Below are 135,112 nucleotides of genomic sequence, written 5' to 3'. Positions count from 1 at the left end.
AATCTGACAGTGAAAGGAGCAGCAGGAGGACACATGCGGTCAGCGCGACTAAACCCGAGGAGCACTCACAAGGCGTCTGCGCGCCGGTGTCCATCAGCTTGACATTGGGGAGCAGAACCTCCTGAAGACCCTTCCGGATCCCTCGAGCTTCTTGCAGTTGGTCTCGTTTGCTTTTTTCACTGTGGTGTTCCCCATAGATTTCTTAAAAACCCCACAATATCCATCTCTTAGCGCTGCCTGTGGTGTGCCGAGATGACACGAGACTTTCTCCAACACCTTCCTCCGAAATCGGAGGCCGGGCCAGATCAGATCTGGAGGGCGGCCAGTGTGAGGAGCCGCTTGGACAATGGAGCTTCTCTAATGGTTTTTACCCTGCCAGAGCCTCGTGTGGAGAGGCAGTGTTTGCGAATCACACTTTTTGTTATAGTAACGGTAAACTCCCTACTGTTTGCAAGAGGGTAATAAACAGCTAAGTTGTGTAGGTGGGAGGACTGGTGGAAACTGTGCTGGGAGAAGCCCCCGGAGCTCTCAGCCAAGGGGGGTTGTTGCTCTAAGCTTTTCTGCTTTGGGCCCCGTGTTATTCCTTTTGCACGAGTTTGTTTTACGTTTGACAGGACGCCGACAATGCCTCCCCAGCCCGTTGCTCGGAGCGGAGCGACCCTTGTTTGCGGCTCTGGCTTCACGTGAGGTTTGACCCTTTTCCTCTCTTAAATTTGCTCCACTTTGAGCTGCTTTTTAAGTCATTTTAGGGCCGAACGTCACGTCTGGTAGGAAAAAATCCTCCTTCTGATGGCAGCAACTGCAGCTGGTGAAGCTCCAGGGCTGTTCTACGCGAGGGTGTTGCACGTTTTTGGTGCTATTGAGGCGAGTGTCACGATATTTGGGGGTGTTCTTGCGGATGGGGGTTCCATCCAGAGCTGTGCTGAACACCCAGAAAGGCACCATCAGACAGTGAGCAGTTGGACTTTGCTTCCACTCTGCGCTGCAGGTGAACTCCTAGTGACTTTTTAAATGCCGGGTGTCTGTCAGACGTTTCCTTCAAGCGAGTTCCCTGCCAATATTCCAGTTTATACAGTTGGGTTTGCTTTATCAAGCTTATAAAGCGTAAGGGCGTTCTGCCTCTAGAGCAGGTTTTATAGCTTTTGGCCCTTCTTTCCCAGATGACAATTTTAAGCTCTCTTGTAGCTTTTTGGTTGCAAAGCAAACATTCTCACTCCTTCCCCCGCAGCCCAAAAAGAAGTTTAAAGGCAAAGCCCGGGACTAACGGCAGCCTGTGCGTTTTCACCAAGCTCGGCGGTGACCTCTCCCTGTAAAACTTCCAACCTTTCGCAACACCTTGGGTGTGTGGGAGCTGCCGATAGTCAAACAGAGACCTGGGCACCCAAAGGTGCAGAGCAAGGGTTGTTCCCAAGTCCCTGCGGGCACCTAATTTAGTTTGAGAGTCAGCAGTGGAAATTAAGTGCCAAATGGACTTTTAAAAGCACCTAAAACCAGGTTGGGCGCCTCGCCCTCTGTCCTGTAGAGCTAACCCTGCGCCAAGGGAGCCTAAATGTTAAAATAACCTGTTTTCTTGGCGTTTTTTTTCCTATTTCTTTTTTTTTTTTTTTTTTTTTTTTTAAGGAAGAACTTGACCTATTTTGCTACCCCGCTTTAGGGTGGCTCGTGCTGTGAGTCACTGCCGCGCTGTTTCACGTGAACCCCGGGCAGTGTGGGGAATGCCCACGCTAAAGCCCGGCCTAGTGCTGTAGGCAGGACCGGGTTCCCCTCCACGTGTTTTCTGGGCCGATCCCGACCTGTCGAGAGCCCCGAATGCTCGTTTTGATGGTCAGGAAGAGGCAGAGAGCTGTTAATGAGTGCACTTAGCAACATAATAAAGAGCCTTTCCTGGAACGGTCTCAAAGCAACATGTTTCCTTCCTTGCATTTTAGTGGGAAATCTCGTACTATTTTTGAGAGCTTGGGCCGGTGCCTTTTACTTCCTTCTCTTTTAGCGAGTGGAAACGCTTTGGTCTGACATTCTTTCCCCCGTACTTACCCCAGAGCAGTTTGGTTTTTGATCGCGACAAACCCCCCTTCCAGTTCCAGCTCCCAGCGGCAATCACCATTCCGTCTCCGCTCCGCCCGCCATCCTGTATATTCTACAGCCCAGATTCTGTGCACCATCTATAATAATCTCGTTTATTGTGGGTTTTATCTCTTCTCCCCCGTTGCAGCGTGTACTGCCTGTCCTTGGGGCTCGCTCTGGCGTCTTGAGCGCTGTTTGTGTGTGAATGGGCTTGTTTGTAGCGCGGCTCCGGTTGTTAAAGCTCTTGGCATCGCTCCCAGGTCTCCGCCGCGTTACCCAAATTGATCTGGGATGGCCTCGCGACTCATTAGTCTCTGATAATTAATCCCATGTAGCTCAGGCTCATCAAAAGTTAACTCTTAGCTCTGGTTTTAGCTTTTGCGTTCTGGTGTGGCGAGGGGCGCGGTGATTTGATCAGGAGCAGAACAGGTTGTGTCTGCCGGAGGAGCCGCAGTGCCCACGATAACCCCAGGTGACAAAGCCTTCTGTGGGAAGGCCTCTTTCTCCTATATTTTTTTAAATATGGTTATGATAAGAACACCATTCCTGATCCAGTCCTGCCTTTCTCCTGCTGTCAGCTAAATACTGTGATTTTTCTCCCAAAGCCGTGGCCCTCCCTGGATCCTCCACCCTTCTTGAAAACTCTTTAATAGCCTGGGCTGACTGCAAACAGATTTTCTGTATCGGCTGCACCGTTGGACTTGTTCCTGCCGTCCGCGAGGGGTTTTACACCTGACTCTGAAGGGTGGGGTTTTATTTTGGAGAGTGAACCGGTTCTAATCTCTGTCCTGCAGTGGTACAGGATGGGCCGGTGACACCGAACCATCGGGTCCCCTCTTTGCTTGCAGGTGACATCGTCCATCTCAGATGAACTCCCTCATCCTCAAGCCCCCGGAAGAGCCTTTTTTTAGGTGCTGCGGTCAGCGCAACATCGGCACTGATCCTGCTTTTCCTCGCCGCCTCTCCTTCCATCGTCGCCCTAAACCTTGGCAGACTTTTTAAAACTGATGCTGAAATTCCCTAAATCGTCCCTTTTTGCAGTGCAGTCGCTTGTTCTTCTGGAGGCTGCAAATCTGAGGGGTAAGAGGGCGCCGGGGGGACCGAAGCCTTTTACTACAATCTGAAAAATAACCGTAGATAAATTCATGTGCAGACAGAATATAGAGTGAAGGTGGCTCAATGGTACCTGCAGGCGCCAGTTTATCTGCTGGAAACAGCCCTTTTGTTTCCGTGCCGCACCTTTTGCTGCCAGGCCGAACTTGCAGCCGGTTCCCCAGGTGTGTCCTTTCTCTTGATGTCCCTATTTCTAGCAATTTTCCTCTTTCTAACTCATTTTGCAGCTCATTCTTCACTCAGGTCTTCCTGGGCGAGTAAATCTTAGCAGAGCGAGACTCTTGTCAGCAGAGCGTGCAGTTTGCTTTGGTTTTCTCTTCTGCTTCAAGCCTATTTTTAGGAGGCTGTTCTGCAGCTCTTTTGGTTTTGTTTCATAGTCGGTGCAGCCTCCAGCTTTAATTTTGTGGTCATATTAATGCAAAGTTTACCCTGATGATTTATGGGAATAAACCATAAATGTGCTTGTTCTGGTAAACTCGAGGCACATTCGTGCTGCGGAGCCGGTGAACTGGAAGCTGAACAATTTTTGCGGATTCGTTGGGATCCGAAGCATTTGAGCTCGTCTTGCAAGGCACAGATGGAAGAGCCTTGGGCAGCAGCATTCCTGCAATAACAATAGTCACATGTGAGTACAACAATAGAACCTTATTTTTAGAGCATTTTTCATAGCAACTCTATCCCCCAACATTCAGCAGTTAATGACCTGGGAGTTTCTTCCATCTTAATGCTGAGGTTTAAGGAAGAAGCGTTTTTTTGGTTTTTTTTTATTTTGATGGAAACTCGAGTTGCTCAGGAAAACAAAGTGTGTTTTCCAGTTGGTGGAGGTCCCAGCGTTGGGTGGTAGGAGGGTGGGAGCCCCAGCAACGTCCTCGGAGAGGATGAGCGACCAGTTGCTCGTGATTTTTGCAAAAAAACAGAAGAGTTTCAACTCGGGTGTACAAATCTTGGCCTGAGGCTGCTCCCGACCTCAGAGATTCAGCTGGAACGGGTCTGGAAAAGCTCGACAAAGAACAAAAACCCGGGCTGCTCGTACCTGGGTGTATTTACACCGGGATGTGGGTATTTGTAGTGATGTGTGCTTGTGAAAGTGAGGCCGTGGGTGAGTCAATTGAGTCTGTGGTCCTTTTTGTGGCATCCAGCTGACGCTGCTGATCAAAACCGTGACTCGTCCCGCGGCTGCCAGCGCGCCTCGGGATCTCTAAAGCAAAACCAGAGGATTTTAAAGGCTACAGAGCATCGCAGTTGAAAGGATCCGTAAATTCCAAACGTGCTTTTGAAAACGGGCGTCCTGCTTCTCGCCTCTCTTCCTAAACCGTTTCCAAATGGAAGTTTTTTAGAACGGGTTCCATGAGGTGCCAACTCGCGTCCTGGGGGAAATCCCTTTCGGGAAGGCTGGTCTTTGATTGCTGCTGTTGATCGTGTAATCTGTCTAATTCCTTTTAAGGGAGTTAAAATATTACCCCGAGGTGTCTGTCTAGACTAGGAGAACAGGCCTAGTTTTGTCTTAATGACTTAGTTAACACGCTCTGGGACCACTTCAGTTTATGGACTGAGATACCGGGGGGAAAGCAGCATATGGGCTGACTTTAATAGCTGCAGGGAGAATTTAAACTTGGAAATAAGTGGAAACGTGGATTATTGAGGTGAGCAAAACCAGCTTAGCCCTTGACCAGTGTCTCAGTCAATTTCTTCGTCAAAACCGGGGGATCTGGTGGGCAAAACCATTCGTTTGGACAGGACAAGAGGCTTCAGCTTTCAGCAGAGACCTTCAGCCTCTCCCCTCCAGCTCTTGCAAGGACCAAGAGCCTGTTTAAGTGGGTAAAATACATATTTTAATTTTAAAGATAACACCATCCTATCTGTGAACCTGGGCATCGCTTTTAACCTCTCTAGAACTTCATAACTAGATTGTGGTTCATTGCCTGGATTAGGGATCCTCACAGCTACCTTGGATTACCAGGAATTGCGAACAGGTTAGTTAAAAATTAGCTCTAAATATACATGATTTAAGGTAATAGGAATATATTCTGAAACATGAAGACCTCCTTCTGTTTGGTTTGAACTTTGAGAGGACAAAACAGGTCAGAAGTGGTAAATAGTCCATCGTGAGGGTGAATTTCTGCCTTTCTCGCACCTGGGAGCAAATCCTTTTGCCCGGGTCCAGCCAGTAATAGGTTTTTCATTTATGAGCCTCCGTGATTCTCAGGAGACTTCTTACAGTTGGGGTGAACATTGCTCGTTTTGTTTGCAGAAGAGCCCCTCGTCTGAGCCCAGCACCGCACCGCCCCACGTAATATTTCTCGTTTATCTCCATGCCAGAAGCAGGAAGCGGTGATGTCCCCAACAACTAGAGAACGAGATTAACTTCAGGAAAGAGCCGTCATTGCTCTGTCAGCGCCGAAATGTCCTGGCTGCTCTTGTCCGGCTTTGCAAACACCCCCTTGCGATGCCGCACGTGCTTCGGGGAGGAGTTAAAGTCGCGGCTGGAGGTGGGAATGAGACCCGCTATGGATGCGGAGCTCGTGTTAATTCAGTTTTCTGCTGCTCCCGTTGAGAGCGCTGCTCTGTACGAGCCGCTCTTGAGAAAATTTGTGCTTTAAACCCCCCTGTGCAAACCCCAAGGGGGGCCTGATTATCGGTGCAACGCACACCGGAGACCACCGCGAAGCACGGGGGTGGGTTTGCTTTTTACAGACACCCCGTAGGTTGTTTGCATGAGTTAATAAGCTAAGAGAGGGAGAAAATGAACCACATCCAGACTCGGGGAGCACAGGCTGTTCTGGTTGAAAATGCCTTTTTGGTTTTCCGTGCGATGGCAGCTGCTCGGCAGGGCTGCGCTGGCAGAGCTTGGAAGCGCACGCTCCAGTGATCCGTCTGCGGTTCTTCACTTTCCAACCTGCTAAAAATCATCAAAACGGTGAAATACTGTCCCGCGGCCGCAGGAAGAGGAATGAGAATGTGCTCCTGGTATCCAATCATCTGCTTATTCTGCCTGTTCTTAAGAATAGAATTTATTGAAGCAATTTATCCTGACTAAATGTGATATAAATCTGAGCACGTGGATGTACACACCAGTCATATTCCGTAGTGAACAAGCACCTAAATCTTTCTTTAAAGAACGAGCGAATCCTCCTGACACTTTGCAAGATCAAGCAAACTGAGGTTTTTTGCAGTGTGTTGGTCCCAATTTTTTTATTTTCTTTTAATCGAGCTGCTTGTTCCGCTGGTGGCGTTGCTGGCAGGCAGCCTGAAATGCCATTGGGTTTGGGTTTGTTTTCCGGCTCTCTGTTCCAGTTCGTGTTATCAAAGCCCCAGGAGTGACAGCTGATCCATTTCTTTAATTTCTCAAATAGTTTTTGTATGCGTCGGGAGCATAAATATGAGGTAGAGAAACCCCGACGTTCTTCCCGTTGGCAGCAGGCGTGACAGCGGTAAGGATGGATCTCTGACCCGCGTTAATTAAAAAAGTATTGGGCTTGCTGCCCTGGGCACTCTCCCTCCCTCATAATCATACTGCATGTTTAACGATAAGATTTGTTTGTTGATGGAATCAACACATCCCCAACCTCATCCCACGCAACCCAGTTTAACCGCGCGACGGTGATTTAAACCACCTTCAAGCGCTGGCTTTGACAGCGACTGTTCTCTGAAGTTTGGGGACTTTGCTGCCGTCTCAGCACCGTAGCTCAGAATTTAGAGCCGCTTCCTCGCTGGACTGGCAGATTTTTGTGGTTAGTTGGAGAACAAACTGTAAAACTTGACGCCCCGGGCTTCTTTGCAAACCACTTCGCTTGCCACGTCCAGGTACTGTCATTCCTGGGGCTGTTAATATTTATGAATACACCAAAGTGCCGTTCAAACGCGAACCCCCAGGAGCGCAGACCCGTGGCCCTCACTTTCTAGGCAGGTAACTTGCCAAACCGTGTGCCGATCAGTGATTAAATGGGCATTAAGAAATCTTGAATTAATGACTCTTGCATCTGCCTTCGCCTTGACAGACGACGCTGGCGGCAGCTCCCGGTCCCTTGTCTGTTATGCGTAAGGGATATGGGTGCAAAGTAAGACTGGGAGGGGAAAAATCGAGGTCCAAGACGGCAATTTTTGGCTTTTATTTGATCTGTGTCCCGACATCATAGTCCAACCAGCCACAAAACTCTGCAGGTGATGGTAAAATAACTCCAAGAGTCATCGAGTTGATGTTTCCTTTGCGTTTGCTCTGATTTCTCTTATTATTTTCTTAGAGCAAGAGCAGTGATTGCGCTGCTCTCTGCCGGGATGGCTGATGAAGGATTCAGAGCTGCAGCTTTTTGTGCCGCAAACTTGGAGGTTTGGCCGCGATATTTTTCCACCTCGGTGGAATTTCAGAAGGACGGTATGAAAACTCCCATCTATTTAACACGTCCTCGTTGGGACTCCGCTGTCATTGTCACCTCCAGGGCCACGTTTGCCACGATTTCATGTTTTTCTGCAGAGCTGCTGTCGTCTCCTTCCACCCTGTGGCTCCGCAAAGCCCCGTGTCGGTTCTACGGGGTTTTGGGGCTGTTCTTACCCATCTTTATTCCCTTTATTATCACACTTCTCCTCTGCTAGGGAGCGTTTTGGCTGCTGGCCTATTCGTTTGCAAGAGGGCTGTTTATCCTTTGTGCGATGGTGTTTGCACGGGCCCTGGAGTTTCGCTTGATAAATCCAAACATAGTCTGAAGTGCTGTGGCTGTCTCGCCCCTTTTTGCCGAAGAAAATCTGGCAGCTGCTTTCTCGCAGCTTTTGGTTGTTACCGACGTGTTCTGCAGCCTCGCGGAGGGGAATTCCACCTCTCGTAGCCGCCCATTTTAGCCGCACGGTAATAAAAAAAAGTCATCTTTTTTTCTTATCAAGCAAGAATTGATTTCTGTGTCTTCGCAATAAAAGCGAAACGGGGCCGTTTTCTGCAGCACGCGCGTTCGCCCGCTGCCGTGAAGCCACATTCTTGGAGCGCTTTCTCGTATAGCTCCTAAAAATAAGTCTCCCCACCCTTTCGCTGCTGCTCGGCGTGTGGATTAATGGTTAGAAACGCACTAAAGTTGACTAAAAGAGCCTGTGTCTTCGTTTTGGCCGCGTTCTGGTTTCGTTTCTGCTCTTGGCCGGAGCGAACGGCCCAACTCGGAGCAAGAGCCAGAACGTGTTTGTGCAGCGAAGCCCCAAGAGATCGCGTTGGCTTTATTATGGCTTTTTAAAATCCCGCTATAAAAACATCAGTGCGTGGAGGGAACCATTACTTCTGGAGTTTGAGGTGGTGGGGGTTACTTTATTTACTCTTATTTTTTATTAATAAGAATAGCTTCACTCGTGGCATAATAGGCCGGAGTGTTTTGTTATCCTTGGCTATAATCTGTGATAAACTGCTCCTGCCATCAGCCTCCTAGTTTACCCACTAGGGAGCCAGATTATTGCCTTGTAAAACGGAGCACCACTCCTATAATCCCTTAATTAATTAAATGACAAATTTGAGCTCTCTCCCATTGAAAATATAACTTGTACATAGAGAGGATTTGGATTTATTTGATGGTTTCTTGCACTTTTTATTTTTTCCCCCTGGAGACGGTCACTGTGTTTGCTTGCGTGTCAGTGATTTCTACGGGAAATGGGGGCGGAGGGTGAAGCGGGTTTTGTAATTTCGCGGGTCTTTGCGAGAGACGAGCGTTGTCCCCGTCTTGCGGGTGGTGACGCGAGATGCGCAAAGTCCCTTGGCCCTGCAGAGAGTTGCTGACGGGTCTTGGTGGGAGCCCGAGCGTGGAAAACTCCTCAGTGTCGCCGTTCCCAACGAGCCCTTCGAGCTGCGAACAAAAAACACCTGGGCCCTCCAAAATCTGCTTTCAGCTTGGCTTGGACTTTGGATTAATTTCCCTTCCCTGATTGCGTGTAGGGCACAGAGATCCCGCTTCCCACTGCTGCCATGTAGCAGCTTCTGCTCTTGGTATTTTGAAAATTTTTCAGCTTATTTAACACTTTCCTCTTTTCTCTCCTCAGCCGAGCTCAGCCGCATGAACCATGGGAGACGACAGACCGTTTGTGTGCAATGCCCCCGGCTGCGGACAGGTACCTTTGCGGGATACTTTATTGGGAACGTGTCGCTGTGAATCAAAGTGGCTGTTTTATCACTGAGGCGAAGAGTTTAAAGCGGGTGTTTTACGTGATCACCGCAGGTAATCAGATCGGAGGATTTGCAGTGTGTAAATCCCGGTTACGAGCAAGCGCAGCCGCTCCGAAGTCGTGAAATCCACCTGCTTTTGTGGCGCGTTGTCATTCCGCCGGTGTTTTCCTGGAGAAAACGTGCCGATTTCCCATTAATATTCTCTGATAACACTCTTCTCTCAAGGCTGTTTCACCAAAGGACGGACGTTCGTTCCCCGTCGCAATGAGTTCGCTGCCGCGGCGGCTTCGCTAAAGCAGCTGAGAATGCGACACTTGACGGTTTGTGTTACGTGAACCCCAAACCGCCTTAGTCTATTTTAAGCTTCCGAAAAAAAAAAATAGAAGACCCATTGTGAATTTTTCCTCCGCGCTCGAGTTGGCTCCGGCCTCACAAAACTCTTGCTCGCTTTGCCTGGAGCGAATGGCGACTGCGTGGAATGAGTCGCATCCCGTTTTCAGCCCCTTTCTGTTGGGTTTTGCTTGGTCTTGCGATGGAACTTGGTGCTTTTCCCAAAGCCAAGCTTAACGTCTCCCCGGTGGCGCAGCCTCTTGGTGGCTCAACGCGCCGTATTAATGGGGGTACCGTGTGATTATTACTGGGGATGTTTTAACGGGAGGCGTTAAAAACTGGGGCTTCTGCGGCAGCGCAGCCCGGAGGATAAATTGGGTTTGTCTGTTCTGAAGCGTTTCAGCCTCAAAACGCTCAAATGCTGTTTGCCGGGTGGGATTATGGCTTTTAAATAGATATGAAGCGATGCGCACGCGTTTTGTTTTCCCGGCTGGCGTCGTCAGGTGTCTTGTTGCCAAACTGTTCTGTTTGGGGGCTCCGACGGACCTCAGGGTGCTTGCCCAGCTAATTCCTCGGTGTTTTCAATATCCTAATGCCTTTCGCGGGTGTCTCAATTGAAATCAAAGGGAATTCTGCGTCCCCGGGGCACGTCCTTTGAGGCCGCGTGTGAATTTGGTGACGCTTTTATTTTTATAGCGCAGAAACGAGTCAAAAAAATCTCAGCTGGTAACTCTTGGGGCTCTTTAAAAATACACAGAACTCTGGTTTTTGGTCATTCTGGCACTAGTCTCATCTGCAGCATTTTCCATCCACTTGCAGGTGATTGTCCTCTTTTTTTTTTTTTTTTTTTGTAGGCTGCTTTTTATCTTGAACTTCTTTGCCTGTGAAATTGTGCAAGTCATTTATAAAATGTATTAGCTGTATTTGAGCACTTAATGATGTGAGGACTTCAATCATACAACCTTAAAATCGGATTCAAACAAGCAATTAAGGCAAACAACAATGTATTTAAATTTAATCTCCCCCAATCTCCCACAAATGGCATATAAAGCTGGTTGCTTCCTCCTTTCGCTGTTCCAGCCTGCTGCTTATGGGTAATTCTGACAATTCTTCATGTTAATATTGAAATGTTAGAATCCAGGTAATTCATAGCGCTGTGATTCATTGTGATCTAACCTGACCTCGTGCACGGTTTCCTAGAACGTCCTTCAATCCCTCTGCAAACCGGAGCGTGGATTAAATAATGATGATCCGAGCTCGATGTGAAATATTCCCAGTGATGGAGGATTCGCCGCAGCCCTCTGTTAAGTTGTTCTAATAGTTAATTGCTCTCGCTGGGAAGGAAAAATGATGCTCTATTTCCAGCCTAAACCTGCTCGGCTGCAGCTTGCGGGCTGCGGATCTGGTGAATTTGTGTTTGTTAGATCCGTCCTGTCCGATTCCTGCTGGCTGCAGGTGTTTGCTGGCTGCTCAAGTCATCCCTTCACAGCCCTTCGGATCAAACACACGGAGCTCCGAGCCTCTCGCTGGAAGTCCTGCTGGTTTAGGTGCGGTTTTGGTCCTTTATTCTGCGCATCAGCTTCACATCGGAGGTTTTTAAGTCTCATCGCTAACCCACAGTGGTACCCAGAGCCGTCCACGCCCTCGTGGATGGATCAGCTCGAATTAACGTTCGCTCTGTGCTTTCTGGGGCAAGTGGAGTCAAATTGGGTTGTTGCGATGAGCAACACAACTGGTAGCTTGGAATGTTACAAATAAATCCAGATTTGCGGTTGTTTGCCCAGCAGCTCGTGCTGCCGTTTGGCACTAAACCCCGACCCTCGAGGAGCCGCCATGGATCATCCCACCCCAAACGGCCTCTTCGTGCGGACTCGCCTTAATAAGGGTCATTCTTTAAGGTTCTTTAAGACCTTTGGTTGGGTTTTGTGTAGGAAAACAGCCATTTGAAAGGGTGTCAGTGGCTGCTGAGCCTCTTTGGTTATCAGGGCCAACATTTTTGGCTGACGCTTGGCTCATCGGGTCGTTTCACCGTGGTGGCTCTGGCATCTCCATCCCTTTCATTTCTAACCATGTGCCAAATCCATTGGCACGTTCGTATCCCCACAGATTCCTGCTTTTTTGGGTATTCCCCTGTTTGAGGGGAACACTCAGGGTTTGTTGGGCCGCCTCGGTCATGAGGAAATCGGGACAGGCTCTGGATTTCACTACCAACTGGGTGATTTTTCCCCCTTCGGTTTAAAGGAGAGAAAAAAAAATAGATATTTTTCTTCCGGGTGTAATTTCTTCGAACCGTAAGTTGCTTCTTTTGCTGTGTAGCTAGTGCCCACCTAATCTTTTATGCTGTATGCCCCTTTTTTCCTCCTTTTCTTTCACTGTTTCTATGCAGAAAAAGGCTGTAAAGCTCATTTTTCAGGGAAGGGGAAGAGGGAACGGCCACCGAAAATAGATGAGCAGCTCTCGCCGTCCCCCCCGTATCATCGCAGCTCATGGGCTAGCGGCGGGTGCGTAAACATGTTTTGGTTGCTAGGTCTTGAATGGTGGTTATTTTTGGATTCTGGACGCGATCGCTCCCCAACAGCGAGTCCACAGCTGCCTTTGAAATGCACCGCATATACCGCTTTTAAAAAACATTCTTCTCAAGGTCGCTGAGCTGGTTTCTACTCGAAGGGGACAGGTGACACATTTTTCTGCTCCCCAGCAGGGATGTGTTCCCCCCTGTGCCGCTGTCCAGAGGCAACCGGGGGGTAAATCCACCCCCTGCCTCCGAAATACCCACCACGATGCCTCAAGAACGGCTTTGTCGAACCTGTTCGGTGAAAGGAATCTGGGGGTGGCGCGTGCTCTGCTAATTGGTATTAAAATCTTCTAATCCCATTTAGAACACGGGGAGCCATGAAAGGCGAGCGAGTGTTGGCCGTAAACTTCAGCGTGGCCGTTAAAGTTGAAAGGTGTTAGCGAAGTCTGGATAACGACACAGCTCTGACTCATTAACGCAAGGTAATTAAAACTCCGGCCGGCCTGTCTGAGGCATTTAGAGCAAAGGGCTGGAAGGAAGGCGGTGGCTTCGGATGCTTCGTTAACCACGAGCAGAGGGAAGTCACTGGGTGTCTGGCTCCGTATTTTCCTTTCTAAACTGGAGTTAAACCCAGCTTAAGTGCCCGATAGCTGATTCAGGCAGCCTAAAACGTGGCTTAATAGCCAGATGTGCCTCTGTGCCAGTCCTGCCTCTCCCGAAGGCTCCAGGAGCGCGGGGTGCTCGAGGCTTTACCAAGTGTCAGAATGGAGGAACATCTTTATTAATAAAACTGTTTGGTCCACTCCTGTTGCCCAAACTAACAAAGGGGCCGTAACATTGAATATATTCCGCTGGGAGCCAGACTTTCCCCAGTCCTGCCTCCCCACTACAGGCCATTGCACTTTTTATAAGTGACACAAATCATCACTCAGGTCCTGATTCCAGTGCTACAGTTATACAGGCCATTTCCTCAAACAATCGTTTGCTTTTTAAACCCACCCTTAATTTAACAATTTATTCCCCTTACAGCCAGGCCGCTGAGGTGACGCTCGTGCAGGGTCCGAGAAACGCCAAGCCCAGAACTTTCACGAGGCCAGAAAATGATTTTTCTTCTTTGTGGTTTATTGTATCCTCTTATCTTGTCATATAATAGAAATAATGTTTATGGCATTGAGGCCTCAGCATCACTTGGCATTTAACCAACCTCAAAAGCAGTTTATTGCTTTGTATACTCTGCTGCCATGACCATTATCCCTTAAATCTCTATTGCTTTGTAATATACGAGGCAACAAATGGCTTCTGCGATTGGGTAAATGTGGAACTGAAGCTTAGGTGTGTTTTGTAGCTTGTATAATCCAAACGAATATAGATTATTCCTTTTACATGAGTCCTGGTGTAGGGGGGATGAAAATGAGCCTGTTCTCTCGCCAAGAAGAGTCGAGCTCTCCTTGTCCCCGGTCGGGATGTGCACCGGGACGCGTGCGGCGCCGCGGCCGTTTGTCGTGGGATTGCCAGACATGGGGATAGTGCTGGCGGCAGCCTGGGCTGCGGTTTGGACCCGCGCAGCTCGGTCCCTTCATACCCCTGCATCTTTGTACCCGGGCATCTCCATCACTTGGTACCCATCTTTGTACCCCTGCATCTTCATCCCTTTGTACCTGGGCATCTTCATCCCTTGGTACCCATCTTTGTACCTGGGCATCTTCATCCCTTTGTCCCCGGGCATCTCCATTCCTTTGTACCCATCTTTGTACCCCGGCATCTTCATCCCTTGGTACCCATTTTTGTACCTGGGCATCTTCATCCCTTTGTACCTCTGCGTCTTCGTCCCTTGGTACTCATCTTTGTACCCCTGCGTCTTCGTCCCTTGGTACCTGTGCATCTTCATACCCACACATCTTGGTCCCTTTGTGCCCATACGGCTTTGTCCCTTTGTACCTGAACGTCGTCGTCCCGTGCGTCTTGGTCCCTTTATACCTGTGCGTTTTTATACCTGTGCATCTTCGCGCCGGAGCGTCTTCGTCCCTTTGTACTTGTGCATCTTCGTACCTGTGCGTCTTGGTCCCTTTGTGCTCATATGTCTCCGTCCCTTTGTACCCGTACATCTTCATCCTATGTGTCTTGGTCCCTTTGTACCCCTGCATCTTCGTGCTTGTGCGTCTTGGTCCCTTTGTACCAGTACGATTTCGTCCCATGTGTCTCAGTCGCTTTGTGCCCCCACATCTTCATCCCATACGACTTCATCCCTTTGTTGCCCGTGTATCTTCATCCCTTTGGACCTGTGTATCTTCATGCCAGGTTCAGGTAGGGACCAGCTCCAGCAGTACGAGGACTGAGCCTTGTCTCTGCAGGTCTGTCAGTGGTTGAAGCTCCTCACATTGTTCAAGACAAGTGATGGCGATTAAAAGAAGCAGAATAAAGTAGTGAAGCAGGTGGGGCAGGTGTCTAGAGCAACCTGGAGGTGAGAGGAAGAAAGCGCCTGTGCCCATTTGCTTTACGACAACGCATCTTTTTTTTTTTTTTTGCTCTAATATCAAAGGTTTGTTTTGCTGCCGTCCTGCTCTCCTCCCAGTCATGGCGTAAAGCACAAGGTAAGGAAATATTTCATCTCCAGGCTGCCAGGAGCCACCTTTACTCCCACGAGAAGATGGGAAGGGATGTCTCAGCCCTGCGGAGCTCCCTGCCAGCCCCGAATGTGTTTGGTTTGAATATGAGCGTGTACAGAAATAGTTGTGCATTGATGGAACGGCCTCCGTAGGGTCTGTCTCCTGAGACCTGATTCCTGAGGCTTGCGTGGGGAAGCCAGACAAGCTGCCTAAGAATGTTCAGAGAGGTAAAAATCGAATCTTTGAGAAACTTCAGCTCGATCTAACCTGCTGTTAGAGCAAGAAGGAATTTAAATGGTGATTACGCAGAGTTATGATGCCCTGTCCTCCAGTAGAAATTGTTACTGTCTGGGGACGGAGTGGAACTGGACTTGGACACAGGTGTTTTTCTGGAAGAATTGAGGCTCCTCGCACCCCCCGATTTAACGAGGTAGGAGCCGCTGGAAACTGGAGTTTTAATAATCAGGGTAATTAATGCTGTTCGCTGAGGTCGGACGGGGCTGGTGAGAGCAGCCGGACGAGAGCAGGACCCGCGGCTGCCCCTTGCAGGGTGACGGGGCACGATCGACGTCGGCTCTCAGCTCCAGGGGTCCCCAGGTGACCCCAAAACCACCGTTGGCATTGGGGGATGCGAGCAAAGGGCTGGATCCCCCGGGACACGTGCGAACCCTCGCAGGTGGCCCTGGGTCGTACCAAACCCTCCCATGTGCCCGGAACGGCCTGACACCCCCTCGAGCAGCCAGATACCAACACGAAAAACCGCGGATGTGAACGGCGGAGCGAGAATTAAATCCACAGACGCCCCTCGGCTGTTGTTAGAATGCAAAGTCACGTCTGCCTTGTGTCCCTACTGCACCCGAGTGATTTGGAGAGCTGAGCCGTAAACTCGACTTTCTTCTCTGGTTTTTTAAATTGGAGGAAACGTCTGAAACTCTGCGGCGAGGAATTCCGAGCCGTGCGCGCCTGCTCGCTTCACATCTGCAGCTTTTTTATTTGCCGCTGCCGCAGCTGAAATAAAATTCTACAGAGAAACGTCTTGCTCAGAGGTCGTCTGTTATTTTACAGGAATGCAGGTTTCCAGAGTTAATTATTCATTCCAAATTAAGGCCTTTGCAGCTGCGCTACCTGTACATGGAGCGCAAAATGGCAGATGCTGCAGGATGTGGTGGGTCCGCGGAAAAGTGGCGCTTGGTTCGAGTGACTCTCGGGGTCGTTAGCGTGGAAAGAAGGGAATTAATGTGAATTGTAACTCATGGATTGTCAGCAGAGTGAAATGAGATCTCCCACCTCTTGCTGAAGGTATTTTTGGAGGTGGGGAGAGCGGAGCTAATTTTGAATAATAATAAGCTCGAGGAGGCATCTGAAACCAGTAAACGTTTATTTTTTACACTCCTATAACTTAAAAATGGCCAAACCAATTTAAACCAAATTGGATAATAAAAAATATTGCTCCTAGGCTGAGCCCCTGTATGCCAAGTTCCAGCCTAGAATGAATTTTTATGACCAAATTATAAACCCCCTAGAAATGAAGGTTTAAAATGGAAATGTTGACAGACCTTTAACTACAAAAGCACTATAATAGAACTTCTTTTTTTTTTTAAATAAAATGGCTGCTTTAAAATATAATTAAGACTTAAATATTATTGAATAGCAGCATTTCCTGTAAGTTAAAATCTTTTATCATTCCTCTGGCCGGGATTCATCGCCAGCTCTTTGCATTTGGAGCCCGCGCGGACACACGTCTGTCAAACGGAAAACGGCTCCGGCCGCTTTTCCAAATTTCCAAATTATAGAAAATGAAGTGGAACTTCACTGAGGAGCATCCTCCCCCTTTTTCCACTGCTTTTTTCGCTCTTTACTTTCTTTTTGCAGGTGAATGAGCTTCCCCCGCTGCCCAATAACCCCCGCGGGACGGAATTGCGTTAGCGGGGATGCCGAGAGTGGACGGCAGAGACCTGTGAGATCGCTTTAATCTCTTGGGGTAACGTGTTCCGTGCAGGTTTTTTTGTTAAGTCTTCATTGGATGCAGCAAAATTGAGCCCGAAACGGTGATTTTAATGGATTTGGGGCTGTCGCAGCGTCCTCCTGCGTGTACTGCTGCAAATGGACTGTAAAAGGTCTCTGGAAGCCGCACTGGACGTGCTTGATAAGGCTCTGCTGTGGGTTTTGCTAAAAACCTCCCAGATCCGGTAGATAAAATAGATCCGTGGGGTTGGTTTTTTGTGTGCAAAGTAATTGCTTAGTAGCACGAATTGCTTTAACGCTTCCACAGAGGAGAAAAGCAACTTCAGCTCACGTTAGTTCCTTTCTAGGTCGGATTTTCTCCGAAATATCCGCGTTGTAACTCTGGCTTTTTGCCCTGGGGCTGCGGGGAGGTTTGGCGATGGCTTTTGGTTGTCTGTTTAAGAACAAACCCTCGTTAGGGTTTCTTAGCCGCGGTGGCTGCTGCGGCAATTCAATGAAGCCGTCGCACCTCCGGATTCGAAGCAGCCGCCCGTGGTTTGCCCCTCTATGCCTCATAACGCCTTAAAATACGCAGGAGCCGGTTTTAACGCGCAAAGACAACGTGACGCGGGGACGAGCCGCTCCGCAAAGCCCGGCTCTCCCCTCGCCTCGTTAGCGCGCTTGCTCGTCCCGACGTCAAAATGGGGTTAGAGAGGTAACGTGCCGCCCGTCAACCCACTTCGCGTGGCGCCAGAACAGCCGGTGACGGGTGCGATTGTCCTTTCGCTGGGGAAGGTGCGTTTCTGGTCCCCCGAGAGCTCAGGCCGGCGGCTCCGTTTGCTTAAGCCGGCTTAAAAGCTCAAGCTTAAAGCTGCTTAAAACCGAGTTTAAGGTCCCTGGGCCGGAGGGAGGGCGCTGCAGCCTGATTTCCAGGGCAAGCCGCGCTCTCACCAGCTGCTTTTCCAGGGCCGACTTGTAGACTCAGCAGCTATAAATAAATATACAGAGAGATCGCGCGTGCGTGCCGGGATCTTTCCTATGTTAACGGTTGTATATGCATATCTACATATATATTTATGTTAATACGAAGATATACTGGCTCCCAGCCCCCGTTTCTTGGGGCTGTTGGATGCCACGTACGTAAGGGACGTGTCGGCAGCGGCGGAACAAGGACGGAGCGTTTTCCTCTTTCTTGGCAACGCCGTCAGGGCTGCAAAAATACCCACAAAGGGCCGTGGGGTCCTTGCAGGGACCCGTTTTGGCTCTTTTTTTAATGTAAGGGACTTTTAAAACCACGGTTTCCCCTTCAAACCAATTAATCTCAGCCCAATCCTTACCTAAAGCTCTAGATCAGTGCAAACCGATCCCGAGTTTAACTTTGCGGGGTCTTACAGCGCAAGAAAACCCCACTTTTGACCCGCGTTTGCGAAACGGGGCGCTTGGTTTGGGGGTTTTAGAGGGTTGGTCAGGAAACGCGTGGCGTCTTAAGCTGCAGTCAAAGCCCGGCTTAAGCTCAGCGTTGAGTTTTTCCTGCTTCTCTGGAGCTCTGGGGGTTTTATTTCTTGGCCGGTAAAAGATTTCCTGATGTTACAAACAATCTCGTGGATGCTGTTTGGTCTTGCAGGGTTTTGGTTGTTCAAAGCCTCGCTTGCTACTTGTCTGCTGATCTCTGAGAAAATTCAGAACACTCTGTATTTTCCTGCATGAACAGGTTTATTCCTCGGCTTTGGCAAAGGCCCCGTTACGCTCCCACCGATACCTTTCGTTTTCAAAAAGCTGCGTGAGTTTGCGGGATTTTCTGCGTGTAAACCAGTCAAATTGCCACTTAAAGGCAAAAAATAAGCGTGGGCACCGAGCCTGGGGCAAAACCAGCGCTGAGGAGGCTGCTGTGGGTCGCCAGGACAAACACAAACAGGGCTTTTCGGGGCACATTAGCAGCCAACAAGCCTGCGATCTGCCTTTATTTCGCTATCTAAATAACCTTTTTGATTTCTTTTTTTTTTTTTTTTTTTTTTTTTTTCCCACGAGGCGCTTCTTTCATCCCCGTTTGCTTCTCAAACCCCAGCGGGACGCCCGAGCTTTGCAGAGGCACAAGGAGGCGGCTGGAGACCTCAAATCACAAAACCACCTCAAATCCCCTGGTTTTTCCCCAAAGCCGCCGTCTCTGCGGCCGCTCCGCCCCCTGCAGCACCAGCGGCCGCGGCTTTTGCTCCGGGGATCAAACCCCCCGCGCATCCTCTTGCTGGGGAGCAGGCTGGAAAAAACCCCTTTAACCCACAACATCTCAGCTCCTCCCTAGAGATTTCCTATGCGGCCGAGAATGAAATCGGTAGAAATCATTTCTAATCACGGGGGGTTTTTTAACGCTCTAGGGGGTTTTTAGCTCGCGCTTCTCCCTGCGCTCGCCGCTTGGTGTGAGAACCTTCCTTAAAGACTCAATTCTCGGGCCGAGGTGGAAAAGCTCCCAGTAAATATATTTATTTCGAGCAGCTCTTTAGGAAACAGGAGGTTCGGGAAGGAGCGACGGGGGCTCGCGGTGCCGCCGCACAAAGAACCGCCGGGGAAGGGAAGAATAAAAGCACCTTTTGGGCTTTTTCTTCTCCGTGCATAAAGAAGAGGGCACGTGGTTGCTGTGCGGAAATCCCCTTTGTGCACACAAGGGAGCGAGCGGGGACTTTTTCTTTTTCCTTTGCCGCGTTTCAGCCCTTCCCTGGGTCAGCGGACCCGGTTTTAGGCTAAAACGAGCCCCGTGTGCGCCGGGGGAAAAAGCAAAAGGCTCGAGATCCCCCCGCAAATCTCCTGCCGTGGTAAAGCTGGGGTTTATTTAACACCTGCTTAACGCTGCGCGCTGACAAACCCGCCGCCGCTTCCCCTGCGCCAGCTGTTTGCCTCAAATAATTTTTTTACATGCCGACTTAAAACAATAAAAACATTAAAGTCCTAAAATCCCCCCTGAGAGTAAACATGCGGACAATAAAGAATCGTGCGTGTAGAGGGGCCGGGGTGGGAGAGTTTTGCAGCAGCGCCAAACAAGCTATAAATTAATCTCAGCAGTAAACCCTGCTCGATTAAACCATTTCGTAAAATGAGGTTCTTGCAGAATGTTGAGTCAGTTTGTCTTTGGGGCGGTTAAAGACTTTTTTTTTTTTTTCTGCCTTCTGAACCGCTGCGGGTTATTCAGAAATGTGGCCGGTGTGCTGGTTGTCGCTTCGGGGCAGAGGAACCAGGTTTATTTTGGGGGACGGACCGGGGAGGGTTTTACGGTCACCGGGATCATTGTCAGGAATTCAAAGCATCACCACGTTTATCTGCTTAAACCCCCTTCGTGTGGCCTTCGGACAGGGAGACGAGCGCTTCGGGCTCTAAAAAGCTCGTCTATAACAATAACTAATCGAAGGACCGGATTTTAAGCAGTCTAAGCTAGGCTTAAAGTAAGGAGCAGGTCGTTCCGGGGGTGTCTCGCTTGCGTGGGTCTCGCTGGCTCTTCGCTTTGCTCTTTTGAAGTTGTCGCTTTGCCGCCCCAGACGTCTGCAAACCCCCCAGATATTCGCAGCGCCGAGGATTCCGGCCTTAATTCTGCCTCCTGCACCTGTAAAACCCATTAATTCGCCTTCTCGCCGGGGTATCAATCTGAGCTTTTGTCTCTGCGGCCGGGGAGGCGTTTCCCGCGTTCGCGGCATCGAACCCCATTTGCGGTCGTCTCCCTTTGAAGAGCCTCGTTTCCTGTAAACCCCCGACAGAAAGAAAAAAAAAAACCCAAAAATTAAATGCATTTCGCTCCGGTTTTATTACCTGCAGCCCCGTAACGTGGGAGGAACAAATTGCGAAGCCCCGGAGGACGCGAGGGCTGCGGTTTCGGTGACCTCGGCTCTGTGTTTTTCACGGTTTTCTGCGGCGCTGAATCACGAGCCGCTCGGCACCTCGGGGACATCAAACAGCGCGCGGGGAAAAGCTGCTCGTGTTACGTTTGGCTCTATCTCCTCGCTTTTGTATTTTCGCTTGCGCTTGTGGGGTTTACCCACTTAATTTCTAGGAAGGGCTGCAGGTGGAACGTGGTGTTAAAAGGGTTTCGCGTTGGCCGGGAGGGTAAGGAGGCAATTAGAAGCGAGTGAAAGCGCCGAAATGCTGCAAAGTGCGGCCGGGGAGGCCGATTTGGGCGCAAAAAAGGCTTTTTCTGGGGATTTGGTTGGGTTATTAAGTGCGTAGAGAAGCTTGAGCGTAATGCTGGTGGGTCAGGAGCCGAATCCGAGTGAGGATTCGGGAACGAACGAGGGAAAAGCCACGAGATTTTGCTTCCCCGTCAACCCGACCTGACGTGCAGGGGAAAACTCGGCGCGTTTTAAAAGCCGGCGCAGAACTGGGGGGGAAAATAATCATAATCATAATAAATAACGCAGAGCTTGGTTGCAGATCTGCGGGCGCGGGATGGAGCTGGGAGTTCAACCCCTCTGCAATAATCCGCTGAAAACCCATCAATCTCGGGGGAAAAGAGAAGAGAAGAGGGTCACGGGAACCTCATCGGGGTGGGAGCAGCAGCGCCGCGGTAAATCGCCCATAAATCGCCTGTTCCCATAAAACAGGTGGCTCTTCCGAGACGCGAAAAGAGGCAAACGCCTGCTTTTTTTTTCTTTTTTTTTTGCTGCTGCCTATCTGCTTTTAAAAGCTTAATTACCACCAAGCGCTGACGTCTGACAACTTAGCGCCGTCTTTTGTGAAATACAGGACTTAGTTTTGTGTCTAGAGAGCAAAGGGCGGCCAAAATCTCCGGGAAGAAGGTGCGGAGAGGCACAAAGAAAGGAAAAATGGGCGCTTTGGCGGTGGGATTGGTGCTGGGAAGCTCTTTGTGCTCCCGGGGATAAAGAATTTTAGACGGCAGGTCTTTAATTTCTGCCCACGCGCCTTTGGTTATGTGGGTCTGTGCTTCCTTAGAGCTCGTTCCCTCTAATTAGCAAATCGGGAAAAAACCCCGAGCCGCTTGAATTGTGGTTTTATTTAACGCGCCGCCATCTCCAAACTGCCCTGTGAGAGCTCTGAGCTCAGGTCCGCAAAAAAAAAGGGAAAAAAAACCCCTTTTTTCAGGCGATAAAGCCTCCGAGGAGCGGCTCGCGGTCCATGAATGGGCGGGCGCGCACCCAAAGTCACCAAAGAATTGAAGGAAATCAACCTTCCAGTGCATTAAAGACCTGAATGGGGGGACCGCTGCGTCCTTTTCCTAACCGCGGTGCCGTTCAGGGGTCAAGGCCGAGTCGCGCCGACGTTCTCGAGCCGCGGCACAACGAGCTACCGGTGGATTTTTTCGTTCGGGATCGGCGCCCTCGTAGCCCTGACACGACAGCGCAGCACGGTCGCCGTCGCGTCTCCACGGAGATGCCCACCAAAACCTCTCGCGTGGCACCGAATCTCACCCCCACTCCTGAATTTCTCGAGGATGAGGTTTGGCAAGGGGTTCGGATGGGGGTTGAGGGACCCGCTTTCCGAGGCAGAACCCGCCGCTGGGCTCGGCTTTGCTCAGCTCGGCTTTTCCTTGCGCTTTGTCCTGGACTAAGTCCAGCCGGGGAGGCGGCACCGTCCCCCTTGGCCCAACAAAGACCGAAGGGCCACGTCCTAGTCCTGGTTTTAGCCCCGTTCTCTGGCTCAAACCCCTCCGCTCCCTTTCCTTTGCCGTTTTGAAGCTCGTCTTGCCGGTTCCGACGGCATCGCCGCGTCCCCAGCGGCTGCGGGGACACCCGGGCCGCCAGAGTCCCCGTGGCCACCCCTCATTCCAAAGCTGCGACGTGGGCTTTGCCAAGGGGCGGCTCAAACCCCGGCACCTGCTGCCAAAACCCGCGCGGCACCCGCGGCCGGAGGCTTTTCCAGACCCTCCCGAAGCACAAACCCTCAGCTTCGGAGACAAATTAATCAGCTCCAGCTCACATTTAATTATTTTTACGCGTGCATTCTCGGAGTTATGTGGGGAAGGAGTTTCCTGCTATTCTTTTCACTCTATAAATCATCTCTCTCTTGTGTGTGTCGCCCGGGGGCCGTTTGTTTCTTTGCTCCCGATGATCCATTGAGGAGCTGCGGAGCGTTCGGCTCACCGGGCGCGTTGCGCCCGCATTGCGTTTCTGTGCCTCGTCTCAAGTCTTTGGGCGGGTGGATTTTTTATTTTCATCCTTCTCTTTTTTCACCCTTTCTCCTCTACTGGCTGCACCGGGGGCTCCCGTTTCTTTGTCCGCATTGCACAAGGGAAGGGCCCTGTGAACAGCACAGCAGCACCGCTGCGTCATTCCCCATTCCCTCCCTCCACGCCCCATAATTTCCCCGATTCCGAAGCTCTGCGGTGAGGCAGGGATTTCCCTGCCCCTTTTCCTCGCTCTCTACTCCCCACCTCTCCCCATCAGAAGAAACGCTGAGCTCCTAATGAATCCCCACCCGCCCGCTCTTGAAATACAGTTAGAAAAATGCAGCTGTAATTGCCTTTGTTAATATATTTATCTGTTTTTCCCCGCAGCGCTTCTCCCGCGGCTCCCGGTCCTCGCCTTTGCGGTCGGCTCCCTCTCCTAACGCCCCCATGAAGGATGGAGCCTTTTCCCTTTTTATTTGCGCTGCCTGGTAGGTAGGGAAGGAATTGATGGCTCGCCCAAGGTCACACTGAAGAGTCGCGGTGCTGCTGGGATTCGAGTCGGGGACGTAATAATGATTCACGTCCACGCTGGAGCTATCGGGGGGTTCCCGGGGGGGCCGGCGCGGATCCCGAGTCGCTGACGCTCGGCGGCTCCACCCCCTCGCTCACCTCCCTTAATTACCGCTGTGCCTCTCCTCTTAAGTTATGTGGCAGCGGTAATTAATACGCGGGGCTTTAATAACCTTCGCTTCGCTCGAAACGAGGCTAAAAATGCTCCACCGTGTGGAAGTAAATAATGATTGCGGTTCCAGGTTCCAGCGCCGCGGGCGTTGTGATCTGCGGAGATCTGCATCCCTTGAGCATCCCTCGAGCACGGGACGGCGTCGTTGTCCTAAAAACCCCGCCGGAGCCCCCGTTAGAGATTTAGGAGCCCGATGGTCCCCGTGTAGGTTTGCCGGCCAAGGTTTAGGCTGCGCCTCCGAGGGCTCCTCGTGTGGCTTTTCCCTCCCAGGCGCCCCGTAAACCACCTCAATCATCTGGTGGTTTTTCTACTTGTGCCCCTTTTTAAAAAGGAGAGAAGGTTCGGTCATGGCCCTTCGGTGCGCGGCAGAGAAACCCCTCGGGAGCTGGAGGGTCGGCGGTGATTTTGGAAGCACCCGCTGTGCAATTTGAGTTAAATCCAGCCGGAGTTGTTTCCTGGCTGGGCACGTTGGCTCTTGGCCGCTCTGGAGGCTTAACGATTATTTTTTTGCACCCAGACGTGCTGATGCTCAACTCAGGTGCTCTGGAGATGAAGGAGAGACTCTCTACCACGTGAGACTTTATTACATTTTTTTTTTTTTTAGCGGAGAAAAGTTGAACACGGGGTTTATTAAAGAGTTTGCCCTGTGTGTCCTTGGCCGAGCGCTTCCCTCCGCGAGCTGAGGCCAGATGGTTGCTGTGCCCGCCCCCTGCAACACCTGCATTTCGGTGCGGGGCATGTGCATGAGAAACCCTCTGGGATGAGCGGAGCTATAGAAATGGAAATTAAATTCTTTACCTCCTCCCGGTGAAACGCTCTGCCCTTCTGCCCAAGGAGGACGGGCCGGGCTCCAGAACCCGCTGAACTCTGCCTTGAAATCGCAGGGAAGTTTGTGGAGCAACCTGAATATCTCAGTGCTAATTGGCAGCGATTTGGTAGGAGCCAAATACTGGGGAAAAAAGAAAAAGAAAAAAGGGCAGATTTTTGTGGTTCGCACAATGTTCATCCCAACTCAAGCACTTGTGAAAGGGCTTTGGGGCTGTTTGGTCGTGGTTCCCAACACCAGCACCGAACGCTGCCTGCGAGCACTTGCTGATGATTCTTCTTCTTCTTTTTGTTTTTAAACAAGGAAAGGAACGTGAATTAATCACAGGGCAGGATGTAAGCAGGTTTGTAAAGTAAGAGGCGCGACCACGTGGGTCCCCAGAGCTGCCCCAGCCAAAACCAACATTTCAGGGTTGATCCCTGATGTGGTTTCGGGAGCTGCCCTGCACAAAACGCACCCAAACCCGCTCCCCTCCAAAGCGACTTTGCTGCCTGTGGCCTTTTTGGATTTTTCACAGGGCTGAGCGAGCAGAAATGAGCTTTTCCTGCCACCCCCGACTCGCGAAGGGCGCCAGGTGCTTAATTCCCACGCGCTTTGCCGACGAGCATCGTGCTGCGGCGCAGGAACCGCGAGCCCCGAGGCGGCCGCCGAGCCACCGTTCCCCGTGTTTCACCTCCCGCTCAGGTTCTTTTTTGTCTCTCCCCCGTGCAAACCGGGGTGAAATGACCTTGGCTCGGGCGTCCTCGCTATAAAACCTGCGCCGCGCTCGCAGCTGCTCCCCCTCCCGCAAAACCCTTTGTGCTCGAAGCGCCGCGGCTCTTTAAACACCTATACGTGCAGCACACGATCTGTTTAATTTTTTATTCTTGAGCTGATCGCTCTTAAACCCTCACTCTTCTCATTTATCCTCGCAGAGCTGCCGGCTCTTCCCTCCTCGAGCGATAAGACACTGCCACCGAAACCAGCTTTCCAGAAGCGCTCGGTAACCCGGAGCCGCCTCCGAAAAACGTCACCGCGAGCTCTTCCCGGTGGGAGCAACCGGGCTCCGAGCTCTTCTGAAACCTGGCCCGGGAGCGCTGCCCCGGGGGAACCCTCGGGAGGAACCGGCTCCAAAATCTTTGTGTGTCGTCTCTCGTAAGTGTGAAAAAAATGGGACGATTTGGCCGCGCTCTCGTCGCATTCTTTCAAACCAACAAGTCTTTTGCGGCGTTATCTCGTGACGCCTCCTCGCCGATGGAAAGGGGCCCGTCTGGGGATTCACGTGGTCCCGGGCAGATAATTGTAATGGTCCCCCCGGCCTTTAAAATCTATGAATCACTCCAGTATCGGGGCACTTTACGCGCATTAGCGAATTAATCCTTACAGCCTCCCCGCCAGGGAGGGAATTATCGTTGTCATTGCTCAGATGGGTGAGACGGAGCCCAGATCTGCGCCAGAACTCGGCGGTTGGGAGGGGGTCACATCAGTCACCGCCGTAACCTTTGGGCCCCCGGCCCTCGGGGGCACCCGTGACCCCGCATTCGTTACCTCGGCCGTCGAGCCGAGCGAGCGGGGGCTGCAAATCCATCTGAGCCCCGTCAGGGCGAGATGGATGGACAAGCACGGGCTTTGCAAGTCAAACCTCGCGTGAGGTTTTCCATTCGGTGACTTTGAGCTGGGCTTATCCACGCCGGAGCGCACATAGCGCGGTGGTTTAACCTCCGGCGCTGCGGTTGCGGAGCACGTGCTGTTTCCTTTTGTTTCCCCCCGTATCCAGGTGTTTCGACCGCGGCCGTGGGCAGAATAACGCGTTTCTGTGCCGGAGTGAAGGTTGGAGTGGTGGTTTGGCTTCCCCGCATTAACGACAGCGTATTAATTGTTATTAATCCAGCGTGTGATGAGCCTGACGCGGGCAGGTTTGGCTCCTCACCCCTTTCAGCTGTCCCGGGGCTCACCGAGGTAAAAACACCCTTTTTTACAAGCCGGTTTGTGCTGTCGCAGCCCACACTTGAGTCTATTAAAACCGGGGTTTTTTGGCCTGTGGTTTGTGCGCTCAGAAAATCACCGTCAAGGTTAAAAAGCAGCCGGAGCTGTAGGGAGAGGCAGCGATCCCGGCTCGGAGGGTTGGACGCTGTGGGTTCCGACCCTCCTTTTCACACCCAACACACTCGTAGCCTTGACAAAAGTGAGAAAAAACCCCGAGCAACCCCTTATTTCTTATTATGAAAAACCTCCCGACTAAAGATGAGCCTCCTGCATTTGTTCTCTTTCTCTAATGGAGCTGGTGTGTTGGTCCAGCTGGAAGTATTGTGTCCTATTAAATAAAGATTTTTTAAACGAGCGCATTTATTCATGGAGCTGTCACAGCCCGTTGAGTAAAGAATGCGGATTGCCCGGGCTCAGCCTGCCCGAGATCGTGGCTTCTTCCAAAAACCTATGACGGTCTCAGGGGTAAATACACTCAGCCCACATCAAATAAAAGAAAATAAACCCCAAATGCCATCGGTGGGCACTGTAGGAGGGAGAAAAAACCCCAAATCGGGGCTGCGCGCGGTGTTTAAACTCGGATTTTACACAGCGCGAAGGTTTCGCTGCTTCATCCCCGTCCCTCGCCCCAAAGAGCTTCCAGTCTACATCTTCTTTTTAATTCCGACGCCCGCAAAATAGCGGCTGAAATAACACTGCTGTATGTCAGCTGCTGATGGAAGGAGATTAAATATTAAAGCCGGCGCTGCGGCTTTAACTCATTCCATTTTTTTTTCCCCCCGCTCTTCCCCCTTTTTCCACCCCCCCGCTTGCTGCTCTGTGTAAAATGACATGATTTAGAACCCCGGTGCCAGACTCAGCCGCTGGCTTTGGGCGTTTGGAAATGTGTGCGGAAAGATATATTGTGTCTGTGAGCGTTTGTGTGCGGAGCGGAGAGAGCTCCCGAGCCGGGAGCCACATAAAGATGTTAAATAGAGCTGTAACGCGCACCCGGAGCAGGAAAAGTGCCCTAGAAAAAAAAAAAAGAAAAAAAAATATATAAAAATCCTGCGATGGAGCAAAATGAAAGATTAAAATAAATTCAGAGGTAGCAAGGCTGGGCCAGCGGGGAGAGAAATGAGACTGAATTCCCTCCCTCGGCCTCTCGCTGCGTCCTCGTTGGCCTAAAAATCTCCCTAAAAATCTCCCATTTCTTCACCCGCTACCAAAGCGAGTCAGAGAATTGGGAATTTTCTTCCTTTTGCTTTTTTTTTCCTCCCTTTTCCTTTTTTTTCACCCCCCGTCTCTGCGTTTGGAGATGCCGCAGCCACCCGCCTGCTCAATATTCGTCCCAAACCGGCTGCTCCTCACAAAAAAACCTGATTTCTTTTTCTCCGCTTACCCGAACCCACCTATTTTCCTCCTCTATGGGCTCGGCAGCTGAACCCGTTAAAAACCAGGGTGGTTTTGGGCCAGAAACGTGACAAAGCGTCTCTCCCCGGTCCCCTTTACGGCGCGATGCGGAGCGACGATTTTTCTTTTTGTCTCCTTTGTTCGGCGCCGGGATTCGTGTCGCCGTTTCGGAAAACGACGGCAGAACCGAAGGGTTTTGGAAGCCGCGGGGAGGAAAGAAACCCAGAATCTGGGTGTATTTAGCAAAACCATCGAGAAATGTCATTTACGCTTTATTTACGGACTGGGAAAGCCGAACTGTGTGTTTGCAGAGTCACGCAGGCAAAAACCTCTTTGTTTTTCTCCCTTAAAGCGTGTTAAGACCCTGATATCTTTAATTCCTTTTAATTTGAGCCCCGGTTCTGAGTCGCCATCAAAAGCACCGATGTATTTGAAGGGCACTTTGCATAATGCGCTTGTTACTGCGGCCGAGGGGAAGATGGATGGGATGTCCCCAAATGTGTCCCCTTCCAGCCCGGCAAAAAATACAATTAAATCATAAATAAGCATCAGGAAGAGCGAGTGAAGCCGGGGGGGTCCCTGGGAACAGGTGGCTTTGGGTTGATTCATTGGGCGGGTGCTTTAAGGAGAGAAGGGAAAAAGAAATAAGGGGAAAAGGGCAGGAATCGTGTGCTAGAAACGACAGACCCGGTGCCGAGCGCGTAAAAATCCTGCGGTACAAAAATCCTGCGGTAGGAAAACGCTGCGGTGCGGCCGGTTTGTCGCAGTCTATTAGGAGAGGCCAATCCATCGCGGGGTCGTTAGGACGGTTCTCGTTAACCCCCTCCCTGCCTCTCTCCTCCTCTCAGCCTCCAAAGGGCGATTCTGCCCCTTTGTCCGGGTTCCTCCCTAAAGCCCCAAGTGGGTTTTTATCCCCAAATTCTCCCGCGGGTGGAATTTCCGACGGCGTCTTTGCAGCACATAAAACCCGTGTGTTCCGCGCGTGGCTCTGCGGCGGAATCGCCGTCCGAAAAGCCCCTTTCTGACCCCTAACAGCGCCGAATTCACCCCCCCGTTACCCGGCAATAAAGCGGTGCCTCTCACCGCGTCTCATTGTGGCCCCACCGCTTAAAAAAACGCATTATTGCAAATATTTCTTCCCCAGAAAGCCCACGGAATGGCTTTTTTTTTTAAAGCATTTTGCGCCATGCCTTCACGAGCAATCTGTCCCGCTCTGGTTTTGCTCAACGCTCGGCAGCAATTTGTGTTCCAGTCCCCCCCGCCGCAGGACGGACCCGTAAAACGCCAAAAAATGCATTTTTTTTTCCCCCCATTTTGGCAATTGTTTCGTTTCAGAGGTTTACAAACGAGGACCACCTGGCGGTTCATAAACACAAGCATGAGATGACATTGAAATTCGGCCCGGCTCGAACCGACTCCGTCATCATCGCAGGTATGTGCCCATTAATACACCGGGACCGCGAGATTAATCCCAGCGACCAGATGCACTGAAACACGTCCCTACCGCCCATAAAACCCCCTTGTGATCTGCATTTAATCAGGGGGAGAGGAAAGCCAGAGGCTTCCAAGTCTCTTTTTTTTTTTTCCTTTTTTATGGTAGTATCAAGTTTTGTGGGGATTTTTGCGTTTTTTTTTTTTTTAATTTCTTTTTTTTTTTTAGCTCTCGCCCTTTTTATTAAGACTGGGAGATTTATGGCCAGGAGGCCTCTCGCATTGCTGCGTGTGCTTTGAGGACGATGAACCAAATCTGACAAACCTGGTTTCCTCTCCTCAGCCCAGGTGTCAATTTTCTTGAGCTTTTAGGCCGGCAGTTAATAAATTGAAACGTCGTCGAGCGCAGCGGCCGCTGCCCGGAGCGCGATTGCAGAGCCCAACGGCAGCGCACGCTCAACGCAGCCTTTAGAAAACTGAGGAAAAACCAAGAAAAATATATTGTTGTCTGGCAGCGGATCGTTGCCGGTTGCAGAGATTCTCCTGCTTCGTCAGTCCCTTGTATTTCACGTTCCTTAGAAAGGTTTGTGTTACCGCTGGGTGAAAAGGCACGAAAAGAGGAAAAAAATGTTTCCTGAAGCCTCGAGAGTTGGGCAGGGCAAATGAAGCGGAGCCCGTCACCCTGTTCCCGTGTTCATCTCCAGCCCAAATTCGGGCTTGAAGGAGGAAAAAGTGATTTAGTTGGTTTCTCGATGCCTTCGAGGCAGCACTGGGTTCGGTCCCGTCTCCAGCCCAGGTCCCAGCATTAAATATCCTCCTTTTCGCTGGTCCCAGACACGCGTGTTCTCCTGCGGCTGGGCTGAAACGCGGCGGGTTTAGCGCAAGGAACAGCAGCGGGTCGGGTTTAGCGCAAGGAACAGCAGCGGGTCGGGTTTAGCGCAAGGAACAGCAGCGGGTCAGGTTTAGTGCAAGGAACAGCAGCGGGTCGGGTTTAGCGCAAGGAACAGCAGCAGGTTGGGTTTAGCGCAAGGAACAACAGCAGGTTGGGTTTACCCCTCCCCAGCTCCTCTGGGCTGACACCAGTGGGTTTAAACATAAAAAAAACCCCAAACTTATTTCCCTTGGTCAGTGCAAGACCAGCCTAGTTAAGCCAGGCTTTCCCAGGCCGGGCTCTGGAGCTGCTGGGCTTTTGTGAGGACTACAAAGCTTGGAGCAGCAAGATCTCGCTGCCCTACATTCCTCATGTATTTCTGTTTTAAGCCACTGTTTTACATCTCCGTTTTTCTTGTTCTCTTGCTTTGTGCCGAGTGTTAACGAGCAGGAGGATCCCGCATTCCATCCCTTGCCGTGGCTCCTTCGTTAAGCTAACGAGAGTCGTAAAGAATTGTTCTCTCTCCGAGAGAGACTCATTTAAACAGGAACGTGCATTTTGGGGGCGAAATTCCCGGAGGGAGGAATTAGGAATCGGGGAGGGATGAGACGAGGGAGGTTCCGCAGCTTTGGGAAAACTTGTGCCGGAGATTCAGGCCCTGAGTTGGCGCTAAACGGGGAACGGTCCGAAAAGATCCCGAGAGCTGCTAAAGCACCGGAAAAAACATTGTCCTGCTGAGATCTTGAGTTGATAAAGTTCCCTGGTTTAACGAAGAGAGATATTTGGGGAACCGAAGTGCGCTCAGAAGAGGCTTTGGCTTTATTAACACAACCCAGAGGTAGGGTTTGAAGTTAGGCTGGAAATAAAGCTTAAGTTCTGCCGCGGCGGGGCCGGAGTCGCTCCCCGAAGGCTGCGGGGACTCTCTGCCGCTGCCCGGTGTGAAATCTAATGGGGTATTTCATAGAATTACAGAATAATTTGGGTAGGAAGGGACTTGCAGAGGTTTTCGTGTAGCTCCAGCTCATCTCCTGCGCTCGCCCGGGAGCGTCTCCCCCAAACCGCTGCTGGTTTGTGCAGCAGCTCAGGCTCAAACTATCCCCGGGATCTCCTTTGTGCTTAGAAACCCGCGTCTGTCCCGGGATGCGCTTTAATGTTCGGAGCCGCCACCAGGAGCAAAGCAACTCTGCCCAAATCTATTCCGCATCAGCCGTTTCCCCCTCTCACCACTCCGTATTTTTCAGATCTGTTTCAGGGAGATCAAACCTCCCGATTGTTTCCTTCCTTTGCAGCCGCAATTCAGCCGAAGAGACGCAAAACCCCGGGGTGGGACGGACGGGGCAGGAATTCCGCAGAAATCACTGCACGGCACTCACTGCAACCGTTATTTCATAAAATCATCGAATAGTTCGACTTGGAAGGGACCTTTAAAGGTCATCTAGTCCAACCCTTAGCTTAATTTCTTTAAACAGCGTTTACCAGAGAAACAAAATCCCCAATAAATTATTTTCCCCTTTGGGAATTGTCACTTTCTTTGCAAACGTGACACCTTAGTGAAGAAACATCCAGGCTCCCCCAAAGCAAAGAACATTTGCCGCAGACCCCCGGAGAGGACCGAGGTGCTTCACGTGAATTTTCCAGCCTCTTTTTTTGACCGTGTTCCGCCCCAAACAGATCAGACCCCAACGCCGACCCGGTTCCTGAAGAACTGCGAGGAGGTGGGACTGTTCAACGAGCTGGCCAGCTCCTTCGAGCACGACTTCAAGCGAGCGGCCGAGGATGACGACAAAAAGGCAAGAGCCGGCGGCCACGGCGCCCAAAACCAAGCCGGGAGCGGTTTTTGGGGGGATGGAGTTGGGGACGATGCCGTGGGGTAACGCGCCGTGGGCTGGGATTTCATATTCTGCCTCACGCGGGACTTTATTTGATTAATTTGGGTGATTTCGGCTGCCTGTCTTGCAACGCGAGGCCTGGCGAGAGCGGGGTTTGATGGTTCATTGTTCCTTTGGCTTTGCACTTAAAAAAGAGCAAAAAAAGGCGGTACCCAAATTACCTCGCGCCTTGGGAAGGAGATGCAGGGAAGGAGCGAGACTCTGTTGAACGCTCGGGATCTGAGCAAAAATCCAGCGAAAATTCACTCAGGGATCTAAATCCTTAATTACGATGATCCTGAGGTGCCATCAGCGGGGAAAAGACCCAGCTCAGCCGCCTGCCTTTCAGATTGGAGCGGTATCGGGTACGTTCGCATAGAGAAAGGGCTTTTTCTAACAAAGAGCCGCCTCGTACGCGAGCGCTATCGATTCCGCTGCCCCCGCCAGCCCCGGGTCTGAAGGACAACGGGATCTCGTCAGATAGGAGCTAATTAAGGCCGTTTCCACCCCTCCCCTCCCCAGGAGCAGCAGATGCGTATTGGGCTCTTAGGCTGGCACATACATTTACTAAATTGATGTATGGCCGTCCATACGCTCACAGTCAGCGGCGCTGCTCGGAAATAAACTGCGGGAGCGCGGCCGCGTAAATCTTCGCCGAGATGGGGGACGGAGGAATTCAGAATTAAAACCGAAACCTGGCTCTCGAGCCGCTCTCCTCGTAACAGGGCTCTTTAAAGCAGGAATTGATCTCTCATTGCTATGCCGAGGGGCGTTTTATGCTCTCAACTCCCTGCCTTTTGTTCTCCGCAGCCCAGACCCCGAGCGCTGCGAAAAGGTAGTTTTGCGTTTGTGGTTTCACATCGAAACGCTTGAGCAACCCGCAGTCTTGCCATTCATTTTAAACCTGAGACCACCCACCTCCCGGGCTGCGCTGCCCCGGGGCTGCAGCTCCGTCCCCCTGCTCTCAGATATTTCCCTCTTTTTTGAATTCTGGTTTTTTTTTTTTTTTGCTTTAGGATGACTGCGGTCTAAATCTTTTCTGGCGGCGTGAAGTTGCAGGCGTTAGGAAAAGCGTTTATCCCTCCCAAAATCAAGCCTCTGGTTTGGCCAGAGCCGCGTTTCTGAGCCGCCCTCGCTGCCGCTCTCGTGCGTTTTGTCCTTCAGCTCCAAGGGTGGTCTCCACACCAGCATGTTAATTAAAACCAGAGGCGCAGCGGGAGCTTCCCCGGAGGCGCTTTAAGTGGTTTGAGACTTTCCTGTATGTTAATCCCTTCTCCTTTTGTGATTCTCACCGTGATTCTCTGCTGCAGAGGGCAGGTAAACGGTTACTGCACCTACCGCCGGCAAAGCCCCTGCGTAAATCAGAGCGGAGCAGCTGCAGCCCCATCCAGAGCGTCTGCAGGCGCCCGGGTTCACCCTCTTGCCGCAATTTTCCCCTCCCTCGGGAGAATTAAACTGCAGCAAAGCAGAGGAGGTTGAGGTTGGACGCTCAGCCAAACCGTCAGCGGTCAAAGGGGTTGGTTGTGGAGGGCGCAGGACGGACAAACAGCCATCGGGACCGATTTAGGGATCCCAGCCCAATGCAGCAGCCGCAGTCGGGGTCACGCACGCCGGCGTCTCCCACGTCTTCTCCTCCTCCTCGGGGAGAAGTGGCTGCTCAGTTTAGTCCCCACTCACTTTAGTCCCCGCTCAGTTTAGTCCCTGGTCAGTTTAGTCCCCACTCAGTTTAGTCCCCGCTCAGTTTAGTCCCCACTCAGTTTAGTCCCTGCTCAGTTTAGTCCCCACTCAGTTTAGTCCCCGCTCACTTTAGTCCCTGCTCAGTTTAGTCCCCGCTCAGTTTAGTCCCCACTCCGTTTAGTCCCCCTCCCTTGTCCCCCTGCCCCTTTTCCCCCCTCCCAGCAAGTCCTAAACTGGTTCAAATGGGGCACGTGGGCACTGCTGGAACCCGGGGCGGTGGCTCGTTGCCAGGTTCAGGCATATGGTCGGGTTTTATTTTAATGGGGCGCTCATAGATATTTAATAACTTGCATGGCTCTTTGTTTGCTTTTGATAATCGGGCAATAAAATAATTCAGGCTGATTTATACAATGCTTTACAGCTCTTCTGTGAATGAAAGCGCCTTCTGTAACTCGCAGGCGTTTGGCTTTGTTACCTGTTCTCCTTTTATGAAAAAAAAAAGGGGGAAAAAACCACCCAACCCATGGAAAGAATTGTGCGTGTGTTACTGAGAAACCACAAAATGGTGCCATCTGGGGCAGGGAGCGTCTTTGCGAGGCCTCCGTCTCCGTTCGGAGAGCATTGCTCTCCGCCTCAGGCTCCCAGATGCTGCTTCGGTCCGAATAAATAATAATAATAATTTGGCAAGAACGCAGAGCTGTGGCTCTTCCTCCGGGAGCAGCCCCGCGTTTCACAGACGGCGCGAGCCGCTTGTCCCTTTTCCAAGCCCTGTTGGTTTTCCTGCAGAGCGCCGGAGCCCTGGACATGTCTCTGCCTTCCACCCCGGACATCAAGATCAAGGAGGAGGAGCCGGTAGAGGTGGACTCGTCCCCGCCGGACAGCCCGGCCTCTCGCCCGCCGTCCCCGCACAACAGGGACAAGGTGGGTGTCCCCGGGGTCCCTCGTGTCCCCCCACCCCGCTCTGGGGAGAGAGGGGCCGGAGGAGGCACAGGAATGACGGGGACAGACTTTTGAACAGTGCCTGTTGCAATAGGACAGGGGGTGACGGGTTTAAACTAAAAGAGGGGAGATTCAGGTTAAATAAAAGGAGGTTTTGGCTGCTGAGGTTGGGGAGAGCCTGGCCCAGGTTGGCCAGAGAGGTGGTGGCTGAACCATCCCTGGAGACATCCCAGGCCAGGCTGGACGGGGCTCTGAGCACCCTGAGCTGGTGCAGATGTCCCTGCTCATGGGACAGGTGACATTTGAAGGTCCCTTCAACCCAAACTATTCTGTGATTCTTGGATGAGAACACCTGGGTGCCAAGGCCTGATTTGGGCTTGTGAGGTTCATCTCATTTTAGGAGGAAAGAGAAAAGCTCATTCTCTAAAAGACACATTGACTGCGTTCAGCCCTCCCCATGGGTTTGGCTGATGGGGAAGCCTTGCTGCTCACCCTGGGAACGCGTTTCTGGCGGGGCCAAAGTGCCAGACAAATCACGTGTCTCCTCCAACACGTGTCCCTGTGTCTTGGGGACACACGAGCCTGAATAACTCCCCACCCTAGAGATGCTCATGGGGCTGGAGAGGGGGATTATCCCCCGAGGCCGCTGCGGGCAGCACGAGTCTGAATTTCAGAGTGACTTTGGGTAAGTCGCTCCCCTTGCGCCTCGGTTCCTGCGACAAAGGTGCCTTAATTTTCACTAAATTTCTTCTAACACCCTCAGAAGGAAGAGCCAGCCGGGCGATTGTGACGCTCACAAGTAACAGCACGTCTCCTTTTGTCTGTCGCTCCTCTTCAGGAGATCGTCTCCAAGCCCGTCATCATTTCAACGCCGACTCCGACCATCGTCCGGCCGGGCTCGCTGCCACTGCACCTGGGGTACGACCCGCTGCACCCCACGCTGCCCTCCCCGACCTCCGTCATCACCCAGGCCCCCCCTGCCAACAGACAGCTGGGGTAAGTGCCGTTCGTCAGGCTTCCTGGGCAGTAATTAGCTACCTAAACAAGTTCCTTGATTATCAGAACGACTGAGGTGCCGCAGTTCCCGCTGCGGCTGCTTGGCCATAAGGGCCTCGTTGCGGCGCTGCCTCCAGAAGCCGAATGGGGGTGTGAGTGCAGAAAGCGGGAACTAATTGTCGTAGCGGAACGAAACGAGGCGAAACTCACCACCGGGAGAAATTAAACCCAGTCCCCAAACACGTTGACACGACGCTCGCTGTCTGCACCGGGAGCGTGGCCTGACTGGGAGCTCCCAAGTTGCTTTTGCGGCCGTAGGAAATCGTCTGGATCTTTAACGGCTTTGGGATTTTCTCCGACAGCTGTTGCCTCTGAAGTGCAACCTCTCCTGCACCCTCCGTGGTCAGCACCTGCCTCGGGACCTGTTCTGTTTCGGCACATCTAATGACTTTGCTCCTTTTTTGCCTCCTGTAACGATGTGGAGCGGCGGCTCCGGAGCTCTCGCTGCGGCAGTTTCGAGCCTGCGACATGTCAGGCAGCTCCAGCCCTGCAAATCAAAGGAAGGAGCCTGGAGGATGCAGGAAACACATTACAGGGAGCCCTCAGGAGACGCATATTTAGCTGCGCTTCTATTCTTTGGTGGCAGGATGCTGCTTTTTTGCTGTGCTCTTGGCCTCTTTCTAATTACCCTTGTTTGAGGCTGGCTCCTTACATTAACCGGGCCGTTTATTATTTTTTTGGCTGTCAGTTCATATTTTTGTGTGTGTTTTTTGCTTTGACCCCTCTGGCACCATCAATCCAGACTTCCTGACAGAAAGTTTTAAATCCTGTCTCGAGGCATTAAGGGGTTAAGTGATTGTCCTGGGGTTTGGAAAGGGCATTATGCTCCTTTTTTTAACCCTGAGCAGGTTGGAACCGAGTCCCCTCAAGCTCAGAGGCACAAAAAAATCAGAGCTGGAGTAAGCTGGGCTTTAATATGATTTTATCTGCACTTTGCAGCCCGTTGGGGTAGATTCCTCCTAGAATGGGCTTTACGGAGAGCTCAGTCTGCAGATTTAACGAGGGTCCCTTCGTTATGGCCGCGCTGGGGTTGTCAGCGTGACAGAGATGGAGGGGGAGGCTGTGACCTCCCTGGAACTCGCCCTCGTTAGGCTGGGCTTTTCAAAGCCGCCTCGGAGGATTCGGGATGCCCGACAGAAATGAATCGAGAGCCGCGACGTTGGCGTTCCCCAGGCAGCCTTAAAAATTCCAGCCTGAGTTATTGGCGCATTGAACTCTCCCCTCTGACCCGCGTCCGCTGCTTTGTCCCCAGCCTGTGTCACCCCGTGCCAGCGCGAGGATCCAGCTCCGTCCATCCCCTTCCCTGCCCTCGGCAGAAGCAAATTATTGGAATCAGCAGCGATTTCTTTTTCCTCCCTCCCCATAGTGAGGCTCGCAGCAGCTCCGCGCTCCTCTACCCAGCTCGGCTCTGCCTCCACTCGGCTCCCGGCTGCGCTGTCACCAACTCAGGACAAGCAAACACCGTTTCCTTCCTCTCCCCAACACCCAGAGCAGATCAGCTCCGACTTTCCCTCCGCTCTCCTAGAAAAGCCGAGTCCAGAAGGTCGACAGCCGGAGTGCGGTGGGGTTTGTGACGCCCCGGAATGGAGACGGGGCGCGCGTGTGTCGGCACGTGCAGAAACGCCACTTCTCACTGTGAAGTGATCTGTGGTGGGAAGAGTTCTTGGGGGTTTTAATTTGTCGTGTTTAAGCTCCGGTGTGATCACCTCCTCCCCAACCTGCGGCGAGCGGGGCCCTTCCCGTCCCCCGGGAAAACGAGCCCAAATCCTCCAGCCAGAATCAATTCACACATGTACCCCTGAGCTCCTGGGGCTGCCGGGACAACACAAACTTGAAATAATCTATGAAAACGCGAATTGTTGTTTCTCCAGGTCTCCCACAGGTTCCCTCCCGCTTGTTGTGCAGCTTGCGAACGGACAGACCATGCCTGTCCTCCCAGGCCCTCCCGTACAGATGCCTTCTGTTATATCGGTAAGAAAAACTTCCAACACGGCTCAGCAGAGGAGGGGATGGAGTTTATCCCCTGCCAAATACATGCAGACACTTCCATTTTGCAAAAATGAAAATATATCTCCCCTCCGTGCAAAATAAGGAGGAGAGGGGGGACGGAGCAGCTCTGGCAAGGTGGTAATAACGTGTGGATCACACTAGAGGGCAATAAGTCTGGAAAAACACAAAGCTTCGCCTGGACAGATGGCTCATGCCCTTGGTCCAGGGCTGGAACTGCTGGATCCCTGATTAGCCGCTTCCATTTGGAACAGCGTGCGCCTCCATTGAAACCAGTCGAGCTTGCAGAGAACATGTTGGTCTTTGCGGGCTGGAAAAGCCAAGCCCAACGTCGCCAGCCTGCTAAGGACCCGCTCAGATATCAGCCTAGCAGGCTCTGCTTTTTGCAGACGGGACAACTCTCCGTTTCTGCAGAACTCGGGGACGGATTTCCGTGCTGGGTGGGTGGTTTGTGCATCTCCCCAGCGCTCCGGCTCCCGTCGGGCAGCGCGCGTGGGTCCTGCCAGGAACAGCTTTGGGTTTTGAGAGCGTAACGGCCAAAAACCTTCAGCCTGGGGGAACGGGAACGTCGACACCAAAGGAGGGAGAGGCGCGGGCAGCTCGGCGTAGCTTGAGGGTACAGACACATCATTTGAAACAGGACTTGGGTTGCTGTGCAGCAACCTGAGTGGCTTATAAAAGCACATGAAAATTCTGGTTTTTCCCTCCTTTGGTGAAGGAGAAAACTCTCTGTGTTTAGGAGGGGACACTGTGACGTACCCGGGGTGTCGCAGCAGCGATCCCCAGGGGGGATCTCATACCCTCCCGCTCCATTTGCTCGCCCGTACTGGTGGGGACTGGGAGAGAAGGGAAGGGAAGGGAAGGGAAAGGAAAGGAAAGGAAAGGAAGGAGGGAGGCTCAGAGCTGCCCCCCGTCTGCATGCACAACTCCGATACAGCCACCGCAGCCACCAAAGGAGCGGCTGGTGGCCTTCGGTGACAGCCGGCGTAATGGATAGCGGTAGTTAAACGCCGAGCGTTTGTCAAGATTTATAAATGTGCTCGGTGGGGGGAATTATTACAGAGCCGCTTCGCAGAGCGTGCTTGGAAAAGCACCTTTAGCTTCCAAAAACCCACGTGTCGCTCCCTCCCCGCAGCTGGCGCGGCCGATGCCCATGGTGCCCAACATTCCCGGGATCCCCGGCCCACCCATCAACACCAGCGGCTCCATTTCACCATCGGGACTCCCAGTTCACTCCGAAGCCAAAATGGTGAGTGTCCCAGTACACGCCGGAGAGGTGTCACATCCACGGTGTTGTCCCTGAGTCTTCACCGGCTCCTCCAGAAGAGATTTTCTGGGTTTTGCCTTCGCGAGGAGCCGCCGCTGCTCCCAAACTCTCCCCGCGCCGAGAGCAGGTGTCGCAGATGCCACCAGGAGTATCAGCCTAATGGGCGCTGCGGCTCTGGCAGGCTCAGGCGCGGCTTATTGTCCAGACAAAACCTCGGGCCCAGCCTAACCGCGGCTGTTCCGTAAAGCTGGTGCTTCTGCTTCCAAGAGAACAGATGGGCTGGAGGTGGACTCGGGGAAGGCAGCGCCAAGAGCAGAGCCGTTGTGCTGTAATCTGAGGATCCTGGGAGTGGTTTTTCACGTAGAGCTCTTGAATTTAAAGTTTAGGGAAGAATTTTCCTCTCCTGGCTCTTCGTGGCTCAAACTAAGTGAACGCAGAGGGGGGGAAGCAAAATTAAGTTTGCGAACAAGGAGCAGCCAACTCCCTTTTTTTTGGCTGAGATGGGGTTGAGGTGTTTGCAAACCCACCTCTTACATAGAATTGTAGAATAATTTTGGTTGGAAAAGCCCCTAAAGCTCATCGAATCCAACCACAAACCCAACTCTGGCACTAAAATGTCCCCAAGAACCTCATCTGTTCAGCCCTCCAGGGATGGCGACTCCAGCACTGCCCTGGGCAGCCTGGTCAATGCCCCACAGCCCTTTGGGGAAGAAATCACCCCAAATTTCCACCCTCAGCCTCCCCAGACGCAACTTGAGGCCGTTTCCCCTCGTCCTGTCACTTGTTCCTTGGATTCGAAGAAGCCGCAGTCCCCAAAGAGCCCGTTCCCCGGCACCTTGGGTGATACAGAAACTGATTTAAGCCTTGATGGCGTGGAGAACAGACCCATTAATGTGATTTTTTGTCCTTTGGCAGAGGCTGAAGGCCAGCCTGACCGCATCTTCCTCGCTCAACGGCAGCAACCTGGTGGTGGGTACAGCCAGCACGATGGTGCCGGCACGGCCGGAGCAAAGTCAGATCCTCGTCCAGCACCCGGACGCCCCTTCCCCGGCTCAACCCCAGGTTTGCTGCTCCTTAAACCACCGCGCTGGAGATGCTGCGGCTTTCAGGCCTTTGGGGAAAAAGGAGACAAATCTCGCAGCTTCCCGCTTTGCAGAACGGTTTCAAAACCTTGTTATTTCAGCGCCGATGCTCTCAGCCACCAACCGGGCAGAAAACTTCCGCGACGTGTTAATTTGCTTGACGAGCTCGGGAGTTTCGAAAGAGTATTTCGCTCTCTTCTCCCTGCTCAATTACTGAGGTTAAACGCTCCCCTCTTAGGCAATCAGCTCCACCGGTTCCTGCCAGCGAACCGAATGCCAACCGTCCATCAGGATGGCCACCTGCTCCGGCGCTTCGGTGGCCTCCAAAACTTTAATATCCATATGCTGCCTGACAGCGAGTACCGAGGTGTAAACCCGGAGGGCACAGCCACGTCTGCAGGACCCTCGGCCCTCGACGACTTTCCCTTTGTTCTCCCGAAATAAAACCGGGAAATGTGCCGCCTTACAAAATCTTTTCATCCCATTTGCCTCCGAGAGCTCGTTTAGCCGAGGGCGCCGGGGGAAAATTTAACCCGCGTTAATTTTTAAAGCAAATCTCGCACTCAAAAGCCGCGGTTTGTGCTCCATGAAGCAAGTTGCTCAACCCAAATGGAGACGGCGCTTGGTTATGTGTGTCGGAGCAGGATCGGCGCTCCCAGCCCCGCCGCTGAAAGTTGCTCCGTGGGGGAATCTCCTAAATCGTTGCAGTGTGAAGTGCTTTTTAAATTATCTTAAGTGGAATTAAAAGGAAGGCGGTTTCCTCTGCGTCGCCCGTGGTCATTTACTGCATTAGCTCCTCGGCGCGGAGAGGAGGAAACTTCTGCTAATGCCATTACCGGAGTGCAGGACTTTATGTTTTCATTAATTCCCCTGATATTCACACGTTCACAGGGTTCAGGATCTCACCGTAAGTTCGCAGGACACTCTAGGCTGCCAAAAACACCTGTGAAAGGGGTTTTTCCCCAGCTCCCCGTCGCTCCATCCCCACCGTGCAAACCCAAACCCCCTTTTCAGCCCAACCGCAAGAGCTGCTGTCTCTTCCCAAACCCTTTTAATCCCGGCGCGTATCTCCCTACCCGGTCCGGAGCTTTGTTTTTCAAATCTCTCCCTTTCTGTGCAGGTTTCCCCGGCCCAGCCCACCCCCAGCACCGGCGGGAGACGGAGACGCACGGTCGACGAAGACCCGGACGAGCGTCGGCAGCGGTTCCTGGAGCGGAACCGCGCGGCCGCCTCCCGCTGCCGCCAGAAGCGCAAACTCTGGGTGTCCTCCTTGGAGAAGAAAGCCGAGGAGCTCACGACCCAGAACATCCAGCTGAGCGTGAGTGTGTAAACGCCCTTGGGACGATGTGCGCTTGGGGCAGGATCGCAGGATCAGTTTGGGTGGAAAAGCCCCTCAAGCTCATTGATCCAGCTGTTCACCCAACGCTGGCGCTTAAAATGTCCCCAAGAACCTCATCTGTTCAACCCCCCCAGGGATGGCGACTCCAGCACTGCCCTGGGCAGCCTGGTCAATGCCCCACAGCCCACTGGGGAAGAAATCACCCCAAATTTCCACCCTCAGCCTCCTCTGGCGCAACTTGGGGCCGTTTCCTCTTCTACAAGGTGTTTCCCAGCATCACCCCGGTTTCCCCAGCATCACCTCAATTTCATAGAATCACAGAATCGTTTCGGTTGGCAGAGACCCTCAGGATCATCGAGTCCAACCATAACCCAACTCCAGCACTAACCCGTGTCCCTAAACCTCATCTAAACACTTTTTAAATCCCTCCAGGGATGGTGACTCCAGCACTGCCCTGGGCAGCCTGGTCAATGCCCTTTGGGGAAGAAATCACCCCAAATTTCCACCCTCAACCTCCCCAGACACAACTTGAGGCCATTTCCTCTCGTCCTGTCGCTTATTTGCACAAGGGCTCTTGGCAGAAATGCTCCCCGTTCCCATCCATGGCACAGGGCTGAACTGGGAGGCTCTGCAGCTGCACCAGCAGCCGTACTGGTTTTACTGGAGAACTGGGTTTCCCTGCCTCACTGGCAGCTCATCTGAAAATGCAGACGTGGCTTCCGTTGCCGTTACCCCTCGTTATTGCTCTCAGCGTTGTCCGAGGTTTGACGGCTTCACAAAGACCCAACTCGTGTCCGTTCTGGGTTTTCTCCTCCACTACACGCGGTGAGATTTTTTTCGGCTGCGCTGATCACGATATTTTTATTCTTTTCCCAAGATAATGATAGAAACTTTTTCCTCGGGCAGTTTCAAAATACAGAATTGACAGGGTTTCAACTGTTTCTCCAAACTTTTCAATAGAAAAATAATCCGCCACACAAAGTTTTCAGGGGAGTAGACCCGGGTTTAAGCTCACGGAGGTTCGGATTTAGACTCGGCTTCTCGCTCTGGGTCCTTTTCCTTCGGAGCCAACAGCGTGTCTGCCTCGAGCAGTCGGTGTTAACAGGAGGGCTCAGGCAAATATATGTCCAGGATTAAATGATGAACGTAGCGAGAGGCTTTCCAGCCAGGGAAACGCCGCGTTCTGTGTCTCGCGCACTAAATTCCCCGACCCCAGAAACCATTTGGTTCTTTTAGACCGCACAAGACAAATTAGACAACAAATTGTACGTTTGCAGGGCACATAAATGAACATCCTGCTGGAGGCCGCTGTCCAGAGCGTGATCCATGTGTTTGTGTTTCCATCGCAGAACGAAGTGACGCTACTGAGGAACGAAGTTGCTCAGCTCAAGCAGCTCCTGCTGGCGCACAAGGACTGTCCGGTCACTGCACTACAGAAGAAGACACAGGGCTATCTCGGTGAGTCACGACTTTGCTCCTTATTATCCTTTAATTAGCTCGAAGCAGATGAAACCTGCGCAAATCGTGAAGGCAAGGACTTTGCGTCTTAGTCCGGGCTCCATCCGCTGCTCCTGGCAGGACCAGACAGCCCGTGGTCCTGGGCTTGAGGAACATCACCCAGGCTGGACCTGAAAATTCACTTTAACCTGCTTTACACCATTTTGCAACCAGGCAGGGGGGGCGAAGCGCCGAGGGAAGGTTGTAGCGGGTATTTAGCGTGGAATACCTGACAGAAACGTGTCTCCTGTCCCCGAAGCGTGGGCAGCACTCGATATTCGCTTTGCAGCTAAAAACCGTCGCTGCTCCGCCAGCGAAGCCGCAGTCAGGAAAGGCCAGACTGTAAATGACATCACGGGGCTCTGTGTCTCATCCCCTGCAATTCACCGCAAATTGGCTCGGGGTTGGAAGGAAGAAAACCTCTTTTTATCTTCTTTTTTTTTCTTTTTTTTAATGCCGCCTATTTCATTATAATCAACCCGGGAGCTAAACGTTCCGTCTGGGTTCTCACGTCACCTCCCGCAGTAACAATTCCGCGCTGAGGTTATTTGCGTGAAGGTTTTTGGGAGGATGCCGGAGCCCCCGGGCGCTGCCCGGATTAACGGGATGAGAGGCAGGGACGGAAAGAAGGAAGGAAGAGAAAAGAAACCCCAGGAAATAGGTTTTGTCCTTCCCATTTTCCTCCCAATTTCCCCCATCCTGGACTCAGAAACACTCGCGTGCGGCGAGGCAGAAACCCAGGGCCTGGCACAGCCCGTTTATTTCCCTCGTTACGGCGATGCGGAGCTTTGAACGATGCGGTCGTGAAACCCTCGGCGTTCGCTCCGCAATGTGGTTTGTCCCGTTTGCTTCCAAACTTTACAGTTCCCGTTACTATTCCTCGTGGGCCGTCTGCTCCAATAATAGGAATTCACCACACATCTGAATAATAAAATATAAAATTCACACCTCCCTCCCCTTCCCTCCCCTTCCTGGCTGCGTTTTTTATTATTGAGATTTGTGACTAAGCAGGTCCTTAAACAACAAACCGCCAGGTTCCCTCGGTGGAGTTACAGCTGCCTCACGTACGGTTGCCGTGTTTTATTTGTAATACCTTGTAAATCTCCTTTTTTTGGGGGGCTGCCAAACGATTCTGTTGCTCCACTCAACCTTCTCTCTCACCGCCAAGTGGGTTTTTAAATCCGCGCTCACCGCGTCTTTCAATATCCTGCCCAAAGTTTCGCACAGAAGGTAAAACAATTGGGGAAAGGGCACAATATTCACGCACCTGGTAGAAAACGGCCCTAAAATATGCTTTCCAGTGCCTGGTTAGGTTGTAAACATCCTCTCTGATTATTTTTTTTCCCAATATCATGGGATTTACCCTCTTGAGGTAGAAGAAACATCGCAGAGGAGCCATAATTTTGCTCTTTTAAGGGAAGGAGAGCACGGCTTCCCTGTAATTCATCCAACCGAGTGCACGGGAGGGAATTTCCTCCTGACACCTGCAGATAACGAGCAGATACCCCAAAGAGGTTCTCGCCTCGTCACTCGATAGCTCACAAATTATCCTCCGTGCGGGGGGCTGTTTTGTGGGCGAGAATCCACAGTTTTGGGCAAAACGATTTGCCTGGCTCAGAAAAGAGCGGGGAGGAAAGTCTTTGTTCGCCTCCCGTCCCTTCAGATCGCTCCGAGTTACCCAAAGAAACCGAGCGAGCAAACAGTTTGTGACCACCCTAATTGTTTTTAATGTTCTCGAGGACGATAAAGAGCGAACCAGGTAATTCACATAACAAATGGCGACCAAAAAAAAAAGAAGAAATAAAATAAATCAGATAAACCCCAACAAGCTGCGTTTGCAGCGGGGTCGCTGGGGTGCGTTTCCCTCGCTGACAGATGGCGAGGCCGCCGGAGCTCAATGGCCTCGAACCAAGCGCCGCGCCGGGAAACGCGGAGAAAGTTCGTTAGCGGTAACAAGGAGACAGATTGATGAGGAGAAGGGCCGACGCCGGGCATCTGCGCTTCGCGCCTCCCCGAATCGGGGCAGGTTCGGGGGGCGTTTCTGCAATGGACGGGGCCACCCGAACACGGTGGGTCGTTATGGCCCAGCGCTAATTAGCTTAATTGCCAGCCCTTGCTTCGTTTTGCCGCTTTGGCTGGTGAAGGTGAGTGTTGGGTGAAAAGCCGAGCGGCTCTTGCGCAGCCTCCAAGGCCTGAGTGTTGTCCCTAAAATGGGTTTTTCGCCCCGGTGTGTGTGCAAACGAGCCAAATTCTGCACCCGGAGGTGAAATAGTTTATTAGAGCTGCGCAAGTCTGGATGTTGGATCAAACCAGCAGCCCAAAGCCTCAGTCATTTCTATAAAACTGATCACTGTACACACCCTCAGGACAGCCCTGCAGGGCTAATTGGTTACAATATTTGAATACAAGGTAAATTAGATATCATTATTGTTACTGCACACAGTGAACAGGGGTTTTCTCCCGGCGGCCTTCGACAGGGAGCTCTATTTTTATATTAAAATTATATTCTAGTGAGCAAAGTTGACTTCAGGTTGGGCACGTCCGCAGAATGTGGCACTAATTACAATAATCACCTGCCTGTGCTTGAGTCCTTGATTCTGGGGCGGGGGGTTTGTTCTCCAACTGAAAGTCAATTACTGCTGTTTATTTTTTATTATTTATCTCATTTATGTATCTATAATATACATATAATCTAAATTTGTTATTTCTATACTATTAACTTTCTAATGAGCCTCGCGGTCGGGTCTTTTGGGCACCAGGAGCATCCTCCTGCCCCAATTGAAAGTCAGTTACTGCTGCTTATATATGTGTTATTTATCTCATTTACCTCTATACAATACAAATATAATCTAAATTTGTTATTTCTATACTATTAACTTTCTAACGAGCCTCATGGTCGGGTCTCTTGGGCACCAGGAGCATCCTCCCGCCCCAACTGAAAGTCAGTTACTGCTGCTTATATATTTATTATTTATCTCATTTATGTATATATAATATAAATATAATCTAAATTTATTATTTATATACTATTAACCTTCTAATAAGCCTCGTGGTCGGGTCTCTTGGGCACCAGGAGCATCCTCCCGCCCCAATTGAAAGTCAGTTACTGCTGCTTATATATTTATTATTTATCTCATTTACCTCTATATAATACGAATATAATCTAAATTTATTATTTATATACTATGAACTTTCGAATTAGCCTCATGGTCGGGTCTCTTGGGCACCAGGAGCATCCTCCCGCCCCAACTGAAAGTCGGTTACTGCTGCTTATATATTTATTATTTATCTCATCTACCTATATATAATATAATCTAAATTTGTTATTTCTAAGCCTCGCGGTCGTGTCTCTGGGCACCAGGAGCATCCTCCCGCCCCAATTGCAAGTCAGTTACTGCTGCTTATTTATTGGTTATTTATCTCATTTATGTATATATAATATACATATAATCAAAATTTGTTATTTCTATACCATTAACTTTCTAACGAGCCTCGCGGTCGGGTCTCTGGGCGCCAGGCGCATCCTCCCGCGCCGCCCCGTGGCCGCCGCCCCCTCTCTAACCTCATTCTCTCCTTTTTCTCCCGGTTTCGCGGCGGCGCAGAGAGCCCGAAGGAGAGCGCCGAGCCCACGGGCTCCCCGGCCCCCGTCATCCAGCACAGCTCGGCCCCCAACGGGCTCAGCGCCCGCTCGGCCGCCGAAGCCGTCGCCACCTCGGTGCTGGCGCAGATGGCGACGCAAAGGACAGAACTGGCGCTGCCGGCGCCGGCACCGGCCCCGGTCATCATGGCCCCACAGTCCCAGTCCGCCGGCAGATGATGTCCCGGCAAAACCCGCCGGAGAGACTCACCAGAAAACAAGCCCGCGAGGATCGATTTCTTCTTTTTTTTGGTTTATTTTTTTGGTTGGTTTGGTTGGTTTTTTTTTTCAAGTGATTTAAGGGCAGCTACGGCTTCTCCCACCACGCGGCACGTTCAGCTCCCGGTCGCTGCTTCACCCTCTGCTCAACGAGCCGTCGGATCTGACCCGAACGCTTGGAAAAAGCCTCCCGAAAGGGTCGTTTTCAAGCAGCGGTTGCGTTAACACTAAACCTCCAGGCCTGGGGGAGCCCCCGTGGCGCTTTTGCTCTTCGGGCATCCCCCCGGGTCCCTCCTCCTCCTCTCGGTGACGGAAAACTCGCCATTTAGTCGGTGTATTTTATTTTGAACAACGTGTTGCTTCCAGGCACCCGCTCCCCGCTCCGGCCACCGGAACGTTGCACCTTCGCACAAAAACCTCCCCGAGCTCGGAGGTTGGAGGGATCGAGGTTCATCCCGTCGCTCCCGAGATTCCAGCGGGTTTTTCAGGAGCGACAAATCGCCATCGATGGGTTTGTGTTGGGGGACACGCGCGTGTCGCTTTGCCGCCCCCGGGGTGTCGATGTGCCGGTGACACCGGAGGAAAAGGGACCGTCCGTCTGTCCTGGCAGCTCTCGGGCTTCCATATGGTCAATTGGTGCTGAGCTGGGAATAACGCGAGCCCCAAAATTCGTCGTCTGCTCCCAAACCCAGTCTACAAACCCCCCCATTCCCAAAGATCGTCTCCTTTCCGCGTAACCTCAACGACCGTAGAATCGGCGGCCTTAAATCCCGAATTCTTGGCCCGTCGCACCGCGTAGCGCTTCCGTTTTCCCACTTCTCCCTCTTTTCTCACGATTATCTCCCGCTCTCGGCGACGGAGCAGCCGCTGCTCCCCAGCCAGAGCAAGCGAAGGATTCGCAGAGCTTCCAATTCCGCGTCGCGGGCGGCAAAAACAACCTCGGCGTTGGAAAAACGCTCGGCGTCGCGTCGGCGCGGTGCCGGAGCCGCCCGCTCTTCCTCCTCCTCCTCCTCCTCCTGCCTCAGGTCGCACTCGCCACTTTTGCGCCAAGTTTGGGTCAAAGCGATCGATTTTTTTTTTTGGGTTTTTTTGGTTTTTTCCTTTGGCTTCTCCAGACTTGGAAGGTTTTCCAGGGACAGCAAAACTCCAAAGGGAAAGATCCGAGCGAGGAACCCGCACCCGTCGCGGCTGGGGAAGTTCAGCGCTTCGCTTTTTCCACCCGCCGGCTCCGTCTTTACCAGGTTTTGCAGCCGCGGTGTCTCCGGGGTCATTTCTCTGGATGCGAAGCTGCTCCCCCCCAGTTTCTCTCGCTCATCCCGAGTGTCACCTCGAGTGTCACCGGCGTCACTTCTGCCTCAGACCCCACGACCCCCCCCCCAGACCCGCCGGTCGCTTCTCTAAAGCTCTTTTCGGCTTTTAACAAATATTTCAGCTCTTAACATCCCCACGGGTTCGTGTTCCTGCAGCTGCGGGGACACGGGGGCGGCGGGACGTGGAAAAAAAGGGGAATTGGGACCTTTTTAGGGGCTGAGGGTACAAGGTCCAGCTCTTGGAGCGGCTGCTGGGTGCGGAAAACCCTTCACCTGCTCCAAAAAAAGGGGGTTAAAAACGACCCGTTTTGAGCAAAAGGGTTTACACTCCGCCCTTCGGATCCGCTCGGTTCGCTTCGGGGCGCTGGGAAACGAGCGTCCGTCCGTCCGTCTGCGTCCGGGCGGAGCGGGAATGCCGAAAACGCGTTGGAAATGTCTTTGCTTCGGCGTCGGGTGCATGTCCCCTTGCTTCGTGGGGTCAGGAGGAGGGAGCGAGGGGACAGGGAGGTGACGAATTCAGGACAGTGAGACGTGGCAGCGTTCGCGTGGAACGCAGCAGCTTCCCCCAGCCTTTATTGTTACCGTTGGGGACTAAAAATGATGCGATTTTGCGTGACGGGAGAGCCAAGGACAGGCGTGCGTCCCACAAAGGCGTTTTCGGGGGGTCTGGACATGTCCCCGGTGTCCCCCGCCCGCCCCCTCGAACCCTCCTCACGCCATCGGGATCAGAGAAACGTTTTTTTCGCCCCGCTCCAGCGTCTTGAAAACGCGCGAAGCCCTGAAAGCGCCTCGTCCTCATCCTCCCTCCTCCTTCCCCACCACTTCTGCTGGTGGTTTCTTCTCCAGAACGAGGACGTGCTTTGCTTTGGGGTATTTTCGGTTGGGAAGATGCGTTTTCCAGCAGGTTGGTGACGCAGGGTCCCCCCCGGCCCCTCGCTGGCCTCCAGGTCCCACGGCATTGGGGGTTTTTTGGGGCGTTCGCTGCCGCCCTTTCCCCCCAAACGGGCTCCTTGGTTCCCACTTCAGTGGCTCAGCTGGGAAACGTGTCACTTCGTGACTTGCGGACCCGATTCTCTTTTCTCCCCCCCCCGTTTTGGCAGCGGCGCCGCTCTCAGGCCCCAAAACACACCCAGGAGGTGACAGAGGGACCGAAGGTCCCCGGGGACACGGGAGGAGGGTCCTGGTGTCCCCTTGTGCCCCCCCAGCTGCTTCGTAGGACGAGCTTTGACGATCAATAATGGAAGAAGCCAAGAAAAAAGGAGCACCCCCCTCCCCCAAAACAAAGTATAACCAGGAGGGTGTAGTATCTATAAAACCTACATATCTATGCGTATATACAGACTATATAGACATATATCGAACGGATGCGCAGCTCTTTACGCAACAAAATGGTTTTTGAGCTGTAACCCCGCGGCCCCCGAGGGTCCCCCCCCGGCACGGGCTCCTGTGAGCGGGTCCTCACAGCCCCCGCGGGGCCCGGGGACACGGGGGGACACGGGGGGACACATCCCACCCCCCCCGCCACCTCGTACCAGACATGTAATGTGCCTTTTATTTATGCTGCAAATATAACATTAAAATATTACCCAGGACACGGTGGCTGCGCCCTCTGCTTCCCGGGTGGGGACAGTCCCGGTGTCACCCGCGCCAGGGACACCCTCGGCTGTCACCAGCCTGGGGGGACACAGGGTGGTTGTCACTGGGAAGGGGTGACAGTGCTGGCGGTGACAACCTGGGTGACACCGTCTGGCCATCGGAGCTTAATGAGGGCACCGCGGGGCTGTCACCAACCTGGGTGACACTGTCCGGCCATCAGAGCTTAATGGGGACACCGCGGGGCTGTCACCAACGTGAGTGACATTGTCCAGCCATCAGAGCTTAACGGGGACACCGTGGGGCTGTCACCAACGTGAGTGACACCGTCCGGCCATCAGAGCTTAACGGGGACACCGCGGGGCTGTCACCAACCTGGGTGACACCATCTGGCCATCAGAGCTTAACGGGGACACTGTGGGGCTGTCACCAATCTGGGTGACACCGTCCGGCCATCAGAGCTTAACGGGGACACCGCGGGGCTGTCACCAACCTGGGTGACACAGCAGGTGAGCCTGCTCGGGGAGGGGGCACGGGGCGGGGGGGGCCGCAGCGGCCCTGGACACCCTCGGGCGGAGCGTTTGGGGCCATTTCAGCGGGATTTGGGTCGGAGGGAGCGGGTGGGACCCGCGGCCGCCCCGTCGGGGCTGCAGGAGCGCGGAGCGGCCACGCGGTGGCGACCACGAGTCGCGGCGGAGCGGCCGGGGGGGCCGGGAGCGGGGCGGGGGGGGTCCCGCTTTCGGGGGGTCCCTGTCCGGGATGGGGGGGTCCCGGGGTCGGGCGGGGGGTCCCGGGCAGCCCCGCTGGTCCCGGTTGAGGACCGCGGGAGGGGTTGCGGGTCCCCCCGCATCCATCGGTGCGTCCCCGGGAGCGGCTGTCGCGGCTGGTAAATGTGTTTCATTAGCGGCGCCCGGCGGCGGCGGGGCCGGGATTGATCCCCGCAATCTCCCGCTCCCCCGGGACCCCCCCCCGGCCCGGCCCCGGTTATAAGAAGCGGCGGCGGGTGGCGGCGGGGGGGGCCATGGCGGGGCCGCGGCTGCTGCTGCTGCTGCTGCTGCTGCTGGGGACCGTTCGCTGCTGCCCCGGGGACCCCGACCCGGTGAGCGCGGCCCGGGGGGGCTTTGGGGAGGTTTGGGGGAGACCCCCCGGGCTCGGGGCTGCCGTGACCCCCCCGGGTTGACCCCCCCACCGGTCACCCCACAGGCCGCCGTTCCCCCGGGACCGCCCGACGCCGCCGCCGCCGCTCTGGGCGCGCTGCTCCGGTCCCTGCAGCGCCCCCCCGGGACCCCCCCGCCGCAGAGGTGAGCGGGACCGGGGGGACACCGCGGGGGACACCGGAGTTTGGGGACACCGGGAGGGGACAGGGGCCGTCGGGGGACCCGGGGGTTTGGGGACACCGTGGGGACAAAGGGTTAGGGAAGGTCCAGTGGGTTTATGGACACCCAGAGGGGACGGTGGGACGGGTATCCCTGTGTCTGTCTGTCCCTGTGTCTGTCTATGTTAGCGTCCATCTGTCCCCGTGTCTGTCCCCGTGTGTTCCCGTGTCCGCCTGTCCCTATTAGTTTTTGTCTGTCTCTGTCCCACACGTCTGTCCATGTCTCTCAGTCTGTTCCCATCTGTCCTGTCTGTCCCTCTCTGTCCGTCCAACTGTCCCCACGGTGCTCAGTCCCCTTCTGTCTGTCTGTCCCCCTCGTGTCTGTTCAATGTCCATCTGTCCATCCCTCTGCATCCCCCTTTGTCCGTCACCACTTGTGCCCGTCCGTCCCCACCCAGCTGTGCCCGAGCATCCCTCTCCATCCATCCATCCATCCATCCCCATCCGTCTGTCCCTGCATGTCCCCGTCTGTCTGTCCGGCCGGCGGTGTCACCCGCGCTGTCCCTGTGGCAGGTTGGGGCCGGGGCTGCAGGGGGGGGTCCCGTCCCGGCTCAGCCCCCGCAGCTGGGACCCCCCGGCCGCCCCGTTCTGGACCATGGCGATGCCGCAGCGCTTCGGCCGCCGCCGCTGAGCGTCCGTCTGTCCGTCCAGCAAGTCGCCTGTGGGTCCATCCATCCCTGGGTCCGTCCATGAGTCCGTCAGTCCATGGGTCTGTCCATGGGTTTGTCCGTCACCCAATAAACTCATCGCTCGCCCCCGGACGCTCGCTCTGGTTTTGCCCCTTGGGGATGTGGGGGGACGGGACCTGCCCCCCCTTTTGCCCCAAAACACCCCCCAAGTGCCCCCCCCGTGTCCCCCACATAAAGACACCGACACCGGGAGTTACAAACCCCCCCAGCTTTATTCCTGGGGGGCTGGTTGGACCCTCCTCACCAAGCCGGGGGGGGCCAGGACAAAAGGTGCCCCCAGGCCCTGAGGTCTGTCCAGGGGGGGTGGTGCGTGTCTGTCCGTCCGTCTGCCCATCCCACAGGTGTGTCCATGGGGCTGGGTGTCTGTCTGTCCATGCGGGGCGGGGGGGCGCATGTCCACCGGTGTGTCCAGAGCCGCGTCGGTTGGTGAGTCCGAGGGTCCGTCCGGGTGTTGGTGGGTCCGTCTGGGTGTCGGTGGGCGCGGGGGGTGTCGGTGGGCGCCGGGGGGGTCTCACTTGCCCCCCGCCATGATGCGAAGGTACTGGAGGGCGTTGCGGGCGGCCTGCGAGCGGGCGCCGTCGCGGGAGGGGCCGGCGCCGTGACACACGGTGGCCGGTTGCGTCGACAGCTCCACCAGGCACTGGTGCAGCCCGCTGAGGCTCAGCGCATCTGCGGGGGGGGGACAAGGGACATGTCACTTCAAACCCCCCCACAAAGCAGCAACAACTCCCCCCCGGAATGCTGGGCGGGGGTCCAGGGGGTGTCTCACCGATGTCGAGGTAGCTGATGGCGAAGCTCTGCTCCTCCGAGAGCTCTTGCAGGAGGGCGCAGGCGCCCCCCCCAGCCGCGGGGGGGGCCAGGGGGCGGCTCCGCAGCTGCAGCAGCTTCTCCCCGGCCGAGTTGCGCAGGGAGTCCCAGGTACAGCCCGGGGGGGGGCGGCCACGCAGCCCCTCCAGCCGCGGTCCCGCCTGCGGGGGGGGACACAAGGTGCTGGGGAGCGGCCTCACCCCCGCACAGGGACGTGGGACACCGGCGGGGGGACACGGGGGCTCAGGGAGCAGCTCATGCGGGGACATCCAAGGTACACGGGGGCTCAGGGACCCTCCAGACCCCCACATGGGGACATGGGGCCTCAGGGACCCTCCCGAGTCCCGTGCAGGGACACCCAAGGGACCTCGGGGTGCCCGTGTCCCCCATTAACCCCTTGGGGACACCTCCAGGGTCCCCATGTACCCCCCGTTAACCTCTTGGGGTGACCCCGGGGTCCCCGTGTCCCCTATTAACCCCTTAGGGACACCCCCAGTGTCCTCCATTAACCTCTCAGGGACACCCCCAGGGCCCCCGTGTCCCCCACTAACTCCTCGGGGACACCCCCAGGGTCCCCATGTCCCCCCCATTAACCTCTTGGGGTGCCTGTGTCCCCTGTTAACCCCTTGTGGTTTCCCCTATTAACCCCTCAGGGACACCCCCAGTGTCCCCATGTCCCCCCATTAACCCCTCAGGGACACCCCCAAGGTCCCCATGTCCCCCCCATTAACCTCTTGGGATGACCACAGGGTGCCCATGTCCCCCACTAACCCCTCGGGGACACCCCCAGTGTCGCCGTGTCCCCCATTAACCCCTCGGGGACACCGCCGGTGTCCATGTCCCCCACTAACCCCTCGGGGACACCCCCAGTGTCCCCGTGTCCCCCATTAACCCCTCGGGGACACCGCCGGTGTCCCCATGTCCCCACCCCGGGCGGTACCATGCAGAACTGCTCCTCGTCCCCCTCGGCCTCGCTGCCGTCCCGCGGCTCCATGGGGACATTGTGGATCCGCACCAGCATCTTGGCAGCCGCGTCGCGCTTTGCCAGCTTCTTGGAGGTGCCGCTGCCTGCGGGGAGGGGACAAGGGACACTGGGGTGAGCCTGGAACCTTCTCCCGTCCCCCTGTGTCCCCCGCCGCGTCCCCCTTGTCCCCGTACCGATCTCCACGAAGCGCTCGACGCGACAGGTCATGGTGAATTCCTTGCGATGCGCCGGCCCCGACTCCTGCGTCACCGTGTACTCGGGCAGGCGCCAGCCCTTCTGCACCACCAGCTCCTGGGGGGGGACACGAGAATTAGGGGGGGTCAGGGACATGGGGACAGCCTGAAATGGGGAGAGCTGGCCCCGAAAAGGAGGCGCCAGCCTTGAAACGGGGAGGGACGGCCGCAAAATGGGGAGAACAGTCACCAAAATAGGTGTAACTGCACGCAAAATAGGGATAACTGGCCCCAAAATGGGGATAACCGGCCCCAAAATACGGGTAACCACCCCAAAATGGGGATAATTGTCCCTGAAATGGGGATAAGCACCCCCAAAATAGGGATAGCTGTACCCAAAATAGTGATAACTGGCCCCAAAATGGGGATAATTGTCGCTGAAATGGGGATAACCACCCCCAAAATAGGGATAGCTGTACCCAAAATAGTGGTAACTGTACCTAAAATAGCGATAACTAGCCCAAAATGGGGATAAATGTCACCAAAATGGGAAGAACTGTCCCCAAAATGGGGATAACCACACCCAAAATGGGGATAAATGTCACCAAAACGGGGATAACTGTCCCCAAAATGTGGAAAACGGTCCCCGAAATAGGGATAACCATCCCAAAATGGGGATAACTGTCCCCAAACCAGAGATAACTGTTCCCTAAATGGCAACAATTGTCCCCAAAATAGGGAAAATGTCCCCAGAAGGAGCACAAGTCCCCCCAGCTGGGGACGGGCAGCCCCCAAATGTCCCCGCCCCCCCCCCACAATGGGTCAGGTCACCCCCAAAGGGACCTGCCCCCCGCCAAGTGGGGATGTTGAGCCCCAAAACCGCCCTGTCAGCCCCAAAATGGGGCTGGGGGGACACACACGTGTCCCCTCTTGTCCCAGCCCGCGGTGTCACCCACCTGCAGAGCCCCCACGGGGTTACACTCCGACTGGGGGGGGGACACGGGCGGCTTCATGTCCAGGGGGGTGCCCCTGGTTTGGGGGGGGACAAAGGGACACAGCGTGAGGGAGGGACACAGAGGGGGCGGCTCTGAGCACCCCCCCAATGCCAGAGCCCCCCGTGTTGGGGAGACAAAGAGGTAAAATGGGGTGCTGGGGCTTTTTGGGGGGGTGGGTGCCCCCCACGCTGTTACCTGGGTGAGGGGGGGGGTGCAGCGGGTGCTGGGGGGGCAGCGGGGGGGCCGGGCTCAGCCGGGGGCTCTGGGGGGAAAGGAGAGCTTGGGGAGAAAAGGGGAGACGTTAACGCCCTGGACGGCCCCCCCAAATCCTGCCAGGCCACTCCGACCCCCCAGATCCTACCAGGGACCCCCAGTTTCTTTAAGATTCTCTGGTATTGCCCCCCCGCCCCGCCCCAGGCACCCCCAATTCTCTTGGCTCCCCTAAGACACCCCTAAACTCCCCCAAGCACCCCCAGACCTGCCTGGGGACCCTCATCCCCCCCCCCCGGACACCCCCAAACCCAACAGACATCCCCAACCGCCCCCAAAATCCCTTGGGGTGCCCCCTGGCACCCCCACTCACCCTGTGTACCCCCAACCCCCGCCTGGACCCCCCCAAACCCGCTGGGGTGCCCAGCACCCCAGGGGTACCCCCAACCACCTGTGCACCCCACCCAGGACCTCAAAGTCCACCCAGCCCCCCCAAACCCCACCCCGACCCCCCCAGCACCCCGGGGGACCCCGTCCCCCCTCACCTGGGCTCCTCAGGGCTGGGGGGGTCCAGCATGTCCCCCCCTTTCAGCAGCTTCAGCGCCACCTCCGCCGCTTTGTGCTTCGCCGCCTTCTTGCTGGGGCCCTGTCCTGGGGGGGGGGGACACACGGGCTGAGCCAAAATGGGGAGAACCGGCCCCAAAACGGGGAGCACTGGCACCAAAATGGGGATAACCACCCCCAAAATGGGGATAACTATCCCAAAATGGGGAGAACTGGCCCCAAAATGGGGATAACCAGCCCCAAAATGGGGATATCTGGCCCCAAAATGGGGATAACCGTTCCCAAAATAAGGATAACTGTCTCCAAATGGGGATAACTGTCCCCAAATGGGGATAACTGTCCCCAAAATAGGGATAACTGTCTCCAAATGGGGATATATGTCCCCAAAATAGGGATATATGTCCCCAGATAGAGATAACTGTCCCCAAAATGGGGATAACTGTCCCAAAATGGGGATAACTGTTCCCAAATGGGGATATATGTCCCCAAAATAGGGATAACTGTCCCCAAATGGGGATAACCATCCCCAAAATAGGGATACCTGTTCCCAAATGGGGATATATGTCCCCAAAATAGGGATAACTGTCCCCAAATGGGAATGATCACCCTCAAAACAGAAAGCCCCTCCACCCTGAGGTGGCATGGGGGATGCGGACGACCTGGCAGGTTTTTGGGGACAACCTGGCAGATTTTTGGCGACAACCCGTCAGGTTTTTGGGGACCCACCGGTGCAGCTGATGTCCCCGACGGTGACGCGGAAGGTGAAGTTGGGCTGGTGGGCCTGTCCCTCGGCCTTGAGCAGGTCGTAGCCGGGGGTCTTGCCTACGCGCGTTCCATACTCCTGCAGCAGGCTGATGGGCGTCTTCCCGGGGCTGGCCGCCAGCATCTGCGCCAGGCTGGGGACAGGGCTGTCACCACCCCCCCGCGGTCAGAGGGGACACTTGTGGGGGGGTATGGGCAGGGGGAATGGCCCTGGGGACATGGGGACAGGAGTGGCACTGAGGTGTAGCATGGGGACATGGGGACAGGGGGACAGGGGTGGCACTGAGGTGTAGCATGGGGACATGGGGACAGGGGGACAGGGGTGGCACTGAGATGTAGCATGGGGACATGAGGACAGGGGGATATGGGGATATGGGGACAGGGGGATATGGGGACAGGGGGATATGGGGACATGAGGACATGGGGATATGGGGACAGGGGGACATGGAGACATAGGGACACAGGGACATGGGGACATGGGGACATAGGGACATGAGGACATGGGGACATGGGGACAGGGGGATATGGCGACATGTGGACATGGGGATATGGGGACATAGGGACACAGGGACATGGGGACGTGGGGACATTGGGACATGGGCACATGGGGATATGGGGATATGGGGACATGGGGACATGAGGACATGGGGACAGGGGGACATGGGGACATTGGGACATTGGGACATGGGGACATTGGGACAGGGGGATATGGGGACAGGGGGATATGGGGACATTGGGACATTGGGACAGGGGGTTATGGGGACATTGGGACATTGGGACAGGGGGATATGGGGACAGGGGGACATGGGGACAGGGGGACATGAGGACACGGGGACAGGGGCGGCATCACCTCCGAGGATGGCGACATGGGGACGGGGTGGAGCCCTCACATGCATGGGGCCATGGGGCGATGGGGCCATGAGGACATAGGGACACAGGGACATGGGGACACGGGGCCCCGCGGCCAGGCCCGTGTCCCCCCCGCCCCTCACGCAGCCGCGGGGCCCAGTGCAGGCCGCAGCCTCCCCCCGTCCCTCCGCAGCGCGACAACCCCGGGGCGGGCGGGCGGATCCCGGTTGTGGGGGGGTCACCCGGGCCGGGGCGGGGGGTCCGGTACCTGGGGAAGCCGCCGCTCCGCCTGGCCCCGCCGCCCGCCCCCTCCTCGCTCATCCCCGCCGCGCTCCGGCCCGCCGCCGCGCCGCCCGCGCCGCCAGGGGGCGCACGGCCCGGCTCCGCCGCGCCGCGGGGCACGACGGGAAAGCGGGCGCCGCGGGGGGTTGTGGGAAGTGTAGTTCGGCGGGGCGGGCGGCGGCGGCCGAGCGGCCCGGGGAGAACTACGAGTCCCACAAGCCCCCGCGCGGGGAATGCTGGGAAGGTGGAGGACTGGGTGGGGGGTCCTGCCTCAGTTTCCCCCTCTGGGCAGGGAGGGGGGAGTTGGGGGGGGGGGGGGCGGTGGGTGGGGACAGAGGGACAGGGACGGACAGGATGGACAGGGATCAACGGATGGGGACAGTGGGGACAGGATGGGGACAGCCGGATGGGGTGGGACAGGAGGGGTACAGAGACAGACAGACGGACGGGATGGGACAGGGATGGACAAGGACCAACTGGGGTCAATGGATGGGGACAATGGGGACAGGTGGGGTGGGACGGGGACAGACGGACAGGATGGGAAGCGGTGGACAGGGGGCAGTGGATGGGACAGGTGCGGTGGGACAGACGGACAGGAAAGGTACAGAGACAGACAGACGGACAGGTGGGACAAGGATGGAAAGAGACCAACTGGGGTCAATGGATGGGGACAATGGGGACAGGTGGGGTGGGACGGGGACAGACGGACGGGATAGGACGGGGTGGACAGGGGACAGTGGATGGGGACAGGTGGGGTGGGACAGATGGACAGGAAGGGTACAGAGACAGACAGACAGACAGGTGGGACAAGGATGGAAAGGGACCAACTGGGGTCAATGGATGGGGACAATGGGGACAGGTGGGGTGGGACAGGGACAGACGGACGGGATTAGATGGGGTGGACAGGGGACAGTGGATGGGGACAGCTGGGGTGGGACAGATGGACAGGAAAGGTACAGAGACAGACAGACGGACAGGTGGGACAAGGAAGGGAAGGGACCAACTGGGGTCAATGGATGGGGACAATGGGGACGGGGACAAAGGGCCATGGGGACAAACGGACACGGGCACTGGGAGCAGGCTGGAACCACTGGGAATAGACTGGGAGGACTGGGACCAGACTGGGAGCAGCAGGGACAGGGACACCCGGACTGGGACACCGGGGACAGAGGGACACTGGGAGCACTGGGGACAGACTGGGAGCAGTGGGACAGCGACACCCAGACTGGGAGCGCTGGGAACAGAAGCACATCCATACTGGGAGCGCTGGGGACAGGAGCTCACCCGTACTGGGAGTACTGGGATCATACCGGGAGCGCTGGGGACAGGAGCTCACCCGTACTGGGAGTACTGGGATCATACTGGGAGCGCTGGGGACAGGAGCTCACCCGTACTGGGAGTACTGGGATCATACTGGGAGCGCTGGGGACAGGAGCTCACCCGTACTGGGAGTACTGGGATCATACTGGGAGCGCCGGGGACAGAATCGCACCCACACTGGGAGCACTGGGAGTGCACTGGGGCCCCCGTGTGGCACCAGGACCAGCAGGAGACACCGGGGGGGTCCCAGTCCCTGTGCCGGGGGGTCCCGGGGGCACCGGGGGGTCCCGGTCCTGCTCCGGGGGGCGGTCCCGGTGCTGCCGGGGGGTCCCGGTGCCCGTACAGGGTCCCGGGGGTCCCGGGGCCGCTCTGGGGGCTGGTCCGGGTGTTCCGGGGCCGGTCGGGGGGTCCCGGTACCGGTACAGCGCTCCCAGTGCCGGTACAGGGGGCCCGGTGAGGGGGTCCCGGTGCCTTTCGGGGGCCCGGTACAGGGGTCTCAGTGCCGGTACAGGGGGCCCGGTGCATTCCCAGTGCCGGTCGGGAGGTCCCGGTGCCGGTACGGGGGTCCTGGTGCCGGTACAGGGGGCCCGGTGCCAGTCGGGGGGGGTCCAGTGTCGGTGGGTTCCCGGTGCCGGTGTGGGGGTCCCGATGCCATTCGGGTTCCCGGTGCGATTCGGGGTCCCTGTGTGATTCGGGGTCCCGGTGCGGTTCGGGGTCCCGGTGCCGTTGCGGGTCCCGGTGCCATTGGGGGTCCCGGTGCAGCTGGGGGTGCCGGTGCGGTTGGGGTCCCGGTGCCGTTGGGTGTCCTGGTGCCATTGGGGTCCCGGTGCCGTTCGGGTTCCGGTGCCATTGGGGAGTCCCGGAGCGGTTGGGGGTCCCGGTGCCATTGGCGGTGCCGGTCCCGCTGTGGTTCCGGTCCCGGTGCGGTTTGGGGTCCCGGCGCCGCTGGCGGTGCCGGTGCCATTGGGGGTCCCGGTGCCGTTGGGGGTCCCGGTGCCGTCGGGGTCCCGGTGCCGTCGGGGTCCCGGTGCCGTTGGGGGTCCCGGTGCCGTCGGGGTCCCGGTGCCGCTGGCGGTGCCGGTGCCGCTGTGGTTCCGGTCCCGGTGCGTCCCCGGTGCGGCGGGGCCGGGGCGGGGCCGGGGCGGGGCCGAGCGCCGGGCGGGGCCGTTCCGCTCCGCTCCGCTCGCCCTGACCGCGGCACCGGGCCCCGGTACCGGCCCCGCCCGCGCCCCCCCCGGCAGCACCGGCATCGCCCCCGGCAGCACCGGCACCAGCGGACCCCCCCAGGTACCGGGCCCGCGGCGGGGAGCCGGGGGGGGGTAGGACCAGGGATGCGGCCGGGATGGAGCGGGGGGGGATGGAGCGGGGGGGGGGGATGCGCTCCCCGCCCCCACCCCCGGACGCCTGGGTCCCCCCGCCAGGCCTGGGCGGGGGGGGAGCGCACCCTCCCCCCCTCCTGAGCTCATGGGGGGGGTCGGGGGGGTTCGGGGGGGGCGGTGGGGGAGGCAGGGCCACGAGCGGCCTTGCACACGCGTGTGCCCCCCCCGCAATGTGGGAGATGCTTTTGCACACGCGTGGGCAGCTCCGAGCGCACGAGTGACATCTCCCCCCGCCATCCACCCCCCGCACGCGTGTCCCCCCCCCCGCGTGGGCGTGCAGCCCCTTTGCACGCGCGTGTGTCCCCCCACGCGTGTGCACCAACCCACCCCCCCCCCGGGCACGTGCACACGCCTGTGCCCCCCCCCGGGCTGTACCCCCTCCCCCGCCAGCACACGCGTGTGCCCCTCCCCGTGTCGCGACATGTATTGGCGGGGGGGGGCGCGGGGGGGCGCTCTCTCGCGCCCCCCGCCCCCATCTCCGGCTTCTCTCTGTCGCGACACGGGGCTGTCGCATGTCGCGACAGAGACACACACAACACCCCCCACCCCCCCCCCCCGGGCGCTTGTGCCTCAGTTTCCTCGGCGCGGGGGGAGGGCGGGGGAGGCTCGTCCCTTACCGGGGTGACGTCACCGAGTGACGTGATGTCACCACGGGGGGGACACGACACCTGGAGGGGCGGGTCGTGTCCTCCCCCCACCCGGACGCCTGGGTCCCTCGGGGTGACACTAAGCCCCGCCCACGCCCCCCCCCCGCGGTGACTCACCCCCCCCCCCACTAATTTTAGTGATGACCTCATCGCCGGCTCCGCTGTTGCCATGGCAACAACCCCCCCACCCCAATTTTCAGGGGACCCCGATCGGGCCTCATCCCCTGCCCCCCAGGGACCCCCCCCCGGACTCCTGGGTCCCCCCCCCTCCCCCGACCCTGCCTCAGTTTCCCCCAGCACGTTTGCACGCTGCCGTGTGCTCACACGCGCTTGTGCACGGCCGCTCACTTGTGCACACTCATGTGCACTCTTGCACGCTTGTGCACACCTTTGCACGCTCATGTGTGCAAGGAGGTGCACGTGCCTGCAAGGGGTGCCCACAGCTGCACACGTGGGTGCAAGGGGTGCATGGGGGTGCAAGGGGGTGCAACGGATGCATCCAGGTGCAAGGGGGTGCATATACGTGCTGGGGGTGCACGCACAGGTGCAAGGGAGTGCACACGCATGTAAAGGAGTGCTCATGGGTGCAGGGGGTGCACATGCATGTAAAGGGGTGCACACACAGGTGGGGCTGCACACATGGGTGCAAGGGGAGTGCACACACGTGTAAAAGGGTGCCTGTGCGTGTAAGGGGGTGCACACATGGAGCTGCACCCATGGGTGCACATGTGTGTACAGGGGTGCATGTAAAGACGTGCACACGTGGGGTTGCACACATGGGTGCAAGGCGGTGCATGTACAGATACAGGGGTGCACACATGTCAAAGGGAGCCCATGGGTGCACGTGTGAGTAAGGGGGTGCACACATGGAGCTGCACCCATGGGTGCAAAGGGGTGCAGGTACATGTATGGCGTGCACACACGTGGGGTTGCACACATGGGTGCAAGGAGGTGCAGGTGCATGCACAGGGATGCACCCATGGGTGCAAGGGGTTGCAGGTACATGTATGGGGTGCACGCATGGAGCTGCACCCATGGGTGCATGGGAGTGCAGGTACATTACATTTGTGGGTTGCACACACGTGGGGCTGCACACATGGGTGCAAGGGGGTGCACGTATGGAGCTGCACCCATGGGTGCAAGGGGGTGCAGGTACATGTATGGCGTGCACACACGTGGGGTTGCACACATGGTTGCAAGGAGGTGCAGGTGCATGCACAGGGATGCACCCATGGGTGCAAGTGGGTACCCCCGCACTGATGTCCCCTCCCGCAGGCCGGGGGGCGCGGGGGCTCGGGGGGGCCCCCGCCATGGCCTGTCTGCACGAGACGCGCACGCCCTCCCCCTCGCTGGCGCTGGCCTCGGACGGGACCCCCGAGCAGGAGCTGACCCCCACCCAGTGCGTCCTGCGCGACGTGCTGCCCCCCGCCGCCCCCGCCGCCCCCGCCGCGCCCCCCGAGGCCTGGCCCCGCCGCGGGCCCCCCCGGCACCCCGAGCTGGGGCCCGAGGGTGCGGGACCCCTGGCCCCCGAGGCCGCCCACCTGCGGTGCCAGGCCGGGGGGGGGTTCCTGGAGGGGCTGTTCGGCTGCCTCAAACCCGTCTGGACCATGATCGGCAAAGCCTATGCGGCTGAGCACAAGCACCCCCAGGAAGGTGAGTGGGGGGCGTGGGTGCTGTGGGGTGCAGGAGGGTGCTGTGGGGTGAATGGGGGTGCTATGGGTCAAAGGAGGGTGCTCTGGGGTAAAGGAGGGTGCTATGGGGCGAAGGAGGGTGCTATGGGGCAAAGCAGGGTGCTATGGAGCAAAGGAGGGTGCTATGGGGCGAAGGAGGGTGCTATGGGGTAAAGGAGGGTGCTATGGGGCGAAGGAGGGTGCTATGGGGCAAAGCAGGGTGCTATGGAGCAAAGGAGGGTGCTATGGGGCGAAGGAGGGTGCTATGGGGTAAAGGAGGGTGCTATGGAGCGAAGCAGGGTGCAAAGGGGCAAATCAGAGAGCAGTGGGAAAAAATAGGGTGCAGCGGGGCAGGGAGTGGGGTGCTGGGGTGCATGGGGTGCAAGGGGCAGGGTGGGAGCAGTAGGGCCAGGGTGAGGGCGACAAGGGTAGGGGGGCTGCACCCCAGCTATGCCAGCATGTGGGTGCCCCAGGGGTGCTGCTGCGGGGCGTCCCATGGGTGCGGGTGCCCTAGAGATGCTGATGTGGGGGTCCCACGGGTGCGGGTGCCCCAGGGGTGCTGATGCGGGGGTCCCATGGGTGCGGGTGCCCTAGAGATGCTGATGTGGGTGTCCCATGGATGTGGGTGCCCCAGGGGTGCTGATGTGGGGGTCCCATGGGTGTGGGTGCCCTAGAGATGCTGATGTGGGGGTCCCATGGATGTGGGTGCCCCAGGGATGCTGATGTCGGGGTCCCATGGGTGTGGGTGCTGCAGGGGTGCCGATGCGGGGGTCCCATGGGTGCGGGTGCCCGCAGACCCCTGGGAGGTGCCGTTTGAGGAGATCCTGGACCTGCAGTGGGTGGGCAGCGGGGCGCAGGGCGCCGTGTTCCTGGGCCGCTTCCACGGCGAGGAGGTGGCTGTGAAGAAGGTGCGGGACCTCAAGGAGACCGACATCAAGCACCTGCGCAAGCTCAAGCACCCCAACATCATCACCTTCAAGTGAGTGTGGGTGCCAGCGGGCATGGGGGGGCTTGGGGACACCAAGGGCACAGGGCATGGACATGGAACATGGGCATGGAACATGGACATGACATGGGTGAGCCATGGGAATGGGACATGGGGACACTGTGGGCACAGGGCACAGACATGGGGACACCAGGGCACAGATGCATGCCCCAATAAGGTTGGGTGCCCTGGAGAAGTTGGGTGCCCCAATAAGGTTGGGTGCCCTGGAGAAGTCAACTGCCCCAAAATAGTTGAGTGCCCCAACACAGTTGGGTTCCCCAGTAAGGTTGGGTGCCCTAATACAGTTGGGTATCCCAATATAGTTGAGTGTCCTGGAGAAGTTGGGTGCCCCAGTACAGTTGGGTGTCCCAGAGACATTGGGTGCCCCAGCACCTTTGGGTGCCAGCAGGTGTCCCTTGACTGAGGTGCCGCTGTGCCCGCAGGGGTGTGTGCACCCAGGCCCCCTGTTACTGCATCATCATGGAGTTCTGCGCCCAGGGCCAGCTGTACGAGGTGCTGCGCGCCGGGCGCAAGGTCACCCCGTCCCTCCTGGTCGACTGGTCCATGGGCATCGCCGGCGGCATGAACTACCTGCACCTGCACAAGATCATCCACCGCGACCTCAAGTCGCCCAAGTGAGCGGGGACGGGGGCTCGGGGAGCACCCATGGGTGCTGGGGTGGGGGGCGTGTCCGTGGTGGGGACGTGCATGTGGTGGGTGCATGATGGTGCACGCCATGGCCGTGGTGGTGCCTTGTCCCCTTGGGGGCTGCATGCTGGACGTGGTTGCGTGCCAATGGTGGTGACATGGCCGTGGTGGTGACATGTGCGTGATGGTGACGTGTCCATGGTGGTGCCGTGCCCATAGCAGAGCGGTGACCATGGTGGTGCCGTGTCAGTGGACATGCCATGTGCATGGTGGTGACATATCTGTGGCAGTGACATGTCCATGGTGCTGGCACGTCCATGAAGATGTTGTGCCCACAGTGGTGGCACGTCCATCATGATGTTGTGACTATGGTGGTGGCACGTCCATGAAGATGTTGTGCCCATGGTGGTGGCATGTCCATGATGTTGTGCCCATGGTGGTGGCACGTCCATGACGTTGTGGCCATGGTGGTGGCATGTCCATGCTGGTGTTGTTCCCACGGTGGTGGCACGTCCATCACGATGTTGTGACCACGGTGGTGACATGTCCATGACATTGTGCCCACAGTGGTGGCACGTCCATGACGTTGTGCCCACGGTGGTGGCATGCCCATGACCCAATGATGCTCGTAGCAGCTGCATGCCCGCGGTGGTGCCGTGCCCGTGTCGTTGGCGTGTCGTTGGCGTGGTGCTGGCGTGGCGCTGAGTGGCTGCCCCCCAGCATGCTCATCACCTACGATGACGTGGTGAAGATCTCGGACTTCGGCACCTCCAAGGAGCTCATTGACAAGAGCACCAAGATGTCCTTCGCTGGCACGGTGGCCTGGATGGCACCCGAGGTCATCCGCAACGAGCCCGTCTCCGAGAAGGTGGACATCTGGTGAGGGCACCTTGGGGACACCAGCAAGCTGAGGTGCCATCAGGGACACAGGGGGCTTTGGGAGGCAATGAGGACATTGGGTGGCACAGGGGACATTGGAGACAATAGGAACAGGGGGACACTGAGGGGACACTGTGGGTGACCAGAGGTGGGGACATTGGGGATACTGGCAGGGACATTGCAGGGACAGGGGTGGGGGGCATCAAAGGAGCTCAGGAGGATCAGGGGACATCGGGGACACCAGCACGGGCAGGGAGGGGACACCAGGGCAGGGCAAGGGCGACCAGGGGACAGCGGGAAGACCCTGGGGGTGCCCAGCTGTGGGTGACGGGGCCGTGGGTGCCACTGTCCCCAGGTCCTTCGGGGTGGTGCTGTGGGAGCTGCTGACGGGCGAGATCCCCTACAAGGACGTGGACTCCTCGGCCATCATCTGGGGGGTGGGCAGCAACAGCCTCCACCTGCCCGTCCCCTCCGGCTGCCCCGACGGCTTCAAGGTGCTGCTGCGCCAGTGCTGGTGAGTGCCACCCGGGGGGACACCCGTGGGGCCACCCGTGGGGACACCCCGCCGTGGGGACACCGCGCCGTGGGGACACCGCGCCATGGGCGCCCATCTCATGGTGGAACCAGCCCATGGGGGACCCCACCGTGGTCACCCCACTGGAGAGGCCACCGTGAGAGACCTGCCCTTGGCACCCCAATGTGGGTGGTTGTCCCTTGTCAGAGGGACCCCCCCCCGCCCCGACCCTGGGGGTGCCCCCAGCCGTGGGATGCTGCACCCCGGGCATTGCTGCCCCATGTCCTGTGCGCCCTTCTTTCCCTGTGCTCCCCAAAAGCCTCAGCACCCCCTGCACCCATCTGTGTCCCCCCCGCCTGCACCCAGCGCCGTGTCCCCCCCCCAGGAACAGCAAACCCCGGAACCGCCCGTCCTTCCGCCAGATCCTGCTGCACCTCGACATCGCCTCGGCCGACGTCCTCTCCACCCCCCAGGAGACCTACTTCAAATCCCAGGTACCCGCACCCAGCACCCCCAGAACCCAGCACCCCAGAACCTCGCATCCCCAGAACCCAGCACCCCAGAACCCAGCACCCCAGAACCTGGCACCCCCAGAACGCAGCACCCAGAACCCAGCACCCCCAGAACCCAGCACCCCAGAACCTGGCACCTCCAGAACACAGCACCCAGAACCCAGCACCCCCAGAACCCAGCACCCCCAGAACCCGGCACCCCAGAACCCAGCACCCCCAGAACCCAGCACCCCAGAACCCGGCACCCCAGAACCCGGCACCTCCAGAACCCAGCACCTCCAGAACCCAGCACCCCCAGAACCCGGCACCCCAGAACCCAGCACCTCCAGAACCCAGCACCCCCAGAACCCGGCACCCCAGAACCCAGCACCTCCAGAACCCAGCACCTCCAGAACCCAGCACCCCCAGAACCCGGCACCCCAGAACCCAGCACCTCCAGAACCCAGCACCTCCAGAACCCAGCACCCCCAGAACCCAGCACCCCAGAACCTGGCACCCCCAGAACGCAGCACCCAGAACCCAGCACCCCCAGAACCCGGCACCCCAGAACCCAGCACCCCCAGAACCCAGCACCCCAGAACCCGGCACCCCCAGAACCCAGCACCCCAGAACCCGGCACCTCCAGAACCCAGCACCCCCAGAACCCAGCACCCCAGAACCCGGCACCCCAGAACCCAGCACCCCAGAACCCGGCACCCCCAGAACCCAGCACCCCAGAACCCGGCACCCCCAGAACGTGGGTACCCAGCACCCCAGCACCTCCAGGACCCCAGAACCCCCAGCACCCCCAGGACCCTGAGACCCCTGAGATACCAAACACCTGGGACCCCCAGGATGCCCAGTACCCGCAGTAACTGGTGCCCAGTGTGCCCAGTGCCCAGAGTAGCTGGTGCCTGGTGCCCGCGATAGCCGATGCCCGCGGTTGCCATCGCCCGGTGCCCGCGGTGCCCGGTGCCCGCGGTTGCTGTCGTACAGTGCCCGGTGCCCGCGGTAGCCGGTGCCCGTGGTAGCCGGTGCCGGTGCTGCAGGCGGAGTGGCGGGAGGAGGTGAAGCTGCACTTCGAGAAGATCAAGTCGGAGGGGACGTGTCTGCACCGTTTGGAGGAGGAGCTCATCAACCGCCGGCGCGAGGAGCTGCGGTGGGGCCCCCCGCGGGGACGTGGGGACCCTGGGGACACTGGGGCAGCGGGGACACGGCGGGGACCACGGGCAGGGGGCATCGGGGGTGCTGGGGTGGAGGGGTGGCTGTTGGGTGCTTGTCCTTGCACGTGCTGTTGGGTGCAGTGGGGTGCCACCGAGTGCCATGGGGTGCCGTGGGGTGCCGCGGGGTGCGTGTGCCGACGCCAGGCGTGTCCCCCGTGCCAGGCACGCGCTGGACATCCGGGAGCACTACGAGCGCAAGCTGGAGCGCGCCAACAACCTCTACATGGAGCTCAGCGCCCTCATGCTGCAGCTGGAGCTCAAGGAGAAGGAGCTGCTCAGGTGAGAGGGTGCTGCCGGCACCCGCCAGCACCCACCAGCGCCCAGCAACACCCCTCGACCCGTCCCATGGCCACCTCATGGCCATGGCCATGGCCAACCCTACAGCACCCTATGGTCAACCCTATAGCACCCCATGGCCAGCTCATGGCCATGGCCAAACCTATAGCACCCCATGGCCAACCCTACAGCCCCCCATGGCCAACTCATGGCCATGGCCAATGCAACATCCATCCCATGGCTATGGCCAACCCTACAGCACCCCATGACCAACCCTACAGCTACCCCATGGCCAAATCATGGCCACAGCCAACCCATGGCCACGGCCAACCCAGTATCCACCCCACGGCCATGGCCAACCCTACAGCACCCCATGGCCAACTCGTGGCCATGGCCAACCCAATATCCATCCCATGGCCATGGCCAACCCTACAGCACCCCATGGCCAAGCCTACACCCACCCCATGGCCAACTCATGGCCATGGCCCAACCTATAGTACCCCATGGCCATGGCCAACCCTACAGCCACCCCATGGCCAATCCTACAGCACCCCATGGCCAGCCCATGGCCATGGCCAACCCTACAGCCATCCCATGGCCAACCCATGGCCATGGCCAAACCTATAGCACCCCATGGCCACCCTATGGCCATGGCCAGCCTTCTATCTACCCCATGACCAGCCCTACACCCATCCCATGGCTCCCCAAGCCCTTGGCCGGCCCTTACCCCACGTCCCCCCCCGCCACATCCCTGGGGGCGGTTGCCCACATGTGGTGGCCCGTGGCAGGCGGGAGCAGGCGCTGGAGAAGCGCTACCCCGGGCTCTTCAAGCCGCGGGCGCCGCGGGGGCTCCTGCACGGCAACGCCGTTGAGACCCTCATCAAGAAACGCAACGTTCCTCAGAAACTCTCGCCCCACGGCAAGCGGTGCGCCCGGACGCCTGGGTCCCTCCGGGGAGGGCGTGGGGGGTCCCTGGGTCCTTTGGGGTGGGAGGGTCTGGGGGTTTGGATGCTGGGGGGCTTGTGGGGGACGTGGACATGTGGGTCCCTCAGGGTTGGGGGGATGTGGGGACATGGACATGTGGGTCTTTGGGGGGGTGGGAGCCCGGACACCTGGGTCCTTTGGGGTGGGGGGGGCTGGGGGTTCGATGCTGGGGGGTCTTTTGGGGTGGGGGGCCTGGGGGTTTGGACATTTGGGTTGGACATGTAGGTCTATCAGGGTGGGGGGGTCTGGGGACCTGGATGTGGGGATCTTTGGGGGGAGGGTGGGAGCCCGGACACCTGGGTCCTTTGGGGTGGGGGGCGCTGGGGGTTGGGTGGTTTGGGCCCTTTTCGGGGGGGGCTCTGTGGGTTCGCCTTGGGAACGTCGCGGGGAGGGGGTGCAGATACTGGTGTCCCTTGGGATGGGAGTTTGGGCGGGGGGGTTCTGGACATGGGGGTTCCGGACATGGGGGTTCCCCCTGGCTGGGTGTGGGGGGGGGAACGCCTGGGTCCTCGTCTGCAGCCCCCCCGTGTGTGTCCCCCCCCAGCCCCGACATCCTGAAGCCCGAGGTGCTGCTGCCCAAGCTGGACGCGGCCATGGCGCAGGTGGCGCTGCCGGGGTGTCCCAAGGGCCCCCCCTCGCCCGGGCGCAGCCGCCGCGCCAAGGGACGGCACCGCAAAGCGGGACCCCGGGGGGGCTGCGGGGAGCAGGGACCCGAGGCCGGACCCCCCCGGGGGCTGCCGGGACCCCCCCCAACCTCCCCCGGCCCCGACATCCTCGGGGGCACCTTGGAGGCCGCGGGTGCCCCCCCGGCCGCGGTGCCTGATGCGGGGGCTGGGGGGGCCACGGGCACCCAAGAGTCGCCCCCCCCGCAGCCCCCCACCCCCGGAGAGCCCGAGCGGGAGAGTGGGGGCGGCCGGGGGGGCAAAGGGGGGGCCGGGCAGCACCTGACCCCCGCGGCGCTGCTGTACCGGGCGGCCGTCACCCGCGGGCAGGTGAGCACCCGGACGCCTGGGTCCCTTATTTTGGGGGTGGGGGACACGACACACGACCCCCAGGTCCATCCCAGCAGTGGGGGGGTTGGATCCCGTCTGGGAAGGGGTTTGGGGGGCGCAGACACAGGGGTTGCTCCTAAGCGGGGGGGTTCAGGACCTTTGGGTCCATCCTTGGGGGTCAGGATTTGGGGTCCCTCCTGGGGTGGAGGGGGGGTCAGGACGCCTGGGTCCCTCCCGAGGGGCAGCGGGAGGACCCCAATGTGTGTCCCCCCCCCCCGTTTTGCCCGCAGAAGCGGGGGGTGTCGTCGGAGGAGGAGGAGGGGGAGGTGGACAGCGAGGTGGAGCTGCCGCTGCGGCAGAGGTGGGTGCTGACCCCCCACCCAAGGGTGCCCGGGTCTGGCCGGGGGGGTCCAGGGGCACTCGGACCCCCAGGATGGGTGCGGGGGGGTCCATGGGTGCTCAGATGCCCAGAATGGGCACGGCGGGGGGGTCCATGGGTGCTTGGAAGCCCAGGATGGGTGCAGGGGATGCTCAGACACCCAGGATGGGTGCAGGGGGGTCCATGGGTGCTCAGGATGGGTGCAGGGGGCCGGTGGGTGCCAGGGATGGGTGCGGGGGGGTCCATGGGTGCTCAGGATGGGTGCAGGGGGCTGGTGGGTGCCAGGGATGGGTGCGGGGGGGTCCATGGGTGCTCAGCCACCCAGGATGGGTGCAGGGGGCTGGTGGGTGCCAGGGATGGGTGCGGGGGGGTCCATGGGTGCTCAGCCACCCAGGCTGGCTGCAGGTTTAAGGTGCCCAGACGCCTGGGTCCTCACTCGCCCCCCCCTGCCCAGGTGGCCCCCGGGGATGAGCAAGCGCCAGTCGCTGTCGACCTTCAGCTCGGAGAACTTCTCGGACGGGGACGGGGACGAGGGGCACACGAGCGAACCGTCGCACAGCGCGACCCCCTCCCACAGCGCCACCCCCTCCCACAGCGCGACCCCCGACGTGGGCAGCACCAACACGGACGAGCGGCCCGACGACCGCTCCGAGGACCTGCTGTCCCAGGGCTCCGAGATCCCCCTGGACGCGGCGCCCCCCGACGGGCCCGCCCGGCAGCACGGGGGGGGCAGCCCCAAGGTGAGGGGCCCCCCCTGGCGGGGGCGGCGGGGACACCGGGGGAGGGGGGGAATCGCAGGGGTGGGGGGTCCCCAGGGTCCCCTCAGGGTCCCCCCAGGGCTGAGGACTGTGTGTTTGGGGGGTCCCCAAGGGGGGGGGGGGTGCAATGGTGGGTGGGGGGGTCCCCAGGGTCCTCAGCCCCGAGGTGAGGTCCCCACCCTGGGGGGGGGTGATTCCAGGGGTGGGGGGTCCCAAGGGTCCCCCAGGGGTGGGGACCCCCTAAGCCACCGCAGGAGGGAGTTAAGGTCCCCAGGGGTGGGTGCCATGGGGTGGGGGGTCCCCAGGGTCCCTCGGGGCTTGGTGACACCTTGGGAGGGGGTGATCCCAGGGGTGGGGGGTCCCAAGGGTCCCCCAGGGGTGGGGACCCCCTAAGCCACCGCAGGAGGGAGTCAAGGTCCCCGGGGTCCCCAGGGGTGGGTGCCATGGGGTGGGGGGGTCCCCCAGGATTTGGTACCATGGGAGGGGGGCTCAGAATAAAGCAGGTGTCCCCAGGGCCCCCCCCCAGGGCCAAGCACCATGGGGAGGGTCCCCAGGGCCCCCCAGGACCAGGTTCTATGCAGGGGCGTCCCCATGAGGTTCTCCTACAGGATTGGGGTGTCCAAAGCCCCCCAAGAGCAAGGGGGGGTCCCCTGAGCCCCCCCGAGGACCAGATACTGGGGGAGGCCCTGTGAGCCCCCCAAGGATGAGACCCCAAGTTCAAGTACCATGGGGAGGGGGTCTCGGGCACCTTGAGGGGGGGCCCCCAGTGCTGGGTACCATGGGGGGGTGGATCCCATAAGCCCCCCCCAAACGTAGCAGCTTGGGGAGGGTGGATCCCATGGGGGGGGATCCCTCAAACATCAGGGGCCACGGAGGTGGGGACCCCCAGGAGCAGTTCCTGAGGGGGGGGGGGGGTCCCACTGGGGGGGCTCTGGGGGCGTCTGACCCCCCCAGACCGTGTCCCCCCCCAGGTCTCGGAGGACTCGGACTGCGACAGCGCGGAGCTGGATCACTCAGGCAGCGGGGAGGGGCCCCCCCGGCCCACGGCCCCCCCCGACCTGTGACCTGCGTGTCCCCTCCCCCCAAAAACCCACACACCACCCCACGCACCCCCCACTTGTACAGCCCCAAATATTTATATAAATATCTATGGATCTCTACAGACCCGGCGCCATCTCTGTGCCTGGGGGGGGGGAGCGGAATTTGGGGAGGGGTTGGTTTTTTTTTTTTTTGGGGGGGGGAACGACACAGAGAGGGGTAGAGGTTGTGTCTCCCTCTTGTGTTTATGTAGGTCCTACTGCAATAGCCCCCACCTCCACAAGTGAAGAAATTCATCTCCATGAAATGGGAAAACTGGGGGGGGGGGGCACATATAAGGGTCTGACCCCCCCTCCAGTCCAACCCTGTTTACTGGTAGAACTGGGAGCACCAGGATGTGCTGGATCCCCAGGGTGGGGGGCAATTTCTATCTTCCTCCCCCAATAAAGGTCCCAGATGGATTTTGGGGTGGGGGGGATGGAAAGAGTGGCCCCCCCCACCCCCAGCTGGGACACTGGTTCCCATTAAAGACCAGTTTGGAGGGCAAGAGAAACCCTCAAGGTACCAAAGAGCGCCCCCCCCCAAATAATTCCCCCCGCCAGGGGTGATTTTTCCAGCCTGAGAGCCCCCCAGGGGTGGTTTATTGAGCCTGGGGGGTCCCATTGCATCCCCAGGGGAACCCCAAAGCCCAACTGGGCCATACTGGGAGCACTGGGGGGGCACAACCAGGCGGGGGGGGGGTCAAATAAAGACGGAGACAGATGCAGTAACCAAAATATCCTGCAGTTCTATTCACAAGGAAAAGCTCCAGTCCATCTTTTTATTTAATTTCTTTTTTTTTTTTTGAAAAATTTCCTGACGTTACAGAACTAAACTGAAATGGGTTTTTTTTTTTGTCATTTTTGTGGGGTTTTTTTTTTCTCTCTCTTCCACTCGTGACGAAAACAGAAATTCATGAGCCGAAAAAAAGGGGTTTTGGGGGGGATTTGGGGCATTGGGGGCGGGGAGTAGAGAGAAGCTTTATAAAACTAAGATTTGGGGTTTCAGCATTTTACTTTTTTTTTTTTAATCGGCTGAACGGAGGAAAAAAAATTTAAATGCTGTAAATTCAACAACGACAAAAAAAAAAAATATGAGAGAAAAAAAATTAACGACAAACGAAAGAAAAACGCAACCTGGAGAGTGGGCGTGGAGAGGAACCGAAAATGTACAAACTGAGTTAAAACGGGGGGGGCCGTGCGGCGGCGCTGGCTCTAGCTGCTCCCCATGCCCCCGGTCTCCGAGGACAGCCTGCAACGAGAAGAGGGTGTCAGGGGACCCCAAAAAGGGGGGGACCCCAAAATTGGGGGGGAAAGGGGAAACGGGGCCCCAAAGTTGGGGGGGAAAGGGGAAAACGAGGCCCCAAAGTTGGGGGGGAAAGGGAAATTGGACCCTTAAGTGGGGGGGGAAAGGGAAATTGGACCCCAAAGTTGGGGGGGGAAAGGGAAATTGGACCCCCAAAGTGAGGGGGGGGAAGGTGGAACAGGACCCCAAATTGGGGGAGACAGGGGAAATGGGACCCCAAAGTGGGGGGGAAGGGGAAAGGGAAATGGGGCCCCAAAGGGATGGGGGGGTTGGGGTGCACAGGGGGTGGTTTAAAAAGAAGGGGGGGAAGGTGTTGCCCCCCCCCAAATGAAAGGGGAAGTGAGGGGGGTAATTGGGGGGGTGAGGAAGAGGACAGGGGCACAGGACGAGGGGCTGAGCTGGGGGACAGGTGGGTCCCCAAAGGGGACGGGGGGGTTTGGGGATGCAGGTTTAAGGCAGAAATGGGGGGGAAGGTGTTGCCCCCCCCCACCAATTAAGGTGAAGGGTCACCCAGGATGGGGGCTCACCCAGGGGGGGGCCGTGAGAAAGAGGATGGGGCAATGGGTGCCCAAAGGTAAAAGGGGTTTGGGGTGCTGGGGGGTTGTTTGGGGACAAGTGGGGGGCAAGAGGTACCACCCCCCCAAAATGAAGGGGGGTCACCCAGGATGGGGGGGCAGAGGAAGGGCTGTCCCATGGATGGGGGGTGTCACAGAGGGGTCCCCAAAGGGGACAGGAGGGTTTGGGGTGCAGGGTTAGGGCAGATGTAGGGGGGAAAAAGAGCTTTGACCGCCCCCCCCGCCCCAAAAATGAAGGTGGGGGGGTCACTTGGGTGGGGGAGCACAGGAGGAAGGGCTGTCCCATTCTGGGGGGGGGACACAGATGGGTCCCCAAAGGGGACAGGAGGGTTTTGGGGGTGCAGGGTCAGGTAGAAGTGGGGGGAAGAGGTGTTGCCCCCCCCCAAATAAAGGTGGGGGTTCACCCTGGGGGGTGATGAAGAGGTGGGGGGGCACAGGAAGGGCCACCCCATTGGGAGTGGTTTGGGGGGGACACAGGAGGAAGGTTTGGGGGTGCAGGTTCAGGCAGAAGCGCTGGGAAGAAGCATCGCCCCCCCCCCAAATTAATGTGGGGGGGTCACCTGGGGTGGGGGGGGTCACCTGGGGGGGACACGGAGCCAGAGCAAGCGCAGCAGCAGCCTCAAAGCTTATTTTCTGGGGGGAGGGGGGGGACACACAAAGGACAGGACAAAGCCACCCCCCCACCTCAAAGCTCCCTGCAATTAACAGGGGGCGCCCCAATACGGGTGGCAACAAGCCCCCCCCAAATGAGGGCACCCCACATCCCCCCCCCAGCACAGATCTACCAGAGCAGATTCGCACCGTGGCAACTTTATTACAGGTACAGACATTAATTAATTAGTGAGACAGCCCCCGGCACCGGGACAGCAATTAAATCCCACCCCCTTAACGAGCCACCCCCCCCCACCGCCATTGCGACCAAGCTACTAAAAAATAGAGGAAAAATAAAAAAGGAAAAGCTACAAGAAGGAATTGAGGAGCAATCGGCCCATCGCAAGCTCAGAAAGGAGGAAAAATTAAAAAAAAAAAAAATGGAAAAAGAAGAGAAAAAATTTGCTCTTCAAGTGTATTCTACGTGCTGGCCCCCGGGTGCTGGTCCCTTATGCCCCCCTCCCAAAAAAATGAGTCAGTAGGGAGCAAATCGCTGCTTTTCGCTTTTGAGTTTGTTGGCGGCGGTGCAGGGGGGGGCGGCGGGGGGGGCGGCCTTGGCCGCAACATTGAGCGCCAGGAGAGGGACGGGTTTGATGCCACCAAGCAGACTGGAGACACAGGGGACGGTGGCGAGAGGGTTGGGGACGCTGGGGGCGTCGGGAGGGCCCCCCCCGCCCGCCGTGGTGGTGGTGGTGGAGGAGGAGGAGGAGGAGGAGGAAGAAGAAGAAGAAGAAGGGGTGGAGGGTTGAGAGAGGTTGATGCTGAGGTGGTCGGGGATCGGAGTGACGGAGGCTGCCTGGGAGGAGGAGGGTTTAGCGCTTTCTAAACTGTAACAGAGGAAGAAAAACAACGACAAAAAAAAAAGAATAAAAAAAAGAAAGGAACAGAACAAAACAATAACAAAATTTAAAAAAAAAAAAAAGAAAAACGAAAATACGGGTGGGTGGGAGCAGCACAAAAAAAAGCGCACGGGACGAATAGCGGCGAGTCGCACGAGTCGAGGGGAAGGGGAGGGAAAGGGAAGGAGGGAGGGAGGGGAGAAGTGGAAGGAAAGGGGGAAAGGGGCTGGAAAGAGTGGGGAAAAGGGGGGGAAAGGCAAAGGGGGAAGGGAAAAGGGGGGGAAAGGCAAAGGGGGAAGGGAAAAGGGGGGGAAAGGCAAAGGGGGAAGGGAAAAGGGAAAAGGCAAAGGGGGAAGGGAAAAGGGAAAAGGCAAAGGGGGAAGGGAAAAGGGAAAAGGCAAAGGGGGAAGGGAAAAGGGAAAAGGCAAAGGGGGAAGGGAAAAGGGAAAAGGCAAAGGGGGAAGGGAAAAGGGAAAAGGCAAGGAGGGACGGGAAAAAAGGGACAGGAAAAGGGAAGAGAAGGATGGCAAAGGAAAGGAGCAATGGGGAAAAGGGACGGGAAGGGAGAAGGAGGGATGAGGAAGGGAAGAGGGAAGGAGGGAGCGGTGCTGCGAAGCCGCAGCCGAGCCCGGTGAGGTCTGGACACACCGGGCCCCACCGTGTACCCCCCTGGAGCCGGGCGGCTCAACACAACGCGTGGAGCGAGCTGAATCATCCAAAAACCACCAAAAAAGAGCCAGAAATCCCAGCGGCTTCTCCTGTGCCCCCGCTGGCGCCTCACGCAGAGCGGTGACAAGTCGGGGTGCATCCCCCAAAGACACCGCAGGGGACACGGGGGGGACAAAACAAGCCGGGGCTGGGGACGCAGAGCCCGAGTCGGGCCCTAAACCTCCATCACCCCCCCAAAAATGGGCTCTGGCGGCGTGAGCGGCGGGTCAGACGGCACAGCCCTCATCGCCGAGGTCCCCACGGTCCCCGCGCCCAATGCTTCCCGGCCGGGAGAGCGCAAAGCGATTGCACCAGGAAAACGGGACAGGAAAAAGGGGAAAAAGCCCAAAACAAGGGCGAGAAACCCCCCCCCCCACCCCCGCAGAGACCCGGCGAAGCTCGTTAGGCATTACCGTACCTGACATTAATTAGATACTGGGCCAAGCTGATGCTGGCAGCCGAGCCGGTGATGGTGACCTGCCTGTCGGTGGATCCCTCCACAGGGTTGGCAATTTTGATCTGCGCCCCAGACATCTGGCGGATCTCATTGATTTTGGCGCCTTGACGCCCGATGATGCAGCCAATCAGCTGGGGGGGAAAAACGGCTTAATTAGTGGCGATTAAGAGTCAAGAGTGTCAACCCATTATCCTTGTCACCGAGTGTCCCCCCCCGCGATGGGTTTAAGGGTGATTTGGGGGGACGCTGCAAGCCCTCACGCAGTTTTGACACCAAAAACCCCCCGTTTTGTTATTAAAAAAAGGGGGGGCGGATCCCAGTGACTCATGGGGACATTCGGAAAGGATGGGACCCTCCCCCCGCCACCAAAAAAAAAAATACTCACATCGTTTGGAATGGTGAGTTCGTGAGAGGTGGTTTGAGCCGAGGCGTCCAAACCTGCACAGAGAGGGAGAGAAAAGAGGGACAGGGGGTCAAAGGGGGGGCTGGTGACAAAACTGGGGGGACGCAGCACAGACAGCCCCCCCCGGCATTTGCTGCCGGCTCCAGGGCTCCCTCGAAGGTGGTTTGAAAGCAGGAGGGGACAGACAGAGCGAGCGGGGAGGTTACGCGACCCCCCCACGCTCCCCCCTTTTATTTTTATTGTTCTTTCCCCCCCACACACACACACACTCTGGTGACCCCAATTTCTGTCCCTGACTCCTGGCGATGTCACCGGGCCCTGCGAGGCTGCTCACGTCTCAGACGGGGCCAGAAAAGTGCGCTAAGTGGATTTTTTAAAAAGTTTTTAGAACTTTTTGCCCCCCTCCCCAGCTCACTCCCTTATTCAGGGAACCTTAAAGCGGCACCCCAGGGTTTGGGGGGGGCACAAAGCAGCGTGGGGACACGGCACTGTCCCCATGTCACCAGGACAAGCAGGCGATTGGCTCCAGCAACTCCTCGGGTGAGGGGGGGCGGGAGGGAACCAATCAAATTATTACGAAACTCGCCCCCCCACCCCCCGCTCAGCGCACGGTTGGGGGGCGAAGTGAGGGCCCCCCCCAACAAATCCTGGGCACCAAAAACCAAACCGAGCCGGGAGCTCTGGCCCTTCCGCAGCTCCCCTGGCCCCCCCGGCCCCCCCAGCCGTGCACAGAGGCGACCAGAACAGGGAGAACGAGCCCCGGGCGGGTATTAATTCATTAATACACGATAGAATAACTACAGATTGCGGTTTTCAATCATTACCCCAATAGCCTTTCACCTCTGGAGAGCTGGATTCGATGCCTGTTAAGATACAAGGGACAATGAGTTGGGCTGTCTCAGGCTTCGAGCCCCAAAAATGGGGTTTTTAAAAAGAATTTTTAAGCCGTTCTTAGCGAATCTATAGCAAATTTGGTACAACTCAGGTTGCTGGAGGGGAGAGAGAGGGTGCTGCAGGTCGGAGGGTCCCCACTGTGTTGGATGGGGATGAAGAGGAGGAAAAGCAGCACAGAGGCCCCGTCTGCTCACTGCTTTGGTTTCAGTTTGGTATTTTTAAAATATTTTTTCTATATTTTTTCTACCCTCTGCGGCCCCCAAGACTCACAGAAGCCGCTACCAAGTCACCCCCAGAGACGTCACAATAAAAATTGTTTACCTGGCCGGGCTCGGTAACACCCGAAGTTTGCTTTTGTGGGGATTTTGGGGGGTTTTTGGTTTTATTTTTGCGAACGGAGGCCCTGTTTGAGAGGAACCAGCCTTTGGCCCCCCCGCCGGCGTAGAGAAGAGAGAAAAGGAGTTTCCATACCACTGAATCCAGTGTTGCCATGAGACATTGGAAAGTGTGACTGTTGCATTGCCAACTGGTGCAGCTTGGTCAGCTGGAGGGGGAAGAGAGGGAGAGGAAAAGGGGGGAAGAGAGGGAGAGGAAAAGGGGGGAAGAGAGGGAGAGGAAAAGGGGGGAAGAGAGGGAGAGGAAAAGGGGGGAAGAGAGGGAGAGGAAAAGGGGGGAAGAGAGGGAGAGGAAAAGGGGGGAAGAGAGGGAGAGGAAAAGGGGGGAAAAAAAAAAAAGATGTTAATTATTTCCCAAGCGGAGGAAGGATTCACAGCATGAACATTAATACAGATATTCTGGTGGCACCGGGAGCCCCCCGGCCCCACCATACGTGGTTTTGGTGTCGTGTCCCCCCCCACAACCCCGCTTGCTGCTCTACAGGTTCCAAAAGCAAAATTGGGCCCCCCCCTAACCTGCACTGAGCCTACGGGATGAGCATGGGTGCCAGAGGATGGTGGTGTCCCCACAGCGAACTGTCACCGCTCGCCGAGTGTCCCCAAAAGGCTGGGGGACCAACCTTCCCGACCCCCCTCCCAAAAATGCCACCAGCATCCCCTGCGCCGGGAGAACCACCAGGACATGAATCGGCATGTGCTGGGTTTGCTTTGAGGTTTCTTTTTTTGCTCTCGAGGGGGATTTGTGGCAAATTTAAGGAGCAAAGCTGGGGGGGGGGAAAAACAAGGGAAAAGCCAGAGCTGGTGTGAAATGCCAAGCTAGGGAGAGGTGGGGCGGAAAAATAAAAATAAAAATATATATATAGGAGGAGGGAAGTGTCAGAAAGGTGGGGGAAGGAAAAAGGAGAGATCAGGTGAAGCCGAAGGGTGAACTGAAGGGAGGCAAGTGGGGTTTTTTTTGGGGGGGGAGTTTGGATCAGATCGAGTATTCGGCCCAAGCGTGGAGAAAATTTTGGCGGGGGGAGCGAGGGGGGTCGGGGAGGTGCGAGGAAAAGGGGGTGGATCGGTTGATTTCTTTTGCAAAGACAAGAAGTTGTAAAATAAAACTTACATCTGGCTGTGGAATGGCATACTGTCCTTGAATGGTATAGGCCTACAAAAAAGGAGGAAAAATAAAATAATCCTATTAATGACCATCGGACAGTCACCCAGGGACAGACAGATTTCAACGAGCCAGGAAGTCAGAGAGCCAAGGTGGAGAGTTCTCCGGGGCGAGGGAAGTGGGGCAGGGAGAGGCGGGGACGGTAAATGCTTCACAAGCCAACTTCAGTCTAGACGGGCGGTTGGTTTTTTTTGTTTTACTCGATTTTTACTTGATTTGGCCTTACGTGGCGGTTTACAGGGAGTGGACAGTATGGCGCCGTCCCCCCCAAAAAAATAATAATTGGAAAAAAAAATTAAAAAATAAAAAGAAGTGGCAGACAAAAAGAAAAAATAAATTTAAAAAAACAGAGAGAGAAAAAGAACACGGCCAGGATCTTGATGAAGATGTTATGGTGTGGTGGAGTCCGAGAAATGCTTCTAAACCCTGCGCCCCCCCCGCCTCGCCGACGGGAAGGTCTCTGACACCCCCAACCCTGCTCGCTCCCGGCCCACCCCCCCCCTTTTACACCGGCCCAGCAGCAAAACCAAACCCCCGCCCCAAAAAAATTTAAAAAAAATCAAAATGTCCCATTGCAAGTCCTCTCGTCACTTGTGCACGCCTAGGAAAACGTCGCTGGGCAAGCTAAAGGCTGGAGCTGGCTACCGAGGCTAGAGAGGCGAAAGAGAGGTGGCCAGGGGGGGCACGGGGGCAAGGAGGGGGGGGGGACGAGGCTGAGTGCCTGACCTGCCACAATTCCATTGTCTTGAGGTTAAGGGACAGCCACAGACTTCAGATTCCTCCTGAAGCTACCCAGAAAGGACGAGTCACTGGCTGGGGCCTGGCTGGCTAAGGGTGGGGGGGTCGGGGTGGGTGAAAGGGGGGCCGGGCAGGTTTTTGAGGGGGGGGTGGGATGTAAAGGGAGGGGAGAGGGGGGTACACAGCCTCACTTCCAGGTCACCGGAAGAACTGCAGCCCAGGCTGGAATTGGCCCAAGTTCGTTGCCATGCAGTGGCTGCCGGGTGGCCTGCGTGAGGAGAGGTTGGTGGGCTCAGAGTCCAGTTTTCCCAGTGGACAGGAGTCCACAGCATTTAAAAAAAAAAATAAAAAAATAAATAAAAATAAAAAAAAAATAAAAAAAATAAAAAAGCCACCATTGTCGGGTTGGTTTTTTTTTTTTTTTAAATAGGGACAGGGAAAATGCCACCCCTTGTTGGCAGTCTCAAAGAGGCCAAGGATTGAACGGGCCGTGGAGACTGAACTCCCCTCTCACCTCCTGAGGTGGTCCCTCCAAGTCAGAGTTGAGGCACATGGATGGGGCGGTGTGGGGGTAGCTCGCACTGCCGCTGCTGTACCTGTCCTGTGGATAAATTAGAGGACTTCAGTCTCCAGGGCTGGCAATCCGAAACCTTCCGCTAACACCAAAAACATCCGCATCAGCTCGGCTGCTGTCGTTATTTCTAGTTTGGTTTTTTTTTTTTTTTTTAATCTTTATTTTTGAGGGTAAGACCCTGCTCTGAGCTGCAAAGACAGAGCGCAAAACCCTGCTCTACACCAACGACTCTGGAGCTGCAGAGACAAGAGCGGAACAACGCCAGAGGGAGCGCGTCCCGACACCGGGAGCTCGTCCCATGCGGCTGCGCTGGGGAGGGAGGACAGGGGGGCGGGGGTCGCATGGTCCCCCCGCCAGGCCAAAGGACAGGGGTGGAAGAGAAGGAAAAGGGGGGGGTGGAAAAAACAGGGAAGGGATGCGTGGCTGGGGGCAGCTCCTCACTGCTCTAACGGGGGAGGCTCCGGTGCCGCGGGGGGGGCCGCACGGTCCAGCCCTCCCCACGCGAAAGGCGCTGGGGGGGCGCAAACCAGCCAAGCGCTTTCCCACCCCGGGGCAGGGAGCGGGCAGGAGAAGCTGTTGGAGAGGTGGGGGGGGGAGGCAGGGAGGGCAAAAGGGGGGGCAGGGGGGCGAGGTGAGGAGGGGACGGTGACGATTCTGTCCCCAGAACAAGCAAGGCAGGGGGAGCAGAGTTAAGCCTGGCTTAGGGGGCGCTGGCGGCAGCTGATCCCCCTTCCCTGCCTATGAAGCCTCATGGAAAAACCAGTCCCTGCCTGCACTGCCTGCGGGGGGGGTCAGGGGACTCTGGGCGCTGCCGGAGCCCCCCGAAAAGGGGAGCTCATCCCAGGGTGGGCATCGCCCTGGCACAAGTCGCCGCATTTTCTCGAAGCCTGGGAAGCGCGGGGTGGGGACCTGGTGACCCCCACTCAGGCCTGACCCCCCCATCTGACTCAACCAGCACCCACCGCACCCTAAAAAGGGCCGGGGGGGCTCTCAGGGCTTTACAGCTCCCGCGGGAGCTTTGTCACCTCTAACCTGGCTCGGTGACAGGGAGCAACCTTCCCGGATCAGCTCAAGAGGGACTAAACCCCCCCCGCCATGTCACCTGACAGCTACTCCTGTCTGTCACCCCTCACGCCCCCCCCATGCGAGGTGAAGCTTTTCCACACCCCCACTTTACCCACACAGGCCTTTCACAGCCCAAGAGCCAGCCCCGGAGAGCAGAGACCCCCCACCCCCCAAAACGCTCTGTGCCCGTCACCCGCATCGGTCACACCGTGTCCCCAGGGCCAGCACCACACAGAGCCCGGATTGGGCAGCCGGAGTCTCGCTCTGATTAAAATCCACCCCCCCCCCCAAATTATTTTTGGCTGGTGAACTCCAGGGCTGTTTGACAGCACCGCCCCCCCCCCCCCCCCCAAAAAATCAGCCTTTTTGGTCCTTCCACCCTGTCCCATCCCTCCACGGGGCTCTGGGAGGCCAAGGTGTGGGTGACAGGGTGACAGGCACAGAGCGGGTGATGCTTGTCGGCAGCAGGGGGGCTCGGTACGACACCCCCCAGCCCCCCAAATCCCCTCCCCACACCCCAAAAGCAGAGGAGAGGCCTTACCTGACCGCCTGCAAAGATGACGGGAGAGCTGGATGGTTTGGGTCGGTACGGGATGGTGACGCCCTTCGGGGGGGACTGGGTGACAAAAGGGGGGGGATGAGACACCGAGCGCCACCATCACCCACAGTGTGTGTCCCCCCCACAACACCAACACTCCGCTTTGGGGTTAAATCAGCCAATTTGTGGGGAGCTGAGCAGCAGATTTGGGCAGCAAGACACCTCTGCTCAGTGTCACCGCGCTGGGCAGCAGGTGACACAGCCAAGCCGCAGGTGACACCGCCAGCGGGGGGGGGCAGCTCCAGAGCCCCGACTCGACCCCGTTTTTTAAGCCATAATCCTCCACTATCCCTTTATCCCCAGCAGCCGTTTCTCTGCCCTCAGCGGTTTCCACTCACTGTGACGGCCACAGATCCTGCTCTACACATGTGCCCCACCCAGGGGACAAAAACGCACCCACGGGGATGGGGGGGTCCCTACCTCGAGCATGACGACGCAGATCTGTTTGACGCACTCGATGATGGACTGTGGGATCCCGGCGATGGTGATGGCTCGCTCGGTGGAGTTGGGCAACATGTCACCGGCCACCTGGACCTGCGCCCCCGTGCTCTGCAAAAAAATATTTTTAAATTTAAGTTTAAAAATGAGCAGTCGGACCCTCCTGGGAAGGGCTGTGACCTCAGTGACAAACCCCGTGGCTGGGTTATATATAAAGAGCCAAAAGTGTGCGTTGTCTCCCTCACCCTCGCCTTTCTCCTTTCCCCAAAAATAAAGTATTTTAATCCTTGTGGGGAATAATTCGGTTGGCAGGAGCCCGGGGCTGTGGCTGGTCCCCGTCACCCACGTCAGGGCTGGATGGAGTTAATCCCCGGCAGCCCAGGGCCAGCAGCACTGTTACCAAGGGCTGGCAGCACATTCCTACCCCCCAAAAGGAGCAGGAAAAGGCTGGGGGGTGATTGAGAGTCCAAGGAAAAGGAGGGGGCCAGGAACCCAGGCCAGGGTTTGCTGCAAGTCTCAGTTTCACGAGCGCTAAAAATACACGGAGCTCTAAAAAAAGCCAAGTGACACCACGTCTCTATGACGCGGTAACCCCAGGGCAGGGGCTGACGCAGGGATTTACCCCTGGGGGGGCACCCAGACCCCGTAAACCCCCCCAAGAGTGGCCAATACGCACCTCTCGGATCTCTTTGATCTTGCAGCCCCCCTTCCCGATGAGGGACCCGCATTGGCTGGCAGGGACCACGAGCCGCAGGGTGACCGGGGGCCGGCTGGCAGCCGTGCTGTTGGTCATGGAGCTGCTGATGTCCTGGGAGGAAGAGGAGTTAATTCGGGGGGGGGGGGGTGTCACCGCCACGACGGCCTCGCCACAAAGGTGACATGCCTGGCAGAGCGACAGGGAGGGTGACGCTGGCACGGGGAGGCGGTGACAAGGTGACCCCAGGGCTCTCCCGGTTCTATTTCCCAAGGTGTAGTGGCCCAAAAATGACACGGTGATGTTTTAGGGAGGGAGAAAGATGCTAAATTGTGTTGGCGCCATAAAAATGGGGGTTAAACCCCTACCAGCGCAGAGGCACCGGGTCACAGCGCAGGGATCTGGTGACGAGTTGTTGAGGGTTCAGTTCCCCCACAGCTCCTGGTTCCAGGACACAAGTGGCTCTGGGGACAAACCAGCCCAGTGCTGGTGACAGCGGCCACGTGCTGGCAGGGCGAGAGGAGGCACAAGGCCAGGGCTCAACTGACCCACTAAAACCAGAAGCTTTAGGCCAAGCTTAGTGCTCGCAGCACCGGGACAGGGAGTTCCCGAAAGGCTCCAGCCCTGGGGTGCAGCAGGAACAACTCAGGGCTCAGAGTGGCCTTGGGGACAAACCTGGGGGTCCCAAAGCTGAAGGACAACAGGATTTTTACCCCTACGGGAGAGGTGGGGGCCATGGGGCTGTGCCCCACACCAAGCAGGAAGCGCTCGCACCTTCCAGACAACGTGGCAAACAGAAAACTCCGACGTGTAGCAGCCCTGAGCAGCCTCCAACCAACAAATGTCCCCTGGATGTCACCGATTCAAGGGGACAGGGGGGCGATGCAGCTTCTCCTCACACCCCCAGACCCCCCCGGAGACACACTGGGGGAGCAGCACGAGGACGAGCAAAGCCAGGGTTGTTTTGAAGCCCCACTCTGGTTTAAGCCGTTTAACCGGGGGTTTTGTCACAGGAATGTCCCCACGGGGCTCTGAGCGCACTCAGGGAATTGTCACCGCCTGGACCTTGACCCTGGGCAAAGATCAGGCCCCCCCACGGTGAAAGCAGCACCAGCTCGTGCAGAACGAGCTTCCCCCCGCATCCCAGCCCCGCCCCCCGGCTCTGGGGCACATCCTGGGGTTAATTTATCCGGGGGAGGTCAAGGCTGCAGACCCACCTCTTCCAGTTTGTCGATGATCATCGCGAAAGCTTTGAAGATGGCGTTGGTGGGGCCCGCGAGGGTGATGATCCGCTCGGGGCAGTTCCCTTCAGAGATGTTAATGCGAGCGCCGCTCTGGGGGGGGGGGGGCAGAAGGGAAGGGACCCACGTCAGGGCTCCCGGCCCCCCCAGAACACCGGGGTGGGTGCGGTGGGAGCCCCCCGGGACGCAGAGCTGGGGGATCCGGGCGGCAGGCGGCCCTGGGCAGCCATCTTCTCTTCTCTTCTCCTCCTCCTTCCTGCCGGCCCTGCCTACAGCTCCCAGCATGCCCCGCGCTGCCTGTGCCGCCGCCTGCGCCGCCGCGGCCAGACGGATCTCCCAGACCCTTCGGGATCCTCCTGACTCTCCTGGATCCCCCCAGATCCCCCTGACACCCCTGGATCCCCCTGAACCCTCCTGGATCCCCACAGATCGTCCTGACTCTCCTGAATCCCCTCAGATCCCCCTGACACCCCTGGATCCCCCCAGATCCCCTTGAACTCTTCTGGATCCCCCTAACCCCTCCTGGATCCCCCCAGATCCCCCTGAACTCTCCTGGATCCCCCTAACCCCTCCTGGACCCCCGCAGATCCTCCTGACCCCTCCTGGATCCCCACAGATCCCCTTGAACTCTGCTGGATTCCCCCTGGCACTCCTGAATCCCCTCAGATCCCCCTGAACTCCCCACAGCCCTCCTGGTTTCCCCCTGGTCCCCCTAAACTCTCCTGGTTTCCCCCAGATCCCCCCTGACCCCTCCTGGATCCCCACAGATCCCCCAGGTCCCCTTGAACTCTCCTGGATTCCCCCTGGCACTCCTGAATCCCCTTGGATCCGCCTGAACCCTCCAGATCCCTCCTGGATCCCCCCAGATCCTGGACTCACCTCCTCACGCATCTTCTTCACGGACTCCCCTTTCTGTGGGGGGAGAAGGGAGAGACACGTTAGCGCAGCCGGGCAGGGTAGGGGGGAAAGGTGGGCGAGGGGGGGTTGGCGCTCACTTACCTTCCCAATGATGCTGCCAACCTCCTGGGACCAAAACAAAACCAACAATTAGTCCAGGCTTAAAAAAAAACCAAACAAACAAACCCCACACTCTGGGAGTCTCAGGCTTAAACAAACTCAATTTTTCAGCCCAGACAAGCTCCTGGGGACCCCCAGTGCCCGGATAAACAGACACCGAGATCTCCCCCGGGGTCACTTTTCCCCCCTCCCGCGTTGTTATTTTTATTGATGAGCTGTGCGGTGAATGCGCTGCTTCGCTCGTCACGAGATATCAAGAGGCGGCCGGGTGCCAGGGAGCGCATTCCTACCCCACGGCCGCGATAACCGCCCGGCTCCCCACGCCGGTTCTCCTGCCACGGCCTTGACCGGGTCCTGTGCGTCCCACGGAGTGGGGGACACACACACGTACCTTGCCATGCATGAGTAGCCGGATGGTGAGGGTGACATTTAAACCACCTTCAATGACACCGGTGTCCATCTTGAGCTGCAGGGGGTGACTCAGGCTCTGTCAGCGCTCGGGGCTTTGGTTGCTGGGCCAGCGGAGCTGAGAAATGAGAGAGGGGACATGGTTGAGGGGCTGCTCCCCCCGCTCCCCACACCCACTTAATCCCCCACCTTGGGCTTTATTCTCCACTTTAATATCCCCCCCAGTGCTTTTAGGGCCACGCTGCTCTCCAGAGAGCTGATCCGCCACGTTTCGGCTGCTCCTCCTGCCAGTCTTCCACGGAACCAGCACGATTTTACCTACACGGAGCAAAACCCGGAGTGGGGAGGGTCTCGCTTGTCCCCCATCCCCTGCCAGCCCCACTCCCCGCTGAGCTTTCGCCTACAGCTCCGGGGAACTCGTCTCTACTTGCGATCCCCACACCTCAATCTAGATTAGAAACTTTATTTTATAAACTTTCCCTCCGCAGCTGCGCCAAACTGAGCGACTGCCCCATTTCCCTTCGCTTTAACCCACTCGGGGAGCCAGGCCATTGAAAATAAAAATGGAACAATTTCTCAGTGCGGGGAGGCCTTTCAGTCCGGTTTCCAAGTTGATTTTACTCAAAACCAGATAAGGGCACAGGAGCACACGATCGGGTTTCAAACAACCTGCGGCCCTGAGTCGGCAGCAGTTGCAAAACACCCCGACCAGCACCAGCTCAGCCGCTCCGCCGCTTCACTTTCCAAATAAGTTAAATAAACTCTGTTTCAGCTCTCGGTTTTTTATCAATCCGGCTGGTTACCTCCCCATCAAAGTTTAACTAAGCCCAAGGAAAGACAGGGCAGGGGATTAATCTGTGCCAAGTGGGCAGCGCTGCTGCGCTCCGCGTTAATTCTCTTTTAAGAGAAAGCCGCTGGCACAGAAGGATTTTTTTTTTTTTTTTGCCATAGCGAGGAGTTACGGCCTCTATAAAACTCAGCCTGACATCCCGTCAGCTCCAAAAAAGCGACTGTTTGCCTAGTTAGGAAAGAAAAAACCCCGGATTGGAGCCTGGCAGCAGCGGAGCGAGGAGAGTCCAGACCCGAGCCCACGAGTCAGTTGTTTACGAGTTTCCCCGTTCACCGGAGGTGCCAGGAGCCGTGTTGGCACGGGCTCTCCGGCTCCGAACCGGCTCCTCCTCCTCCTCCCACCGCTTCGGCGTCCCCGGTTTGCCTTCGTTAGCATTTAATTTGCTTTTCTGGCAGCGGTTTTGCCAGTCGAGCGGGTGCCGGGGAAGGCTGGCAAGGACAAAAGGCGCCAAGCGGACCTGCCGGGGGTTACGCAAAGTGACGCCGCATCGAGGCGGGGGACGTGGAGCCGTCGCTCCGATCCGGGCTCTTCCGCTGGAATAAAAACTTCCCCAAACTTCTCCTTACCTGCGTCCGGGATCGAACACCCACCCGGGACCCCCCCCGCTCAGGATCCCGGCCCCAAACTGGGACCATTATGGGGGGAACTGGTGGCAGAGTTGGGATTTGGCTCCAAAACCAGCTTGGCGCTGAGGCGGGGGGGGGAAACGTGGCTCCAAAATCAGGTCATCCCCATGGCGAGGGGGGTTAAAAACAGCTCCGGCGGTGGAGATCCCGATTTGTTGCTCTGGGCAGGGGGGCAGTCACGGATCGACCCCCCCGGCCTGGGATTGAGCCTCCCGTTCAAAAGCAGGGCGGGTCCCGGCATTGTGGTTTTAAACCGGACCCGAATCTCGGGGCGGGGGGAGGAACCGGCTGAGCCCCAGCTCGGTGGGAAGTACCGGGGGGCAGCTCAGGATCCCAAATCGGGGAGGGGAAGCGGTTCCGGGGGTCTAGAAACACCCCAACGCCGGGGGGGGGCAGAGTCCCGGGCGGGGATCGCGGCTCCGAACCGGGAAAACCCCGAGTCGCTGCGGGGGGGGTCGGTGGCTCCGAGTCGGGCCCGTCCCGTTCACCCCCACTCCGGGGAGAAAACAAGTCGGGATGGCGGGGAAAAAAAGAAAAAAAAAAAAAAAAAAAGAAAGGGAAAAAAAAAAGGAAAAAAAAAAAATTAAACTAAAAAAAAAAATTAAAATGCTAAAAAAAAAAAAGTTAAAAAAAGACGTAAAAGAAACTGAAATTCAAAATGAATTCCCCCCCCCGCTCGGTACCGGCGGGGGGGGGGGGGGGGGTGGCAGCGCCATGTGACGCACGCGGCTCCGCGGGCCCCCCGGTCCCGGTCCCCGCGGGGGGGGGGGCGGGGGGGGGGGGCGGGGAGGGGGGACAGAACGGGGGGGGAGGGGCGGTGGTGTCGCCCCCACCCCCCCCGGCCCCCCCCATCCTCCCCCCGCCGGCAGCGGCGCGGCGCGCGCGCAGGCCGCGGCCTAGGCCGCGACTAGGCCGCGCGTAGGCCGCGGGCTGGCGTGAGGGCGCGGCCGGCGGCGGGCGGCAGCGGGCGGCGCGGGGGCGCTACGCGAGGCCGCGGCTTCGCGGCCGTTGCGAAAGTCAGCGCCGGGAGTTCGGGGCGGCGGGAGGGGGGAGGTCGGGCTTCGCGGGGCGGGAGGGAAAGCGGTCGGGAGGCGGCGGTGAGGTGTTGGGCGGGGGGGTCGGGCCTACCTGGAGCGGCGCCGGTAACGGCGGCGGGAGAAGGGCGCTCCGGGCGGAGCGGGAGGAGGGAGGGCGGGGAGGAGGGGAGGGAGGTGGGGGGGGAGAGGGAGCGCGCCGGGGCGGGCGGGCGGGATGGCGGCGGGAGGCGGCGGCGGCGGCGGCTGCTCCTGCTGCGGCGGCCGCGGCGGGTCTGGGAGGGGGCGGCGGGAGCGGCCCGATTTACACCCCGCCCCGACCCGGAAACGGACGCCGCGCACCAGCGAGGCGCGGCGGGGGCGGGGACAGAGCGGCCACCCCCTCCTCGCGCCCCGCCCTTTCGCCGCCTTGCGCCTACCAACGAGTGGGGGGGGTGAAGCCGCGGCGGGTAGAGCGGCGACGCACGGTGTGAGCGCCTCCGGCGGCTCGGAGGATTCCGGGGGATTAGGGATTGGGGGGGTTGGGGGGACAATAGGGGGGCAGGAGGGGGGAATAGGGGCATGAGGGGCAAGGGGGAGATTGGGGGGCAATAGGGGGCAAGGGGGGCAATAGGGGAATGGGGGGCAATAGGGGCACGAAAGGCAAGGGGGGCAATAGGGGAATTGGGGGGCAATAGGGGGCAAAGCGGACTAATGGGGGAATGGGGGGCAATAGGGGCATGAAGGGCAAGGGGGGGCAAAGGGGGGCAATAGGAGGATTGGGGGCAATAGGGACCAATAGGGGAATGGGGGGCAATAGGGGCATGAAGGGCAAGGGGAAGAAAAGGGGGGCAATAGAGGAATTGGGGGGCAATAGGGGGCAAAGGGGACTAATGGGGGAATGGGGGGCATGAAGGGCAAGGGGGGGCAAAGGGGGGCAATAGGAGGGTTGGGGGCAATAGGGACCAATAGGGGAATGGGGGGCAATGGGGGTGGGGGGGCAATGGGGGGCAATAGGGGCATGAAAGGCAAGGGGGGGCAAAGGGGGGCAATAGGGGAATTGGGGGGCAAGGGGAATTGGGGGGGCAAAAGGAGCGTGAGGGGCAATGGAGGGGATTTGGGGGGCAATGGGGGGGCGATAGAGGCCAATGGGCGGCCCATGGGAGGGATTGGGGGGCGACAGGGGATTGGGGGGCAAGGGGGGGTGAAGAAGGCGGTAACGGGGGGCAGGAGGTGAATGGGGGGGCAGGTTGGGGGGCAAAGGGACAGCTCCCCCCACCTCCCACGCGTGACAGCGGCTGCACGTCCCCCCCGTGTCCCCCTCCCCGCCCTGTGTGTCCCCCCCCCCACGCAAAGCAGACACTGACACAGGTGGGGTGTCCCAGGGCTTTATTGGGGGGCAACGGGGGCACCCAGCCCCCCCCCACACCCAGGGGGCACCCACAGGGTGAGGGGACACGGGTGGTCATGGGGGGTCACAGGAGAACACGGGTGGGCGTGGGTCACCATGGGTTGTTCCAGGCGGTCATGGATGGACACGGGTGGTCACGGGTGGACACAGAACACGCGTGGTCCTGGTCGGTCATGGATGGACACGGGTGGTTGTGGGTGGTCACGCGTGGTCATGGATGGACACAGGAGGTCACGGGTGGACGTGGGTCATCATGGGTGGTCCTGGTTGGTCATGGATGGACACGGGTGGTCCTGGTTGGTCATGGATGGACACGGGTGGTTGTGGGTGGTCACGCATGGTCATGGATGGACACAGGAGAACATGGGTGGACGTGGGTCATCATGGGTGCTCCTGGTTGGTCATGGATGGACACGGGTGGTTGTGGGTGGTCACGCGTGGTCATGGATGGACACAGGAGAACACGGGTGGACGTGGGTCACCATGGGTTGTTCCAGGCGGTCATGAATGGACACAGGAGGACACGGGTGTTCCTGGTTGGTCATGGATGGACACGGGAGGTCCCAGGTGGACATGGGTCATCACAGGTGGTCACGCATGGTCATGGATGGACACAGGAGGTGGACATGGGCCATCATGGCTTATTCCAGGGGGTGGACGTGGGTCATCATGGCTTGTTCCAGGTGGTCATGGATGGACACGGGAGGTCCCAGGTGGACACGGGAGGACACGGCTGTTCCTGGTTGGTCATGGATGGACACGGGTGGTTGTGGGTGGTCACGCGTGGTCATGGATGGACACAGGAGGTGGACATGGGCCATCATGGCTTATTCCAGGGGGTGGACGTGGGTCATCATGGCTTGCTCCAGGTGGTCATGGATGGACACAGGAGGTCCCAGGTGGACACGGGAGGACACGGGTGGTCCTGGGTGGTCATGGATGGACACGGGAGGTCTCAGGTGGACACGGGAGGACACGGGTGGCCCTGGGTGGTCATGGATGGACACGGGAGGTCCCAGGTGGACATGGGTCATCACAGGTGGTCACGTGTGGTCAAGGATGGACACAGGAGGTCCCAGGTGGACACGGGAGGACACGGGTGGCCCTGGGTGGTCATGGATGGACACGGGAGGTCCCAGGTGGACATGGGAGGACACGGGTGGCCCTGGGTGGTCATGGATGGACACGGGAGGTCCCAGGTGGACATGGGTCATCACAGGTGGTCACGCGTGGTCAAGGATGGACACAGGAGGTCCCAGGTGGACACGGGAGGACACGGGTGGCCCTGGGTGGTCATGGATGGACACGGGTGGCCCCGGGTGGCCGCGGCGGGAGCTGCTGGTGGCCTCAGTCAGAGTCGCTGCTGGAGGAGGAGGAGGAGGAGGAAGAGCCCTGGGGGGGGACAGGACGGCCATGAGCACCGGGGGGGCTGGGGGGGACCCCCCAGCCGTGTGTCCCCCCCCACGTGCGTCCCCCCCGTCACCTTGTGCCTCTTCTGAACCTTCTTCATCTTCTTCTTCAGCTTCTTCGCCGCCTTCTTGTCCAGCACGGGGGGGTGCAGGGGGGGCACCCCGGGGTGGGGGGGCTGCAGCGGGGGGGGGCACCCCGGGGGTGGCCCCAAGGGAGCGCCTGGGGGGTAGGGGGGCTGCCCGGGCCCCCCCGGGGTGTTTGGGGGGACCCCGGGCGGGGGGTACGCGGGCTGGGGGGGGTACACAGGGGTGGGGGGGGGCGGCTGGGGGGGGTACATGGGATTCGGGGGGTACACGGGGTTGGGGGGGGGCGGCTGCCCTGGTGGGGAGGGAGAAAAGAGAAAATTGAGGGGGGGGCCCGATCACCTTAGTAGCCCCCCCCCCCCCATTTTAGGGGTGTCCCCCCCCCATTTACCTGCACTGGGGTCCCACATGGCGGGTGACAGATCCGGGACCTGGTTGGGGGGGACACATGGGGTGAGCGGGGACCCCCCAACACCCCTGGGGACGCCCCCAAATCTGTGGGGACCCCCCCCCAAATCTGTGGGGACCCCCCAAATCTGTGGGGACCCCCCCCCCAACTCCCTCCGAGGGGAAACTGAGTCAGCGGGGTCAAGGGGGGTTTGGGGGGGACGGGGGGAATTTGGGGGCTGGGAGGGGACATTGGGGGGTGCGGGGGGGTCAGGGGATTTGGGGGTGCATGGGGGGGTCTGGGGGGGTGGAGGGGAGGTTGGGGGGTAAATGGGGGGGTCAAGAAGGATTTGGGGGTGCAGAAGGGGACTGGGGGGTGCAGGGGGGTCTGGGGGTGCAGGGGGGGTCCCGGGGGGGTGCAGGGGGGTCTGGGGGTGCGGGGGGGGTGCAGGGGGGGTCTGGAGGTGCAGGGGGGGTGCAGAGGGGTCTGGGGGTGCGGGGGGGTCTGGGGGTTCCCGGGGGGGTGCAGGGGGGTCTGGGGGTGCGGGGGGGGTGCAGGGGGGGTCTGGGGGTGCAGGGGGGGTGCAGAGGGGTCTGGGGGTGCAGGGGGGGTCCCGGGGGGGGTGCAGGGGGGGTCTGGGGGTTCCCGGGGGGGTGGAGAGGGATCTGGGGGTGCGGGGGGGTGCAGGGGGGTCTGGGGGTGCAGGGGGGGGTGCAGAGTGGTCTGGGGGTGCAGGGGGGGTCCCGGGGGGGTCCCTCTCCCACCTGCCGCTTCCTCTCCGACCGCGGCCCCGCCCGCAGGAAGCGGGGGAGGGGCCGGACGCCTGGGTCCTCCCCGGGGCGGCACGAATGTCCCGGGATGGGGGGGGCCACGGGGCCGGGACTCCTGGGTTCCTCCCGCCACCCCCCCCGCCCCCCCCGTGCCTCAGTTTCCCTCCGCACCCACCTCTCGCCCCGCTGCGGGGGGGGCGGCAGCCCGGACGCCGGGGTCCCCCGGGGGGGTGGCGGGCGGGGGGGGCTCGGGGGGGGCCGGGGGGGCCCCGGCGGCCGGGGGGGGCCCCGCAGCCAAGCGCTGCAGCCGCTGCAGCGCCCGCTCGGCCGAGAGCCGCGCCTCGGGGTCGGGGTCCCAACAATCCTCCAGCAGCTCCGGCAGGGCCCCCCGGGCTGTGGGACCCCCCCCGGCTCAGTGGGGGACGCCGGGACCCCCCCAAGTAGAGGCAGCCCCACTAAGGCTGGGACCCCCCCCGAGCACAGACACCACCCTCGGGCAGGGGGACCCCAAAACAGGGACACCCCCCCCCCCAACCAGGCAGGGGCCCCCTGCACATGATGCACCCAAGTAGGGACCCCCACATTGGGCAGGGGCATCCGTGGGTGCCCCCAAACGCCCCCCAGCACCCAGACAGGGACCCCCCAGTCCTGGGCACCCCCAAATACCCCTGAGCACCCAGACAGGGACCCCCCAGCCATGGGCACCCCCAAACACCCCCCAGCACCCAGACAGGGACCCCCCAGCCATGGGCACCCCCAAACACCCCCCAGCACCCAGACAGGGACCCCCCAGCCATGGGCACCCCCAAACACCCCCCAGCACCAAGACAGGGACCCCCAGCCATGGGCACCCCCAAACACCCCCCAGCACCCAGACAGAGACCCCCCAGCCATGGGCACCCCCAAACACCCCCCAGCACCCAGACAGAGACCCCCCAGCCATGGGCACCCCCAAACACCCCCCAGCACCCAGACAGAGACCCCCCAGCCATGGGCACCCCGGGGACACCCATGCAGGACCCCCCCCCCCGGCCACCCACGGGTGCCGACTGACCGGGGGGCCGCGGTGCCAGGCGGGGGGATGAGCGGCCGCCGTCCCTCGTCCACGGCCAAGCGCCGCAGCTCCGCGCCCGTGGGGCTGGCGCCCAGCTCAGCCTCGTACGCCAGCCGGAACGCGGGCACGGGGGCTCCTGCGGGGCACGGCCGGGGGTCAGCGTGGGGACGGGACGGGGTCCCCCGGGGGGCGCCCATGGGTGCTCACCGGGGCTGAGGGCTTGGCAGCGCGACAGGATCTCCCAGAGCAGCAGCGCCAGGGCGTAGACGTCGGCTTGGCGCAGCGCGCGGCCCCAGGAGCGCAGGTCCAGGCTCTCGTCCAGGATTTCGGGGGCCAGGTAGCGCTGGGTGCCCGCCTGTGCACGGTGGGGTGCGTGGGGCACGGGGGGCGCGGGGATGGGGCGCACACGGATGGCGCCACACGGGCTTGTGCAGGGGCCGTGCGGGCATGTGCACGAGGGTTAAGGGTTGCACTAGGGTCGTGTGTGCATGTGCATGAGGGTTAAGGGTTGCACCAGGGTCGTGTGTGCATGTGCATGAGGGGAGAGCTTGCACAAGGGTCGTGCGTGCACGTGCGTGAGGGTAAAGCTTGCACCAGGGTCATGCGTGCACGAGGGTTAAGGGTTGCACTAGGGCTGTGTGTGCATGTGCATGAGGGTTAAGGGTTGCACCAGGGTCGTGTGTGCATGTGCACGAGGGGAGAGCTTGCACCAGGGTCGTGTGTGCACGTGCGTGAGGGTAAAGCTTGTACCAGGGTCATGCGTGCACGAGGGTTAAGGGTTGCACTAGGACTGCGTGTGCATGTGCATGAGGGTTAAGGGTTGCACCAGGGTTGTGTGTGCATGTGCACGAGGGGAGAGCTTGCACCAGGGTCGTGTGTGCACGTGCGTGAGGGTAAAGCTTGTACCAGGGTCATGCGTGCGCGAGGGTTAAGGGTTGCACTAGGGCTGTGTGTGCATGTGCATGAGGGTTAAGGGTTGCACTAGGATCGTGTGTGCACATGCATGAGGGTTAAAGGTTGCAGCAGGGTCATGTGTGCATGTACACGAGGGGAGAGCTTGCACAAGGGTCGTGTGTGCATGTGCACGAGGGGAGAGCTTGCACCAGGGTCGTGCGTGCACGTGCGTGAGGGTAAAGCTTGCACCAGGGTCATGCGTGCACGAGGGTTAAGGGTTGCACTAGGGCTGCATGTGCATGTGCATAAGGGTTAAGGGTTGCACCAGGGTCGTGCGTGCATGTGCATGAGGGTTAAGGGTTGCACCAGGGTCGTGTCTGCATGTGCACGAGGGTAAAGCTTGCACCAGGGTCGTGCATGCACAAGGGTTAAGGGTTGCACCAGGGTTGTGCATGCATGTGCACAAGGGCACAGCTTGCACAAGGGTCGTGTGTGTACGTGCACGAGGGTTAAGGGTTGTACCAGGATCATGTGTGCACGTGCATGAGGGTACAGCTTGTACCAGGGCCACATGTGTACATGCAACGCGGCAAGGCTTGCACCAGGGCTGTATGCACGTGCACAAGCATAAGGCCTTGCACCAGGGCCGTGCTTGCACATGCACCAGGTCCCACCCTGCACCAGGGCCGTGCTTGCACATGGACGAGCGCTCAGCTTGCACCAGGGCTGCGCTTGCACCCGCACCCGCTGCCAGCAGCGCCGTCCCCATCCCCTTCTCCATCCCCATCCTCGTCCCCACCTCTGTCCCTTTCCCCGTCCCCCTGTCCCCACCACTGTCCCCATTTCCCCTCTGTCCCCACACCTTGCGGATGGGCACGGCGTGGTGGGCGCCGGTGCCAGCCTGGGCGCGCGGCGGCAGCGCCAGCGCCAGCCCGAAGTCCCCGATGGCGCAGGTCCCGTCCTCCCGCACCAGCACGTTCTGGCTGCTCAGGTCCCGGTGCACCACGCTGGGCTTGTACAGGCCTGGGGGACACGGTGACACGTGGGGACACGGTGACACGTGGGGACGCCCCCGCAGAGGCCGGGCGAGCTCGGTGCACTCACCGTCGCGCCAGAGCTCCTGGTGCAGGAAGGCCAGCCCGCGGGCCAGGGACAGCGCCAGGCGCACGCTGGTGGCCCATGTCCCCACGTGCTGCCCCAGGAAGTGGCGCAGGGAGCCCTGGGGACACGCGTGGGGACACGCGTGGGGACACGGGGCAGCCGCTCCGTGCACAACCCCGCTGTCCCCCCAACAGCTCACGGGGGCACCCGTGTCTGCGCGGGCACCTCAGCAGCCCCGGCACACACGTGTGCACCCTGACACCCCATGTGCACCCCGAGCAGCCTGTGCACACATGTGTACACGCCATGCACTCCCTTAGCACCCCGTGCACACCCATGTGCACCCCAAGCACACCCTTAGCACCTCATTCACACCCATGTGCACCTCAGGCACACCCTTAGCACCTTATGCACACCCATGTACCCCCTTAGCACCCCATGCACACCCCAGCACCCATGCACACCGATCCGCACCCTTAGCACCTTATGCACACCCGTGCGCACCCTTAGCACCTCGTGCACACCCCAATACCCATTCACGTCTACATGCACCCTTAGCACCTTATGCACACCCGTGCGCACCCTTAGCACCCCGTGCACACCCTTAGCACCCCGTGCACACCCCAGTACCCATTCATGTCTATATGCACCCTTAGCACTTTATGCACACCCGTGCACACCCTTAGCACCCCGTGCACACCCCAGCACCCATGCACACCCATCCGCACCCTTAGCACCTTATGTGCACCCATGCGCACCCCTAGCACCCTGTGCACACCCCAATACCCATTCACGTCTACATGCACCCTTAGCAGCTTATGCACACCCGTGCGCACCCCTAGCACCCTGTGCACACCCCAGCACCCATGCACACCCATGCACCCCCTTAGCACCTTATGCACACCCATGCGCACCCCTAGCACCCTGTGCACACCCCAGCACCCATGCACACCCATGCACCCCCTTAGCACCTTATGCACACCCATGCGCACCCCTAGCACCCCGTGCACACCCCAGTACCCATTCATGTCTATATGCACCCTTAGCACCTTATGCGCACCCGTGCGCACCCTTAGCACCCCGTGCACACCCCAATACCCATTCACGTCTATATGCACCCTTAGCACCTTATGCGCACCCCTAGCACCCCTATGCACACCCCAGCACCCATGCACACCCATGCACCCCCTTAGCACCTTATGCACACCCGTGCGCACCCCTAGCACCCTGTGCACACCCCAGCACCCATGCACACCCATGCACCCCCTTAGCACCTTATGCACACCCATGCGCACCCCTAGCACCCTGTGCACACCCCAGCACCCATGCACACCCATGCACCCCCTTAGCACCTTATGCACACCCATGCGCACCTCTAGCACCCCGTGCACACCCCAGTACCCATTCATGTCTATATGCACCCTTAGCACCTTATGCGCACCCGTGCGCACCCTTAGCACCCCGTGCACACCCCAATACCCATTCACGTCTATATGCACCCTTAGCACCTTATGCGCACCCCTAGCACCCTATGCACACCCCAGCACCCATGCACACCCATGCACCCCCTTAGCACCTTATGCACACCCGTGCGCACCCCTAGCACCCTGTGCACACCCCAGCACCCATGCACACCCATGCACCCCCTTAGCACCTTATGCACACCCGTGCGCACCCCTAGCACCCCGTGCACACCCCAGCACCCATGCACACCCATGCACCCCCTTAGCACCTTATGCACACCCGTGCGCACCCCTAGCACCCTGTGCACACCCCAGCACCCATGCACACCCATGCACCCCCTTAGCACCTTATGCACACCCGTGCGCACCCCTAGCACCCCGTGCACACCCCAGTACCCATGCGCACCCATGCGCACCCCTAGCACCCCGTGCACACCCCAGCACCCATGCGCACCCATGCGCACCCCTAGCACCCCGTGCACACCCCAGCACCCATGCGCACCCATGCACCCCCTTAGCACCTTATGCACACCCGTGCGCACCCCTAGCACCCCGTGCACACCCCAGCACCCATGCACACCCATGCGCACCCCTAGCACCCCGTGCACACCCCAGCACCCATGTGCACCCATGCACCCCCTTAGCACCTTATGCACACCCATGCGCACCCCTAGCACCCCGTGCACACCCCAGTACCCATTCACGTCTATATGCACCCTTAGCACCTTATGCGCACCCCTAGCACCCTATGCACACCCCAGCACCCATGCACACCCATCCGCACCCTTAGCACCTTATGCGCACCCATGCGCACCCCTAGCACCCCGTGCACACCCCAGCACCCATGTGCACCCATGCACCCCCTTAGCACCTTATGCACACCCCAGCACCCATGCACACCCATGCACACCCCTAGCACCCCGTGCACACCCCAGCACCCATGCGCACCCGTGCGCACCCCTAGCACCCCGTGCACACCCCAGCACCCATGCACACCCATGCGCACCCCTAGCACCCCGTGCACACCCCAGCACCCATGTGCACCCATGCACCCCCTTAGCACCTTATGCACACCCATGCGCACCCCTAGCACCCCGTGCACACCCCAGTACCCATTCACGTCTATATGCACCCTTAGCACCTTATGCGCACCCCTAGCACCCTATGCACACCCCAGCACCCATGCACACCCATCCGCACCCTTAGCACCTTATGCGCACCCATGCGCACCCCTAGCACCCCGTGCACACCCCAGCACCCATGTGCACCCATGCACCCCCTTAGCACCTTATGCACACCCCAGCACCCATGCACACCCATGCACACCCTAGCACCCCGTGCACACCCCAGCACCCATGCGCACCCGTGCGCACCCCTAGCACCCCGTGCACACGCCCCCCCCGCGCACTCACCCCCGGGTAGAGCTGCAGCACCAGGAGCCCCCCCCGCGCTCGGGGCCCGGCCGCCCGCGTCCCCAGCAGCCGGGTGACATTGTCGTGCTCCATGAGCGGCAGCGCCAGCACCGCCCGCTCGGCCGCGAAGCGCCCGGCCCCCCCCGCCGCGAACGCCTTGATGGCCACGGGCCGCTGGTGCAGGGTGCCCCGCCACACGGCCGAGAAGCGGCCGGCCTGCAGCACCTGCGGGACGGCACCCATGGGTGGCACCGGGGACACCGCGGGGCGGGTGGAGCCGGGCACCCAAGGGTGTCCCCGGTCCCCCCACACCCAGGGTCCCCATCCCCAGACACCCACAGACCCGGGCACCCAGCCCCGGGCACCCATGGGTGTCCCCAGTCCCCCCAAACGAAGGGACCCCCATCCCCAGACACCCCCAGCCCCGGGCACCCATGGGTGTCCCCAGTCCCCCCACACCAAGGGATCCCCATCCCCAGACACCCCCAGCCCCGGGCACCCATGGGTGTCCCCGGTCTCCCCAAACCAAGGGATCTCCATCCCCAGACCTGGGCACCCAGCCCCGGGCACCCATGGGTGTCCCCGGTCTCCCCAAACCAAGGGATCTCCATCCCCAGACACCCCCAGCCCCGGGCACCCATGGGTGTCCCCGGTCCCCCCACACCCAGGGTCCCCATCCCCAGACACCCCCAGCCCCGGGCACCCAGCCCCGGGCACCCATGGGTGTCCCCGGTCCCCCCACACCCAGGGTCCCCATCCCCAGACACCCCCAGCCCCGGGCACCCAGCCCCGGGCACCCATGGGTGTCCCCGGTCCCCCCACACCCAGGGTCCCCATCCCCAGACACCCCCAGCCCCGGGCACCCAGCCCCGGGCACCCATGGGTGTCCCCAGTCCCCCCACACCAAGGGATCCCCATCCCCATGGGTGACCCCATCCCAGACACCCCCATGTCCAGGGGTCCCCAGGCACCCATGGGTGACCCCACCCTATGCACCCCTATGCCCGGGGAACCCCAGGCACCCATGGGTGACATGAGGGGGACACCTCGGGTGTCACCTCTGGTGGGGGCTCAGCCCCAGGGACAGGGATCCCCGGGCACCCATGGGTGTCCCCAGCCCCAGGGTCCCCCAAACCCAGCAGCCCCAGCCTTGTGCCCACCCTGAACCGCTGCCCCGCCGCGGGTGCCCCCCAGCCCCCTCCCCATGCAGGTGCCCCCAGTGGGTGTCCCCCCCAGTATTGCCCCCTTAAGCACCCCCCAATTTGGGTGCCCCCCCCTCCCAGGCTCCCATCAGTGTCCCCAGCGTGGGTGCCCGCCATGGGTGCCCCCCACCTGCAGGAAGCGCAGCGCGGGCAGCTCCGGGCTGGGGGGGCCCGGGGGGGCCCTGAGCCGCCCACCCCCCCGCGGGAGCCGCCCCGGGTGGGTCCTCGCCCGTCGCAGCCCTGGAACGGGGACACGAGTGACACGGGGACACCGAGGACCCCCCCACCTGGGGACCCCCCCGACCGGCGACACGGGACCTGGGGACAGCAGGGACCCCCGGCACCCCCCACCAGGGGGACTCCGCATCTTGGGGACACCCCGCTCGCGGACAGGGGGACGCAGCACTTGGGGACCCCCCCACACCCAGGAGACCCCCACCCTGGGGACAGCAGGGATGTGGCATTTGGGAACCCCCATGCCCAGGGACACCCAGGGGACACAGGGCAGGGGGTGGCCCGTGTCCCCCCCTGGAGTCCCCCCGTGTCCCCCCATGGTGTCCGTACCCAGGACGGCCCCGCAGGTGAGGAGGAGGAGGAGGAGGAGGGGGGGACCGGCCCCCCACAGCCACAGGGTCCCCGCGGGTCCCACGCGACCGGGCGCTGGGGACAGAGGCCGCGGTGACACGGGGGCCCCCGCACCTGGCGGGGACCCAGGCGTCCGGGGTGGGGTGGCCCCCCTTTTCTTGGGGACCCCTGAAGGCCTCAGCGTCCCCCTGTATGTCCCCCCAGGCCCCCCATATGACCCAAGTCTACCCCCAAGTGTCCCCAGCCCCCCCATGTGCCCCTGGGTCCCCTCTTGTGTCCCCAGTCCCCCCATGTATCTCCAGGCCCCCCCCATGTGTCCCCAGGTCCCCCCTTGTGTCCCCAGGTCCCCTATGTGTCCACAGTCCCCAAAATGTGTCCCCAGGTCCCCCCATGTGTCCCCAGCCCCCCCATACGTCCACAGTCCCCCCATGTGCCCCCCCTTATGTCCCCAGCCCCCCGATACGTCCACGGTCCCCCCCATGTGTCCCCAGCCCCCCCTTGGCCTCCCAGTGGGTCCCACCCCCCCCCGTGCCCCCCAGTACCGGGGCCGTGCTGCGGCCCCCCCAGCGCCAGGGGGGTCCCGTTGCCGTTGCAGAGGTGACCGTGACACAGGCAGATGAGGACGGTGCCCCCGGGGGGGCCCGCGGGGCTGGGGGTGCAGGTGGCAGAGGGACAGGCGGCCCCCCCGCCCCCCCAGCAGCCTGGGGACAACGGCACCGTCACCGGGACCCCCCCCAGGGACGGGACAGGGGACCCGGCGGGGCGCCCCCCCCGCGCAGGCCCCACGAGCCCCCCTCCCTGGGCCCCCCATCCCGGCCCCCCCCGCAGGCCGCTGTAGCCGCTTCTCAAGGCCAAGGTCAAGCGCAGCGGCCGGGAGGAGCCCCAGGTGGCCGGGAACCCCCCCCGCGCTGCAGCCCCCCCCGGCAAAGGCAGGATCGGGCCCTTTCTGCCCACATTTAACCCCCCCCCGGGCCAGGATCGGGCCCCTTGTGCCCACATTTAACCCCCCCCATGCCAGGATCGGGCCCCTCGTGCCCACATTTAACCCCCCCCATGCCAGGACCAGCCACCCCCCCCAGAACAAAATCAAACCCCCACCCCACATCAGGACCAGTGCCCCCCCCCCTTGCCAGGATCAGGCCCTGTTCAACCCCCCGCCCCCCCAGGACAGAATCAGGCCACTTCTCCCCTCTCTCAGCCCCCTCAAGGCCAGGACTTGCCCCCCCCCGGGACAAAATCAGCCCCCCCGTGTCCACACCAGCCCCCCCAGGCCAGGATCAGGCCCCTTCACCCCCTATTCAGCCCCCCCCGGACACAATCAGGCCCCTTCTGCCCCTATTTACCCCCCCCCAGGGCCAGAATCCGCCCCCTCTGAGCCAGGATCAGGCCCACTCTGCCCCCCCCCGCCTCACTTCTGTGCCCCCCCCCCGGGGGTCTCACCCTGCACCAGCGCCGGCTCTGGTTCCAGATCCCGATGCAGCACTGGCCGGGGGGGCAGCGAACGGTCCCGGCCTGGGGGGCCCCCCCCGCCCCCCCCAGCCCCCCCCGCACGCTGGGGTCCTTGTACGAGACGCAGCTCAGGTTGTGGGGGCCTGGGGGGGGGGACACGGTGGTGACAACTCCTGGACCCCCCCCCCCCAAGAACAAAATTCCACCCGCCAAAAATAATTCTACCCCCCTCAAAATAATTCTACGCCCCCCAAATAATTCTACCCCCCCAAATAATTCTACCCCCCCAAAATAATTCTACTCCTCAAAAAAATAATTCTACCCCCCAAATAATTCGATCCCTCCAAAAAAATTCTACTCCCCCCCAAATTTCTATCCCCCCCCTAAAATTCCACCCCTCCAAAATGATTCTACCACCCCAAAATAACTCTACCCCCCCAAATAATTCTACCCCCCCAAAAAAGAATCCCCCCCGAATGTTTCTACCCCCACAAAATAATTCTAACCCCCCCAAAACTGTATTCCCACAAAAAGAATTCTACTCCCCCTAATAATTCTCCCCCCAAAAAAGATTCCTACCCCCCCAAAAAAATCCCTAGCCCCCCAGAAATTCCTAACCCCCCAAAATTTCTACCCCCCCAAAAATTTTCACCCCTCCGAAAACGATTCTCCCACCCCAAACCCAATTCCACCCCCCAGCAAAAGTTCTACCACCCCAAAAAATAATTCTACCGTCCAAAAATTAATTCTAATCCCCCCAAATTAATTCTAACCCCCTCCCAAATTAATTCTACCCCCCCCCCAATAATTTTACCCCTACAAAAATAATTCTACCCCTCCCCCAAAGAATGTAAAAGCGGCCAAAAATGTGTGTCCCCCCCCCCAGACCCACCTGGCAGCCCCATGGGTGCCCCTGCAGGATGCGAGGGAGGAGGAGGAGGAGGAGGAGGAAGGAGCTGCCCCCGCAAAGGGAGGAGAATGGGCGGGGGGGGGACACGGTGGGCACCACCCCCCCCGAAACACCCCCCCGCACCAACAACCCCCCCCCCCCCGAAACAACCAGCCGCACCCCCATCGCGCCCCTGCCTCAGTTTCCCCATTTGTGCCTCAGTTTCCCCACTCGGCGGCGGGTCCCTGTGCCCCCCCCTCCCCAAAATGTGCCCCCCCCCCCCCCGCAATGACACCCCCGCAGATCAGACAACGCCAGCGACTGGTGTTTATTACAAAAAAAAAAAAAAAAAAAACGAAAAAAACCCAAAAATTGTCTTTTTCTTTTTTTACAAAGGAGCCCTGAAAAAAATCCGACGGTTTCGCGTCTTTTTTGTACAAAAAATAGCGCTTTGGAAAAAAAAAAATCAAATAAAATAAAAATTAAAATAAAAAAACAACAACCCCCCCCCCCCCCCAAAAAGAAACGGGTTTGGGGGTGTTGTTAACGTCGGCCACCGGATTTGGTAAAAAAATCCAACGGAAAACCCCAAAAAAGTTGAATTTTCAGCATAGACAGAAGATGGAACAGTCTCGGATTATTGCCAGAGTGGGGGGGCCCCCCCGTGCCCCCCCGTGCATAGAATGGCCCCGACCCCCCCAAAATGATGGTGGGTTAAAGCAGGAGGGGGGGGGCCCTGACGCCCCATTCCCCCCCCCCAAACCCCCTGGGGGGGGGTATAAAAATGGGGGGGGTATCAAAGTTTTTGGGGGGTGGGGGGTTGTCCCCAACCTGTCCCCCCCTTAACAAGGCACATTTTTGTGTGTCCCCCCCCCCCGCCCAGGGGGTGTTTTTGGGGGGATTTTTTGGGGGGGAGGGGGGTTGGGGGTGTTTTTTTGGGGGGGCACAGAGGCAAAATGGGGGTGAATGGGTCCAGCTGCCCCCCCCCCAATTTTCTGACACCCCCCCCCCCAAATCCTCTGACCCCCCAAAACTCCCCCCCCCAAACACAGGGGAGGGTGTGTGTCCCCCCCCCACTTTTCCATAGGAAAATTAAGTTCCAATAGGGACAATGGGGAATGTCACCGGGGGGGGACACACCCCGACCCCCCCAGCAGAGCCCCCCCAGTTTGGCACTTGATTCCTGCTCGACACCCCCACATTACAGGGGGGGTTAAGGGGGGGGGGTAACAAAAAATATATCTGGACAATTAAACCCAAATTCCTGGTTTTTTTACCAATTCTCTGTAGTTTCCAGTCTCGGGGGGGGGGGGAAGAGACACCGCGCGGGGTGGGGGGGGTCGGGGGGGGCTCATAGTGCTTCACAATTATTAAAATACAAATGCGTAAAGTTTCCTATATAAAAATATACAAATGCAAAAATATATAATCGAGAGAGAGAGCGAGCGGGGGGGGGACACACACCGGGCCGGGGGGGGGCAGCTCCATGCGCCCCCCCCCCAGCCCCCCCAGCGGAGCTTTTGCCTTTTTTTCATCTTTTTTGAATTAAAAAAACCAAGGTAAAAACACCTTCGCCGCTTCACAGTTTGGCCGGATTTTGCCGGGGGGGGGCGGGATTTTTGGGGTGCCCCCCCCCCCCCCCCTTGGCCCCCCCACCCCACCCCCAGAGTAATTTTGGCAACCGCAACCCCCCCCACATTGGGCAGTGAGGAGGGATTGGGGACACACGCATACACAATGGGGGGGTCACTGGGGGGGCCCCCCCCATCCTGCCAAAAATCAAATAGTTTTGGGGATTTCCCCCCCCGCCCGCCCCCCAAAAACCGCTGGTGTCGGGGTGGGGGGGTCACGGAACGGAGAGGAAAATCGGGGGGTTCTGCCCGACCCCCCCCCCAAACAAAGGGGGGGTACAGGGTGAGATGGGGGGTCCCCAAACCACAAGGGGGGGGCCCAAAACCGCAATAGGGGGGTCCCCAAATTGCAATGGGGGGGCTCAGAACTGACCCCCTCGCTCTGAACCGCTTCCCACATCCCGGGGGGGGGTAGTGTTGCCCCCCCAGACCCAATTTGGGCTTATTTCACCCCAAAATCTCTGCTCGCCCCCCCCCCCCCCCCCAGCTTTTCTTTGGGGGGGGGGTGTGGGATCCATGTCCCACCTTTTTGGGGACAAATAACCCCCTTTTTGGGGAAAAATACACCCCCCCCGCCATGCACCCTGAGATGAACATCGCCCCCCCCCGGTATTTGGGGGGGGGGACATGCCAGGAATGGGGAAAACCAACCAAGTTTTTCCCCAAACGTCCCCGTTTTGAACACCCGGGGGGGGTTGATCCCCCCGTCCCGTGTCCCCTCCCCGCAGGGACCTCTTGGCAGGGGGGGAAGCGCCGTCCCCCCCCCCGCAAGCTGATTTATCCAGATTATTATTAAGACCAATGGCAGCCTCATAAAAAGAGGTTTTTTTCCCCAAAATTTCTGGGGGGGGGGGGTGTGCCACACGCGTCCCATCATGTCCCAGTGTCATGTGTCCCCCTCCTCAAAAAAAAATCCCCCCCCCAGTGAACCTGCACAAACCCCTTCCAGGCGTCGCGGCACCGCCAGAGCCAGGACTAGAGAAAATCAAAGGAATTTTCGCCAAAAAAAATAAAATCAAATCGGCTGCAAAATTAAGTCCGGTGAAGGGTGAGGGGGGGGCGGCTGTTTTTACAAGGCCGGGGGCGGGGGGGGCAAAAAAAAAAAGAAAAAGCAAAACCTCACCCAAAGAATTACAAAGAAACGGAAGAACGGAAAAGCGAAGCGGAGGAAAAGGATGGGGGGGGGTGTGTGTTTTTTTTCTTTTTTTCCGTTTTTTTGCGTTGTTCGCCGGTTACAATGGGAAAGTGGGAGGGCTGGGGGGGGCACTGGCCGACCCCCCCGCGGGGGGGGCACAACCCGCGCCAGGATAAGGCATCCAAGAGACCAACGGTCGCAGCAAAATCTCCGCTCTCTCAAATCAACACATTTCATAGTTTTATATATATAATAATAATATAGAATCTTTTTTTTTCTTTACCTTTTTTTTTTTTTTTGCTTTTGCTTTTTTTTTTTCCTTTTTTTTTTTCTTTGCCTTTTTTTTTTTTCTTTTTTTTTTGGTGTGGTGGGTTTTTTTGTGTGTTTTTTTTTTGTTTGTTTGGTGTTTTGTTTTTTTTTTTTTTTTGCTAAAATGTTATTCCGAGGATGGCAATTTTTTCTTCCCCAAGGCATGATGGCGCGGAAGGCCACCTACGGGACGTGGATTTGGGCAGGAAAAAAAAGGGGGGGGGGGGGGTGGAAAAAACAAAACAAACCAAAACAAAATAACGAAAACAATCAAATAAAATAATAAAGTGAAGCGGAAATTAATTAAAAAATATACAGATCGCTCTGGCCTTCGCGCGGTCACCGGAGGCGGGTCCTGGGGTGGGTGGGGGCTGCGGGTGACACGAGACGGCGGCGCTGGGGTGAGCGCAGCTCGCGGCCCCCCCGGTGCGTGTGTCCCCCCCCCCCAGCGTGTTGTCACCTCGTGTCCCCTCAGAAGCCGTTGCCGCTGATGTTGATGGACTGGAGGTCGGCCACCTGCATGACGTTGATGCCGCTGGTGGCCAAGCGCGCGATGCCCTCGGGACAGATGGCCTCCATGGCCACCATGTTGGTGGCGATGAGCGCCGAGGGGGGGGCCCCGGCGCCCCCCGCCTCGCCCGCGGCCCCCGTGTCCATGGGGACGCTCATGGCCACGCTGCCGCCCGGGCCGCCCTTCTTGTTCTGGTGGGTCTTGATGTGCTTGGAGAGGTGGTCGCTCCGCATGAAGCGCTTGGGACACTCCGGGCAGGCGAATTTCTTCTCCCCTGGAAGAAAAAAAATTAACAAATTACGGAATAATTTGGGGGGGGGGGGGGACATTCAGGGGTCGCGCGGCCCGAGGAGCTGCGGTGAAAAGGGTCGTTTTGTGGAATCGCAGAATTATTTTGGGTGGAAAAGCCCCTCGAGGGCGGCAAGTCAACCCAACGCAAACGTCCCCAAGAGCCTCATGGGTTCGACCTCCAGGGACGGTGACTCCGCCACTGCCCAAAATGCCTTTTGGCAAGAGATTTGGTTGCCAAGAGATTGGATTTGCCCCCGGCTTTGTCTCCGCCACCTCCCTGGGTGACCCGGGCCGGGGTCTCGCCACCCTCACCACTGTTTTGGGGAGGTTATCCCCATTTTGGGGGCATTAATCCCTATTTTGGGGTGGTTATCCCCATTTTGGGGACATCAATCCCCATTTTGGGGAGGTTATCCCCATTTTGGGTGGTTATCCCCATTTTGGGGGCATTAATCCCTATTTTGGGGTGGTTATCCCCATTTTGGGGACATTAATCCCTATTTGGGGAGGTTATCCCCATTTTGGGGAGGTTATCCCCATTTTGGGGGCATTAATCCCTATTTTGGGGTGGTTATCCCCATTTTGGGGAGGTTATCCCCATTTTGGGGACATCAATCCCTATTTTGGGGTGGCTATCCCCATTTTGGGGACATCAATCCCCATTTTGGGGAGGTTATCCCAATTTTGGGGTGGTTATCCCCATTTTGGGGTGGTTATCCCTATTTTGGGGACATTAATCCCTATTTTGGGGAGGTTATCCCCATTTTGGGGAGGTTATCCCAATTTTGGGGTGGTTATCCCCATTTTGGGGTGGTTATCCCCATTTTGGGGACATTAATCCCTATTTGGGGTGGTTATCCCCATTTTGGGGGCATTAATCCCTATTTTGGGGTGGTTATCCCCATTTTGGGGACATTAATCCCTATTTGGGGAGTTTATCCCCATTTTGGGGTGGTTATCCCCGTTTTGGGGATGTTTATCCCCATTTTGGGGTGGTTATCCCCATTTTGGGGACATCAATCCCCATTTTGGGGTGGTTATCCCTATTTTGGGGATGTTTATCCCCATTTTGGGGATGTTTATTCCCATTTTGGGGACGTTAATCCCTGGTTTGGGGACATTAATCCCTGGTTGGGGTGGTTACCCAGAGGGGGTTATTTTTATTTTTAGGGGGTTTATTTTTATTTGTGGGAGGTTTATTTTTGGGGTGTTTATTTTTATTTGGGGTGGTTTATTTGTGGGGAGTTTATTTTTATTTTGGGGGGTTTGTTTTTATTTGGGGGGCGTTTATTTTGAATTTTTAATTGATTTATTTTGGGGTTTTTTATGGATTTATTTTGGTGGGTTTTATTGATTTATTTTGATTTTTTGTTATGATTTATTTTGATTTTTTGTTATGATTTATTTTGATTTTTTGTTATGATTTATTTTGATTTTTTGTTATGATTTATTTTGATTTTTGGGCTGTTTATTTCAATTTTTTAAAATTTATTTTGATTTTTCTTTAATCTATTTCGATTTTTCTTTAATTTATTTTGATTTTCGGGCTTTTTATTTTGATTTCTTTTTAATTTATTTCAATTTTTTAAAAAAAATTATTTCGATTTTCAGGCCGTTTCTTTCGATTTTTTTTTTTTTTTAAATTTATTTCAATTTTCGGGCTGTTTATTTCGATTTTACTTATTTATTTATTTATTTATTTATTTTTTAAAAATTTATTTCAATTTTCAGGCTGTTTATTTCGATTTTACTTATTTATTTATTTTGGTTTTTTTTAAAAAAATTATTTTAATTTTCAGGCTGTTTATTTCGATTTTTTTTTTTTAATTTTTTTTCGATTTATTTCAATTTTTGGGCCGTTTCTTTCGATTTTTTAAAAAAAATTTTTTTTTTTTTTTCCTTTTAAAATTTATTTGGATTTTCGGGCCGTTCCTCTCCCCGCCGGGCGGCCCCCTTCCCTCCCGCCCACCTGTGTGCGTGCGCTTGTGCCGCTGTAGCTCGTCGGAGCGGGTGAAGCGCTTGCCGCAGAGCAGCCAGGTGCACACGAAGGGCCGCTCGCCCGTGTGCCACCGCAGGTGCGCCCGCAGGTGCGACGTCTTCCCGTACACCTTCCCGCAGCCCGGGATGTGGCAGATGTGCTGCTTTTTTTTACCAGGATCCCCGGAGCTCCTGAGGACAAAACACGAGCAAAAAAGAAATATTCAAACCAACCCCGAACGGCACCGAACGGCGCCGAGCGGGGCGTTTTTGGGGTGTTTTTTTCGCAGTTTTTTGGCGGCGCAGCCTCACCTCCCCTCGCTGTCCTTGCAGTAGGGGCAGGTACACGCTTCCCTGCGCGTTTTGCGGCCCTGCTGGGGCTGGGGGTCCGGGCTGGTCTCTCCTTCCTCCACCGCCGCGCTCTCGTCGCCCAGCCCGTCCCCGCTCGTCCCGTGCAGCCCGAGCTGAGCACCGTGGTCGCCTGGAATCACAAAAAAACGGGGGTTACCGGGAGCTCCACGGCGGGAAAGCCCCAAAAAGGGGCTTTTTTTGCGGCTTTTCACCACGGCGGTGAAAGGCGGGGGGGGGTCTCAGCTTGATTAAAGCAGTGGAAGTTATTTGAATCAACAAGAAAACGTCGCCGAGGGAAAATGGGCGATTCTCCCAATCGCGCCTTCCTATCAACCTCAAAGTCCTTTCTCCAGTGTTTTTTGGGCTGAAAGGGGCAGTTTTCCCCTTTTTCAAACGTCTTTCAAGCTTAAGCCTGACGGAACCGACGACTCAGGAGCAAATCTACAGAGCAGATTCCAAAGCAGCCCCCCCCTCAAAAAACCAAAAGGAGCGATAAATCAAGTGGGTTGGAGACCGGACTCTTCAGCAGAATCCGTCAGCCAAAATATTATCGGCAAGCGCCCGCCGGTTAATTACTGCCATTATAGAAAGGGGAAAAAAAATATATATATATTAAAAAAGCCATCAGAACCGCGGCCGGAGCCGAGATGGCAGCGTGAACGTGGTGGAGATAAAACACGTGTGTCCCCGACAGCAAACGACGCTGAGATTTGTCACTTTTTCCCCCCAAGATCTTCTCCCGCTGCAGGGAAATGAGGCTGCGTTGGGGTGAGTTTTACCCCAAAATATCCATCTGGGGCCTTTTCTGATGCTGTTTATCGGCAGCTCCGGCGAGGACGAGTGAACGGGAAGGATCGTACCCCTGGCAGAGGCTGCTGGGGACGTGGGGACACAAGGGACATCGTCGGGGACGCCGGTTCGCTCGCTCCATCTCCTCTTCCCAAGGACCTGGAAGCTGCTTCTTCAATAAGGAGCAGGAACGTCAGAAAAGCTGCGGTTCCCAAAAACGAGCCCATGGTCCTGCCGCTGGTGTCCCCGGAACGAACGTCACCGCCCGGCGTGGGGACGGAGACGTTGCGGGACCACAGGCGGTTCCGCTGGGACAAGCGCAAAGCGACGAAATTGGCTTTAAAAACCTGGTTTTTGGTGTCGTGTCTTCTCCGCAGGGCACTGGAGAAGGATAAACGGCAGACTTAGGCCAGGCCTAAATGTCCGTTTGGCACAGGCTGGGCTCTCCCTGCGGCCCAGAGGGAGTTTCACAACTTGGAGACAGCGAGGGGGTGACGAAGACTTTGTGGCAGCCGCAGCTGTCCCCGTGCCCCGGCTTTGCCGTTACCAGCAGGTGTCAGTGGCGCCCAGCAAAGCCGGGCTTAAGGCCCAAGGCCACCAGGGATCGATCCCCGGGTACCTGTGACACCGGACAGATCCACGGTGGCATTTTGTGGTCAGGAAGTGGGGATTTATGTGCACAACAGGGTCACTCTCCACGTCTGGGCTTCCTCCGAAAAGAGAAACGGCTTCGACTTCTCCGGGTAGCGGTGGCATCGACCGGAGCTTCACTGTCCCGCGATTTCAGGACAAAAAAATTGGGGCGAAACCTCTTCAGGCCCCTCGCGACACGTGTTTACAGCCTAAAACCAGCACGGAGGGACCACGGATTTCTTTTTTTTTAAGCTTTATAAGCCAACGACGACAGCTTGTGCTCCTGAGACAGATTATAGAGATTTCCCCGTCGCGGATGTGCCGTCCGGGGGGAGCTGCTGTAAAACATCAAAAAAAGGGAGAAGACACAAGCGCTCGCCCCAAAACACGCTCGGGAGGAGGAGAATCCAGCCCTGATGTCTCAGAACCGCTTCAATCTTCAAAGACGCAAAAGCCTACGCAGCGTTTTATAGTCATACGGGGGGAGGGGGGCGGAAAAAACCCAAATCCTCCTTCTGGTAATCTATGGCTCACATCTGATGAAGGGATAAATAAATTACGGCGAGAGAAGACAGATCCTGTACGTACACGCTTCGTTCTTCGCATTTCAGGCCGCGCCGAAGTCTCCAGAAAATTGCAGTTTGAGGAGGAAGCTCGGCGGAGGGAAACAGCTGGATAATTTATGATTATTATCTCCGCTAATATAGATCGCTTCTAAGACTAAAGCTTTCATGAAGGCTGCCAAGCTCAGGGCATTGAAATCCTGAAAAAATAGATGTTAATAGAGCAAGGAGGGCAGTTTCATCCTTGGAAAACGCGGGGAGGGCCCCTGAGACCCCCCCAGAAGAGGGGTGGGTGAGTCGTGTGCTGGTCTCAGCCTAAAAAAAGACCAAAGCGGCCTAGTCTTGGCTTAGGGCTTCTCTCAAGACAAGGTTTTTCTTGTCTTGTAACTCATCAGGGGAGAAAAAAAAGCTTCGGTTCAATCGTTTTATTTAGCAAACTAAAGTGAGGTGAGAAATGCCCGTGTACGGAGGAGAGGAGAGTTTTTAGATCCACCCCGGCTGACCTTAGAGAGGGGAACAGAGCCCGTGGTCATGTCTGGGGAGGATCTGGATGAACAAAAAGCCCCAAAAAGCCAGTTTCTTGTGCGACGCTCTCCCCAAACCCACCATCACCCTCACCCCGCCAGATCAGCTGCGCGAAGGAACAAAAGTCGCTTCTCTAACGCGGTCCCCTTGACTTACATCGCCTTCGATTTCCTCGCTAATTTGCAAAACGAGTTAATTTGCGGTAGGTGGTGTAAACTAGTTGACAGTGCAAACGAGCCGAGCTCTCGCTCGGTGCTTTTTGGGAGTTACAGGACGCACAGCGCCCGGCTGTATTTTTGAAGCTGGACCGCAACGCTTTGAGTAATTGTGTTTTAATCCGGAGTTTTAACGACTTGAAAAGCCGCGCGGCAAGTTCCGCGATATCCTTTAATTGCCGGAGGTTTCTGCGTTACAATAAATGACGCTTCCTCTGGAGAAGAAATAAAGAGGGAGCCGGTGGGTGACGAGCGAGGGGATGTGGGTGACCGGGAAGGCACCTTGTCCCATTTTCAAGACCCCTGAGCCCCCCGAGGACTCTATAAATACCTTTATCACGCTGTAAACTGAAACGCAGATCTCGTTTGCCCTTCTAATTCCAGCCTGGATTGCTGTTAAACTGGGATGAAGCCTCCAGTCCTGCCAAAGCTTTCACTGGCACCAGCAACCGGCGGCTTCACCGGCAGGTCCCACCCAACCGCGCCAAAAAATAAATGGGGTTCGTTAAATGATGACGCGGGGGGAGCGGGGAAGGAGGAGAACGCCCAGGTGAGATGGGGAAGGGCCAGCGAGCCCGAGCCCGGCCCAAAAGAGACGGAGAAACCCCCGTGGGCACCTGAACCTCCAAATTCTTCCCGTCTATCACTGGCGAGGGCAGATGCTTTCTCCGAGCTTGCGGTTTCCATCACATCCCTCTGCAGAGAGGGGCGATTCGCACGTGTACCGCTCACGGGATCTCCCCCAGACCCCCGCGCTGGGACGGGGAGATGCTGGACGGCGTGAAAGTCTCAAAGCGGGAAGCGACGACGCTCTGGAGCGGAGCCACGTGGAGATCGCCCCGCTCGTCCGCGGCTCCTGCGGCGGGGAGATAAAACCCAGGCTCCCCGGCGGGGCCGAGGCCGCGCAGATAACAAGGAAACAAGGGAAGATTAGAGGCCGGCGAGACGGCGCGGAGCCGGCGAGGAAACTCCTCCGCAAGGAGTCACGGGGTGTGGAGCCCGACCAGTCCGACCAGCGCGGCGGAAAACACGCTCCCAGTGCCGGGAGGCCGAGGAGGAGCAGGGATAGCCCAGACCCATGGCACAAGCTCGCTGGACAAAGCCACGCTGCAATGGCACCGTCTCTATATCACCATCACTCCCTTTCCCCAAGCAGAGCCCCGGATATCGCGGGATTTGTGTCATTTCTTCCCTAAACCGCCCTCTTTATTACAGCAAAGAGTGAGGTGAGCCAAGGAAGCCAGGACGGTATTTAAAGTCCAGCCCAGCTGGAGTTTAGAGGAGGAAATGTCACAATATAATTATTTTCTGACGCGGTGTCACGGGTGTAATGAAACAAACAATTAAGGAGAGATCCTGTCAGGGCTCGCTGGCCCGAAACCGGCTCCGATTTCCCTCCTCTCGCAGCCGATGCCACGGGGAAGGCTCAGCAAGGCTACAAAGCTGCCCTTAAAAACCAGAAAACAGGAGACAATCGGGTCTTTGTGCCCTGGGAAGAGCCCTGGACGAACAAAGTCACAGCCCAGAGCTGGGGACGCGTTTAATTAAACAGATTTCCAAGAGTTACTCCTTCCCCCACGAAAGATTTGGAGTTTTTGTCTTTCAGAAGGACGCCACCGCTACGTCCCCGTCCCACCGCTCCGTTCGACCGCAAATCTCGGGCCAAATGACGGAGGGAGCCCCGAAAAGGGAGCGGGGGGCTACTGCACCCCTCGGTCCCCCCGGAATAATACAGAATGTGGCGCTGGGCTGTTTTGCACAAAACCGGGGTTGAAGCCGCTGCTGCCGCCTGTTTACCCAGCACATACCTGGCACTTTATCTCCGAGGGGACTCTGGTGGGGACAGGGACCTCACTGGCAAAACCACACGGACACTGAGCTAAAAAACGTCCTCTCGTCCTCCCTACAGTTCAGTCAAAAGGGGAAGAGAAACCCCAGCGGCGCAAACTTCTTGAAATCGGCCCCGGTTCGCATGGCACAGCGTCTCCTCCACGCGAACGTCCCCTCCCCGAGCACCGGGGGGACAGTCGGGTGACACTGGGACCCCACCGAGGCACCCAAGTGTTGCAGCACCCACAGACTGAGCTAAATTTGCGCAGGAGCAGGAATCTGATTTTTTAAAGGCATTTTCAAGCGCTGCTTTTCTCCAAGGGGATCTTTCCCCTCTTTGGAAAGGAAACCGAAAAGCAGAAATCTCATCAGTGGCCCCCCCTGGGCCCTCAGGACCGCGTTCTTATGGTGCCATCGAGCAGGGGTGTCGGAGGGTCCCCGCAAACCCTTCCAAACCTGCACCCCGCTCCGTATTTTTCAAACGTCACAACATCAAAGCGCGGCCTGAACGTCATGCCCTCCAAGCAGAGCCCTCGGCTGCGGTTCCCGGGGCGGCCGCCGGTGAATTTGTCGCTGTGGATCAAGAGCTCAACATGTTGAGCTATAATAAAAAAAAAAAAGGAGGAGAAAGAGAAGGAGGAGAGTGGGCTGGATGGGTGGTCTCTGGAGCGTTCCCACCTCCGAGGGCAGAGCCAGGCGCAAATACAGGAACTAAAAGTCGCCCACGCGTTTCGCCGGCACCTTCAAAACAAGCGCCGAGCGAGGGGATCCCGCCAAACCCGAGCAGAAAAAGGCTGAAGGGACCCTCCACCTCCTGCGTTTCCACCTATCAAATAAGTGACGCGCCATCAGGTCCCTTCTGAGGGCAAAAGCAAAGGTGCTGGAGCACAAGCGAGTGTCTGGGCTCAGGGAAATCCGAGGATCAGGCTAATCCAGACCGCGGTGATAAACCCGGCGAGCCCACGAGCCGAGCGGCTGGAGCAACAGCCCAAAATACGCTGCAAAACAAGCCGAGGAGAGCGGCTGCCGCCTCCTCTCTTGAGGAGGAAGCACGAGTCGGATTGAGCAACATCTTTTGCTGTGACTAAATCTAGCGACCGCCTTTTTAGCCGGAGCAAAACAAAACGAAGAGGAAAACAGTGGCAAAGCGAGCAGAGCTCCTTCTCGGCAGTGATTTCCCCGCAGAAGGCGTTCGCAACCCCCTCGTACGGGCAGCACAGCACTTCCAAGGGGACGATGAGCAGGTTCCAGCTCACGCCCCGTGTCCACAGCCCCCGCCGGGGGTCGGGGGAGCTTTGGGGAGGCGAGCGGGGAGCCCAGCGCCAGCAGGAACATCTCGGGCGGGATGAGCTCACAGCGTCCCACGCCAGCACCCAACTCGAGGCTAAATATACACCTAACAGCCTGTCTTTCCACCCCTGCGAGGAAATCCCCCACGGCTTCGTGTCTGGTTGTTTTCTAGGGGGATTTAAGTTATTCCTGAGTTTCGTAAGGCTGGGACTCAGCTCCACGCCCCAACTCTGACCTGAAAACCCTGGGGCAGGACAACAGCCTCACAAAAAACCCCACGATTCACCCTTTGCAGCGCACGCAGCGTCCCCCCGCTCCCCGCACATCCCTCCTTCCCCATCCACGAGCACCTGCGCTCTTTCTCTTCCTGGAATCACATGCCCGAGAGTTAACTCGATCAGAAACTCCCCAAAACGAGCTTCAGTGTCTCTTGGTGATTGGCAGAGCTTTAACAACTTCCTTCCCAACTCGCCAAAGCTCTTTGGCATCGATCGCCCCCCTGGCACCCCACAAAGCCCAGACGGCGCAGGGCAGCGGCCAGGCCGCTTCGTTTCGCCTTCCATTTCCTCTCGCCAGGCTATGGAAAACGAAACCGAGACAGAAAGAACCTACCGGCGGCATTGGCGATGGCGAGCGGCAGCCCCTGCAGCTGGTGCACCTGGATCCCCGAGGCTCCCAAGGCACTGAGGTTAATAGTCTGGAGGCCCGGCACGGAGGAGAGCTGGGCGGCGTTGACGGTGACGGTGCCACTGGGGAGGGAGGCGATGGGGGTGAGCGCGGTGCTGGTGCTGCCCGTTTGGCCCAGTGACACTCCCTGCATGGGGGCCAAGGTGATTGTCTGCGCCTGGGGGTTCTGAACCTGGAGGTTTTGGAGCTGGATGGTCTGCCAGCTCACCTGGCCGTTGGGACCGACCGTGGGCGTGCGGATGATGATGGGCCCAGAGTTGGGGACGGCTTGGAGCTGCAGGTTCTGCAGGGCGTCTTGGGAGATGGCTTGGGTGGCGAAGGTCTGGCTGGAGAGAGGGGTGGTCTGCAGGGCTTGGATCGTCTGCCCTCCTTGGACCAGCTGTGGCTGGATGAGGATCTGCTGCTGCTGCGACTGCTGGCTCTGCTCCCCCTCTTTCTGTGCCCCCGTCTGCAAAGCCACCCCCGAAACCTGGCTCTGCAGAGAGTCCGAGCTGGGGCCGCTGCCGACCCTCTGGGGCGTCTGCGCCTGGACGTTGGTTCCCACCGTGGCGCCGGTGGAAAAATTCATGATCCCCACGTTACTGGTGGTAGTGGTGGTGGAGTAACTGTTGGCATTGGTAAAAAAGGCGCCGGAGCTGGCATGGGACGTGGCCGTGTTGGTGGAACTGACGGCGGCGCCCGAAGTGACAGGCTGGGAGCTGCTGTCCGGAGAACCGGAGCCGCTCAGCGTCACCGTCTGCGAGGTGGGGGCCAGGCTGGCGGCCACGCTGTTGACGGGCAGCAAGGTGATGTTGCCGTTTAGAGCCACGGGGACGTTGGCCACGTACTGGGTTTGCCCCGAGAGGCTGTTGTTGGCCAAACCCACGCCCTGGATGGGGACGGCCTGCTGCAGCAGGTTGGGCATGGCGATGAGGTTACTCGTCCCCGCTCGGCTCGTGATGATCTGCTGGTTGGTGCCGGGGATGATCTGGAGCTGCCCAGACGCATCCTGCTGCACGTTGACTTGGGCAGGGGTGGTGGCGAACTGGAGCTGCTGCCCGTCGATGGTTTGGAACTGAGGAATGACCTGGTACTGGATATTCGGGATGACCCCCGGCAGGCCCGTGAGCACCTGCTGGTTCTGCAAACCCGACGCGGTCGTGACCACGTACTGCCCCGCGCTCACGGGACGGCTTTTGGAGCCGTCCCCACCGTTGCTGCCATTGCCGCCCTGTTCTTTGGAGGCCGTCGGCGTGCTGGAGCCGGCGGAGATGATCTGCCAGCCGTTGGCGGACTGGGCGATCTGAGCGGCAGCGGCCGTCAGGTCCAGCTCGCCGCTCCCGCCCTGCTGGCCCTGCGAGCTGTTGGAGTTCTCATTGGGAGACTCGATGCGGCTGCAGGTGGCCGCCAGCAGAGCCAGCGGGGAAGGCTGCGACTCCTGGGAAGGAGAAGGAGGAGTTAAGGAAGGCGGAGGCAGCCCCGCTGGGCAGGGCGAAAATTAAAAAAAAAAAAGAGGAGAAAAAAAAAAAATTAAAAGAGAAAGCAGGGAGGAGCGTACTTGGAAAAGATAAACACTCCTTCCTGAGAATACCCACCCACAGCCGGAAAAATACAGCTGCCAGACACAGAGCTGTCAGGCCAGGACAGGGTGAACCCGCAGGGAAAAGCCCTCTGGGAGGGAGGAAAGGGGAGAGAGGCTGCACGGAAAAGGGGAGGAGAGACAGGAGCCATCTCCTCCACCCCAGAGCGGGCAAATCTCCCCACGGGAGAACAATTCTGGGGAAGTACAGTCGTCTCTGGGCACTGCGCCCTGGAGAAGGGCCAGTGGGGGCTGCGGTGTTTACTGGGAGCACTGGAACTGTCGTGTTTTCGAGGGCACAGTGCGGAGCTGGGGGAGGAGGGGGAGGCGCGGGCGCTGTGGGTCAGTGCTCCAGCGGGGCGTTTGGCAGCGTCACCGTCCCTCGGTGCTCGCTCACCCTTTCTCTTCCTCTCCCCGGGGAGCGGAGCCGCCGTAACGCTCGGCTGGGCCAAACAAACACCTCGGCCCGGCCCTGGACTTTGCCACGGGGACAGCGAGTTCCCTGGGGCCGGCGGCTCGGGGCTGTTGGTCCCCTCCCCGCACTCACCTGGCCCTCCCCACCGCCCGCGCTGCTGGTGCTGCTGGCGTCTCCTTCGCCCTTCTCGGGCTTCACTGGCGCCATCTCCTCGGGACTCTCTTGGTCTGTGCGGGTGGGAAACGACAGCAGGAATTACAGACATTTTCGGGCGGGAGCTGGGGATCGGGGGCGCGAGGGCAGATGGGGTGTCACGGGCCGGGCGGGGGGACACGTCACGTCGGCTGGCACTCCGGGGGGGGCCCCGTGTCGCTGGCGCGAAGGGGCTGGGAAGCGGAGGGAGCTGCCAAGGGGAGCTGGCAGCGGGACAGGCGGGGGAGGACCCGGCCCCGCTCCAGGCCCCGGCTCCTCCCCGCCCGCCCGGGACACTCCCTGGCCCCCCCCTTCCCCACCCCCTGCCCCGGCCCCCCCCCGGATCTCCCCTCCCTGCCCTGCCCATGGGATTCCCCAACGTGGATCCAGCCCACGGGGATCCCTGGCCGGGACTCCCGGCACCGCACGGGGGTCTCTGCTCCCCAGGTCCCCCCCTCTGCCACCCCCCTCCCGCCTCGTCCCCTCCGCTCCCCCAGCAGCGCTTCCCTGCCCCCCCTCCCCCGCCCCAAACCCCCCCCCGCTGAGCCACACCGTCCCCACGGCCCCCAGGATTCACCGCCCCCGCCACCTCGGCTCACCCGCCCCCGCACGGCGCCTTCCCCGGGGGGTCTGGATCGACACCCCCCCCCCCCAACACCCTCCTCCCCGCGCCCCATCTCCCGGATCCTCCCTCGCACCGCCCCCCCCCCCGCGCCCCGATCACCGGGGCCTCCCCCATCACCCCCCCCCGCCACCGCCGCCCCCTCCTCCGCTCCCAGCCCGGCCCGGCCGCCGGGTCCCTCCCCCGAGGCCTTCCCCCTCCCCCGGGTCCCTCCCCCGGCAGGTCCCCCCGGCGCGGCGAGGCGAGGCGAAGGCCCGGCCCGGCGGGGCCCGGCCCGGCGTGGGGCGGGGCCGCCTCTGGCCCCTCCGAGCGGGCGGGCGCCGTCGTTCTGCGTGTGGTTGCGGCCGAGCGCCCCCCGCCCCGCCGGGGCCCGTCCTTACCGCTCATGGTGGCCGGGGGGGACGAGCCCAGAGCGGCGGCGGGGCGGGGGGAAGGAGGGGCGGGCGCGCCCGGTTCGCTGACGAGGCGGCCTAACCCCGCCGGTGACCGCCAAGGGGCTGCCGAGGGAGGGAGCCGCGCGCCGCGGCCCCGGCCCCGCGGCCCGCCCCCGCCGCCGCGCCCGCCAATGGGACGCGGCCGCGGGTGGGCGAGTGACGGGCGCTGCGGCCAATGAGAAGCGAGGGCGGGCCGGCGGAGGGGGGAGGGAGGCGGGAGGGGCACCGCCCCCGCGGCCCCGCCCCGTGCGGGAGGGGGAGCGCCGCGGGCGGCGGCCAATGGGGAAGCGGGAGGGGTTGGCCGGCGGCGGCGGGAGCCAATCAGCGCCCGCGCGGGCTCGCAGGGAGACCCCGTATGGGAGCGGCCGCGGCGGCGTGGGCCGCGGCGTGACGGGCGCGCCCCGCCGCCAATGGGCAGGGGGAGGCGGGGCGGAGGGCTGACTGGCAGGAGGGCTCGCCAACCGACCGCGCGGATGGCGCCGCGCGGGGAGGGAGGCTCGGCTACTGACGGGCGCGCTGCCCAATCCTAGCTAGGAGGCGTCGGCGCCTCGCCAATGAGAGCGGCGGCCCGTCTCAAACTAGCCAATAGGCGGCGCGGGGAGGCGGGGCGAGCGGCCGGGCTGCGCCCTTGGAGGGGCGGCCTGGCGGCGCCGCGAATGTGGCGGAAAAGGCGCCATTTTGGCGCTGGCTCCGCCCCGGCCGCGGCCGCCGCTTCACACGGGGCCGGACACCCCCGAAGCCCGGGCGGTGTCCCCGGGCCGGCCACACGAGCTCCGTAACACGGGCCGTGTCGCGACACCACCGCTCCTTGCCCCCCGCCCCGCTCTTTCCTGTCGCGACCCGCCTCGGGCCTGTCGCGACAGCCGCCGTCCCGCTGCGACATGTCGCCACTGGGCCTCGCCCCCCCCGCCCCGGGGCCCTGTCTCCCCCCCAGCCCCTGTCGCGACATGCCCAGCCCTGTCACGATAGCGCCTGTCACCAGCTCCTCCCTCCACCCGCGCTCTGGGAACGGGCTTTTTTTGGTGGCGTTTCACAGAAAAAAAAAAACCAAAAAAAACACCACCACGATTTACACAAACACCAGGTTTTTAAAGCAAGCAAGGGGCCTGGGGGGCCGCGGCCACGCGGTCACCGCGGCGGGGGAGCCCGCAGCCGGTGACGAGCAGCGGGGGACGTGAGAGGACGTTTTAATGTCTTTTTATTTTATTTTCCTGCCTTCCGGCATCAAAGCCGCCCCCCCGGCCCGGGCCGCCGGTCCCCCCGCTGCCCGTCCCGCCGCCCGCCGCCCTTTGATGTCCCCCGGTGACGGTGACAGGGGACCCCCCCGCGGCCCCTTGTCCCCAGCCCCGGCAGCGGGGGACACGCCGGAGTCCCCTCGCCCTGAGCGAGGCGCTGGCTTTGTCCCCCCCCGCGTCACCCCGGCCCCGCTGTGGCCTTGGTGTCACCCCCACGGGGGGACAGCGGGGGTGTCCCCGTGCCCCCCGCCCCGAGGGGACGTGGCGGTTCCTCTCATCCCCGCCACGTCCAGCTGGCTGTGGCGTCAGCGCTTGGGGACGGGGACGGGCCCGGTCCCCCCCCGCCGTGCCTCGGTTTCCCCTGCTGACCCGCTCGGGGACATGTGGGGACGCACAGCGTGTGGCCACCCGGCCCCCTGCCTCAGTTTCCCCTCCTGGCAAGGCTGGCAATCCCCCCCCCCAGTAACACACCATTAACCCCGCTGCCCCCACACACGTCCCAGTAGCACCCCAGTCCCTCCCAGTCAGTTCTCAGTACTCCCCAAGTCCCCCCTAGACCACCCTCCAGGCCCCTCCCAGTCCCCCCAGTTACCCCCCAGTCCCCCCCCAGTTCCCCCTTGTTTCCTCCCAGTCTCCCTTCAGTCCTTCCCAGTCCTCTCCCAGTCTCCCCCAGTCCCCACCAGTCATGCCCCGTCCTTCTAGTCCCCCCCCAGTTCCCCCCAAGTCCTTCCCAGTCCCCCTAGTCCCTGCTAGTCCCTCCCACTCCCCCCCAGTCCTCCCCCAGTCCTTCCCAGTGCTCCCCCAGTCCTTCCCAGTCCCCCTAGTACCCCCCAGTTCCCCCCCAAGACCTTCCCAGTCCTTCCCAGTCCCCCCAGTCCGTCCCAATCCCCTCCCAGTCCTTCCCAGTACTTCCCAGTCCCCCCAGTCCCCCCCAGACCCCCCAGTCCTTCCCAGTCCTTCCCAGTCCCCCCAGTCCCCCCCCAGTTCCCCCCAAGTCCTTCCCAGTCCCCCTAGTCCCTGCCAGTCCCTCCCACTCCCCCCCAGTCCTCCCCCAGTCCTTCCCAGTCCCCCTAGTACCCCCCAGTTCCCCTCCCCAAGACCTTCCCAGTCCTTCCCAGTCTCCCCAGTCCGTCCCAATCCCCTCCCAGTCCTTCCCAGTACTTCCCAGTCCCCCCAGTCCCCCCCAGTCCCCCCCAGACCCCCCAGTCCTTCCCAGTCCTTCCCAGTCCCCCCAGTCCTTCCCAGTCCTTCCCAGTCTCCCCAGTCCCCCCCAAACCACCCAGTCCTTCCCAGTCCTTCCCAGTTCCCCCAGTCCCCCCCTGTCCCCCCAGTCCTCCCCAGTCCCCCCAGTCCCCCCCAGACCCCCCAGTCCTTCCCAGTCCTTCCCAGTTCCTCCAGTCCCCCCCAGACCCCCCAGTCCTTCCCAGTCCTTCCCAGTTCCCCCAGTCCCCCCCAGACCCCCCAGTCTTTCCCAATCCCCCCAGTCCTTCCCAGTCCTTCCCAGTCTCTCCAGTCCCCCCCAGACCCTCCAGTCCTTCCCAGTCTCCCCAGTCCCCCCCAGACCCCCCAGTCCTTCCCAGTCCCCCCAGACCCTCCAGTCCTTCCCAGTCCTTCCCAGTCCCCCCAGCCCTCCCCAGTCCCCCCAGTCCTTCCCAGTCCCCCCAGTCCCCCCAGTCCTTCCCAGTCCCCCCAGCCCTCCCCAGTCCCCCCAGTCCTTCCCAGTCCTTCCCAGTCCCCCCAGTCTCCCCAGTCCCTCCCAGTCCCAGCGCCCTCTGGTGGCCGCAGCCGGTCGGTGCCGCCCCTGGCCGGGTCTCTGCTGCCGCCTGGCGTCCGGTCCCGCTGTCCCCAAGGGGGTCCCCAACGGGGTCCCCAACGGGGTCCCCAAGTGTCCCGGCCTGTCCCCAACCCTGTCCCCAACACCGCCCTGTCCCTAACGGTGTCCCCAACCTTGTTGTGTCCCCAACCCTGTCCCAAACACCACCCTGTTCCTAAGGGTGTCCCAAACCCTGTCCTGTCCCCAACACCACCCTGTCCCTAGCGGTGTCCCCAAGCCTGGCCTGTCCCCAACCCTGTCCCCAACACCACCCTGTCCCTAACAGTGTCCCTAAGCCTGGCCTGTCCCCAACACCACCCTGTCCTGTCCCCATGTTACTGCAGTGTCCCAGTTCCTCTCCCTATCCCCAGTTCTGTCCTGTCCCTGTCCCCAAACCTCTCTGTCCCCAGCCCTGTCCCTGTCACCATCAGCTCGGTCACTGTCCCCAACCCCTGTCCCCTTCCCTGTCCCCATCTGCGCTGGTGCTGGGGACACAGGAGAGGGACCACAGTACTGGGACCAGTCTGGGAGAGAAGAGGGGGTACTGGGACCAGTCTGGGAGGGAAGGGGGGCGCTGGGATGAGGAATGGGGGCACTGGGACCAGTCTGGGGGGACACAGAGGCACTGGGACAGGTAACGTGGACACTGGGACCAGTCTGGGAGAGAACGGGGACCCTGGGGTGGGTGACGGGGACCCTGGGGTGGGTGGGGGGGAGCAGCCTGGGGCCCCCGCCCCCCCCGGTCACCCCCGCCCCCCCGCCCCCCCGCAGGTCGCGGCCGCGGCGGCATCAGGGCGACGCCGGGCGACTCCCGGCAATTTTGGGTTGGGAACCGCAGAAATGCAGCGCGGCGCGAGCCAGGGCCGGCCCGACCGCGGGGACCGGGACAGGGCACGGGGGGGGCACGGGGCACCGGGGGGGAGCCCCCAAAACACTGGACGGGACCTGCGGGGACACGAGGGACGTCGGTCCCTGGGGGGAGCCGGGGCTTCGGGGGGGGGTCCCAACGCCCGGGGGGGTCCCCTGGCAGCTTGAGCGGTCCCAGGGCTTCGTGGGGGGGTCCCAACGCCCGGGGGGGTCCCTTGGCAGCTTGGGGGGTCCCAGGACGTCATGGGGGGGGGCTCTGACAGTGTGTGGGGGTCACAGGGCTTAGGGGGACCTGGCGGGGACCCAGGTTGCCATGGGGGGGTCCCAGGCAGCTTGGGGGGGGGGAAGGATCCTGAGGGGGGGTCCCATGGCAACCTGGGGGGGTCCCAGGTCCCCGGGAGGTCCTTTGGCAGCTGGAGGGGGGGGGTCAGGGCCCCCAATGCCACCCCCGCTGCCACCGCTTTGATGTGGCTTCTGCGCCGCGACGCAATGGGAGCCACATGGCGGGGGGGACACACAGCTGGGGGACAGACGGACGGGGGTGCAGAGCGGGGGCCCCCCCCGGGGTACCTGGGGTCTGTCCCTGTCGCCCCCCGCTCTGCCCGGCCACCCTGGGGGTCCGTCCCTGCACCCGCCCCGGGTCTGTCCCTGTGTCCCCATGGAACGGGTCTGTCCCCCCCGCCCGGGGCCACCGCAGTTATTTCGGGCCCGGCCGGGGATAATTAGAGGGTGGGGAGGAACCGCCGCGGGGGGGGCCCGGCCCGGCCCCGGGACAACCTCTGCCCCCGGCTTCCCCGGGGGGGGACCCTCAGCTCCCCCCGCACCTCCCTGTGTCCTCACACACCCCCAATGTCCCCTTGGGTCCCCCCAGAACTCCTGGGTCCCCCCCAGGTGCTCCTGGTGCCTGTGTGTCCCCCATGTCCCCCTCGGTCCCCCCAAGCTCTCTTTTGTCCCCAAAGGTCCCCCCTGTCCCCATGGGTGCCCCCAACCTCCCCCATGTCCCCTTGGGTCCCCGTGATCTCCCCCATGTTCCCACGGGTCCCCTTTGTCCCAGGGGTCCCTCCAAGTTCCCCCATGTCCCCATGGGTCCCCTCAATCTCTCCCACGTCCCCCTGGATGCCCCATGTTCCCATGGGTCCCCCCAATCTCCCCCATGTCCCCTTGGGTCCCCCATGTCCCTCTGGGTCCCCACGGGTCCCTTTGGGTCCCCCACAATCCCCTGGGACCTCTCAGGACCCCCCCATGTCCCCTTATTTCCCCATCCTGTGCCCCCAGGCCCTCTAGATCCCCCCATGCCCTATAGATCCCCCCCAGACCCTATAGATCCCCCCCATGCCTTACAGTTCCTCCCCAGACCCTCATCTTCCCCCCCATGATGGGGAACTTGGGGGGGCGGTGGGATGCCCGGGAGGGGGTCCCACCCGAACGCCTGGGTCCCTCACACTGGGGGGGCAAAGACCGAAACCGCGCGGGTGGGGGGGCCTCGGAGAGTCCCCGCTGTCCCCCCCGTGTCCCCCCCGTGTCCCGGCTGGAGCCCGCGGGCGCTGGCAGCCGCGGCCGGCGCACCCACACGCGGGGGGGCCGGGGGGGCCGCCGCTATTTTGGGGCCTCCGACCGCAAGAGAAACATCCGGGGGCCGGAGCGTGGCCGGGGGGGGACATGGGACAGGGGGGGCGCGGTGGCCACCGCCGGCAAGAGGGGTGGGGGCGCGTGGGGCCACCCCTGGTGTCCCCCCCGCTGGCGGTTTGTCGTGGGGCTGGGGGACAGCGGTGGGGACACGGTGCTGGGCTGGGGGGGTGGGCACCACATTCCCAGTGCTCCCAGTACCGGTTCCCAGTGCTCCCCACTCCCAGTGCTCCCAGTCCCCATTCCCAGTTCTCCCAATTCCCATTCCCAATTCTACCCATTCCCAGTGCTCCCAGTCCCCATTCCCAGTGCTCCCCTTTCCCAGTGCTCCCTATTCCCAGTGCTCCCAGTTCTCCCTGTTCCCAGTGCTCCCAGTTCCCATTCCCAGTTCTTATTCCCAGTTCCCATTCCCAGTCCCCATTCCCAGTTCTCCCTGTTCCCAGTTCTCCCAGTCCCCATTCCCAGTTCTCTCCGTTCCTAGTACTCCCTATTCCCAGTGCTCCCAGTTCCCATTCCCAGTGCTCCCAGGCCCCATTCCCAGTGCTTCCAATACCCATTTCCAGTGCTCCCCATCCCCAGTGCTCCCAGTCCCCATTCCCAGTTCTCCCTATTCCCAGTTCTCGCCATCCCCAGTGCCCCCCGTCCCCACTCCCAGTGCTCCCAGTCCCCCAGCCCCCCCGCACACATGGGAGCCATTCGGGGCTGGTTTCTCTCCCTTTGAAGGGCCGCGGTGCCCCCGGCCCAGCTGCCGCCTCTGACCGCAGGACGCCTGGGTCCCCCCGCTCTGCGCGGGGGGGGGCGCAGTTACAGCTGGGGGGGGCGGAGTGTCCCCCAGCCCCTGGGGACAGGCCCGGGGATGGGGACAAGGAGGGGGACGGGGACATCTCCATCCCGGGGCATGATGGGCGCTTCTGCCCCGCTGGGGGTTGCAAGCTCCGTCCCGCTGAGCCCCCCCAAACTTGTGTTGTGGGCGCTGAGACCCCCCCAGACTCCTATCACGGGCGCTGAGACCCCCCAAAATTATGTCATGGGGCCTGAGACTCCCCCAACTCATATTATGGGGGCTGAGACCCCCAGAATTTGTGTCACGGGGACTGAGACCCCCCTGAGCTCATCTCATGGGGGCTGAGACCCCCTAAACTTGTGTCATGGGGGCCAAGAACCCCCAAAATAATGTTGTGGGTCTAAGAACCCCCCAAACTCATGTCATGGGGTCTGAGACTTCCCCAAACGCACGTCGTGGTGGCTGAGAGCCCCCAAACTCATGTCGTGGGGCTGAGGACCCCCCCAAATTCATGCCGTTGGGGCTGAGAACCCCCTAAACTCCTCTCATGGGGGCTGAGGCCCCCCCAGGCTCCTGCCATGGGGTCAAGCAGGGATGTCGGGGGGTAAATAAACTCAAGGCTGAGGGGAAGGATGGAGGGGTGGCCAGAGGAGGGGGTTGGGGGGGTGGAAGCCGAACCCCCCCTGCCCCCCCCCCCCCCCCCGCCGGCGGACCCAGGCGTCCGGCCGGGGTATAAATACCCGGGTAATTGCGGGGGCCCCGAGTGCGGCCGCGGGGCCGTGGGCGGCCGGGCGGGCGCCGCCCTGTAATCAGCCCCCCCGCTCCCCCCGCGGCGGCCACCGCCGAGCTTTGAAGGGTCCCAAGGGACACGGGGGGGTCCCCACCACCCTAAAGCCGGGGGGAGCCCCGAATCCCAATTTACCCCCCGAACAAGGGGACCCAGGCGTTCGGGTGGCTCCCAGCCGCCCCCCCCCCGGCTGAACGAAACCATCGCAGTGAGAGCCAAACTGCCGCGACCCCCCCAAAACAAAACGCGGCGGGGGGCGGGGGGGGGCGAGGAAGAGGAGGGATGGAGCAGCTGTCCCAGTTTGCTCCCAGTTTGTCCCAGTTTGCTCCCAGTTTGCGGGCAGTGGAAGCCCTGGAGAAAAGGGGGAGACCTGGGGGGGGAGGCGGTGGTTGTGGGAAGGGGGGGCCGGGGGGGCCGGCGGTTGTGGCCTTCGGCCGCGGCGCCGGCGGCTCCGGAGCGGAAAACCCTGAGTCAGGGCTGGGAAAGGGCCCCGCTGGCTCCCGACCCGCGGGTGGGGGAAAAACACGGGAAAAGGGGAAAAGCAAAAAGGGGAAAATAGGGAGAAAAATGAACAAATAAAAAAGGGGGCGGGGGGGAAGAAAAGGAGGGGAAAAAAAGAGTGCGTGGAATAAGCCCCCCACAGTGGGGAAACTGAGGCACGGGGAGGTTCCCCAGCCCCATCTCCAGTGCCACTCATGTCCTTGTCCCCATCCCTGGTCCCCCCTGTCCCCATCCCGGGTCCAGTTCTGTCCCCGTCCCTGCTCCGTCCCCTTCCCTGGTCCCCCCAGCTCCATCCTGGGTCCTGCCTTGTCACCACTCCTGCTTTGTCCCCATCCTGTCCCCATCCCAGACCCTTGTCCCCCGCGCTGCTCCATCCCCGCTGGCACCATTTTGGGGTGATTTCGCCCCGTCTCCCCCCCGCACACCCTGGGGTGACAGGGTGACGGGGTGATGAGCTCTCGGGTGCCTCAGGTCCTCCCACCCCCTTTGTCCCTTTGTCCCCTTTCCCCTCCCTGTCCCTCTCTTCCCTGTTGCCTTTTTCCTTCCTCCTCTCCAGCACTTTCCCGTTCACCCCTCCTTCCCCTTTCCCCTTCCTTTTCTCCTTCCTCTTCCCCTTCCCCTTTCCCCTTTCCTTTCCCTCTTTCTCTTTCCCTTTCCTTTTTTTCCTTTTTCTTTCCTTCCTCCTTTCCTTTTTCCTTTCCCCTCTTTTCCTTTCTTCTCTTACCTCTTTTCTTTCTCTTTCCCTTTGCTTCCTAATTTCTTTCCTGCTTTCAATTCTTTGTCGTTTTTGTTCAGACTTTTCCTTCTTTCCCCCTTTTCCTTCTTTCTCCATTTTCCTTCTTCTTTTCCCCTTTTCCTTCTTTTCCTATTTTCCTTCTTTCCCCCCCTTCCCCCTTTTCCCTCTTCCCCCTTTTCCTTCTTTCCCCCCCCCTTTTCCTTCTTTTCCCCTTTTCCTTCTTATTTTCCCCTTTTCCTTCTTTTCCCCTTTTCCTCCTTCTTTCCCCCTTTATCTTCTTTTCCCCTTCTCCTTCTTCTTTCCCCTTTTCCTTCTTCTGTTTCCCTTTCCCTTCTTTCCTCCTTCTTCTTTTCCCCTTTTCATTCTTTCCCCCTTTTCCTTCTCTTTTCTCCCTTTTCATTCTTTTTTCTTCTTCTTCTTTTCCCCTTCTCCTTCTTCTTTTCCCCTTTTCCTTCTTCTTTCCCTCTTTTCCTTCTCTTTTTCCCCTTTTCATTCTTTTTTTTCTTCTTTTCCCCTTTTCCTTCTTCTTTTCCCCTTTTCCTTCTTCTTTTTCCCTTTCCCTTCTTTTCCCCTTCTCCCTCTTCTTTTCCCCTTTTCATCCTTTCCCCCTTTTCCTTCTCTTTTTCCCCTTTTCATTCTTTTTTTTCTTCTTCTTTTCCCCTTTTCCTTCTTCTTTTTCCCTTTCCCTTCTTTTCCCCTTCTCCTTCTTCTTTTCCCCTTTTCCTTCTTCTTTTCCCCTTTTCCTTCTTCTTTTCTCCTTTTCCTTCTTCTTTTTCCCTTTCCCTTCTTTTCCCCTTCTCCCTCTTCTTTTCCCCTTTTCATCCTTTCCCCCTTTTCCTTCTCTTTTTCCCCTTTTCATTCTTTTTTTTCTTCTTCTTTTCCCCTTTTCCTTCTTCTTTTCCCCTTTTCCTTCTTCTTTTCCCCTTTTCCTTCTTCTTTCCCCCTTTATCTTCTTTTCCCCTTCTCCCTCTTCTTTCCCCTTTTCATCCTTTCCCCCTTTTCCTTCTCTTTTTCCCCTTTTCATTCTTTTTTTTCCTTCTTCTTTTCCCCTTTTCCTTCTTCTTTCCCCCTTTATCTTCTTTTCCCCTTCTCCCTCTTCTTTTCCCCTTTTCATCCTTTCCCCCTTTTCCTTCTCTTTTTCCCCTTTTCATTCTTTTTTCTTCTTCTTCTTTTCCCCTTCTCCCTCTTCTTTTCCCCTTTTCATCCTTTCCCCCTTTTCCTTCTCTTTTTCCCCTTTTCATTCTTTTTTTTCCTTCTTCTTTTCCCCTTTTCCTTCCTCTTTCCCTGCCCTTCCCCTTCCCCTTTCCGTTTTCCCTTTCCCGCTGCCCTCCCTCCCCCGGCCCCCCCGTCTCCCCGGCCCCCCCGCGCCGAGGGGCGGTTCGGGGCTGGGCTCCCGGCCCCGGTGCCGGCCCGGCCCAGCCCCGCCGCAGCGGCACAGCGGGGCGGGCGGGCGCGGTGCTGCCTCCGGCCCTCCCTCCGGCCCTCCCGCACCGAGCCCCGGGCCACCGGGCCACCGGGACATCAGCACCCCGACACCGGCCCCTTGGGACACCCGACACCCCGGGACACCGACACCCCGGGACATCGGCAGCCCCGGACACCGACGCCCCGACACCGGCCGGTCGCCACCCCCGGCATCCCCGGAGCTGCGGAGCCCCGGAGCGCGGTGAGGAGCCCCGGGGCCACGGACACCTGGGGATGGGGGACGCCCCCCTCCCCGGGACGGGGACTTTTCAGGACGGGGTCACCCCGCTCTGCGGGACGGGGACTTTTCGGGACAGGGACCCCGGGACACGGGACCCTGCGGAACAGGGGATCCCCCCGCCCGGGGACAGGGACCCTGGGGATACGGGACCCACTCGGGGATGGGGGACACTCTGTCACCGCTGCCACCGCCACGTTGGCCACCAGCACCCAGCGCGGGGGCCGCTGGGGTCCTGGGGCACCCCGGGGTGCTCAGCCCCGGTTGCTGGTGGGGGCGGATGGGGACAGGGTGCCCCGGGACCTGCCGCTGGGGACACGTCTGTCCCCGGGGTCAGGGCACCCCCGGACCAGCCGATGGGGACACGTCCATCCCCAGGAGTTTGGCACCTCTTGGGGACACGTCTGTCCCCAAAGCCACAGCACCCTGTGCCTGGTGATGGGACACGTATGTCCCTGGCACAGGGCCACCCTGGGAGGACACTGGGCTGGCCCTGGAGGCCACCGTGGTCCCTGGGAGCCGTGGGGACCAGGAGATGGGGACCCAGTGTCCCGCAGCCCCACATGGGGCCCGATCCTCTCTCCCGCTGTCCCTGTACCCACAGGGGACATCCTGGCGTCCCCCACCCCAGGAGAACCTGTGCCCCACTGTCCCCAGGGAGGGGACAGGGACACAGGGATGGTGCTAAGTGCCACGTCCACCCCAAACTGTCCCCTCTTTGGGGACAGTTTCACCGTGCGAGCAGGGGGAGCCAGGGCCCTGGGTGATGGGGCGTCCCGGATGCCTGGGTTCGCGGGACGGGGGGCTGGGGATGGAGGCTGGTGGCAGGGTGGCCTGGGGGCTCCCGGGCACGACGGCCGGGGGAAACTGAGGCAGGGGCTGGGGGGCACCCACTGGGGGCTGTGGTGCATCAGGGATGGGGACCAGGGATGGGGTTTGGGGGACCTGGGGTTGGGGACAAAGGACGGACTTTGGGGACAAGGGACAGGAAACAAGGGCTGGGGACAAGGGATGGGGTTTGGGGACTTGGAGTTGGGGACAAGGGACTGGGGACTTGGGATCAGAGATTCGGGGGATCGCGGATGGGGGCCCAGGCTCGTGGTCTGGGGACAAGGGACTGGGGATTTCGGGGACCAGGGACTGGAAATCAAGGTCTGGGGCTTGGGGACAGGGGACCTGAAATTGGGGACCAGGAGCTGGAAATCAGGGACAAAGAACTGGGAACGGGGGACTGGAGGCTGGACCTGTCCCAGCCCGGGTGGCTGCTCAGGACTGGGGGGGTGACACAGCAGAGGCCACGAAGCCACCAGCTGTCACCCCCCCAGCAGCCACTCGTGCACCGAGCTCGTGCCGTTCTCAGCCCGCAGCTCCCTGGGGCTCCTGCTCTTAATTTCCCCGGCGCAAGCGGAGCTGATTTATGGGGAGGTTTCCACTATTTTTAAGCGTGGCTCAGTTAGGCGCTCGCCCTGGTTTTAATTAGCTCGGCTCTGGCGGGCAGGGCAGCGTTCCCGGGGCACAGGCCTGGCCCTTGTTATCCTTGGAAAACCGGGAGCCGCGCTGCGGCCGCGGTCGGGCCCGGCTTAAAAATAGGAGCGAAAACCACGGCGAAAAGGGAGGGGGACACCCCCGAAAAAATTTTAAAAAATGGAAAAGCCACAGAATGGGTGAAGGGGAGGGATGAATTAAAAAAGAAAAAAAGGAAAGGGGAAAAGTCGGGGTGATGGGGAGGGAGCGCAGGTCGGGACGCCCCGCGGCAGCTGAAAACCATGAAGGGTATAAAGCAGAGGAAGTCGCCCGGGGAGGGGGCAGCCACAGCGTAATTTGATTAAAAGGTCATAAAAGCAGAAGGAGCTGAGATTGGGGGTGGGGGGAGGCCGGGGAGGGGGAGAAACCCCCGCGAGGATCCGCTGCTCGGGGGGCAGACGGGGCCTTCTCGGCTCTGGGAGGGGAAACTGAGGCATGGGGAGTGGGGAGAGCCAGGCGTGGGGAGGGACATGATGGGTGTCACCATGGGGGGGCACAGCCGGGGTACAGGTGCTGCCCACCAGTTACCCCATTGCACTGGGTACCCCATTGCACTGGGTGCCCCCCAGCACTGGGTACCCCATTGTACTGCGTGTCCCCGTTGAACTGGGTGCACCATTGCACCAGTTCCTCCATTGCATTGGAACCCCCCCAGCACTGGGTGCCCCGTTGCACCAGTTGCCCCACCGCACCAGTTACCCCATTGCACTGGGTGGCCCATTGCACTGGGTGGCCCACTGTACTGGGTGCCCTGTTGCACTGGGTGGCCCATTGCACCAGTTCCCCCATTGCACTGGGTGGCCCATTGCACCAGTTCCCCCATTGCACTGGGTGCCCTGTTGCACTGGGTACCCCATTGTACTGGGTGCCCCGTTGCACCAGTTCCCCCGCTGCACTGGGAGCCCCCCAGCACTGGGTGCCCCATTGCACCAGTTCCCCCGCTGCACTGGGTGCCCCCCAGCACTGGGTGGCCCATTGCACCAGTTCCCCCGTTGCACTGGGTGCCCCCCAGCACTGGGTGCCCCATTGCACCAGTTCCCCCGCTGCACTGGGAGCCCCCCAGCACTGGGTGCCCCATTGCACCAGTTCCCCCGCTGCACTGGGAGCCCCCCAGCACTGGGTGCCCCATTGCACCAGTTCCCCCGTTGCACTGGGAGCCCCCCAGCACTGGGTGCCCCATTGCACCAGTTCCCCCGCTGCACTGGGTGCCCCCCAGCACCCTCACCCCCCTCTCCCTCTCTCTCCCCACAGGCACCATGGCCCCGTGTCCCCGCTGACGCCGTCCCCAGCACCTCGGGGTGCTCCCCCGCGCGTCCCGGGTGCTACCATGGGTGACTCCTACACGGCCGCCTTCCCCAGCGCCCCGGGGCTGCTGTCACCCTCCGCCAGCCCCCAGGCGTCCCCCGGCCCCTACGGCCCCGACTACGGCCCCTTCGGCCACCCGTTCCCAGCACCCACGGGTGCCCAGGAGGTGCTGGGTGCCCCCGTGGTGGTGGCGGCCAAGGGCCACCCCCCGGGTGACTGCCTGCCGGGGGTCTACCCCTCGCTGGAGATGCCCCATCCCTACGGCTCCTGGTACAAAGGCGGCATCGGGGGGGGGCTGCCGGGGGGGTCGGGGCCGGCAGCGCCCTCCTGGTGGGACGTGCACCCCAACGGGGGGTGGCTGGGGGGGCCGGCGGGCGCCGAGGGGCTGCAGGGCTCTCTGCAGGCTCAACCCACCCTCAGCCCCCCGCTCCCCACTTACAGCTCCGATTTCAGCGCTCTCACCCCGCCCCCTTACACCAACAACCCCCCGGCGCCCCCCACCCCTAAACCCACCGACACCCCCAAAGGTCCCCGCGGCGGCTCCTTGGGCGGCCGCCCGGCTTGCGACTGTCCCAACTGCCAAGAGCTGGAGAGGCTCGGGGGGGGGCCGGGGGGGCCGCGGCGCAAGCCGGTGCACAGCTGCCACATCCCGGGCTGCGGGAAGGTGTACGGGAAGGCGTCGCACCTGAAGGCGCACCTGCGCTGGCACACGGGCGAGCGGCCCTTCGTGTGCAACTGGCTGTTCTGCGGCAAGCGCTTCACCCGCTCCGACGAGCTGGAGCGGCACGTCCGCACCCACACCCGCGAGAAGAAATTCACCTGCCTGCTCTGCAGCAAACGCTTCACCCGCAGCGACCACCTCAGCAAGCACCAGAAGACCCACGCGGAGAGCGGGCCCCCCAAAATCACCAACAACCCCCCCACGGCGGGGAGCGGGGAGCAGGCGGCTCCACCGGCTTCGCCGCGCCCGCCGCCGGCGTCGCCCGGGAAAGACGCCGGGAGCCCCGAAACCGGGAGTTTGTTGGAGATTTGAGCCTTCGTCTTCCATCCTCATCCTCCTCTCGGGGATATTTATTACGGGGCGATGCCCCCCCCAACTTCTCCGCTCCCCAAATCCTCGCGTTTCCCCCCCCGCCCCAAGGGCTGGTGGCAGCTCCTTGTTAGCAACTGTAATTTATGTCTTAAATTATGGGGGGGGTCTCTGAGCGCTCTGGGGGTCGCTGGGAGGGGGGGTCGAGGTGAACCCCCCCTTCTCCCCCCATCTATTCTTCCCCCCCCATCTTTTCTCCCCCAAAACCCCATCAGCCTCCTCGCCCCCCCGCACAGAGCTCAGGGACAGGGTTTGCCCCCTCTCCTCCCCCCTCCGGCCTCGTTAGCACACCCGGTTCATTAGGTGCTAATGTGTCCCCCACCCTTTTTCAGCTGGCTGCCCCCCCCAAAAAAAAAGCAATAAAGGGATTGCTAAGGCATGAGAGCGGAGCTCTTGGTGCTCAAAGGGAAACTGAGGCACGGAGGGGACGTGGCCCCTCTTGGGGTCAGCGTGTCCCCCTCTCCGGGGGGTGGCGGGAGCTGGGTGGGGTTGGGAACGATGTGGCTCTGTCACTTTGTCCCCCACCCCTGTGTCCCCATGTGTCCATAGCCCCACGCCACATGGTCCCATATCCCTGTGTCGCCATGTCCCCAGGGCCCTGTTGTCCTGTGTCCCCATAGCCCCAGGACCCCGGGTCCCTCTTGTCCCCTGTCCCCACATTCCCAGGATCCCATCGTCCTACGCCCCTGTGGCCCTGTGTCCCCAGGACCCCATAGCCCCATGGCACCATATCCCAGTGTCCCCACGTCCCTACATCCCTATGGCCCCATGCCCCCAGGACCCTGTGCTGGCACATATGGCCCCATAGTTCCACGTCTCTGTGTCCCCATGGCCCTGTCCCCCCAGGACCTCACAGCCCTGTGTCCCCCTGGTCCCATACCCTCTGTCCCCATGTCCCCATACCCCTCTGTCCCTGTGTCCCCAGGTTCAGGTACCACCCCAAGCCACTCTTGGGGACCCAACAAGACTTTTCCATCCACACGTGACAGCAGCGATGACACCAGCTTTGACTTTCACACGCACGTCCCCCCAACACCGCATGTCCCCAGTCCCAGGGACATCCCTGCACCAGAACACAAACACGTGTGTGTGCAGGACCACGTGTGTGCACAGAAACACGTGTGTGCACAGGAACACGTGTGTGTGCAGGAATACATGTGTGCAGAGAAACATGCATGTGCACAGGACCATGTGTGCGCACAGGAATATGCATGTGCAAAGAAACATGCGTATGCACAGGACCATGTGTGTGCGCAGGAATATGTGTATGTGCAGAAACACGTGTGTGCGCAGGAACACACGTGTGTGCAGGAACACGCGAGCGCAGCCCTTGCCCTGTGCCTCAGTTTCCCCACAGCAGCATCGCCGGCGGGGGCCACATGGCAGCGCACGTTGGGGCCACGTGTTACCGAGGACACCCCAATTTTGGGTGCTGCGGGCTGGCAGGGACCCCACCCCTCCTCCCCCCAGCACCCCTCCCTGGCGCCCTGGGCTCCCGCCAGCCCTTTGATGCGCCCAGCCCCGGTTTGGGGCTTTTCTGAAAAAAAACCCAAAAAAAGCCACAGAAAAAGGCAGAGGGAGGTGGAAACCGGCTCCTGCGCCAGCATGAAATTGGGTGGGGGGCGGCTGCTGGCACCCTGGGGGGGACGGGGGCAGGGCCGGCAGCGGGTCCCCGTGCCAGCGTGGCGGGTGTCCCGTGAGTGTCCCCCCCCCGGCCACGTGTGACAGCCCCGGGCTGAGTCACCGCGGCCACGGCTCCTCCGCAGAGCTGGCCAGGACCCAGGTGTCCCCGGGGAGGGGGGGACACGCCGCCCCCTCCATGCAGGGTGGGGAAACTGAGGCACGGAGGTGTCTCCATTCCAATGAGGGCGCTGGAGCCCAGTGCCAGCACACGGAAAGGTGACAGCCCCCCAACTCCACTCCCCCCAGATACAGATTTGCTCTTTTTGGGTTGTTTTCCCCCCCAAAACCCCGTGCTCGCCGTGGGTGGGCCGGTGCCAGCGATTCCGCCCCCCCGAGCCAAACCCCGACCCCGGCGGCCACCGAGGGCTCGACCGCCCGGAGCCTCCCAAACCACGGAGCCCAAACGCAGCCAACGACCCCCCCAAAAAAACCCCTGTCAGGCCCCCAACGCCTTTGGCAGCACCAGCTTTTCCTGCCCCATCAGGGCTTATTTTTTTTTTTGAGGGGGGGGCCCGAGGGAAGCCGGGGGACACGCCAGCCCCGCGGTGGCTCTGATGTCGCGATGTCGGCGCCGTCCAAATGGGTGTCTCGGATCAAACCCCGCTCGCTCGGTAACGGGTGAGGAATGCAGGGCCCCCCGCCACAGCCCCCCCCGCCGCAGCCCCCCCCCCCGCTCCGCCGCAGCCTTTATTGAATATCCTGAAAAAATTAAAATAACTTTTGCGGCCGCTAAGGAAAACACAGAGATAAATACAAAAAAAGCGAGCCGAAAAGCGGGAGAGGGGGGGGGGGGAGGAGGGAAATCGAGACCCCGAAAAGAGGAGTTGGGAGAGATCCAAGGTGTGGGGGGGGAGCAGAGGGGGCGCAGCACCCAGTGTCCTGCCTGGGGAGATGCGGGCACCCGTGGGACCTAGGGGTGGGGGGACATGGACACCCATGGGACCCGGGCACCCATGGGACCTGAGTATGGGGTGGGGGCGGACATGGACACCCACGGAACACGCGCACGGGGGGGCACCCACGGAAGGGTCACGATGTGCCCGGGGCACCCCCAAGTACGGGGGGGGCGGTGAGCAGGGTGACAGGGCAGGGGGTGCCCGAGTCCCCACGGAGGGGTGCAGGACAGCGGAGGGGGGGGCTGCCGAACCCCACCGGACGGTGTGGGACCCCACGGGAGTACTGGACACCGCGGGGGGGTGCAGGACACGGGGGTGGCCGGGGACCCCATGTGGGGGTGCAGGACGGGGGGGGGGGGGGTGGTGCAAAACACGTAGGTAGCCCGGGGACCCCGTGCGGGGAGTGCAGG

At 59.3% G+C, this 135,112-nt stretch overlaps 8 protein-coding genes across 19 annotated transcripts in view; 3 read left to right on the top strand and 5 right to left on the bottom strand.

Annotated features, from left to right (window-relative positions):
* The window catches only part of LOC136000523 (cyclic AMP-dependent transcription factor ATF-7), a 54,203-nt gene extending 7,565 nt beyond the window's left edge, over positions 1–46,638 (top strand). Inside the window, exons 2-12 of one of the 2 annotated variants that reach the window (XM_065654389.1) lie at positions 9,184–9,252; positions 29,066–29,162; positions 31,704–31,822; positions 34,364–34,498; positions 35,355–35,512; positions 37,444–37,543; positions 38,715–38,828; positions 39,762–39,908; positions 41,049–41,246; positions 42,617–42,725; positions 46,367–46,638. In XM_065654389.1, coding sequence (XP_065510461.1) covers positions 9,205–9,252; positions 29,066–29,162; positions 31,704–31,822; positions 34,364–34,498; positions 35,355–35,512; positions 37,444–37,543; positions 38,715–38,828; positions 39,762–39,908; positions 41,049–41,246; positions 42,617–42,725; positions 46,367–46,581 — 1,440 coding nt within the window. In that variant the 5' untranslated portion in view covers positions 9,184–9,204 and the 3' untranslated portion in view covers positions 46,582–46,638. The other variant, XM_065654390.1, reaches the window with a different exon arrangement.
* Positions 46,639–51,780: 5,142 nt separating this feature from the next.
* TARBP2 (TARBP2 subunit of RISC loading complex) lies at positions 51,781–57,296 on the bottom strand. 2 transcript variants are annotated; one of them, XM_065654399.1, is made up of 9 exons: positions 57,201–57,296; positions 56,048–56,229; positions 55,303–55,408; positions 54,743–54,826; positions 54,509–54,581; positions 53,553–53,670; positions 53,335–53,462; positions 52,357–52,555; positions 51,781–52,256 (listed from the first exon to the last, which is right to left on the bottom strand). In XM_065654399.1, the coding sequence occupies exons 1-9, from the start codon at positions 57,251–57,253 to the stop codon at positions 52,099–52,101; spliced, it is 1,101 nt and encodes a 366-aa protein (XP_065510471.1). In that variant the 5' UTR covers positions 57,254–57,296; the 3' UTR covers positions 51,781–52,098. The 2 variants fall into 2 exon arrangements, with proteins under 2 accessions (XP_065510471.1, XP_065510472.1); XM_065654400.1 differs by having other exon boundaries at positions 56,048–56,217; positions 57,201–57,293.
* A 4,574-nt stretch (positions 57,297–61,870) lies between these two features.
* Positions 61,871–71,446, top strand: MAP3K12 (mitogen-activated protein kinase kinase kinase 12). Its single transcript, XM_065654388.1, has 13 exons — positions 61,871–62,213; positions 63,026–63,209; positions 63,659–63,850; positions 64,584–64,742; positions 65,098–65,256; positions 65,642–65,750; positions 66,797–66,906; positions 67,133–67,249; positions 68,035–68,172; positions 68,775–69,222; positions 69,513–69,583; positions 70,056–70,341; positions 71,331–71,446. The coding sequence occupies exons 1-13, from the start codon at positions 61,871–61,873 to the stop codon at positions 71,421–71,423; spliced, it is 2,409 nt and encodes an 802-aa protein (XP_065510460.1). The 3' UTR covers positions 71,424–71,446.
* A 740-nt stretch (positions 71,447–72,186) lies between these two features.
* PCBP2 (poly(rC) binding protein 2) lies at positions 72,187–88,360 on the bottom strand. 8 transcript variants are annotated; one of them, XM_065654398.1, is made up of 16 exons: positions 88,200–88,360; positions 85,579–85,713; positions 85,170–85,193; positions 85,050–85,082; positions 84,147–84,263; positions 82,912–83,043; positions 82,218–82,346; positions 81,741–81,815; positions 80,075–80,161; positions 79,763–79,828; positions 78,772–78,813; positions 77,740–77,812; positions 77,199–77,237; positions 76,357–76,409; positions 75,933–76,102; positions 74,261–74,794 (listed from the first exon to the last, which is right to left on the bottom strand). In XM_065654398.1, exons 2-16 carry the CDS (start codon positions 85,645–85,647, stop codon positions 74,443–74,445), a joined length of 1,461 nt encoding a protein of 486 aa, XP_065510470.1. In that variant the 5' UTR covers positions 85,648–85,713; positions 88,200–88,360; the 3' UTR covers positions 74,261–74,442. The 8 variants fall into 8 exon arrangements, with proteins under 8 accessions (XP_065510468.1, XP_065510466.1, XP_065510469.1 ...); XM_065654394.1 differs by lacking the exons at positions 74,261–74,794; positions 79,763–79,828 and adding an exon at positions 72,188–72,687 and having other exon boundaries at positions 88,200–88,353; XM_065654391.1 differs by lacking the exon at positions 79,763–79,828 and having other exon boundaries at positions 74,264–74,794; positions 88,200–88,359.
* A 1,111-nt stretch (positions 88,361–89,471) lies between these two features.
* PRR13 (proline rich 13) lies at positions 89,472–92,286 on the bottom strand. The gene is made up of 4 exons (XM_065654419.1): positions 92,141–92,286; positions 91,380–91,419; positions 90,979–91,283; positions 89,472–90,887 (listed from the first exon to the last, which is right to left on the bottom strand). The coding sequence occupies exons 2-4, from the start codon at positions 91,396–91,398 to the stop codon at positions 90,843–90,845; spliced, it is 369 nt and encodes a 122-aa protein (XP_065510491.1). The 5' UTR covers positions 91,399–91,419; positions 92,141–92,286; the 3' UTR covers positions 89,472–90,842.
* Positions 92,287–92,300: 14 nt separating this feature from the next.
* Positions 92,301–102,211, bottom strand: AMHR2 (anti-Mullerian hormone receptor type 2). The gene is made up of 11 exons (XM_065654187.1): positions 102,199–102,211; positions 101,270–101,449; positions 100,400–100,558; positions 99,837–99,971; positions 99,403–99,512; positions 98,071–98,295; positions 95,199–95,421; positions 94,957–95,117; positions 93,408–93,555; positions 93,187–93,336; positions 92,301–92,539 (listed from the first exon to the last, which is right to left on the bottom strand). Exons 1-11 carry the CDS (start codon positions 102,209–102,211, stop codon positions 92,301–92,303), a joined length of 1,743 nt encoding a protein of 580 aa, XP_065510259.1.
* On the bottom strand, positions 101,433–118,236 carry SP1 (Sp1 transcription factor). Of its 3 annotated transcripts, none has more exons than XM_065654387.1 (7): positions 118,100–118,236; positions 117,038–117,132; positions 114,858–116,349; positions 108,362–108,530; positions 108,042–108,241; positions 105,731–106,055; positions 101,433–101,449 (listed from the first exon to the last, which is right to left on the bottom strand). In XM_065654387.1, exons 1-6 carry the CDS (start codon positions 118,104–118,106, stop codon positions 105,742–105,744), a joined length of 2,277 nt encoding a protein of 758 aa, XP_065510459.1. In that variant the 5' UTR covers positions 118,107–118,236; the 3' UTR covers positions 101,433–101,449; positions 105,731–105,741. The 3 variants fall into 3 exon arrangements, with proteins under 3 accessions (XP_065510459.1, XP_065510458.1, XP_065510457.1); XM_065654386.1 differs by lacking the exon at positions 101,433–101,449 and adding an exon at positions 105,342–105,641; XM_065654385.1 differs by lacking the exon at positions 101,433–101,449 and having other exon boundaries at positions 105,342–106,055.
* A 9,705-nt stretch (positions 118,237–127,941) lies between these two features.
* SP7 (Sp7 transcription factor) lies at positions 127,942–132,268 on the top strand. The gene is made up of 2 exons (XM_065654505.1): positions 127,942–128,168; positions 130,980–132,268. The coding sequence occupies exon 2, from the start codon at positions 131,056–131,058 to the stop codon at positions 132,064–132,066; it is 1,011 nt and encodes a 336-aa protein (XP_065510577.1). The 5' UTR covers positions 127,942–128,168; positions 130,980–131,055; the 3' UTR covers positions 132,067–132,268.
* Positions 132,269–135,112: the final 2,844 nt, after the last annotated feature.

Source organism: Caloenas nicobarica, chromosome 33 (genome assembly GCF_036013445.1).
Source record: "Caloenas nicobarica isolate bCalNic1 chromosome 33, bCalNic1.hap1, whole genome shotgun sequence".
Classification (NCBI taxonomy): Eukaryota; Metazoa; Chordata; class Aves; order Columbiformes; family Columbidae; genus Caloenas; species Caloenas nicobarica.
This window is presented reverse-complemented; position numbering and strand designations above follow the sequence as displayed.

Excerpts from the sequence above, each read along its gene's own strand:
- TARBP2 (XM_065654399.1), bottom strand. The coding sequence starts at position 57,253 with ATGAGCGAGGAGGGGGCGGGCGGCGGGGCCAGGCGGAGCGGCGGCTTC. Across the intron at positions 55,409-56,047 it reads CGGGGACATCAGCTGCACCG|GACAGGGCCCCAGCAAGAAG; the intron begins GTGGGTCCCCAA and ends CCCCCCCCCCAG. Across the intron at positions 54,827-55,302 it reads CCCAGCCCTGAGGAGCCCAG|CTCTCCTTTCCCCCCAGAGC; the intron begins GTGAGGGGGGAC and ends TTTCTCCCCAAG.
- MAP3K12 (XM_065654388.1), top strand. The coding sequence starts at position 61,871 with ATGGCCTGTCTGCACGAGACGCGCACGCCCTCCCCCTCGCTGGCGCTG. Across the intron at positions 65,257-65,641 it reads GTGCTGCTGCGCCAGTGCTG|GAACAGCAAACCCCGGAACC; the intron begins GTGAGTGCCACC and ends TCCCCCCCCCAG. Across the intron at positions 70,342-71,330 it reads ACGGGGGGGGCAGCCCCAAG|GTCTCGGAGGACTCGGACTG; the intron begins GTGAGGGGCCCC and ends GTCCCCCCCCAG.
- PCBP2 (XM_065654398.1), bottom strand. The coding sequence starts at position 85,647 with ATGGACACCGGTGTCATTGAAGGTGGTTTAAATGTCACCCTCACCATC. Across the intron at positions 77,813-78,771 it reads ATGCCATTCCACAGCCAGAT|CTGACCAAGCTGCACCAGTT; the intron begins GTAAGTTTTATT and ends TTCCCCCTCCAG. Across the intron at positions 77,238-77,739 it reads TGGCAACACTGGATTCAGTG|GCATCGAATCCAGCTCTCCA; the intron begins GTATGGAAACTC and ends GTATCTTAACAG.
- PRR13 (XM_065654419.1), bottom strand. Across the intron at positions 90,888-90,978 it reads AGGTTCAGAAGAGGCACAAG|GGCTCTTCCTCCTCCTCCTC; the intron begins GTGACGGGGGGG and ends GTCCCCCCCCAG.
- AMHR2 (XM_065654187.1), bottom strand. Across the intron at positions 99,513-99,836 it reads CACCTGCGGGGCCGTCCTGG|GGCTGCGACGGGCGAGGACC; the intron begins GTACGGACACCA and ends TCCCCGTTCCAG. Across the intron at positions 95,422-98,070 it reads TGCTGCAGCTCTACCCGGGG|GGTGCCCGCGCAGACACGGG; the intron begins GTGAGTGCGCGG and ends CGGGGCTGCTGA.
- SP1 (XM_065654387.1), bottom strand. Across the intron at positions 108,531-114,857 it reads CGCCATCGCCAATGCCGCCG|GCGACCACGGTGCTCAGCTC; the intron begins GTAGGTTCTTTC and ends TTGTGATTCCAG. Across the intron at positions 108,242-108,361 it reads TGCAAGGACAGCGAGGGGAG|GAGCTCCGGGGATCCTGGTA; the intron begins GTGAGGCTGCGC and ends TTTTGTCCTCAG.
- SP7 (XM_065654505.1), top strand. The coding sequence starts at position 131,056 with ATGGGTGACTCCTACACGGCCGCCTTCCCCAGCGCCCCGGGGCTGCTG.